General features: G+C 42.4%; 1 protein-coding gene, 1 long non-coding RNA gene and 1 pseudogene across 2 annotated transcripts; 1 reads left to right on the top strand and 2 right to left on the bottom strand.

Annotated features, from left to right (window-relative positions):
* Window positions 1–15,803: 15,803 nt before the first annotated feature.
* LOC104664329 lies at window positions 15,804–20,606 on the bottom strand (annotated as a pseudogene).
* A 31,424-nt stretch (window positions 20,607–52,030) lies between these two features.
* ARL8B (ADP ribosylation factor like GTPase 8B) lies at window positions 52,031–107,707 on the top strand. Its single transcript, XM_010365694.2, has 7 exons — window positions 52,031–52,311; window positions 97,265–97,345; window positions 98,895–98,968; window positions 99,387–99,480; window positions 100,854–100,921; window positions 101,176–101,246; window positions 105,426–107,707. The coding sequence occupies exons 1-7, from the start codon at window positions 52,189–52,191 to the stop codon at window positions 105,473–105,475; spliced, it is 561 nt and encodes a 186-aa protein (XP_010363996.2). The 5' UTR covers window positions 52,031–52,188; the 3' UTR covers window positions 105,476–107,707.
* On the bottom strand, window positions 62,055–71,793 carry LOC104664211. Its single transcript, XR_748225.2, has 2 exons — window positions 69,760–71,793; window positions 62,055–62,135 (listed from the first exon to the last, which is right to left on the bottom strand). It is a non-coding gene; the product is annotated as an uncharacterized LOC104664211 (long non-coding RNA).
* Window positions 107,708–113,983: the final 6,276 nt, after the last annotated feature.

Genomic DNA, 113,983 nt, shown 5'->3' on the forward strand with positions numbered 1-113,983 from the left:
TCAGGAGTTTGAAATCAGCCTGGGCAACATAGAAAGACCCTGTCCTTACAAAAAAATTTTAACAAAATTAGCCAGGCATAGTGGTACATGCATGTAGTCCCAGCCACTCGGGAGGCTGAGTTGGGCTGTTGAGGCTGCAGTGAGCCATGATTGTGTGCCTGGGTGACAGAGCAAGACCCAGTCTCTAAAAAGAGAGAGAGAGAGAGAGAGAGAGAGAGAGAGAGAGAGAGAGAGAGAGAGAGAGAGAGAAGGGATGGGAGATGGGCAAGCAACATTTTGTCATCTGGGGAGGATATGAGTAGAAAGCTGAGGAACCTAGAATATTAACTTATCTTAAATAACCAGACTTTAAGTGTTCAAGTTCCAGAATAAATATACCATGTCCTCTCTTTTCTCTTCTCCTGAATCTTTCCTCTCATCTGCACCACCATCTGGAATAGCTGTTGGAGGGAGCAAGTTAGAAAACAGGAGAACAGACAAAGGAGAGGGTGTATCAGGGAAAGCCAGGCTGAGTAACACATGTTGGGACAGGATTGATTGAGGGGAGGTGTTTTGGGGCTTCTTGTTTCTGTCCCACTGTGGAGAATGGGTAGTTGTGTCTCTGCACTGATTGATATTAGCCTCTTGAGCATGGTTGGGGTACTCACTGGAAGCCCCAGGTTTTGCTCCCGCCTAACTGCTTCTTCATTCCCCCCCGGTGCTCTCTTGCTGCACTCCTGCATGGACTGGATCAAGTCTGATGCCCTGACCCCAAACAATGTCTATACTGAGTCCCATTCCCTCAAACCTCTGCTCTGCACACGGGAACATTAAGTGAGAGCAAGGTTACCCTCAAAGAGTTACGCCAATGTTGGAGTTTGGAAGGAAAACTTGGGGCTGAGGGCCCTTGAGTATCCCTCAAATACAACCATAGAAGAAATTGCCTCTTACTGTCCCAGAGGAGAAAGCTCCCCATGGAGAAACTCATCCTCAACAAGGACCACCCTTGCCCTCTGTCTTTCCATGGAGCAGGCCTTCACTGTGGACTTCTACAAGTGAAAGAAAGACTAGACTTGCTCTATGTGGACCCAAGGCAGGGATGGAAAAAAACAGGGAGATAAATTTGGCTTAGTAAAAAGGAAAATGTTCAACAGAGATGTCCAAAGCTGGAAGGCTCAGCTGTGTGTTTTAGGGGAAAGAGTCACTTATATTCTCACTCATGACCTCATTTTCTTCAAGGTGATCAGTCTTGGGGGTACTGAAAATCAGTATACAATATAAACACAAGATGAATCTTTACTCCTAGCTGGGCACTGTGGCTCACACCTGTATACCCAGCACCTTGGAAGGCTGAGGTGGGAGGATCACTTGAGGCTATGAATTTAACAGTAGCCTGGGAAACAGTGAGGCCCATCTTTACAGATTTTTTAAAAAATTATTTACCCTGAAGTGTCCTTCCTTCCTTTTTCTGTCAGTGTCAACACTTTATTTTGGTGTAAACACAGAAATCTGGAAAGTACATTGTATTTGAAATTTTCCTGGTTCCTGAGCTAATCTGTTTAAATTCAAATACTTAAAGGGTCAGGGGAATGGAAGGATAGGGAGAGATTTGTTTAAGGATACAAAATTACAGCTACACAGGAGGAATAAACTCTAGAGTTCTATGCCACTGTAGGATGACTTTAGTTAATGCATTACATGGTTTCTTTCTTTCTTTCTTTTTTCTTTCTGTTTTTTAGGTCTTATTTCTTTCTTTTCTGTATTATGCTATTTGGCGGAAGGGAGGTCTTTATTCATTCTTCTTACGTATGACTTCCTGACAATTTATTCATTCCCCTTACTCCCTCCTCACCATCTTTTCTTTCTTCCTTCCTTCATTCCTTATTCTTCCTCCATTCCTTCCTCCCTCCTTCCTCCCTCCCTCCCTCCCTCCTCTCTCTTTCTTCTTTCTTTCTTTCCTTTCTTTTTCTTGAGATGGAATTTCCCTCTGTTGCCCAGGCTGGAGTGCAATGGCATGATCTTGGCTCACTGCAACCTCTGCCTTCCAGGTTCAAGCGATTCTCCTGCCTCAGCCTCCCAAGTAGCTGGAATTACAGGCACCTGCCACAACGCCCAGCTGATTTTTGTATTTTTACTAGAGTCGGGGTTTTACTGTGTTGGTCGGGCTGGTCTCGAACCCCTGACCTCAAGTGATCTGCCCACTTTGGCCTCACAAAGTATTGGGATTATAGGTGTGAGTCACGGTGCCCAGTGTCTTTTGTTTGTTTGTTTGTTTTTGAGAGAGGGTCTTGCTCTGTCACCCAGGCTATAGTCCAGTGGCATGATCTCGGCTTACTGCAACCTCTGTCTCCCAGGTTCCAGTGATTCTCCTGGCTCAGCCTCCCAAGCAGCTAGGATTATAGGTGCACGCCACCACACCTGGTTAATTTTTGTGTATTTTCTTTTAGAGAGAGCTTTCACCACATTGGCCAGGCTGTTCTTGAACTCCTGACCCCCTGTGATCTGCCCTCCTTGGCCTCCCAAAGTGCTGGGATTACAGACTTGGGCCACCGCACCCAGCCTTAATATCCTTCTTCTAGCTATTTGAAACTATGTAATATATTAACAGGGCCAGGTGCGGTGGCTCACACCTGTAATCCCAGCATCTTGGGAGGCCAAGGAGGGCAGATCACTTGATGTCTCAAACAGGAGTTTGAGACCAGCCTGGCCAACATAGTGAAAACCCATCTCTACTAAAAATACAAAAATTAGTTAGGAGTGATTGTGGGTGCCTGTAGTCCCAGCTAGTCAGGTGGCAGAGGCAGGAGAATCGCTCAAACCTGAAAGGCGGACGTTGCAATGAGCTCATATTGCACCATTGCACTCCAGACGGGGTGACAAGAGCAAAACTCCATCTCAAAGAAAGGACATTGAATGCTCCCAACATAAAGAAATGATAAAGTTTTGAGATGATGGATATACTAATTACCCTGATCTGATCACTATTATATGTATGCAACATCACTATTAAAAATGCAAATACTTAAAAATTACAGGAGCAAAATAAAAGCACAGAAAAGAGAAAACCCGATGGAGAAGGCAGCCTGGGTCAGCTGTGCCACTTGGTGTGGATGCCTGAGGTGCAGAACAGGAGCTGTTGTGTACGAGTTTTTCTTTCCTCTCATTTTTCTTCAGAGAGGGGGTCGGAAGTAGCTGCTGGGTCCGGCTTTGTGAAGGCTGCTCTGATGGCTTGGCTAAAAGAATGTTGGAAACTGGGCACAGGAACAGGGTCTGAGTTGTCCCTCTCCCTATTGCTGTCCACAAAAGCAGGAGAAACTAGGCTGTTTGCATTTTTGGAGCAGTTTTGGGCCAAACATCTGCTTTTCCTTTTTCAATTCTCCACATCTGGGCAAAAGAAGGAAAGAGAGTAGTCTTCCAGATTCCTAATGCTAAATGAAGCAGTGGGGTGACAGAGGGGTCAGCAGAAAGTCTGCTTGGGAACCTGGAGTTCTGTTAAGAGGAGAAAGGGAGGGGGCCCCAGGCCCTTTGTGTAGGTGGCCCCACAGTGGAACTGGAGGAGCAGGTGTAGGAATGGCAGGCAGGAAGCTGCCGTAGATCCTGCAGGCCCCCTGTCTGGTTCTCTTCCATCTCTGCCCTGTGCTCTTAGTGGCATGCCTCCTGAGACTTCTCCTGGTGACTTCTCTTCTCTATGCCAGTCTAGGGTTACCTTAGAGACCATAGGAGAGGGTCCCATTTCCCAAGACCCAGTCAGAGAACCACCCTGTGTTGAGAGTCCCCGATTCACTCACATCCCACATGACCTCGCCTGTACATCTTGGAAACAACAGCTCCCATCTCCTCGCCCCTGAAGGACCTGGGTACTGCTAAGATGTGTTAGTGTCCAGGGATTCTGCTGCTTATTCTCTATGTGCTCCTGGTACCAGAGTCTCCAAGGACCCACATTTCCAATTCTACCACCCTGCATTGTTTTCCAGGGTTCTGGTACCTAATTAGGAAAGTCATCTGTATCCATAAGTTCCTCTGGCCCTCTGGAAAGTGGCCTATTTACAACAAAGCCCCATAGATCAATCTCCATCTCACCACAAAGCCTCGCAAATCAACCTCCTTAATATTACCACCGTCATACATTGGATGAGTCCCTGTAGGATGACGCCAATAAGAACAGAGCCTCCAGTTCTTGAATGCTTAGTCCCTTACATGGATGAATTCCTTACTTCTCTCAACAGCCTTTTGACATAAGTACTACTATTATGTGCATTTTACAGATGAAGAAATCAAGGCTCAGAGAAGTTAAATGACTCACCCAAGAGCACATTGTTAGTTTCATATTGACAAGGAAATTCAAGCCCTAGTCTGCCTAACACCAATGTCGGTCATCCTGACCATTACACAAACTATCTCAGGTTATTTCTACTAATCTCCCTATGAAGAATTATAAAGAAAATTTAAACAGTAGATTGAGGGAAGAGAATGGGAGGGAGATGGGATAATTTAAACAGTAGATTGAGGGAGATTGGTCTTTGTATTAATAAAGAAAATGCTAGCCAATGTAACAATTAACTTCCCAGTTTTAGTGTCTTAACACAGTACATATGTATTTTTTACTCATGTTGCAATCTGATGGTGTTCCTGTTGGGTTTCCTCCATGTGGTGATTCTGGGACCCAGGCTTGTCTCATCTTATGGCTCTGTCATCCTTTAGGGATTTGAAGACCTTTGCATCCAGAAGAAAGGTACACCCTCTTCTTATCTGCGTTGGCCCAGAAGTGACACATGTCCCTTTCTGCTCAAGTTTCATTGGCCGGCACTGGTCCTGTGGCGTTGCATAGATGTAAGGGGACTGGGAAATGTATTTCTTCCCTAGGCAGCTACTTCTCCACATCAACTCCATACCATGGAAGAGGGCATGCAAAATATTTGGTGAAAAGTTAGTTATCTCTGCTCCAGCCTCAATGACCTTAAGTGTCTTCTATTCCATAAATTCTAAGGTTCCATAATTTAATTGTTAAATTAACAATTTAAATTAAATTGTTAATTTAATTTAAATTGTTAATTTAATTTAATAGGTGGGAATCTGTTGGAGACTTGAAGGTCCTTTCTTTCTTTTTCCTTTTCCTTTTTTTTTTTTTTTTTTTGAGATGGAGTTTCGCTTTTGTTGCCCAGGCTGGAGTGCAATGGTGTGATCTCGGCTCACCACAACCTCTGCCTCCCGGGTTCAAGCGATTCTCCTACCTCAGCCCCTTGAGTAGCTGGGATTACAGGCATGCGCCACCATGCCTGGCTAATTTTGTATTTTTTTAGTAGAAACAGGGCTTCTCTATGTTGGTCAGGCTGGTCTTGAACTCCCGACCTCAGATGATCCTCCCACCTTGGCCTCCCAAAGTGCTGGGATTACAGGCATGAGCCACTGCGCCCAGTCTTGAATGTACTTTCAATATGGCCATATTCTTGTGAGAAATGATGAAGACAATGTCTGTGGTAGTGTGGTTAGTATACTCTGTGGCCTGATGTTTGCGGTGCCTGAAAAGTGAGAGTGTCTGTCACCTTTTCTTCATGTTCCCATAGTGTGGCCCATGATAGCTTTCCAATGGGAGGGCAAGATGAACTCCAAGGGCAGAAACCTCGCCTAGGCTCCATCCCTTCATGCTGAGAGAAGTGCTCAAAGACATGGTTTTTACATAATGTTTAGAAATAAGCATCTGAGAAGTGTGGAAACATGCCGTCCTGATTTACTCAGCCCCATCGCTAAGTGCTGGCGTTATCACCATCTGCTGAATGTGGAAGTTGCTGAAACATGAGTCACCTGGCACCAAAAGCCATTTCTGCTCAGAATCCCCCCCCCCACACTAACCCATCTCTTAGTATCAACAAAATGTCTCTGCAGCTTGTAAGTTCTGAGAAGACTAAGAGAACATGAGTTCCCCCAAGTGGCGTATGTTTATTCACCCTCTAATACACAGACATCAATTTCCTTCACCCTTGTTGGCACACTTGCTTTAAAAGGATGCTGAACTTTGTTGCATGGACAAATACAGTATTATTTCTGACTTCATATGTGGACTGGCTGGACCAGACTCCCCTGAATCTCTTTCCCATTTTATACTCAGTATTTTTTTGATAGCTGGCACCTTAACAATAAGAAATACTATGGGTCAAAACATAACATGCGCCAGGCGCGGTGTCTCACTCCTGTAATCCCAGGACTTTGGGAGGCTGAGGTGGGCGGATCACGAGGTCAGGAGATCGAGACCATCCTGGCTAACACGGTGAAACCCCATCTCTACTAAAAATATAAAAAATTAGCTGGGCATGGTGGCGGGCATCTGTAGTCCCAGCTACTTGGGAGGCTGAGGCAGGAGACTGGCGTGAACCCAGGAGGCAGAGCTTGCAGTGAGCCAAGATCGCACCACTGCACTCCAGCCTGGGCGACAGAGTGAGACTCTGTTTCAAAAAACCAAACCAAAACAAAACAAAATAATATGATAACCTCTCATGCATCTGTAAACATGTTAACTTTCCCCCAGTAAGGGACCCCAAACCTCCTTAACTATTTTTGGGTGATGTTCATTCCTTTTCCAGTTGAGCTACACTGCCCTTTTGATATCCTGTAACTTAAATACTGAAATATAAGGTTCAATATTAACACTTTTTTTTTTTAATGAGAGGGGGGTGAGGGGTGCTGTCACCCAGGCTAGAGTGTAGTGGTGAAATCATAGCTCACTGAAGCTTTGACTTCCCAGGCTCAAGTGATCCTTCTGCATCGACCTCCATGAAAAAATCAGGAAGAAATCCCCATAACTACAACAGACCTAGTTCCTGCAACTGGTCACATGGTCATAACTGATATTTACACCTGCCTTCTTCCCCGCCTCATTGCACATTGGTTGTGGCTCCTTCCCTGAGCCTAGATCTTCATTCCTAACCCACTGACAGTGGCCTTTTTAAATGAAGGGCATAGAATATGAGAAGGCTACAACAGGATCAGCTTGCTGTGGAAGCTGCTCCCTGCTTAAGCCCTGCAACCCAAAAGACAGGATGCAGCTTGAAGTATCTGTGGCTGAGAGATGCTGTTTGGAGCTGCTGGTAGGGGTGGATCAGCATGGAACCTCAGGATTTGGGAGCAAAGCTGTGTTCTCCTCTGCAGAGCACTACATATTCACCTTTTGAGAAGCCGTTTTGGGTTTGCTACAGGACCTAAGGGGAGACTGAATGCTTTACTCCGAGCTGCCAAGTTACCATGTGACCTGAGCCATCCATCATGAACTGGGCTTTGTGCTCACTTGCTCTTCAGAAATTGTGAAATATCACAGCATGTGTCAACCTGCAAGAGCCCAGACAATGTTGTCACATGGATTTCTGCAAAACTTAGCAGACCTGAGTTACGGTCCTAACCAGTGCTGCCAGCTGGCTGGGTGACTTGAGTGCTAGCTTCCTCATCCGTAAAGTAAGGGCACTCACATGCATGGAGAAAGGATCCAGCAAACCTAGCATAGGGTGTCATGCCATCAACTGGAGTCCTATTGGGCAGTAAATCTGCTCAGTAGGGGTGTCTCCAAAAAGATTTCACCATCAGATCAGTTTGCTAAGCCTGTTTATGCCAGTTGCTTTCTTGTGTGACTTCTCAGTGTTTCTAATATTCTAATGTGTATGTTGGTGGAGGTACTGAAAGGGAGTGACTGTGGGAAGAGTATGTGTATTGTTCCCCAAACTTCTTGTAAATATATATATATATATATTATGTATAATATAAACGTAAAAATGTATAAAACCCCTTTTTATTACAGGTACTTATTCATATTACCTGGAGGCAGGCATTCATGGAATACAGGTTAGGAAATTCTCATCAAGTACTCCATTAACATAATAAGCAGTGGTTAAAATCGGTAAGTTTAATGTCTGGGTTTATACATGAAATGTTTACAGAAAATAGATTTACGTTAAAAAGAGCCCAAGATGAAATTACATGTGTGTATTGATGATAGCTATGAAAAACGGTGTCTAATTATATCGAGGAGGACAGAAAAATAAGAGACTGGTAGTGTTTGAGAACTGTGTGATTGTTTTTCTATTTATTGAATTAATCAGTTTAATCGATTAAGTTATCAGATGAAGTGTTGGACTGGATGGGTTTTCAGACTGTGCCCCTGGTGGCCATGAACAAGGCCATGGTTAAGGAGAGAGTGACCAGGATTGTGGGGATCTACCCTCTGCTTTAACAAAGCAATTTGCCTTTTATCTGAAATTGGAGACACAGGTTGAGGGGTCAGGAAGCCTGAGTTCAAATCCTATCTCCCACAGTCACTGGCAGTATGACCTTGGGCCATCTCTCTGGCCTCTTGTACCTTCCTCTGTAAAATGGAAGAAGTAAGAAAAGCTCTCTTGTAAGACTGTGGTCCAGATGAAATGCGATAATCCAGGTAAAGTACGAAGCACAATACCAGGCACATAGTCATGTATTTAATAAACGTGAACTATTAACATTCTTCTAGGCTGGGCATGGTGACTCATGCCTGTAAACCCAGCACTTTGGGAGGATGACGTGGGAGGACCGCCTGAAGCCAGGAGTTCAAGACCAGCCTAGGCAATAAATCATGACCCTGTCTCTATAAAAATTAAAAAAAAATATATATATATATGTGTGTGTGTGTGTGTGTGTGTGTGTGTGGTGGCACACACCTGCCTGTAGAGGCTGAGGTGGGAGGATCTCTTGAGCCCAGGAGTTTGAGGCTGCTGTGTGAGCTATGATGTTGCCACTGCACCCTGGCCTGGGTGGGTGACAGAGAGAGAGACCCTGTTTCTTAAAAAAAAAGAAGAAAATGTTTTTTTAAGTGTGTGAACAAGGCGTTTCACAGCTAAAAGGGCTTGAGAAACTTAGGACTTGAGCATGTGTGTGTGTGTTTCTTGAAAGGTCTTTTTCATCTCTAAGAGTCTGAGATCCTGCTGTATGACAGACACATCCTGAGACAGACAATTCCCCCATCCCTACTGCCTCACTGTCACTTCTGGTCCATTCCCCAAATGCAAAACAAACAAACAAAATCTCTTTGTTACATGGTAGTTCCCTGCTCCTTTTGCTAATTATGGTTCTTCTTCTAAACATGAGAACCAACAGAAAAGTCATAGAAGCTTGCAGTATATCTTCATACAGAGACACACTTAACTCTTGATAAACAGGCCAGGAGTGGCCGGACACAGTGGCTCACACCTGTAATCCCAGCACGTTGGGAGGCTAAGGAGGGAGGATCATGAAGTCAGGAGTTCGAGACCAGCTGACCAACATGGTGAAATCCTGTCTCTACTAAAAATACAAAAATTAGCTGGGCGTGGTGGTGGGTGCCTGTAATCCCAGCTACTCGGGGGGCTGAGGCAGGAGAATCACTTCAACCTGGGGAGGCGGAGGTTGCAGTGAGCTGAGATTGTGCCACTGCACTCCAGCCTGGGCGATAGAGCAAGACTCCATCTCAAAACAAACAAACAAAAAAACCAACAGAGCAGGGGAAAAGGCTAACTGGCTTGTGCTTTCAAAGCAAACACTGAAATGTGCATTTACTGTAAAGTGTCTTCATACTAGTAACTGATTAAAAATGGAGGCCACATTTTTTTAAAAATAGGAACATACTTCTTCCTTTGCCAAATAGTTGGGTTTATAACGTGAACCAAATTTTTAGTGCTGGCCGGGCGTGGTGGTTCATGTCTGTAATCCAGCACTTTGAGAAGCTGAGGTGGGAGGACTGCTTGAGCCCAGGAGTTCAAGACAGCCTGGGCAATGACTGCTATTTTTGTAGTGAGTCTTCATTTCTACAGAAGTAAAAATAAAATACTTAGCTAGGTAAGGTGGCACAGGTCTGTTGTCCCAGCTATTTGGGAGGCTGAGATGGGAAGATCGCTTGAGTCTGGGAAGTTGCACTCCAGCCTGGGTAACAGAGTGAGACCCTGTCTCAAAACATTTTTTTTTCTTTAGTGCTGAACAAATTGTATGTGAATCAACTAATGTGAACAAGGAATGCTTGCTGCTTGTCATGTGGGCAATTCTCCACCCCTCTCCACAACCCCAGTTCTTTTTTTGTTTGTTTGTTTTTAGACAGAGTTTCGCTCCTTGTTGCCCAGGCTGGAGTGCAGTGGCACGATCTCGGCTCACTGTAACCTCCACCTCCCAGGTTCAAGCAATTCTTCTGTCTCAGCCTCCCAAGTAGCTGGGATTACAGGCACCTATCACCACACCTGGCTAATTTTTGTATTTTTAGTAGAGACAGGGTTGGCCAGGCTGCTCTCAAACTCCTGACCTCAGGTGATTCGCTTGCCTCGACCTCCCAAAGTGGTGGGATTACAGGCGTGAGCCACCGCGTCCGGCCAACCCCAGCTCTTTTCTCTGCAAACCCTGTGTAAACCATGCTGTGCACCCTGGGAGGCTGATATCTAGGGACTGGTTTCTGGTTGGCCAATGGTAGGCACCAGTAGGAGGTTGAAGCTTGGAAAGAGATGGATCTGGATATTTCTTCCTCCTCTATCTACCATGACTTGGCCTGGATTGGGCAGTGGCTGCAACCCTCTGTAGCTTCAGCCTCCATGGGATGGACCCTCTGCATAGAACTAACTCTTAACCAGATTCTGGTTACATCTTCTGGCCTGAGGGCATGGGGGTAGTGATGGCTTCTCTACTTACTAGTCCCTGGATGCCTGGGCATCCCTGGCTGCTTCCTTTAGTCCTGTCCACACTTCTGTAAATAGTTACTTATTAAAGTCTCTTTAAAAAGCCTAACTGATGGCCAGGCGAAGTGTCTCTCGCCTATACTCCCAGCACTTTGGGAGGCTGAGGCAAGCCAATTACTTGAGGTCAGGAATTGGAGACCAGCCTGGGCAACATGGCAAAACCCTGTCTCTACTAAAAATACAAAAATTAGCTGGGCATGGTAGCACATGCCTGTAATCCCAGCTACTTGGGAGGCTGAGGCAGGAGAATCGCTTGAACCCGGGAGGTGGAGGTTGCAGTGAGCCGAGTTTGTACCACTGCACTCCAGCCTGGGTAACAGAGTGAGACTCTGTCTAAAAAAAAAAAAAAAAAAAAAAAAAAAAAAGTCCTAGCTGATGATACTAACTATATGGCATTCTAGAAGAGGCAAAAAGATAGAGATAGTAAAATGATCCGTGATTGCCAGGGGTTTGAGGGAGGGGAGGAATGAATAGGTGGAGCACAGGGGATTTTTAGGGCAGTGAAATGATTCTGTATGACATTATATTGGTGGATACATGGCATGATATATTTGTCAAAACCGATAGAATGTATAACACAAAGAGTTTCCCCCAATATAAACTGTGGACTTTGATTGAAAATGATGTGGCCGGGCGCGGTGGCTCAAGCCTGTAATCCCAGCACTTTGGGAGGCCGAGACGGGCGGATCATGAGGTCAGGAGATCGAGACCATCCTGGCTAATACGGTGAAACCCCGTCTCTACTAAAAAATACAAAAAACTAGCCGGGCGACGAGGCGGGCGCCTGTAGTCCCAGCTACTCGGGAGGCTGAGACAGGAGAATGGCGTGAACCCAGGAGGCGGAGCTTGCAGTGAGCTGAGATCCGGCCACTGCGCTCCAGCCTGGGCAGCAGAGCAAGACTCCGTCTCGAAAAAAAAAAAAAAAAAAAAAAAAAGAAAATGATGTATTAATGTTGGTTCATTGATTGTAGCAAAGGTACCACTCTGCTTGATGGTGGTGGAGGCCATGCGTAGGGGGCAGGGGATATATGGGAACTCTCTGTACCTTCCACTCAATTTTGCTGTGCACCTCAAAATGCTCTAAAAAACAGTCTTTTTTTAAAAGTTAGTTTTTAAAAAATCCCAGCTGAGTGTGCTTTTTCCGTGTTTTATGTACACCTGTTGGACGAATGCTGAGCAACAATGGCATCATAATGACGATAAAGGAGAAGACATGAATCTAGCTAGCATAATCAAGACAAGATACAGAAGAAAATGGGTCTAGCTAGTAAAAACAAGATCATCAATATCAACATCATATTACTCTGTCAAATAGTTTAGATTTGGCTGTGAGCTACAGAGACCCAAAATAAAGGTAGCTTAAACAGCAGCAGAGTGTTTCGTGCTCACGTAAAATCCTCTATACTTGCCGGGCACGGTGGCTAACACCTATAATCCCAGCACTTTGGGAGGCTGAGGCGGGTGGATCACCTGAGGTCAGGAGTTCGAGACCAGCCTGGCCAACACGGTGAAACCCTGTCTCTGCTGAAAATACAAAAACATTAGCTGGGCATGCTGGCGTGTGCCTGTAATCCCAGATACTTGGGAGGCTGTGACAGGAGAATCGCTTGAGCCTGGGAGGCAGAGATTGCAGTGAGCAGAGATCACACCATTGCACTCCAGCCTGGGTGACAGAGTGAGGACTCCGTCTCAAAAACAAAAACAAAACAAACCCCTCTTTACTTTCATCTATAAAGTGGAGATGATTATTGCACTACCTTATTTGGTCATTGTGAGGATTAAATGAGCTAATGAATGAAAACTTCTTAGTACAGTGCCTAGTATATTATGAATTTAACTTTTATTGCTGTTATCATTATCATCCTTTCTCCTTACCTCCCACATTCACCTTGCACCACTCACTCTTTTGATTCTCTTATGCAGAAAAATAAGTGTTTAGAAAAAAGTGTTTAGTGATGTGCTAATCCAGCTTTTGATTTATTAAAATGTTTATGGATCACCTTCTTGGTAGCTGGTTTTGGAGGATGGAATCACTGGGCAACCAGTGAGAGATTAGTGGTGAGAAGCAGGTGGTAAAGCAGCAATTTAGGATTTAGATCACTGAAGTGTCTCCCGTGGGTGAGCACTAAGATAGCTGTTTTGCAGGATCTAGCATTTCCTTAAGATTATTTTACAATGTCTATTATCTATTTTAAATGAAGAGAGCGTTTAGCTTCTGCCAAGCTTAAACATGCCTACATCTTTAGTGATGGTGATCATGCATCCAAAAGATGACTAGAGCCTGGGGCGACCCATTGCTCTCGGTAAGTGCCAACCTGAAGGGATGACATTGCTGAGATCCTTTCAGGACAGGATTCTATGGAATGAGTGACAGCACGTCAGTTGTCAGCAAGCACCAGCCGCTTCCCCAGTTCCACAGCACAACCTAAACCGCCTCTGGGGAGCAGAAACAATGAAGTGACTGAGCTTAAGCCTGAAATGATTGAGAAAATCTAGAACAAAATTATATTTTCTGCCAGGTGCAGTGGCTCACTGGAAGGCCAAGGTGGGTAGATCACTTGAGATGAGTTCAAGACCAGCCTGGCCAACATGGTGAAACCCATCTCTACTAAAAATACAAAAATTAGCCGGATGTGGTGGTGGGTGCCTATAATCCCAGCTACTTGGGAGACTGAGGCAGAAGAATTGTTTTTTCTGCCTCAGGGAGAAGGAGGTTGCAGGGAGGTGGAGGTTGCAGTGAGCCAAGATCGTGCCACTGCACTACAGCCTGGGCAACAGAGAGACTCTGTCTCAAAAAGAAAAAAAAAATTATTTTCTGCCACCCAGCGAACAAGGGCTCAATCAGAGATTAAGTTGACCTATGGAAAAAATAAAGAAACGCTCAGTTATAGTCAGGGTGCCGTGGCTTATGCCTGTGATCCCAGCATTTTGGGAAACTGAGGCGGGAGGATCCTTTGAGCCCAGGAGTCGGAGACCAGCATGGGCAGCATAGAAGGCCCTGTCTCAAAAATAAATAAATAAATAAATAAATAAAAATAAAAAATAAAAAGAAGAAAGCCTCACTTGAGGCTTGTGGACTACTGTGGCTGTGAGAATTTATACTCACCATGGAGTTAGGGTTTTTAGGAATAATTATAATATGAGCTGAAACTTGCTCAACTCTGCTGTGTGCCAAGCACTATGCTAAGTGCCTTCCATAAGGGATTCCATCTAATCCTCACTACAATCCTGGCAGGCAAGCACCATGACTCACATTTTATAGAGCAGGGAAATGAGGCTTACAGAAACAAAGCAATGCCCAAGTTCACGTAGGTATTGGATGAGGAGCTGGTTTCGCCTCCAAGATCTCCTTAGCCATACTTTCCCTTAAATCTATCACTTTGAACGTATTTTGCCTTCTATTGTAAATTTTAACATGCTGTACTTTTAACGACTTTATGATATTCATGAGAGCAGAAGCACGTGCAACTTATCTTTTAAAAATGTTTACTGAGGTCTAATTTAGTACCATCAACATAAATATCAAATATAATGTAATCACCCAAATCAAGTATTTAGAACATTCCAGCACCAAAGAATTTTCCCCTGAGTTCCATCCCAGTCAAAATAGTACCAAGAGGCCAGGCATGGTGGTTCATGCCTGTAACCCCAACATTTTGGGAGGCCAAGGTGGATACACTGCTTGAGATCAGGAGTTTGAGACCAGCCTTTTGGCAACATGGTGAAACTAACCCTATTTCTACCAAAAAATACAAAAATTAGCTTGACGTGGTGGCGCGTGACTGTGGTCCCAACTACTGGAGAAGCTGAGGTGGGAGGACTGCTTGAGCCCAGGAAGGCGAAGTTGCAGTGAGCTGTGATTGTGCCACTGCACTCCCACCTGGGTGACAGAGCGAGACCCTGTCTCAGAAATAAATAAAATAAGACTGAGACCGGTGGCTCACGCCTGTAATCCCAGCACTTTGGGAGGCCAAGGCAGGCAGATCACAAGGTCAGAAGTTCAAGACCAGCCTGACCAACATGGTAAAACCCCCATCTCTACTAAAAATATAAAAATCAACCAGGCGTGGTGGCGTGTGCCTGTAATCCCAGCTACTCAGGAGGCTGGGGCAGGAGAATCGCTTGAACCCAGGAGGCAGAGGTTGCAGAAAGCTGAGATCGCGCCACTGCACTCCAGCCTGGGCAACAGAGTGAGACTATGTCTCAAAAATAAATGAATAAATAAATAAAATTAAAAAAAGAAAAAACAATATGTGTACATGCATAAGTGAGTATAGATGTATGTGCAGGTATGTGTAGATGAAAAGCTATACAGCAGTTTATAATAGCGCTCATCACTGTGCTTCAGGAGTCTGTTTAATTGACTCCCCACCAAACAATGAGGCCCTTAGGAGCACAGTTGTTGTCTTATTCACTTGGTGTGTGTGTGTATATATATGTATAGTATGTATATATATGTATGTGTGTGTTTGTATATATACTTGGTAGGAAATGTCTCGTTGATGACTCAGAGCTTACAAAATATATACATACACCTATACAAAAAACACTTCTGCTCCCTCCCCCATGAGTGGTTCCCCAGGGAGTAGGGGAGAGGGATATCAGGACAGTGCCTATTTTCTCAAAGACACCTCCTTCCTCTCCCAAAATGTTCCCTGCTTCCAGTTCTAATTTGGGGGTCTCAGTGGCAGGCTCCTTGGGAAGAAAGGAGTCCTCACCAAGCTTCCACCCCATCTTGCATTGGGCTGCAGGTGTCGAAGGGCTCACTGAATTCTTTGGGACACACTCACCCCCAACCCCATTCCCCTATCCATTGTCCATGCTGGAACCGCAAGCGCAGAAGTGGGTGGGGTGGGCCCAGTTGGTCTGGGACTGGCTCAGTCTGATGGTTGCACTCCCTGGAGGACCCCCCAGGGCTAATGTCTCTAAGGTTGCAAAGTGCTGGCCTGGACTCCTCCAGGCTCCATCCCCATTTTGTTTAAAAAGGAAAGAAAGGAAGAAAGAAAGTGGGGGAGGCCAGTGGGGAGGGGATAGACATGGGGGAGAAACAAAGGTGGCCAGCTGGGGAGGGGAGCTCCTGGACTCTCCCTGGCTGCCCTAGGGTGGGGCTGAGCCTCAGCTGGATTCAGGGTCTGAGGAGTTCCCTGAAGAGGAGGAGTTGGAGCTGCTGCCCATGGACTCATCTTCATCCTCATCATACTCCTCATTCTCATCCCCTCCCTTGCTGCTTGACTCAGAGGAGTTCTGCCATCCTCAGAGGAGTCCCCATTCTCATAGCCAGGCATGGTAGCATGTGCCTGTAGTCCCAGCTACTCAGGAGGCTGAGGTGGGAGGATCACTTGAGCCTGGGAGTTGAGGCTACAGAGAGCCATGATCGCACCACTGCACTCCAGCCTGGGCGACAAAGAGAAACCCTGTCTCAAAACAAAAAAACACATATACACAAAACACCTTCTCATGAGTGTACCACAGTTGCTGGTTGCGGGGAGGGGTGAGCTTCTTGGGGATGTCTGACTTCTTGACATTCTTGATTAAGTTGGAATGATCCTTCCTGAAATGGGCCAGGTTTCACACGTTTTCCCCATCCTTGTTCTCATGGCCCTTATCCTCTTTATCATCCTCCTAGGACTCTGACTTGGACTGCAGGATCATTTGTCTGGACTCAGAGGAGTTCGAGTCCGCAGCTTGGTCATGCTCTTACATTTATCAGAGATGTGCTTTTTCTAGGCTGTGTAGTCCTGGGGACAGAGACCCTTAACCCAGGTGTCCAGGTGCACCTTGTACACTTTTGCTGCTCATTGACCAGCTTTTTGTAGTGCTCCTTCTGGCTCCGGGAGATGGCTGCCAATTTCCATCCACCATGCGCTCCATCTGTGGCAGGTGTTTCAGCTCCCCGTTGCACAGCAGTTCCTGGAAGAATTTCTGGTACCGGTTCACGAGGCTTCTTGCTTCCTCCCTGGAATTTCATCATCTTGGAAGAGTCTGTAGCAGCTAGAAGTGCCCGCATCTCACTGAGCTCTCTCATTGCTTTTGGTCTTTGGCTGCCTTCTCAATTCACATCAGGTTCTCCTCCTTGTGATTCCAGGCCACCTCCATGGCTTTCGAGGCCTTCACCCGGTCGTTCTTGAAGCAGGCCAGGTAGTTGCTGATGATGCTCTCTTGCCAGATCTCCTGTGCTCTCTTGGGTGACTCAGGCGGCTTGCTGAGTTCCTGGCACTCCCTGCCCGGCTTGCTCTCTGGCCTTGTACTTGCGCTTCTCAGACAAGTCACTCCACCTTCGGGCCAGCATGCAGGCCAGCTTGCTCTCCAAGAACCCAGGCTGCTCCTCCTGCAGCTGCCGCCGCTTTTCCCGGGGGCAGATGAACATGGCCCACTGGGGGACAGAGACACTTAACCCAGGGGTCCAAGTGCACCTTATACGCTTTTGCTGCTCATTGGCCAGCTTTTGTAGTGCTTCTTCTGACTCGGGGAGATGGCTGCCAATTTCCATCCACCGAGAAGCCACGTGGGCTTCTCAGAGGCTTCCTTACCTTCTTCCTGGGCTGGCTTATTGGAGGCCGGGTGGGTGGCTTGCTTCTTGTTGATGTTCAGCACGCTCTCCTCCCACAGGACCTGCTGCTGCTCCTCCTGGGGCAGGCTCCTGAGAAAATGCAGCAGCTCCACCTCATAATCTTTTGTTTTCTGGTCGCACATAGGCTTCCTTCTCTTTCTGGGAGAGCAGCTTCCACTGCTGGCCCCACGGCATATCGCGCGCTCCGTGCTGAGCACGTCCTTCCTGTTGGCCATGAGCTCCGCAGTACAGTGAGTAGCTGTTCTGCGGTGGTTTGGTGGGTCACCCATCAAATTTGTCCTTGAGCTGGTGTTCAGCCTTGGTGAGGGTGGACTTGATGGGGCCCTCCTCAAAGATGTTCGGCTCAGGGTGCTCCTGGATATAGGTCTGCATGATCTCCTTGTACTGTTTCCACTGCTCCTGGAGCCTCATGAATCCATTTTAGTGTTTTTTTTTTTTTTTTTTTTTTTTTTTCTGTCTGAGAGCTGAGAGCACTACTTCTCCAGAAAGTCCTTCACCTCCTTTGTAGGGGCATCTGGCCACACTTTAAGATATACCTTCTTGGCCGGGCACAGTGGCTCATGCCTACAAGCTCAGCACTTTGGGGGGCCAAGGTGGGTGGATTGCTTGAGCCCAGGATTCAAGACCAGCCTGAGCAACATAGTGAAATCCTGTCTCTACACAAAATGTTTAAAAATTAGCTGGGCATGGTGGTGTGTGCCTGTAGTCCCAGCTACTAGGGAGGCTGAGGTGGGAGGACCGCTTGAGCCTGAGAGGTTGAGGCTGCAGTGAGCCATGATAGCCTCTTGAGTAGCTGGGACTACAGGCACCTACCACCATGCCTGGCTGATTTTTATTTATTTTTATTTTTTTATTTTTTTAGTAGAGATGGGGGTTTCACCATGTTGGCCAGGCTGGGTGACAGAATGAGACCTTGTCTCAGAACAAAACCCAAAAACAAACATACACTAAACTCTTTCTTCCGATGGGTGTACCACAGCTGCTGGGTCGGGGAGTTGAGCTTCTTGGGGATGTCTGGCTTCTTGGCATTCTCGATTAAGTTAGGATGATCCTTCCTGAAATGGGCCAGGTTTCACTCCAACTCTGTTTCTGTCTTGGAAAGCCCTGCATGTATTTCATTTTCATCTTCTTGGGAGACTCCTTTTATTTCTTGGACAGAATCTTGGTGAAGTCCAGATTATTTATCTCAGGGTGGAGTTTTGCACACTTGGCCTGCTTCTCCATAAAGAAGTGGAAATAAGAGATCAGAGACTTCTTTGGGAAGTCGGGGTGTTGTTTGAGGTTTTTGAGATTAACCTTTTTAAGGATTTTTAACATGTTTCTGGCCTTGAGGATCAATTATGTCAAAATGCACAACTTCCTCACCTTGTTATAAATTTTCACCCATTTAGGCCAGGCACAGAGGCTCATGCTTGTAATCCCAGTACTTTGGAAGGCCAAGGTGGGAGGATGCTTAAGGCTGCGAGTTTGAGACCAGCCTGGCCAACACCCATTTCTGACCCCATCTCTAAAAAAAATTTGTTTTAATTAGCCCTGTGTGATGACTCACACCTGTGGGTCCAGCTACTCCAGAAACTGAGGCAGGAAGATTGCATGAGCCCAGGAGTTTGAGGCTGCAATCAGCTATGATCATATCAGTGCACTCCAGCCTGAGTGACATATTAAGATCCTGTCTAGAAAACAAAACAAAGCCAAAAAGAAGAAGAAGGAGAAGAAGAAGAAGAAAAAAGAAATCTCTACCTATTGAACTTGTCATGTCTCCAGAAATCTTTAAATGCTACTTTGTCCCCATATGTAATTAGGTGGTTTTGAACTTGTAACTGTTATTGGTTGGAAGGCTATTCTTCATGCATTCCAGCAAAGTCAGCATATCTTCCTGGGACCGGTGATCTTGGTCTTTGAAGGTGGCCATTTCTGGGTCAGTGGTGGATGGGCTTCTCTGTTCATCCTCCAGTTGTCCAGCCACCTCCTTGGTTGTGCTGGCGGCAACCCAGGGTCAAAGTCACTTCGCCCTTTAGAAGACATACCAGTCTCTGCTCAGACAGGCTGAGAGATGAGGGGCTTTCTATCCCTCGCCACCTGCCAAAGGGGAGGGAGGGACGCAGGTCCGCACTCTCAGAGAGACCCAGCCAAGATCCTATCAGACTTAATGGATCCGTGGGTATGACAGTGTGCCCCTCCTCTTTTTCCTAACTCTTACCCCAGCTCCTGCAGTCCAGCTCAACAGCATGCACCCTTCCCTTCCTACACGAAAACTGCTCCCAACTCCTGGTGTATAATACTCAGTGAATGTTTGTAGAATTAATGAATAAATCACTCATCGTTTTTATGTGTTTATTGCTTTTTTTTTTTTTTTTTTGAGACAAAGTCTCCCTCTGTCACTCAGGCTGAAGTGCAGTGGCACCATCTTGGCTTACTGCAACCTCTGCCTCCTGGGTTCAAGCAATTCTCCTGACTTAGCCTCTGGAGTAACTGGGACTACAGGCACCTACCACCATGCCTGGCTAATTTTTTTTTTTTTAATTATTATTACTTTTTTTTAGTAGAGATGGGGGGTTTCACCATATTGGCCAGGCTGGTCTCGAACTCCTGACCTCAAGTGACCCACCCACCTCGGCCTCCCATAGTGCTGGGATTACTGGCATGAGCCACCAGGCCTGACCTATTGTCTATTTTTATATCTTTTATGAAATGTTACTTCTGCCCTTTTAAAATTGAATTAGTTGTCTTTTTATTATTGAATTACTTGTATATCCTAGATATAAGTCCTTAGTCACGGGTATGTTTTGCAAATACTTTCTCCCAGTCTGTAGCTTGCCTGTGAATTTTCTTTTCTTTTTTTTATTTCTTTTTTTTTTTTTTTTTTTTTTGAGACAGAGTCTCTCTCTGTTGCCCAGGCTGGAGTACAATGGCCCAATCTTGGCTCACTGCAACCTCTACCTCCTGAGTTCAAGCGATTCTTGTGCCCCAGCCTCACCAGTAGCTGGAACCACATGCATGTGCCACCACGCCTGGCTAACTTTTGTATTTTTTGTAGAGACAGGATTTCACCATGTTGGCTAGGCTGGTCTTGAACTCCTGGCCTCAAGTGATCCACTTGCCTCGGCCTCCCAAAGTGCTGGGATTATAGGCGAGAGTCACCGTGCCCGGCCACCTGTGCATTTTCTTAATTGTCTTTTGATGAGCAGAAGTTTTTAATTTAAACAAATTTCAATGTATCAAATGTTTCTTTTGTGATTTTGCCTTCTGAACCTTAGAAACTCTTGCTTACCCTTGAGTCCTGAAGATATTCTTCTATATTTGCCTCCAAAAACTTTATGATTTTACCTTTTATTTACTAAAGGCATTGTTATAGGTACACTGACAAATATTTTTATATTTATTGATTATTCACTTTTTAGGTTTTTTTGAGACAGAGTCTCGCTCTATTACTCAAGCTGGAGTGCTGTGGTGTGATCACAGCTCACTGTCTGTACAAAAAAATTTTTTTAAAGATATGCAAAATAAAAGAAATTGTTTATCTATCAATGAATCTGCTCTGTTCATCAGTGTGGATTATTGAGGGAAACTTTTATGAATGACTCAGTTTTGCTCACCTCCTATTATACCCAATCAAAGCTGATAAGGAAACTGGAAAGGTAAGATCATTTGAATTAAAATTTTTTTTTAAATTTTGTTTACTTTTTATATATGTTTTAAGGCTAGTCAAGTGGAGCAATGGGAATGGAGAAGGAACAAAGATGTCTGTAACTGGTTGTGATTGATTAGTTGTAAACACCATTGCACTCAGATCAGCCTTGAATTTATTTGGACCAGTGGTCTCCAAGCTATCAGTAAAAAATGTTGAGTGCATGCTCCTCATATATGCATATTCGTTTATTTAGAAATTATATATGGACTACTTCACTCATTATGAACTTTAAAAATATATGGAATTTATTTTCTTTGCTTTTTGTTTGTTTGTTTGTTTTTTGAGATAGGGTTTCTATTGCCCAGGCTGGAGTGCAGTGGCATAATCACAGCTCCCTACAGCCTTGAACTCCTGGGTTCAGGTGATTCCCCCATCTCAGCCTCCTGAGTAGCTGAGGCTATAGGTACAGGCTGCCATCATGCCTGGCTAATTTTTGTATTTTTTGCAGAGATAGGACTTCGCCACATTGCCCAGGCTGGTCTCAAACTCCTGGGTTCAAGTGATCCTCCCACCTCAGCCTCCCAAAGCACTGGGATTACCAGGCTTGAGACACCACCCCTGACCTGGAATTTGTTTTTTAAATGGAATTTTAGAAGAACAAAATAAAGATAAAGATATTTAAAACTTATTTTAATTTATTATTAAGGCTACAACAGTTATTTCTTCTTCTCTGTAGCTCGTGTGGAATTCATCCTTTGAGTAAGAGAAGAATTAGCTTTGTGATTTTCTTGTTGTCATCTTGTGCTTACATTCCTGGTGTATCTTCAATCAGCAGTTTTGCTGTGGGAATCTTCAGAGGTTCATTTTTCTTTACATGAAAGTTAGTTTTATTAAAATTGAAGGATAGAATCTGTAAATCCACATACATGGGAACACAGTAAAGTATGACCAAAGCTGATGTCTTAGCTAGGTTACCCCCACCCAAAGTGCAGGCCAGTGTAAAGTCTTCTTTGCAGATAGTTCATTTGGGAATACGGGCACAAGGAATAAAAATGCAGGTCAGGGGAGTGAAACAGAGGATGGAAAACCCATACAAGAACCTGTTCCCAAGTTGCCCCTCCATGACCCCAGCTAAGGGTGATTAGTGCTCTATCTCACTGGGATATTTTGGGGAGCCTCACAGAGTTCATTTCAGAAATATGTGTCTATAGGACAAAAAAGAAGCATTTATCCATCAGCTCCTGTGTCCCATTGGTCAAGAATGGCTTCATGGGCATAAACACTCCTGCTCTTCTTGTTTACTCAAAGGGGATTCCCAAGTCCCAGAGCAGAAGAGTGAGATGTACCGTGAGGCCCATATTAGTGCCAGCATGATACTGGTTCCACAGCAGTGGCTGGAGCTGACTCCCTACACTTAGTGGGCCAAGAAAATTTTGAAGAGGTGCTCAAGAAGTGTCCGACACAGCAGATGAACAACAGCAGCCACAACAACAACAAAAAGTGTGCATTTTCCAATCCTTAAGCATTGTGGAACTCTCTCTGAGTACCTCCTATACCACACATGCTATATGGTCATTTGGGTACTGAGCAAGGGGAAAGCTTTATTTTTATTTTTCATTTTTTTTCTTTTTTAAACTTCTTTTTACTAAATATAAATAAAAGTTATAATGACTTATTGCCTTATTCCAGTGGAAATTCTTCCATTTCCATTGGGGGTTTAGACTACCAAGAAAAATATAATAGAGGAAGTAAGTTGCTTCTGTTGAAAAAAAAATTTAAGCAGTGCAATCCAAAGCCAAAAACATGAAGATTTTCTAGTGCTTGTTAATGATGTTTTAAAACCCAATATTTGGAATGGTTTCTGTCTTTGCATTACCTTGTTAGTATGGATGATGGGGTATTGGCAGAATAGAATCTAAACATTTATCATATACAGGAAATAATAGCTGCTATTCAAAAACGTTTGTAAAAGGCAAAACAGTCTAGATCTTGTAAGTCTGGGCATCAAGCCAGAGCATCAGAGGGCAATTTTCTTGGATTGCTTTGGTCCCTGAAGGAGCCCTTTTATTAGATTATGATTTGGCATGATCCTCATGGCTTGCATTGAAGGAACCTGTAAGAAAGAGCTGAAGCTAACTCGCTGTTCCATTTTCTTTAGGGATGTTTTTGGAGCTATATACATTACATTAGCCAATACCCCTTGACTTTCTCCTGAGGACCTGTACACTGATATATAATTAGTTAAAATATACTTTAATCTTATATTCAATGGGCAAAGTCACTTTTTTTTTGAAATGGAGTCTCGTTCTGTCACCCAGGCTGGAGTGCAGTGGCATGATCATGGCTCACTACAAACTCCACCTCCCGGGTTCCAGTGATTCTCCTGCCTCAGCCTCCTGAGTAGCTGGGATTACAGGCACCCACCACCATGCCTGGCTAATTTTTGTATTTTTAGTAGAGACAGGGTTTCACCATGTTGGTCATGCTGGTCTTGAACTCCTAACCTCGTGATTCGCCCACCTCAGCCTCCCAAAGTACTGGGATTACAGGCGTGAGCCACTGCACCTGGTGTTCAAGAGTAACACCAGTTACTCTTGAAAATAATTGTGTTTTTGATTTTCCTTTGTCCACCAGGAAGTTTAGTGTTTAGCTCGCCACCTACTTTTAATAAATGTGGACGACTGAAGAGCATGCATTTTAGTGTACTAATACTTTATTGGCTTTATCTTATTATTGGATCCTTATTTTGCTACTCCACTATATTTTTAAGTAGGAAAAATCAGATGAAATTGTATGCATTCTTTAAAAGCAGCCTCAATTCTGTTTTGTAGTTAAAGTAGGCATAATTTAAAAAATAAAAATATCATTTAGATGTCCTGAAATCCATATGAATAACATAAATCTAAGTGGTTGTGACATATTTTAAAAACTTAAAATCACTGGAAAATCTAGAGCCTACTAACATTTACATACAGTGATATTTTCTCTTTACTCTCAAACTTTTTTTTACATGTTGGAACCAATTAAATAGCATTCCTTGATTCCCTTCCTAGTTCAAAACAATTGATCAATAAGATATGGGAGACAAACAAATGGAGATGAAAATGTCATCTCTGTCACTGATAAAAGGGACTGGAAACATGACTTCAGAACTGTGATCCAAAAGGTTTGGTAACACTCCACTGCCATCAATAGACTTTCCCACCAGGGTCTGGTATAGATGGATTTCAGGTCTTTCCAAAAGACCAGAGCTTACCTGGGCAGCTGACCACCCAGCAAAGAGCAGGCCCTAGTTCACCCTCTCTTTGGGTTTCCAGATTCCGAAGAACACATCCCAGTAGGGGCTGAGCTGCACTGCTCATTCCTTCTCCCGAAGACACCAATTAGAGAAGTTACTCCTTTCCTGGGGTTGGGAGGAAAAAGGATCTGAGGCAGGAATGGCAGCCAAGTGGGGTGTTTAACAGTTGCTGTTACTATGGTGGGCAGGACAGGTCTTGGTTGGACTGTTGTATGCATTGTAAACTCTTCAGCACCTCTGAATGGTGGGCCTGTCACTTAACCAAAATTGCCTCCACGTATTTCCAAATGTACCTCAGTGCCCTCACAGGGTTGAGAACCTTGCTTTAGAGGAAGTTTCCTCATAGGAACAGGAGGTCTATGTCATATATGGGAAATGAGGGGGAAGGGGTGACAGAGATGAAAGTTCCTTGCTAACAGTAATGTCTTTATTATTAACTTTCTGTGGGCTTTACATTTTTAAACGAATTCCTTAGAATGAGAGTGATGTAGCCGGGCACGGTGGCTTATGTCTGTAATCCCTGCACTTTGGGAGGCCGAGGTGGGCGGATCACTTGAGACCAGGTGGTCGAGACCGGTCTGGCCAACATAGGGAAACCTCATTTCTCCAAAAAATAAAAATAATAAAAAAAATAAAAAAATAATTAGCTGGACATAGTGGCACATGCCTGTAGTCCCAGCTACTCAGGAGGCTGAGGCATGAGAAGTACTCTAACCCAGGAGGGGGAGGTTGCTGTGAGCTGAGATTGTGCCACTGCACTCTAGGTTGTGTAACAAAGTCGAGTCTGTCTCAAAAGAAAGAGTCATGCAAGGTGGCCTCATTCTGGTCCTGCCTTGCATGCCCAACAAGAAAGGTCAGGGTGGCACGTAAGGAAGACAGTCAGCCACCAGATTCGCTTCAGTGGCTTCTAACGGTTAGGATAGGTATTCCTTTACATGTGATCTCAGGGACTATCACATGGGAGCTGCAGTCATTTGAACCCTGACAAAGTTTGCAACAGCTAAAGCAGAGGAAAAGGGCACGCATAGAAAATGTCAAGAGGACACTTGAAGGGCAGGGGGTGAGGGTGCCTCTAGACAAACAAAAAATAAAGATAATATCTGCTCCATGTGTTCACAATTTTAGCCATATAGAAGGACTAAAAGGTTAACATTTCCAACTGCCATTTTCACTCTGAATCCATCACTCCTAGAGATCAAACAATCACTAGCAGGCAATGGGACCGCACGACTGGGGAAATGTACCATGCTACCTCTAATTGTATCTTTGAGATAACTTTGAGGTATCGCCAATCTTAAAAGGAATCTCTGGCCATGTTTGCTGTGGATGACTTAAGGAAAACAGAGTAATAGAGTGAAATATAACAACCAAAGTTATGTTTTATAATTGACTTAGGGCTTTGGAGAGGGCAACACATCTGTCATTACTTTGCAAACACAAAGTGACTTACAAATAGAGCTGAAATCCCTGCTAATAATCACCTGCTGTTTATTTCCCACTGACCATCTGCATTAGATCCACCTGTTGAAGGGAGATCTTGTTTAAAACCTGTGTCCCACTGGATACCTAACTAACTAGAATCTCTAGGGGTGAATCCCTGAAACTTTCCATTCTAATAGTTCCCTCAGGTGACCTGTGTGCACATTGAAGATTGACAGCCACTGTAATACAGGTAACTTTCTTCAAAGGGTGTACTGTGTGTGTATAGGACGTAGGCATACCTTGTGCCTGAAGGACTTTAGAACAGCCATTCTTAGAAGGGGTGGAGTCTATACCATTACCTAGAAAGCCAGAGTGGGATCAGGCTTTTATATCCAAGAACTTAAAGGACATGCTGGCAAGTGCTGTCAATTCCATCAGGGGACAGATTCCTACTGAGCCCACACAGGGGCAGTCCCTTTAAGGAGGGATTGGCCTCATGGGAGGATGTCTGTAGAGATGTCTGTGAAGGCTGGGCTCAAAGATTATAGAGTGGCCTGGGTACAGTGGCTCATGCCTATAATCCCAGCACTTTGGGAAACTGAGGCAGAAAGATCACTTGGGCCAGGAGTTCAAGACCAGCCTGGGCAACATAGCAAGATTTTTGTCTCTAACAAAATTAAAAATTGGCTGGGCACGGTGGTTAATCCCAGCACTTTGGGAGGCTGAGGCGGGCGGATCATGAGGTCAGGAGTTTGAGACGAGCCTGGCCAACATAGTGAAACCCTGTCTCTACTAAAAATACAAAAATTAGTCGGGTGTGGTGGCATGCGTCTGTAGTCCCAGCTACTCTGAAGGCTAAGGCAGGAGAATCGCTTGAACCCGGGAGGTGGAGGTTGCAGTGAGCTGAGACCATGCCATTGCACTCCAGCCTAGGTGACAGAGTGAGACTCCATCTCAAAAAAAGAAAAAAAAATTAAAAATTAAAAAATGAACTAGGTGTGGTAACGCCTGTTTGTAGTCCTAGCTACTCAGGAGGCTGAGACGGGGAGGATGGTTTAAGCCCAGGAATTTGAGGCTGCGGGGAGGTATGATTATGCACCTGCACTCCAGCCTGGGTGGCAGAGTGAGACCCTGTCTCTAAAAAAAGATGGTGGAGTATAGCGAAGAGCTCTTTGGGTCCAGCTTGCCACGAAAGGAAAGGAACAGACGTGATCCCCCTTTCTTCGAAGGGCTTACCGTCTAGAGCAGGGAATTGGGCAAGCAAGCGCCCACTCCCACAGCCAGCAGCCCCACTTCATAGGCAAGCCGTGGCAGGGCTAGTATTTACCCATACACAAAGGTGTGGCTATGTGGGTAGTCAACACACTTAAATACTTTTGTAATGATTGGTCAATAACCATTGCCTCAATCCTTCCTTACCTAAGTGGCCCCTCTATCCTGGCTACTCACTTGTTTCCCTCCTCCCTATATCCTATGATCCAGCGATGAAAGGTTAATGCCAGGCACAGTGGAGGTACCAGGACCCCACACCAGCACTATGGCTAGCTTGTCTTCTGATTGGTTGGTGCCTGTGCTATACTGATGGTTAAATATTTTGGTTCACACCTGTAGGAAGTGGGTGACTAATTTCTGGCAATGACACTGAGTAGAAGTTTGGAACATCAGAGCCCTAGTAAACCCTGGATCGGGGGAACAGCACCCTTCCTGGGGGAAGCCTAGCAGACATCCTTCCTGGATTCTGAGGTCCCCTCAGGATTCCTGACATACCAAGGTAGGGAGAATGTCCTGAGAGACAAATAACAGACTCCCTTCCAATCCTAAAATGTGGGGCTGTGAGCTGGTTCTAATTCAATTTCAAAAACAAAGACATAAAATTTCTACTAACCCAGGGATCATGAGGCAATTCATACTGGTTAAAGCAGCATAAGGAATTGTTATTTTTATTAAATTACTATGTATGCCGCAGAAAGGTCGTGTTGCTGAAAACAGGTCATCAGGAACTGTTGTTTTCCTGGCCATTTGAAGTTCAGACCGCTAGGGTAGAAACTAAGGGTTTTTTTAAATTTTTTTTTTTTTCCATTTTGTTCTCTGATATCACAAATGTCTAAAACACTATCTGGCACATAGTAGGTGCTCAATAAATGTTAGTTAAACAAAACTACAATTTCAAAGGATTCCAAGTTTGTTGTTTAATTTTAGCAGAGGCTAGAAGAAATTAACAGGATATATTGAATTTGGCCAGGTGTGGTGGCTCAGACCTGAAATCTCAACACTTTGGGAGACTGAGGTGGTGGATTGCTTGAGCTCAGGAGTTTGAGACCAGCCCGGGGAACATGGCAAAACCCCTTTTCTACAAAAAAAAAGATTAGCTGGGTGTGGTGGCACACACCTATAGTCCCAGTCGCAGGAGGATCACTTGAGCCCAGGAGGCAGAAATTGCACTGAGGCAAGATGGCACCACTGTACTCCAGCATGGGCAACAGAGCAAGACCTTGTCTCAAAAAAAAAAAAAAAAAAAAAAAAAAAAAAAAAAAAAATCAAGTTTATTTTCTACTTAGAAGCATCCAGAATCCCTGCCTCTTGTAATGATGGAAACCTCTGTTGGAACTTAAAAATTAGTGGTTTCAATTAGCCGGGCGTGGTGACACATGCCTATAATCCCAGCTACTCTGGAGGCTGAGGCAGGAGAATCGCTTGAACCCAGGAGGTGGAGGTTGCAGTGAGCCAAGATCGTACTATTGCACTCCAGCCGGGGCAACAAGAGTGAAACTCTGTCTCAAAAAAAAAAAAAAAAAAAAAATTGTGGTTTCAATTTGCAACCTCTGCTAATGGAACGAACTGCAATTTACTAATTTATTAGGCAGTAGTACTCTAGAGATTTAACATATTATTACAGGTTGGCAACTGAGCTCTGTGAGACAGCTCCTCATTAAAGGCTCACTAAGATGATGGGCTCTGAGCACACCTCATCTACAGCCAGGGAATGATCTCAAGGGATATAGACGGGGCAAAGGCCCTCAGACTTGATCTCCTGTTGTCAGATTTCTTCTCGAGATTTCACTTGTTTTTGCATTTTCTGTTTGCTTTTCTGACTGAGCCTCTTTAGACAGTTTCTTAAACATCCATTCACAGCTGTCTATTTTTTCTCTTTTCTCTTTGAGCCCACAGTAACCAAACTCTCAAAGTAAAATATCCAGAGAGAGCTGGCAGGTGGTTTGAAACCAGTGGATTTTAGTTGCATTAGGACAACCACATTAAATTAAAACAAGCAAAAAGCATCTCTTTCAATGGTGATTCACCTGCACCTTAACTAGTAAATGCTAATTGTAATGTTAATAGTTGTAATTTCTTGAGCACCTACTATGTGCCAGACTAGAACTTTACATACATAGATTAACTTTCATGTTGATAATAACAGGGAAACTACAGGGAGACTGAAGTTTATAGAGATCATCTTGCTCAGTGGAATAAAACACAATCATAAATTGTTACATAAAGGTGTCTACATTATATTCAGTGCAAAATGGCAAGTTTCACAACAGTATGTTATAGATAACTTCATTTTAGAAAATCTCATTAATTCAAAGTATATATAAACACATACAGATGTACTCACATAGTATATTTTTGTAAATGTACGAGAAAAATGTGTAAAAGGCAATACCACCTCAGGAAGTTACCCACTTGCTCTAAGCCTTGGGTTTTACATCTGTAGAGCAAGAGTATTAAAAGTATCCACCACAGGCCGGAAGTGGTGGCTCACATCTGTAATCCCAGCACTTTGGGAGGTCGAGGTGGGCAGATCACAATGTCAGGAGTTTGAGACCAGCCTGTCCAATACGGTGAAACTCCATCTTTGCTTTAAAAATGCAAAAATTTAGCTAGGTGTGGTGGTGTGCACCTATAGTTCCAGCTACTCAGGAGGCTGAGGCAGGAGAATCGCTTGAACTCAGGATGCAGAGGTTGCAGTAAGCCAAGATCGTGCCACTGCACTCCAGCCTGGGTGACAGAGTGAAGCTCCATCGGGGGGTGGGGGGGGGGAAGCATCTACCACAAAGAAAGGATAAAAGCACAGTGCCTGACACAAAAGTGAGTACTTGATCCACTTTTTTGCTATTATTGTCATTATTTTTATGAGGAGAAATTCATTAAACTGTCAACGGTGATTACCTCTAGGGAGTGATGCTAGAGGTAAGGGAGGGGATGACGATTTATATTGTCTACATTATACACATCTGGGCTCTTCCATGAATTTATAACAATCAGACACTTCTATTACATGTTATAAAAGGCGTTTTATTTTAAAATACCTCTTGAGGCCGGGGCAATGATTCATACCTGTAATCCCAGCACTTTGGGAGGCTGAGGTGGGAAGATTGCTTGAGCCCAGGAGTTCAAGACCAGCTGGGGGAATATAGCAAGATTGTGTCTGTATTTAAAAATAAAAATAAAAATACCTTTTGAGGCTGGGCATAGTGGCTCATGCATGTAATTCTAGTACTTTGGGAGGCTGAGGCAGGAGGATTGCTTGAGCCCAGTAGTTCACGACCAGCCTGGGCAACATAGTAAGACCCTGTCTCTACTAAAAATTTAAAAAGTAAAAATAAAAACTCTCTCATGAGAGGCCGAGGTGAGTGGTCAGGAGTTCGAGACCAGCCTGACCAATATAGTGAAACCCCATGTCTACTAAAAATACAAAATTAGCCGAGGATGGTGGTGCATGACTGTAATCCCAGCTACTTGGGAGGCTGAGGCAGGAGAATCGCTTGAACCCAGGAGGCGGAGGTTGCAGTGAGCCAAGATGGCGCCACTGCACTCCAGCCTGGGCAACAAGAGCGAGAGGGAAACTCCATCTCAACAAAACAAAACACCCTCTCCTATTAAAATTTATTTCCCCAAATGCCTTTATTTTCTCCTACAAGCAACCATTAAAATAAAATGAATGCGTAAAAAAAAAAAAAAAATCTGTAAGATCTATTCCAGTGCCTGTATTCCATAGCTTATTTTTGGCCCCAGAGCAGCGTGAAGAACCCGATGTTATCAACAGCGTTTTATTTGGACGCTCTGAATCCGTTTTCCCCTAGCACATCGGCAGGGCAGACCGCCTGCCTCGGCCTTGTCAACGCCAAGGGTATTTTGGATGGCTGTGTCTATCCTGAAAGCTTCCAGTCTGGCTTTGAACTTGACTTGGCAACGGATGAAAACCTCCGCGAACATCCCCAGACAACCCCGCTGCGCGTCAGAGCGCTGTTCCTGCGTCCTCCTGCCAGCAGAAGCCCCTGCAGTGCGCCCCGCGGCCACCAGCTGGAACTAAAAGGCGGCGCGCAGGCGCGGAGCCCACGGGGAGCCCGGGCTGGGGCGCGCCTCAGCTCCGCCCGACCTACCACCTTCCCTAGGCAGCGGGGGACGGGGGTGAGGGGAAGTCACAGGCGTGCCTTCCGAAGCTGGGCTGGAGTTCACTTGCAGCTCGCTTTTCTAGGCCTGTCTCTTTATTCTATTATCAAATATTGCTCTAGGGGTTTCATAAAATCAAACTGAAGCGTTGTCAAAGGAGAGGAGTCCAAATGTTGAGAAGACTGGAAACCAGCCATTCCTCCATTCATTGGGAAACATTTACAGACCCCCTGCCAGGGGTCAGTCTCGGGACACTGGGGATGCCGCCTTGAGTAAGACAATCCCTACCTTCAGAGGGCCTCGTTCTATTTAATAATGGTACATTAAGGCAGGGTTGGAATGGAAACATTTTGTTCTGCTTTTGGCTGAAGCACAGAGACAGATGTCACATGTCAGCGAGATGTATGAGATCCTCATGCAGGGCTTGCAAAAGGGTTGGCTTTGAGATGCTGAGCCCTTCGCCCCCACTGAGGGTATGAAAAGGGTTGAAAGAGGAACATTACAGGAAAAGACAGTATTTGGAAGGAGTTGATGATGAATTGATCCTTTCCCCACAGGGTGGGGGATGGGGAGGGGGGGTGCCAGCCTGTCATCTTAAACCCAGAAAAAGGGGCTATAAAGGAATCACTCACGGGGCTGGGAACACAGTGGACTCCTGTTTGAGTAATCTAAAAGTTGCAGGCCGAACACAGTGGCTACAATCCCAGCACTTAGAGGGACTGAGGCTGGAGAATTGCTTGAGGCCAGGAGTTGGAGACCAGCCTGCACAATACAGTGAGGCCCTGTCTCTACAATACAATTTTTTTTTTTTTTTGAGACGGAGTCTCGCTCTGTCACCCAGGCTGGAGTGCTGTGGCCGGATCTCAGCTCACTGCAAGCTCCGCCTCCGGGTTCACGCCATTCTCCTGTCTCAGCCTCCCGAGTAGCTGGGACTACAGGCGCCGCCACGTCGCCCGGCTAGTTTTTTGTAGTTTTTAGTAGAGACGGGGTTTCACCGTGTTAGCCAGGATGGTCTCGATCTCCTGACCTCGTGATCCGCCCGTCTCGGCCTCCCAAAGTGCTGGGATTACAGGCTTGAGCCACCGCGCCCGGCCTACAATACAATTTTTTAAAGTAAAATTAGCCAGGCATGGTGGCACGGCCTGTAGTCCTAGCTACTCTACAGGCTGAAGCAGGAGGGATTGCTCAAGTCCAAGAGCTCAATCACTGTAGCTGTACAGTGAGCTACAATTGTGCCACTGAAAGAGTTAAACTGTCTCTAAAAAAATAAAAAGACAAAATAAAATGTGTGGTATCAGGGCTGGCTAACTGTTCCGACTAAGGAACAAAGAGACATTGCCATATCGGGGTCATCCTGTCCTCATGGTTTGTGGGGGCAAAAGTTCCTGTTCCCAGGAATCCATAGGTGGATGGCCTGCCAAAGAGAACTGAGGTGGAGCTGCCTTAGATCTTGTCCATGGAGACCTTCTGGTGGGGTGAGAAGTCAGCAGAAATAAGATAAACTAGATACTCTGGGTTCTAAAGGAAATTCTCAAGCCACCAGCTGGAATAGAGAGGTATTCGCCTGAATTCAGTGAATAACAGGTGAGATCTTTCCAATGCCCCATGCAAGAAAGAGCCAGCCATAAACATCTGCCAAGCCCAGCAAGCACCAGCATCTATCATGGCAGCGTTGGTCAACTCAACACTTTCCTGGCCCCCCTAACTACTCCCTAGCCTACACCCCACTTCCTACCTCCACTAGATCTGATGGAGGCAGGGTGACCTCCTCCATGGGCTTCATGGGCAGGGTGACCATATGCCCCAGTTTGCCCAGGACACTTTTTTTTTTTTGAGACGGAGTCTCGCTCTGTCACCCAAGCTGAAGTGCAGTGGTGTGATCTTGGCTCACTGCAACCTCCGCTTCCTGGGTCCAAGGGATTCTCCTGCCTCAGCCTCCCAAGTAGCTGGAACTACAGGCGTGCGCCACCATAGCCGGCTAATTTTTTTTGTATTTTTGTAGAGACAGAGTTTCACCATGTTGGCCAGAATGGTCTTGAACTCCTGACCTCAAGTGATCCACCTGCCTTGGCCTCCCAAACTGCTGGGATTACAGGCGTGAGCCACCATACCTGGCCTGCCCGGGACACTTCTGATTTACATCCGCAGTCCTGAGGTAATTATTAATAGCACCCCCTTTCAATCTCAAGAGAGTCCCATTCTGGATGATAAATTACATGTTCATCCTCCACATGGAAGGCTAGGAGTAGCTGGTTAGGCAGGTGTAATGGGTTGAATCGTATCCCTACAAAATGGTATGTTGAAATCCTAATATCTAGTACCCCAGATTATAACCTTGTTTGAAATAAGGTCTTTATAGGGTCTTTATAGAGTCTAAGCAAATAACAAGGAAGTCATTAGGGTGCACCCTAACCTAATATGATGTCGAAAAGGAGAAATTCGGACACAGAGACATGCACACAGGGAGGATGTCAGGTGAAGATGAAGACGGAGATCGGGTGATGCATGTACAAACCAAGGAACGCCAAAGACTGCCAGCAAACTCCACAAGCTAAGGAAGAGGCGTGGAACAGATGCTTCCTCGCAGCCCTCAGAAGAAAACGAAGGTGCTGCCCTCTTGATCTTGGATGTCAAGCCTCTGGAATGGTGAGACAATACATTTCTGTTGCTGAAGCCGCCCAGATTGTGGTGCATTGTGACAGCAGCCCTAATGAATGAATACATCAGGAAACAGGAGCAGCCGAGCTTGCGCTTTGTCCCTTCCCAAATGTCCAATCTGCAGCTGGCTCCAGCTGGGGGCTAAGGGAAATATTTTACCTGAAATGCAATTTTTGGTTGTTTAAATGTCTTTTTAAAAATGATTTCCATTTTTATTTTAGATTCAAGGGGGTACATGTGCAGGTTTGTTACATGGCTACGTGCGTGATGCTGAGATTTGGGTTACAATTGATTCCATCAGCCAAGTGGTGAGCATAGCACTCAATAGTTAGGTTTTCAGCTCTTGCCTTCCTCCCTCCCCCTCTGGTAGTCCCCAGTGTCTATTGTTCCCATCTTTATGTCCATGAGTACCCAGTTTAGCTCCCACTTATAAGTGAGAACACGTGGTGTTTGGTTTTCTGTTCCTGCACTAATTTGGTTAGGATAATGGCCTCCAGCTGCATCCATGTTGCTGCGAAGGATATGATGTGTCCTTTTTTATGGCTGCATTTTAATTTCTTTTTTTTTTTAGATGAAGTTTCGCTCTTGTCACCCAGGCTGGAGTGCAGTGGCACAATCTTGGCTCACTGCAACCTCCATCTCCTGGGTTCAAGCGATTCTTCTGCCTCAGCCTCCTGAGTAGCTGGGACTACAGGCCCCTGCCGGTACGCCTGGATTTTTGTATTTTTAGTAGAGACCAGTTTTCACCATGTTGGCCAGGCTGGTCTCAAACTCCTGACCGCAGGTGATCCGCCCACCTCAGCCTCCCAAAGTGCTGGGATTACAGGCGTGACCTACCTCGTCCGGCCTGCATTTTAATTTCAGAAGATAAGACCATTTGTTACTGAACCTGAAATGTGTGTAGTGATTTAAAGTGACAGCAGGATGTTTTTTACCTAAGAGTGACCAGGTGGACATCTGTTAGGAGCCAGTAGTTCTACACACACCCAGCATCCAGTGAGACAAGCCACCACACTAAAGGAGGGGATATCGGCAGAGTAATGGTGGACAGGCTCGGGCTGGGGCTACTGCTTCTGGTGCTGCTCCTACACACAAAGATTCATTCAAATCATACAACTGTTAAAACATCTTCAAATAACTCCTCCCAGAATACTTCAGTGGCCACAAATCCAGCTAATGCCACCACCAAGGTGGTTGGCAGTGCCTTGGAGTCAGCAGTCAGTCTCCTCCTAGTCTTGCTTTATCTCGCCCACCTCTAATGTTAGGAGACTCAGGCCAAGAAACATCTATATGTCTCATCTTCTAAATCCATTTTAAATGGCATCTAGAAGTCCAACATGACAAAGAAAAAACAAGTTTTCGTCGAATCTACTAATCCCACACCTTATTTTATTGACAGAAAAACTGTTGAGAGACCAGGAGTGGTGACTCACACCTGTAATCCTAACACTTTGGGAGGCCAAGGCGGGCAGATCACCTGAGGTCAGGAGTTCAAGACCAGCCTGGCCAACATGGCGAAACCCTGTCTCTACTTAAAATACTAACTAACTAATTTTAATACTAAAAATTAGCAGGACATGGTGGTGCATGCCTATAATCCCAGCTACTTGGGAGGCTGAGGCAGGAGAATCACTTGAACTCAGGGGGCAGAGGTTGCAGTGAGCCGAGATGGTATCACTGCACTCCAGCCTGGGCAACAGAGTGAGACTCCATCTCAAAACAACAACAACAACAACAAAAACCCATAAATTTGGTTGGCTTGAAGAATGTGTGAAGGGTTTGACAAGATGATGAATGCCAATAGTATATCTGCTGGAGTTTCATGTACAAGATAAAGACAGGCAACATCCAAAATTAGTTAAGACATGATTTCCTTGTATGTGGCTTAACAAATATGGACACTAAAACTCTGCCTAAAAAATAAGAATTGAGGCAGGGCACAGTGGCTTATGCCTGTAATCCCAGCACCTTGGAAGGCCGAGGCAGGTGGATCACTTGAGGTCAAGAGTTCAAGAACAGCCTGACCAACATGGTGAAACCCCATCCTTACTAGAAAAATACAAAATTAGTCGGGCGTGGTGGTGTGTACCTGTAATCTCAGCTACTCGGGAGGCTAAGGTAGGAGAATCACTTGAACCTAGGAGGCGGAGGTTGCAGTGAGCTGGGATCGCTCCATTGCACTCCAGCCTGGGCAACAAGAGAGAAACTCTGCCTCAAAAAGAAAGAAAAAAAAGAAAGAAAGAATTGAGGCCAGGCATGGTGGCTCATGCCTGTAATCCCAGCACTTTGGGAGGCCGAGGTGGGCAGATCACTTGAGGCCAGGAGTTGGAGACCAGCCTGACCGACATGGTGAAATCCCCTCTCTACTAAAAACACAAAAATTAGCTGGGTGTGGTGGTGAATGTCTGTAATCCCAGCTACTGAGGAGGCTGAGGCAGGAGAATTGTTTGAACCTGGGAGGTGGAGGTTGCAGTGAGCTGAGATAATGCCACTCCACTGCATCCTGGGTGACAGAGACTCTGACTCAAAAAAAAAAAAAAAAAAAAAAAGAAAGGTATTGATTTTGTCTTATCTAGAGATAAAGGATGGGATGTGGAATAGAGATTCAATTTCCATTTGGTTGATGAAATCTGTAATGCCATAAAACAGGTAAAATGAAAAGCTTCCACAATTTTGTTTATATGTACATCAGAAGGAAATTCCAGGTATTACTGTAAGTCCTCAATGTATTGTTTTTCACAGTACTCATTTAATGCTTTTATACCTAGATATTTTACGTTTTTAAGCTATCACTGTTCTCTTGGGAACTAAACACTTTTTTTTCTCCAAGGCTTTGGATTTAGCATTGCGTGTGACCTTTTATGTAGTAATTGATATGTGCCAGGGCAGTGATAGATTATCAATAGAATTTACCCCCAAGTTCAAGCATCATGAGTAACTCTGGCTTATCCTCATAAAGTCAAATGGTAGGCATTTCCCATCATCTATTTTCATTCAACAAGAGCACCCAATTCATTTAACTAAACTGCATTCAAGGAGTAGAATTTTGTCGACCTCAAATAATTTCAAAATGCTGCTTTGTATTTCTGCATATGTTGAATACCTTTTATAATTTTAAAAAATCATCTGTTTTGGCCAGGTGCAGTGGCTCATGCCTGTAATTCCAGCACTTCAGAGGCCAACATAAGTGGATCATCTGAGGTCAGGAGTTTGAGACCAGCCTGGCTGACATGGCGAAACCCCATCTCTACTAAAAATACAGAAAACAACAACAACAAAAAAAAAACAGGCATGGTGACGTGCACCTGTAATCCCAGCTACTCGGGAGGCTGAGGCAGAAGAATCACTTGAACTGGGGAGGCAGAGGTTGCGGTGAGCCGAGATAGCGCCATCGCACTCCAGCCTGGGTGACAAGAACAAAACTCAATCTCAAAAAAAAAAAAAAAAAGTCTGTTTTGAAGATAAAATAACCAATCTTGACATTAAAGAGGCAAAAATGAAGGCCAGGTGTGGTGGCTCACGCCTGTAATTTCAGCACTTTGGGAGGCTGAGGCAGGCGGACCACTTGAGGTTAAGAGCTGGAGACCAGCCTGGCCAACATAGCAAAACCCCGTATCTACTAAAAACACAAAAATTAACTGGGCATGGTGGCCCGTGCCTGTAATCCCAGCTACTTGGGAGGCTGAGGGAGGAGAATCACTTGAGCCTGGGAGGCCAAGGTTGCAGTGAGCTGAGGTGGTGCCACTGCATTCCAGCCTGGGTGACAGAGCAAGATTCTGTCTCAAAAGAAAAAAAAAAAAAAAAAAAGAAAGAAAGAAAGAAAGAAAGAAAGAAAGAGAAAGAAAGAAGGCAAAAATGAAAAATGTAAAGGAGCCAAAACTGTAAATCAAGTATTTGGGAGGTGAAAACTGGAAGCTGTCTTGCATTAAATTCACAAAAAATTTAATATTCACTCTGTAAATATCTTTTAAAAATGGATCAGAACAGCCACATTTAAAACATATTTTTTTGTTATCAGGCAATATTTTTACAGAGAACCTGGTCCTAAGCCTAAAAGTGAGCTTGATTCTTCAGTAAATATTTTACAATTGCCTCTATACACAGAAATCTCTTAAAAAATAGAAAGGAACATAGAAAGGAAGCTTATGCATTAGGCATTGGAATCTCAGGTGTGAGGGGAAAGAACGGCATCATTTAAACAGCCCCTTCTATGGGCAGAGCACTGTGCTGGGAGATTTTGTTATGTTGCTGCATTTGACTCTCCTGGTAACCCTGAGAGGTAGATACTGGTATTCCCGTTTTAGGCTCAGGGAGGTGAAGCAATATATCAAAGGTCAGAAGTGGGAGAATTGAGATGCAAATGCACACCTGCTTGATGTCAAAATGCATGCATGCTTTTACTCATCAAACTATACCACTGATGGTGGATGCAGTGGCTCATACCTGTAATCCCAGTAGTCTGGGAGGGTGAGGTGGGAGGATTGCTTGAGCCCAGGAGTTCGAGACAAGCCTGCGCAACATAGTGAGACCCTCCGTCTCTACAAAAAATAAACAAATCAGTATGTATGTACTAATTTTCGTATGTATGTATTAGTAGATATGGTGGCTCTCGCCTGTAGTCCCAGCTACTTGGGAGGCTGAGGTGGGAGATCTCTTGAACCTGGGAGGTGGAGGTTGCAGACAGCCAAGATCACACCACTGCACTCCAGCTTGGGTGACAAAGCGAGACCCTGTCTCAAAACAAACAAACAAGCAAGCAAGCAAACAAACAAACCCTACACAACTGACCAGTAATCAGATCCACCAAGCAACCATGACCTTGATGAAGCTGCCCACTTGAAAAAAAGTTTCTATGCTGTACCTCTATGTTCCCTTTTTCTATTGTTCTCTGTATTTTCTTTCACTTTCCTAACTTTGTTTCTTTCATAGATAGACTTGTTTGTGTTTTGATTACTTAGATCTATTTTAGACAGGATCCTTACCAGTGCACTTGACAGGAATGCAGATCCAACTAACTAGAGAGAGATTGATGGTATCATTTTTTTTTTTTTTTTTGAGATGGAGTATCCCTCTGTCATCCAGACTGGAGTGCAGTTCCCCAATCTCGGCTCACTGCAACCTCTGCCCCCGCAGGGTTCAAGCGATTCTCCTGCCTTGGCCTCCCGAGTAGCTGGGATTACAGGCATGTGCCAACATGCTCGACTGATTTTTGTGTTTTCTGTGGAGACAGGGTTTCACCGTGTTGGCCAGGTTGATTTTGAACTCCTGTCCTCAAGCGATCCACCCACCTTGGCCTCCCAAAGTGCTGGGATTACAGGCGTGAGCCACTGCGCCCAGCCAATGGAGTCATTTAAATGAAAAATTCAGAACAGCTTCAGGTCCACAGCAGTCAGGGCACTCCATCAAAATAACACCAGAAACCTTTCTCCGCTGCTAAATAGTCACGTAGGTGTTTCTAGTTACAATGATGACCCTTGTCTTAGTGTTTATGCCACTTGATGTTCCTTTGTTTCCTATAAATATTCAAAACCATAGACTATCAAAATTGAAAGAGCATTATCTCAGAGATGTGTGGGTGCAGCCAGGCACAGTGGTTCACCCTATAATCCCAGTACTTTGAGAAACTGAGGCGGGAGGATCATTTGAGTCCAGGAGTTTAAGACCAGCCTGGGCAACATAGTGAGACGTTATCTCTGCAAAAATGGAGCCAGCCGGGTGTCATGGCACACGCCTGCAGTCCCAGCTACTCAGGAAGCTGAGGTGGGAGGAATGCTTAAGCCTGAGAAGTCAAGGCTGCAGTGAGATGTGGTCACATCACTGCACTCCAGCCTGGGTGACACAGCAAGACCCTGTCTAATTTTGAACTCCTGCCCTCAAGCGATCTACCCACCTCATCATTAAAAAAATTAAATTAAAAATAACAGAGATGAGTAGGTGGAACATGGAATTTTTAGATGAAATGATTCTTCATGACACTGTAATTGATACATAACATTATACATTTGTCCGAACCCATATAATATACAATGCTGAAGCGGAACCCCATTGTAAACTACAGACTTTAGTTAATAATAAGGTAGAAATATTGGTTCCTCAGTTAAGACAAATGTAAGTTGGGAAGCTGTGGGGGTGAGCGGAAGAGTACATTGGAACCATCTGTACTATCTGCTCAATTTTCTGTAAATCTGAAACTTCTCTAAAAAATATAAAGGTTATTTCATTTTATTTTATTTTTTTGAGACGGACTCTTACTCTATTGCCCAGGCTGGAGTGCAGTGGCACAATCTTGGCTCACCGCAACTTCCGCCTCCCAGATTCAAGGGATTCTCCTGCCTCAGCCTCTCAAGTAGCTGGGATTACAGGCACATGCCACCATGCCCTGCTAATTTTTTGTGTTTTTAGTAGAGACAGGGTTTCACTGTGTTAGCCAAGATGGTCTCAATCTCCTGACCTCGTGATCCGCCCACCTCAGCCTCCCAAAGTGCTGGGATTATAGGCGTGAGCCACCGCACCCAGCTAAGATATAATCTTCTTAAGGACAGTAACCATTTCTACTTAAATTACTAAAATCATTTTAAATGAGTGAACCAGCATGGGGAACCTGAAATCTCATCCCTCAGGCATTTGTTTGATTACCTTTGCATTTGTCTAAGGTGATCATTGTTTTGACTCCAAAGAATGAAATGAGTGTGACACATTGCATAGATCCCACCGGCCTGATTATCAACTAGTAGCATCTGAAAGTGACAGCACCTGAGCCTTATCCACAGGCCATTTCTGCATTGGGCCAAGTCAATTAAAGAGCCAGAGTTTTTCGTTAGCCATGGATGTCACTACAGGTGCTCCCCAAAATTTGCAAGGAACAGAATGTCAGTTCCATCTTTTTAAAGGAAGAGTTTTGGCCTTCAGGAAAAGGGAAGCAAGACTTAATTAGGACATTCTCTTTAGAAGGAACATCTTTCTCTCTTTCTTTCCTTCTTTCTTTTCTTTTCCTTTCCTCTTTAGAAGGAATATCTTTCTCTCTTTCTTTCCTTCTTTCTTTTCTTTTCTTTTCCTTTCCTCTTTAGAAGAAACATCTTTCTCTCTTTCTTTCTTTCCTTCTTTTTCTTTCCTCTCCTCTCTCTTCTCTTCTCTTTTCCTCTCTTTTCTTTTCTTTCCTTTTCTATTTTGAGACAGAGTCTTAGTCACCCAGGTTGGAGTGCAGTGGTGTGATCTTAGCTCACTGCAACCTCCACCTCCCAGGTTCAAGTGATTCTCATGCCTCGGCCTCCCAAAGTGCTGGGATTACAGGCATGAGCCACGAGGCTCCGCCTCTTCATTATTTAAAAATTGAGCTAGTCACCCCCATTTTAAGAATAACCAATCATATGAGAATTCCCTAGGTGGGAAACAGATACTTAGTGCAAAGTAGGGTGGTGCGAAGAGTCCTGTGCAGGAAATAAAAAGACCATGCTGCTGGAAGAAAAGCCATGTCTTGAATTAAAGAGTTCTTAGGTTGGGTGCAATGATTCACGCCTGTAATCTCAGCACTTTCGGAGACTGAGATGGGCAGATCACCTGAGGTCAGGAGTTCAAGACCAGCCTGGCCAACATGGTGAAACCCCGTCTCTACTAAAAATACAAAACTTGGCCAGGCATGGTGGCAGGCACCTGTAATCCCAGCTACTCAAGAGGCTGAGGCAGGAGAATCATTTGAGCTCACGACGCAGAGTTTGCAGTGAGCCAAGATCGCACCACTGCACTCTAGCCTGGGCGACAGGGCAAGATTTTGTCCCCCCAAAAATTCTTGGCTTTGAAAACTAAATGGCTGTGTGACTTTCAACAAGTCACTTCCTTTCTCTGGGCTTCAGTTTATTTATGAACTGAAGGGTTTGGATAAGATAAAATTTAAGAACCTTTTATCTCTAAAACTTTCCAATTGCATAGCAACCTGACTGAAATGACATAAGAGGAAGGGATTCCTGCATGATAGAGATGATAATTCTCTCTTTATTATAACCTTTATAGGCTGTGCATGGTGGCTCATGCCTGTAATTCTAGCACTTTGGGAGGCTGAGTAGGTGGATTACCTGAGGTCAGGAGTTCGAGATCAGCCTGGCCAACATGTCAAAACTCCATTTCTACCAAAAATACAAAAATTAGCTTGGTGTTGTGCCATGTGCGTATAATCCCAGCTATTCAGGAAGCTAAAGCAGGAGAATCGCTTGAACCCAGAAGGTAGAGGCTGCAGTGAGCTGAGTTTGCGCCACTGTACTTCAGCCTGGGTGACAGAGAAAGACTCTGTCTCAAAAAATAAAAATAAAAAATAATAGCCTTTATAGATCAGGCATGGTGGTTTATGCCTGTAATACCAGCACTTTGGGAGGCTGAGGTGTGCGGATCACCTGGAGGTCAGGAGTTCAAGATCAGCTTGGGCAATATGGTGAAACCCTGTCTCTACAAAAAACACAACAATTAGCCAGGCATGGTGGCGCACGCCTACAATCCCAGCTACTTGGGAGGCTGAGGCAGGAGAATTGCTTGAACCTGGGAGGTAGAGGTTGCAGCGAGCCAAGATCATGCCACTGCACTCCAGTCTGGGTGACAGAGTGAGTCTCTGTCGCAAAATCAATCAATAAATCAATGAAGATTATGACTTAAACTCACATCTCTAACTGTAATATATCCCTTCTCTGTCCTCAGCTTTTCGATAAATAAAACTAGAATGGTCTTGAGGGATTCATTTAGGTGTGATGTCATAAAATTCTACCTTTCTTACACAACAGCCACAAAGCAAATACATGAGTCAATCTTATCTCTCGCCCTTGTCCTTCCCCATCCACATTCCCAGGGCTCTGGGATTCCTGACCTTATAAAGGATGCATTAATGGGTCCATGTGTCTCAGCACGTGATCCTCAGTTCCCATTCCTGTAACTGAAATCTAGGCAAAGTTCAAAGGGAATAGCCACCCACATGACTTTGTACACTACTCCAGTGACTTCAGCAGAAAATACTTCCTCAGCTAAACATCTGATAAGGGTGGTAACCTTACCCATATTTTACAGATGAGACACTAAGCCTCTGAATTGTTGATCATATATCCTAAGTCACTATGTTCCAGAAATAATGACTAGTATTTAGAGAATGTTAATACTGTGCTAGGCTGGTTTTGTTTGTTTGTTTGTTTTGATGGAGTCTTGGCTGGGCATGGTGGCTCACGCCTGTAATCCCAGCACTTTCGGAGGCTAAGGAGGGTGGATTATTTGAGGTCAGGAGTTCGAGACCAGACTGGTCAACATGGCGAAACCCTGTCTCTACTAAAAACATAAAAATTAGCCAGACATGGGGATGAGCACCGGTAATCCCAGCTACTCGGGAGGCTGAGGGAGGAGAATCGCTTAAACCCGGGAGGTTGAGGTTGCAATGAGCCAACATTGTACCACTGCACTCCAGCCTGGACAATAGAGTGAGACTCACCCTCAAAAAAAAAAAAAAAAAAAAAACAGATGGCGTCTCACTCTGTCATCCAGGCTGTAGGGCAGTGTTGCAATGTTGGCTCACTGCAACCTCAACCTCCCAGGTTCAAGTGATTCTCCTGCCTCAATTTCCCAAGGTAGCTAGGACTACAGGCATGTGCCACCATGCTCGGCTACTAATTTTTGTACTTTTAGTAGAGATGAGGTTTCACCATGTTGGCCAGGCTGGTCTCGAACTCCTGACCTAAAGTGATCCACCCACCTGGGCCTCCAAAAGTGCTGAGATTACAAGCATGAGTCACCAAGCCCGGCCTGTGCTAGGCTACGTTCTAAGAGCTTGATGTGAACTCATTCATTTACTCTTCACAATAATCCTGTGAGGCAGATAACAATGTTTTCTCCTTTATAGTAAATGGAGGCACAGAGAGGTTAAGCAACTTGCACAGTTCATACAGCTGCTAGGTAGAAAAGCTGGTATAAAGCTGGGCGTGGTGGCTCATGACTGTAATCCCAGCACTTTGGGAGGCTGAGGCAGGCAGATTACTTGAGGTCAGGAGTTCAAGACCAGCCTGGCCAACATAGCAAAACCCGGTCTCTACTAAAAATACAAAAAATTAACCAGATATGGTGGCACGTGCCTGTAGTCCCAGCTACTTTGGAGGCTGAGGCATAAGAATTGCTTGAACCAGGGAGGCAGAGGTTGTAGTGAGCTTTGATCATGCTACTGAACTATAGTTGGGAGACAAGAGCAAGACTCTGTCTCCAAAAGAAGAAAGAAAGAAAAGAAAAGCTGTTATAAAAATCAGTCATTTTAACTATGTAGACCATATATATTCAGAATAACTCTATCATCCTGCTTTTTTTGCTTTATTTAACGTAATTTTTTAAAAACTGGCATGGCTGGAATTATAATTTTAGTTTATATACTCGTCATTCTAACAGTATGTTAGGTATTATCAGTGATGGGGTGGTAAATGTCTAACAATCAATTCTCTAGGGGACAGGAAATACTGATTTGAAGTGTTTGCCAGTTTCTGTGGTGTAAATATTTCCACTATGGCCAATTTCAAGCTACCAATGTGCATCAGTGAACACAGAGTTGAGATGTTCAGTAGCTCTCCATTACATGACGTTTCCATTATACAGATGCACTACCCATAAATGCTACAGGAACATAGATAATAGCAAACTACAGCAAAATAACTAGGAAATGATGAGTTTTTTAGTATTTATTGCCTGTATATACTTATTTATTTTAGAGACTGGTCTCCCTATGTTGCCCAGGCTGGTCTTGAACCCTTGGCTCAAGCAATCCTCCCACTTTGGCCTCCCAAAGCGCTGGGATTACAGGCGTGAGCCACTGCTCCTGGCTGCCTTTATTTTTATTTTTTATTTTATTTTTATTTATTTATTTATTTATTTATTTATTTATTTATTTATTTATTATTATTATTTTTTGAGACAAAGTCTCACTCTGTCACTCAGGCTGGAATTCAGTGGCGCCATCTCGCCTCACTGCAACCTTCGCCTCCTGGGGTCAAGCAATTCTCCTGCCTCAGCCTCCTGAGTAGCTGGGATTACAGGCGCCCACCACCACACCCTGCTAATTTTTGTATTTTTAGTAGAGATGGGGTTCACCATATTGGTCAGACTGGTCTCCAACTCCTGACTTCAGGTGATCTGCCCACCTTGGCCTCCCAAAGTGCTGGGATTACAAGTGAGAGCCGCTGCGCCCAGCCTATTTTTATTTATTATTATTATTATTATTTTTTGAGACAGAGTTTTGTTCTTGTCGCCCAAGCTGGAGTGCAATGGCAGTGGTCTTGGCTCACTGCAACCTCCGCCTCCCAGATTCAAGTGATTCTCCTGCCTCAGCCTCCTGAGTAGCTGGAATTACATGCACTGGCCCCCACGTCCAGCTGATTTTTGTGCTTTTAGTAGAGATGGGGTTTCGCCATGTTGTCCAGGCTAATCTCGAACTCCTGACCTCAGGTGATCCGCCTGCCTCCACCTTCCAAAGTGCTAGGAATACAGGCGTGAGCCACCGTGCCTGGCCTGCCTTTATTTTTAATAAAATGTATTTAACTGTACGTTGAGTGAGTAAAGGGAGCTATTGAGTAATGTTTACAGTGTTCTCATTTTTGTAAATAAGAGAAACTCTCCCTGGGCACGGTGGTAGGTCCCAGTAACTTGGGAGGCTTAGGTAGGATAATCCCTCGAGTCCAGGAGTTTTAGTGCAGTTTAGGCAATATAGTCTAATATAGACCCCGTCTTTAAAAAAAATCATAAATAAATAAGGGCCAGGCGTGGTGGCTCACGCCTATAATCCCAGCACTTTGGGAGGCCAAGGTGCGCAGGTCACGAGGTCAGGAGTTCAAGACAAGCCTGGCCAACATGGCGAAACCTCGTCTCTACTAAAAATACAAAAATTAGCTGGGCGTGGTGGTGGGTGCCTGTAATCCCAGGTACTCAGGAGGCTGAGGCACAAGAATTGCTTGAACCCTGGAGGCAGGGGTTACAGTGAGCTGAGATCATGTCACTATACTCCAGCCTGGGCAACAGAGTGAGACTTTGTCTAAAAAAAAAATAAAATAAAATAAAGAAATAGAAGCCTGGGCCACATAGCAAGACCCTCTCCTTACACAAAGTTAAGAAATTAGCTGGGTATGGTGGTGCACACCTGTGGTCCCAGCTACTCAGGAGGCTGAGAGGGAGGATGACATGGGCCCAGGAGGTCAAGGCTGCAGTGAGCCGTGATGATGCCTCTGAACTCCAGCATGGGGTGACAAAGCAAGACCCTATTGCAAAAAAGAAGAAGAAAAAAAAACCCAAAAACCTCTTTACTCCTTTGTATTTGTTTGCTAGGGCTGCTGTAATGAAGTACCACTAATTGGGTGCCTTAAAACCACAGAAACTTATTGTCTCACAGTTCTGCGGGTTAGAAGTCTAAAGTCACAGTGCCCCAGAGCCATGCTCTTTCTGAAGCTCTTGGGGAAAATCCTTCCTCTCCTCTTCTGGCTTCTGGTGGTTTGCTGGCAATCCTCAGCGTTCTCTGACTTGCAGCTGTAACAACTCAATCTCTGCCTTGGTCGCCCACGGTGTTCTCTCTCGTGTGTCGGTATTTCTTCTCCTCTTCTTAAAAGGATGCCAATCATAGTGGATGGAGGAACCACCCTATTTCAGTATGATCTCATCTTAACTAATTACATCTATAGTGACCCTGTTTCAAACAAGGTCACATGCTGAAATACTGGGAGTTAGGACTTCAATATCTCCCCTCCTCTTCCCATCCCTCCCTTCCCCTCCTACCTTTCTCTCTTTTCCTTTTTTCCTTCCTTCCTTCCTTCCTTCCTTCCTTCCTTCCTTCCTTCCTTCCTTCCTTCCTTCCTTCCTTCCTTCCTTCCTTCCTTCCTTCCTTCCTTCCTTCCTCACTCCCTCCCTCCCTCCCTCCCGCCCTTGCGCTCGCCCTCTCTCTCCTGACCTCTGGTGATCCACTTGTCTTGGCCTCCCAAAGTGCTGGGATCATAGGCATGAGCCACCAAGTGCCCATCTTTCCCTTCTCCCTCCCCCTCCTCCTCACCCTCCCTTTCCTCTTCCCTTTCCCCTTCCCTTCCCTTTCTATTTTTTAATTAGAGACAGGGTCTCACTTTGCTGCTCTGGCTGGTCTTGAAGTCTTGAGTGCAAGCAATCTCCCACCTCAGTCTCCCAAATCCTGTGAGGATTACAGGCATGAGCCACCACATCTGGCCTTCAATATGTCTTTTTTTAAGGAGGGAGGGGACACAATTCAACCCCTAAAACCCTCTTACAGTCAGTTTGCCACAGTTGTGCCATAGTGAGCTGCTGTTGCTTCTTTTTTCTTTCTAAATAATCAATAGACACAGAAAAACGAACTAAAAATATCAGTTGGATCACTCTCCTGGCTTCCCATCACACTGAGTAAAATCCAAGGTAGGCCCACCATGCCAACTTTCAATCTGCTCCCTTCCTCCTTCTCCATCCACATCTGTTCCAACACTCCGCTTCACTAATCTGTGCCAGCCACGCCGACTGTCTTTCTCTGCCCAGAGCATTCTGCACTCCTCCCAAGCTGGGTCTTTGCTGTTCCTTCTTCTTGGAATGTGCTTCCACCAGATGTCTGCCTGGATCTCTGTCTCACTTCCTCTAAGTCTTTCCACCCAGAGCCACCTGATCCGAAGTAGAACAGTCCTCTCCTGTTCCTTCTCTTGTTCAGCTTTCTTTACTACATGCTATTATGTCTCAGATTTATTTGTTTATTTTATTTTTTTGAGACAGGGCCTCACTTTGTTACCCAGGCTGGAGCACAGTCATGGCTCACTGAAGCCTCTGATTCCTCGGCTCAGGTGATCCTCCTGCCTCAGCTTCCCAAGAAGCTGGGACTACAGGCATGCACACCACATGGCTAAGTTTTTAAGTTTTTTTGTAGAGACAGGGTCTCATTATCTTGTCCAGGCTGGTCTTGAACTCCTGGGCTCAGGTGATCTCCCTGCCTCAGCCTCCCAAAGGGCTGGGATTATAGGAGTGAGCTGCCAGGCCTCATTTCTTAATTTGTTTATTATAGTATATGTCTCCCCCACTGGACTGTAGGCTCCATGAGGGAAGGAATTTTTTTTTCATTTTAAAGCCTTAAATATACATTAAAATAAATTATATTGTGGCCAGGCATGGTGGCTCACGCCTGTAATCCCAGCACTTTGGGAGGCCAAGGCAGGCTGATCACTTGAGGTCAGGAGTTCGAGACCAGCCTGGCCAACATGGTAAAATCTCATCTCTACTAAAAATACAAAATTTAGCTGGGTGTGGCGGCATGTGCCTATACTTCCAGCTACTTAGTGGACTGAGGGAGGAGAATAGCTTGAACCTGGGAGGCAGAGGTTGCAGTGACCTGAGATCGCGCCACTGCACTCCAGCCTGGGTGACAGAGCAAGATTCTATCTCAAGAAACAAAAAGTAAATTGTATTTTGAACAGACAACCCATTTACATGTTTGAAAAGTCAAAGTTTGCCTCTAGGGGCATGTTATAGAATAACTAAAATAGGCCAGGCACAGTGGCTCACGCCTGTATTCCCAGCACTTTGGGTGGCCCAGGTGGGCTGATCACTTGAGGTCAGGAGTTGGAGACCAGACTGGCCAACATGGTGAAACCCATCTCTACTAAAAATACAAAAACTTAGCCAGATGTGATGGCACACTCCTGTAATCCCAGCTACTTGAGAGGCTGAGGCAAGAGAATCGCTTGAACCCGGGAGGTGGAGGTTGCAGTGAGCTGAGATTGTGCCACTGCACTCCAATCTGGGCAACAGAATGAGACTCTGTCTTCAAAAACAAATAAAAATAAAATAAAATAGGACAAATAAATACACAAAAGAAAAAGAGAAAAATCAAAGTGGTATAAAAGTTATCTGGACAAGTCTCATTTCCATTTCTGCCACCAGACATCCAGTTTTTCCTACCCCCATAGGAAATCATTTTTATTCATTTCCTAGTATTTCTTTATGCAGATACCATACACACATGCTTATATATGTATAATCATATGCGTTATTATTTTCTCATCTTACATTCCAATTATCATTATGTACACAGTCTGAACCCTGACTTTTTTTGTTTTTTTTTGAGACAGTCTATTTTTTTTTTGGAGAGGGAGTGTCACTCTGTCGCCCAGGCTGGAGTGCAGTGGCGCAATCTCAGCTCGCTACAAGCTCTGCCTCTCGGGTTCACGATATTCTCCTGCCTCAGCCTCCCCAGTAGCTGGGACTACAGGCTCCCGACACCACGCCCAGCTAATTTTTTGTATGTTTAGTAGAGACGAGTTTTCACAGCATTAGCCAGGATGGTCTCGATCTCCGGACCTTGTGATCCACCCGCCTCGGCCTCCCAAAGTGCTGGGATTACAGGCATGAGCCACTGTGCCTGGCCTTGAGACAGTCTTAATCTGTCACCCAGGCTGGAATACAGTGGTACAATCTCAGCCCATTGCAACCTCTGCCTCCTGGGTTCAAGGGATTCTCCTGCCTCAGCCTCATGAATAGCTGGGATTATAGGCACGCACCACCACGCTTGGCTAATTTTTGTAATTTTAGTAGAGATGGGGTTTTGCCATGTTGGCCAGGCTGGTCTCAAATTCCCAGCCTCAAGTGATCTACCCTCCCAAAGTGCTGGGACTACAGGTGTGAGCCACTGTGCCCAGCCATGAACCTTGATTTTTTTGTCTCTTGAAAATATTTCCTCATCATCATTCTTTATCAGTTTACAGATAACTTTCTTCTTCATATATATATATATATATATATATATTTTTTTTTTTTTTTTTACAGCTGCATAGTATTCTTTTCTGGGGACACATCCTGGTTAATCAGTTCCCTATTGATAGACACTCATTGCTTCCCATTGTAAACTAAAAATAAAATCCTGGGCTGGGCCCAGTGGGTCACTCCTGTAATCCCAGTACTTTGGGAGGCTAAAGTGGGCAGATCATGAGGTCAAAAGATTGAGACCATCCTGGCCAACATGGTGAAACCCCATCTCTACTAAAAATACAAAAATTAGCCTGGCTTGTTGGTGTGCCTGTAGTCCCAGCTACTCGGGAGGCTGAGGGAGGAGAATTGCTTGAACCCAGGAGCCTGAGGTTGCAGTGAGCTGAGATTGCGCCACTGCACTCCAGCCTGGCAACAGAGGGAGACTCATCTCAAAAAAAAAAAAAAAAAAAAAAAAAAAATTCCTGGGCTGGGTATGGGCATGGTGGCTCATGCCTGTAATCCCAATACTTTGAGAAACTGAAGCAGGAGGATCACTTAAGCCTAAGAATTCAAGGCTGCAATGAGCTATGATCTGCCATTGCACTCCAACCTGGGCAACTGTGCTTGACTCTGTCTCAAAATCAAATAAACATAAAAACTAAGCTCCCTCAACTGACTACACAGACCCTTCCTGGACAAAGAGATCCTAGGCAAATCTTAGAAACTGAGTTCCTTCCCTCGACAAGATGGGAAGTCAGTCACACCTGGTTATACCTCCTCCCTTATGTGGTTTAGAAACAACAAATGACCAACATTCACATTAAAATAGAGATCATAAGACTGACAAAATGGACTCTGTGACAATTAGATACCAAATTATAAACAGGACCTAAGGCCATACTAGGCAAGGGTTAAATGACTAACTGCAAGGTTTTTCTTTTTCTCTACCAGCTAAACCAGCACTGGCCTGGAAATAAACACAATTAAAACAGTTACAACTCTCTTCCAGATGCAGGCTAACTGATCTGTTCCACAAGCCTAACTGTGGCTTTGATTAGACAAGAGACTGACTTCTGTAACTTTCTCCTGTTAAGAGACAGCTTACTATGCATCCATGCATTGGTTCTGGCTGGCTTTTTGTTTTGTTTTGTTTTTGTTTTTTTGAGATGGAGTCTTGCTCTGTCACCCAGGATGGCGTGCAGGGGCATGATCTCGGTCACTGCAACCTCTGCCTCCCGGATTCAAGCGATTCTCCTGCCTCAGTCTCCGGCATAGCTGGGATTACAGGCACCCGCCACCACGCCTGGGTAATTTTTGTATTTTTAGTAGAGACGGGGTTTCACCATGTTGGTCAGGCTGGTCTTGAACTCCTGACCTGAGGTGACCTGCCCGCCTTGGCCTCCCAATGTGTTGGGATTGACAGGCATGAGCCACTGCACCTGGCCTGGGCTAATTTTTTTATCTTTAGTAGAGACGGAGTTTCACCATGTTGGCCAGGCTGGTCTCAAATTCCTGACCTCGTGATCCACCCGCCTCAGCCTCCCAAAGTGTTGGGATTACAGGCTGTGAGCCACCACGCCCAGCTCAGTTCTGGCTGGTTTTACAGAGGCCAAGCACTTGAATGCCTTTCTGGTCTGCTGATGTGGAGGGCCTGATTATAATACATTTACTTTATTTATTTATTAATTTTTTTTTTTTTGAGACAGGGTCTCACTCTGTCACCCAGGCTGAAGTGCAGTGGCATGATCTCGGCTCACTGCAACCTTCACCTTCTGGGTTCACACAATTCTCCCACCTCAGCTTCCCAAGCAGCTGAGACTACAGGTGCATGCCACCACGTTCGGCTAATTTTGTTTTTTAGTAGAGATGGGGCTTCACCAGGCTGGTCAGGCTGGTCTCAAACTCCTGACCTCAGGTGATCTGCCCATCTTGGCCTCCCAAAGTGCTGGGATTACAGGCATAAGCCACCACACCCTGCCTGATTATAATACATTTAAATGTTAAGTCGCCACCCTTAAATGAACAAAGTCATATGAACCATACAGATTTGTTCACTATATGTGTGTTAGGACCACCACCTTCATACATATTAATAGCTCCTTCCATAAGTGAAATATGTTTACTTGGCCAACCCTTCAATATAAATTCTTGTTGCACCCTTCCCTCTCTCAAAGTGCTTACTTTTTTTTTTTTTAGCCTGAGGCTGCACTTCCTGCCTACAGGTTATAATCTCCTTCTTAAGAAATAAAGCTCTCCTTTCTAAATTTATAAACTGTGTGATTTTTAAGTTAACATTATCTTTTGCTACTACCAAAAATGTAGGACAGGAAGTTTTATTCCAAGCTAACTCTTCCAGAGTCTTGAAGTCTTCCTGCAGAGTAGATTGTTGATGAACGATTATAGAAAAAAAAAGAATGAATGAATTAACGAATGAATAAGTGGATGAATGACGGAAGAACCAACAGTGAATGAATGGAGAGAAAGCCTCAAGGGGGCCCGCGGGTACGCTGTGCTGCGGGGCATGCCCACCAGGTGGCGCTGCCAGCGGCGGGGGGGCCTGGTCAGACGGGCCGCGCCGCTCTTGCCGTGGGTGCAGACGGCGGCGCCGAGACGGGCGTGGGGGGTAGGGCGAGTCATATGACCCGCTTAGCTTCCTGGCTCTGGCCGCTGCTGCCCGCCGGTGTCCGCCCGCGTCGCGCCGGGGCACCGAGGAGCCGTTGGGGGGTCTAGGCGGAGGCCCGCTCGTGTGGAAGTCGTCGACGCCGCCGCTCGTCCGTCGTCCCGTCCGTCCTCGATCCCGGCCGCCATCATGCTGGCGCTCATCTCCCGCCTGCTGGACTGGTTCCGTTCGCTCTTTTGGAAGGAGGAGATGGAGCTGACGCTCGTGGGGCTGCAGTACTCGGGCAAGACCACCTTCGTCAATGTCATCGCGGTGAGTGCCCGCCCACGCTCTTGCCCGGGGCTCCGCAGCCCGGAGTCCGGCCCGACGCCTCTAGAAGGCCTGAGTTGGGGCTCCCCTCGGCGCGATGGGACTGATGGCGGGGGGGCGTGCGAAGCTGGGCCTGTCACCTCCCGAGGGCCAGAATTTGGAATTTCCCGCGTGTTGGCGGCGCGGGGAGTAGCACTGAGATCGGCAGCGGAAGGGTTAAGTCTGTGTAGACATTTTCCAAGGGCTGTGTCCTCAACGCCGCGGGGGCTCGGAAAGAGTTAAATTGGGCTCGTCATATTTTTTAAAGCACTTGGGGATTGGGGTTTCCATTGGGTTTGCCCAGTAGGGGCAGCCAAAGAGTTAAGTCCAGTCTGTCACTTTCCCAAAGGGTGGGATTTGGCAAATCCGTCAGCCCTATGAGAAAGCGTAAGCATTAAGATCCTCTCTTAAGTTGCCACTTTGGACCAATAGCCCCATTGTGAAAGCGGGAGACCAGTGTGGGCGCCTTCCTGAATTTTGTGGGCAGCTCGCCCCATCTAATTCAGTTACTTGTTTTCACTCCTCACCCAGGCGCGGAGACCAAGCTGATGGCTGAGCTCCAGCTAGCCCACAATACATAGTATTTATGAAGCTAAGAGTTAATTGTTTTAAGCGAGTAGATAAGATGGATCTGCAGTCAGCATAAAGTTAACTACCCTGCGAAAGCGGGGTTGGTCTTTCAATGGTGTTTTTCACTTGAAGAGAAAAGAAGGTACTGGACAGGTACATAGCTTAGCAGGCACAGGGAATGGGTGGAAGGAAAATGGCACGGAGGACTTACATAGAATGTGGTGTTTATTCAGCAATGATTGAGTAGAAAGATGATTATTTCGTTTTGCTTGTTTGGTTGGTTGGGAAAGAAATAGGAGCGAAAGATTTCTCCTCGATCTTGATTTAGAGCCCAAGAGTTGCTGTGACTCAGTTTTAGCTGGTAGTGGCTTGTACACGCCAGGGGAGTTTTAGAACTGTTCTGAAGAGAGATGGCAGCAGTTCTTCCACCTTTTCAATGACTGTTGAAATCCTGAAGACTAGCTGTCCGACTGGTTAGATTACACAAGAATGATTCAAGCACAGCTTTCATGTTTGAGAAAATAGGTAACTTGTGATTCTTAGTCCTTGCAGTAATAAAGCAACAGGAGTGAGTAAGTCTTGGAGAAAAAGAGATTAGCAGAAACCCCAACGTCCTTTGAAGAATGGTGTGTGTAAGGAAGCTTTACCTGCTTGTTGTTCGGCTCCTTTTCTAATATTATTATTATTACTTTTTTTTTTTTTTGAGACGGAGTTTCGCATTGTCCCCCAGGCTGGAGTGCAGTGGCGAGATCTCAGCTCACTGCCACCTCCACCTCCCAGGTTCAGGCGATTTTCCTGCCTTCACCTCCTGAGTAGCTGGGATTACAGAAGTCCTCCACCACGGCCGGCTAATTACTTTTAGTAGAGACGGGTTTTGCTGTGTTGCTCAGGCTGGTCTCAAACTCCTGACCTCATGTGATCCGCCCAACTTGAACCCTTAAATTGCTGGGATTACAGGCGTGAGCCACCATGCCTGGCCACCTATTGTAATATTATGATTTTATGAGCTTCCACAGGAATAGAAGAGTGGAATGTGTATCTAATACCACTAATTTTTTTTTTTTTTTTTTTTTCTGGTAGAGATAAGATCTTCCTATGTTGCCCAGGCCAGCCTTGAACTCCTGGGCTCAATCGAGCCTCCTGCCTTGGCCTCCTAAAGTGCTGGGATTACAGGCATGAGCCACTGTTCCTGGCCTAATACCACTAAAATTAATGAGGAAAAATGAACTTCAGATTACATATTTATATTAGAATTTTTTTCTTTTCCTTTTTTTTTTTTTGAAGGCAGGATCTTCGCCCAGACTGGAGTGCAGTGGTGCAGTCGTAGCTCACTGCAGCCTCCAACTCCTGGCTCATGTGTTCCTCCCTGCCTCGGCCTCCCAAGTAGCTGCGACTACAGGCACGTGCCACTACTGTGGCTGGCTATTTATTTATTTATTTAAAAAATTTTTTTTTATAGAGATGGGCTCTTGCTATGTTGCCAGGGCTGGTCTTGAACTCCTGGCCTCAAGCAGTCTTCCTGCCTTGGCCTTCCAGCGTACTGGGATTATAGGCTTGAACCATCACATCCGGCTATAACTTTTCTATAATATGGAAAAGATGAGGCATAAGCTTGAGTGAAGTTGAGCTCAGTTAACTAAATTTTCTCATATCCCCTTGAGCTGAGAATTAGAGTCATCTTGTAAATCTTGTTCTTTTGACAACATTGAATTAATGTATCATGTAGATAGGTGTATTAATACAGCCATTTGTATTTGTTGCAGTTAGGTCGTTATGCATGGGATGTCTGAAAAGTTGAGCAAATCTTTGAGAAACTTCTTGCTGATTTTCATGCTTCTGTTTTCAGTAGACAGTGTAGCTTAATGAGCATGACCTTTGAAGTCAGACAACCCTGGATTTGAAATCTGGCTCTGCCACTTAGCAGCCTTATATCCTCTTTGAGTCCTTACTTTCCCATCTATTAAATGGAGGTAATGATATGTTTCTTACAGAGTTACTCTAGGGATTAAATGACATGAAAAATGTTAAGTGGCTAGCACTCATATTGGTCCACAGAAGGGGATAGGTAAATGGTAACTGTTGTTGTTATTTGTAATTGGGTGTACCCATTGAATGCAGGAACAATGGCTTGAAAAATACTGAGAAGGGGCTCAGGTAGTATCATTTTCTACTTTGAATCACTGTCTATCCAGATGTGGGCTGCAGTAGTGGATTTATGGATTGTGGAAAGTGATCGCATCATGTGTTCCCCCCGCCCCCCCATTAGATTATTATGCTTAACAACAACAAAACTAATGCAAAGCTGTTGAAGTCAAAGTGAACCAGTGGCTCCAGTATTATCTTTTTTTTTTTTTTGAGATGGAGTCCTGCTCTGTTGCCCAGGCTGGAGTGCAGTGGCGTGATCTTGGCTGACTGCAACCTCTGCCTCCTGGGTTCAGGCTATTCTTGTGCCTCAGCCTCCGGAGTAGCTGGGACTACAGGCGACTGCCACCACATCCAGCTAATTTTTGTATTTTTAGTAGAGATGGGGTTTCACCATGTTGGGCAGGCTGTTCTTGAACTCCTGGTCTCAAGTAATGTGCCTGCCTTGGTCTCCCAAAGTGCTGGGATTACAGGTGTGAGCCACTGTGCCTGGCCCACTGTTATCATTAGACTATCCTTTTTAAAATTGTAATGGTGTGGGTAGCTTCAGTTAAGAAAAAGAAAGTCACAAAGATAAGGTGATAGATGTGTTAATTAGCTTGATTTAGCCATTCCACATGGTAAACATGTATCAGAACATCTTGTATTCCATAAATGTATACAGTTATGATTTGTCAATTAAAAGTAATACTAATTTAAAAAAGAAAAAAAAATCTGAGCTGTAATTGACTGATGCTTTTAAGATGCTGAAAAGAGGACCCCAGTAAATTTCATACTTTTTAACCTCAAGGCTCTAACCTAACCCCTGATTCTTACAGAATATATTGAGGATATAGTGATTAAAATCCAAGTTAGTGATTAAAGATGATTTTACAGATTTTTAGGTAGAAACAATGTGTCTAAAATAGTAAGCTTAGCCTTTTAAGAAATCAGCTGCACTTTTTGTATTGTATATAAAATGTTTACTTTATAGAATCAGAAATACAGGTGTGTTGAGTACTACGTGTCACTCTAGAAAGTTGACCATTTATTCATTCAAATTTAAGAAGCAACTTCTCAGGTATGAAAAGCTTCAGCTGAAGCCAGTTTTCTTTTTGTAAAAGTCAACATTTTGTAAACAAATTAAAATGTCACTACATGTGCCTTAAACATTAAGGAAGATTTAATAGATGTCATTTAACTTACTCAAAAGGTTCATGAAGCTGAATTACTATTATATGTAGGGTTTGGTTTAAGTCTAAAAGATAATGCTGCTTAGTTACAGAATGCTCAGACTTAAAATGCTTTTCCTTAGGATTTTAAAACTGAAATGATACCTCATTTAATCCAATTTTATGTAGGGACACTTGGTATGTATAGTGTTCTCTTTTGTTTTGGACGTTATAAAAAAGTAACAACCTAGTCTTTAATTTTCTGATTAGTGTCAGGGAATGAAGTATTTTCCATTACTAACTGTTCTGGCAGTTATTGCACAATAAGTCATGTGCCTACATGTGTAATGTATGTTGAGTAATAGTTATTTTTAACTGGGGCTCTTAGATATGTTATAGTTATTAAAAAAATAGGATTTACCAAAATAATATGGGATAAATCTTATGGACATTATGTATTTTTTAAATGGAAGTATAAAAATTTGTTTACACATTTGCGCATTGTTGATATCTGAGGTTAATCCAAGGAAAAGTTTATTACTGCTGAGAATTAGGAAAAGAAGATATTTGGGAAAACTGTAGAAATATGAACCTAGAATCATTTTTAAAAGAGTTTGTAGAAACCTTAATTAAGTAGTCTAATTTAACCCTCAGTTTTTAGATGTGGCTAGCAGATCTAGTGAGGTTAAGTGGAATTCCTAAGGCAACAAAGCTAATTAGTAGCAGAGATAGAATTAGAATCCGGGACCAGTGTACTTTCTACTTTTCCCACCTCTTTAGATCCAGCTGAGGTTAGAACCATAGAACTGTGAATTGGGAGATCTTAATCCATTAAACATCTTTTTTGTATTTAATCTAATTTAAAAAATCAGCTGCACTTTTTGTATTGTATATAAAATGTTTGCTTTATACAATCAGAAATACAGACGTAATGAGTACTATGTGTCACTCTAGAAAGTAGAGAGAGTTTTAAATCCAGGCATCTTAAGCATATTGAGTAACATTTGAGGACTGTATATTTATCTATGAACGTGAATTAGGAGAAGGAATGATAATCTGTAGAAAGTAAGAGTGGAATATTATGTTTGGATATTTAAATAACTGGCCCGCAGATATTATTGAGTTGTTGAAGTACCTTTAATATCTTTAAAAAGCAGAGGGCCGGGCGCATTGACTCATGCCTGTAATCCCAGCACTTTAGGAGGCCGAGGTGGGCAGATCATGAGGTCAGGGGTTTGAGACCTGCCTGACCAACATGGTGAAACCCCAGTCTCTACTACAAATGCAAAAATTAGCTTGGCATTACTCAGGAGGCTGAGGCAAGAGAATCGCTTGAACCTGGGAGCCGGAGGTTGCGTTGAGCCGAATTTCGGGCGATTACACTCCAGCCTGGGCCACAGAGTGAAAATCTGTCTCAAAAAAAGAAAAAATAAACAAAAGCAGAAATAATTTTGTATTTGATTGTATTGCTTATTATTTAATTTCTTGGGAGGTAAGGATGGCAAAAACCATTTTTAAAGAAAATGGACTGTGGTTCAAGTCTAAATGTTTTACACATCTGAAACTTACTGGAGACGCTAGTTTTCCAATAAGGTGGTCTTCAAGTATAGATTCCGAGTTGTGGAAAATGAGGCATGTTACAAAGGAACATCTCTACCTTCCATAAAGTACTCTACCCTTCATCCGCTCTCCAATTATTTGTTTTTCCTTGCAGACCAAGAATCTTGAAAGCCAAATGTTCTCATTAAGAGGCTGTTAGAGTGCAATAATGCATTCTAAATGACTGTCTTAGATATTTCATAAGTTAATGGATTTTTTAAGTTTTTCAAAGATATAGTAAGTAGATGGTTACTGAACATGGATATAAAATACATTGAACCTATAAAAAAGTTACTCAAATATTATTAAAAAATTTTTTTCTGAAAATTTTGTGTTACCAAAATAATACAGGCTCATTAGTGGAGATAAGAATAGTATAAAGTAGAAGAAGCCACTTATTTCTATCATCCAAGATTAACTACTATAAACATTAAAAGCATTTCGTTTTTGTTTTTTTAATATGTCTATCCATATGTCTTTTTAAAAGTTCTGAGATAATATTACTTATAATGCTTTATATTCTGGTTTAATTGTTACAGTGTATGCATTTTTCTATCTAAAACATTTTTCATGTCTTCATAGTTTATTCCATTGTGGTTTGTCTTGTGGATATACCATATTTGGTAATTCCCTCATTGGACATTTGAGCGATTTCTTATGTTTTCCTGTTGTACTCAATTTGATCTACATTTCCTGAGGATGCATTCCACAGAGTTGGTATTTTTGGGTCAAAAATGCATATTATGTCATATGGCCAAATTGCTTTCCAGAAAGCGTATACTCCCACTGAGAAGGTCTAAACAGTTTTTGTTTTTGTTTTTGTTTTTTGTTTTTTTTTTTTTTTTAGACAGAGTCTCGCTCTTGTTGCCCAGGCTGGAGTGCAGTGGCACAGTCTTGGCACACTGCAACCTCCACCTCCTGGGTTCAAGCGATTCTCCTGCCTCAGCTTCCCGAGTAGCTGGGATTACAGGCTTTTGCCACCTCACCTAGCTAATTCTGAACAGATTTCATGTATAAAGTTGGACTTTGGTTAAGCACTTTGTCGTCTGGTATTTTTTAGGACATACATAGTTTTGTTGATGAAGTAAAGCAGTATTTTAAAATTATCCTATTAGATACCACTCTGTTTGTGTTTAATGCATTTTAAGAAGTTCCTTTTTATATTTCAGCAACTGCCAAGACTAATAACTGTAGAGAACATAATTGTTTCTGAGACAAGTTCTTCCTCCGTTGCCCATGCTGGAGTGTAGTGGCATGATCATGGCTTATTGCAGCCTCTACCTCCTGGGCTCTGGCTCAAGGGATCCTCCCACCTTAGCCTCCCAAGTAGTAGGGACCACAGGCATATGTCACTATGCCTGGCTAATTTTTTTAAAAAAGATTTTTGCTGCTGGGTGTGGTGGCTCACGCCTGTAATCTCAGCATTTAGGGAGTCAGAAGCAGGAGGATTACTTGAGGCCAGGAGTTGAAGACCAGCCTGGGCAACATAGTGAGGCCACATTCTCCACATTGTCTCTCTCTTTTTTTTTTTTTCAAACGGAGTCTTGCTCTGTCGCCCAGGCTGTAGTATAGTGGCATGATCTTGGCTCACTGTGACCTCTGCCTCCTGGGTTCAAGTGATTCTCCTGCCTCAGCCTCCCAAGTAGCTAGGACTACAGGCACGTGCCACCACACCCAGCTAGTTTTTGTATTTTCAGTAGAGACAGGGTTTCACCATGTTGGCAAGGCTGGCCTTGAACTCCTGACCTCAGGTGATCTGCCTGCCTCAGCCTCCCAAAGTATTTTTATTATTATTATTATTATTATTATTATTATTATTATTTTTGAGACAGAGTCTTGCTTTGTCACCCAGGCTGGAGTGCAGTGGTGCGATCTCGGCTCACTGCAGCCTCCACCTCCCAGGTTCAAGCAATTCTCCTGCCTCAGCCTCCCGAGTAGCTGGGACTACAGGCGCCTGCCAACACGCCCGGCTAATTTTTTGTATTTTTAGTGGAGACGGGGTTTCACCGTGTTAGCCAGGATGGTCTCGATCTCCTGACCTCGTGAGCCACCCACCTTGGCCTCCCAAAGTGCTGGGATTACAGGCGTGAGCCACCGCGCCTGGCCCTATTTTTTTTTTTTTTTTTTTTAGTAGAGACTGGATCTCACTATGTTGCCCAGGCTGGTCCCGGAACTCCTGAGCTCAGGAGATTCTCCTGCCTCAGCCTCCCAAAGTGCTGAGATTACAGGCAGGAGCCACCACGCTTGCCCCTGAGAACATAGTTCTTTTTTGTTGACCTTCCCAGGGAAGCCATGTAAATATAAATATAGCTTATCCCCTTTAGTTATCATGCTACTATTTTGTTTCAAAAGTATTGGTAAATTGCATATTCCATAACCCTGATATGTTTCAGTATAATCCTTACCTAATCTTGGACCTATTATAGTGGGATGCTGCTTGCTTGTGTTTTTTCTTTTTTTTTTTGTGGGGGGATGGGGGTGAGGGGATGGAATCTTGCTCTGTTGCCCAGGCTGAAGGGCAGTGGCGTGATCTCAGCTGACTGTAACTTCTGCCTTCTGGGTTCAGGTGATTCTCCTGTCTCAGCCTCTCCCCAGTAGCTGGGATTACAGGCGTGCGCCACCACGCCTGGCTGATTTTTTGTATTTTTAGTAGAGATGGGGTTTCGCTATGTTGGCCAGGCTGGAGTGCAGATTCTTCTGCCTCATCCTGCCAAGTAGCTGGGACTACAGGCTCCCCCCACCAAGTCTGGCTAATTCAGAAGTTTGAGACTTCTGACCTTAAGTGATCTGCCCGCCTCGGCCCAGGCATGAGCCACCATACCCAGCCTATGAACCTATATTCTTACTTTAGTATGCAAAATGTAGCATAATGTTAAGAATGAGGTTGCTTAAAATCTAGATTAGACACGTTGCCTGCCTTTTCTTCACTCTTTTTTTTTTTGAGACAGGGTTTCTCACTCTGTCATCCACGCTGGGAATGTAGTGGCACGGGGGATTCAAGTGATTCTCCTGCCTCAGCCTCCCGAGTAGCTAGGACTACAGGTACCCGCCACTACACCCAGCTAATTTTTGTATTTTTAGTAGAGACGAGGTTTCACCGTGTGGGCCAGGCCGGTCTCAAACTCCTGTGGTCTGCCCGCCTCAGCCTCCCAAAGTGCTGGGATTATAGGTGTGAGCCTTCGTCCCTGGCCACTGTTTTCTTGAAAGCTCATTTTGTCCAGAGAATGTTTTAATGCCAATACATGGGCTTCATCATTTGTAAATAGTTCTTATCAGAGGAAAATCTAGGAAAAGAAGGGAAACCTACATTTCTCACCTTCATAATTTAGGTATTTCGTTTCTAGCTTTTGGCTTTCTTATTTCTGTCTTATTTTTTTGAGACAGAGTCTTACTCTGTCACCCAGGCTGGAGTGCAGTGGCACGAACTCGGCTCACTACAACCTCTGCCTCCCGAGTTCAAGCAGTTCTCTTGCCTCAGCCTCCTGAGTAGCTGGGATTAAGGCACGTGCCACCATGCCTAGATAATTTTTGTATTTTTAGTACAGATGCGGGGGGGTTTCACCATGTTGGCCACACTGGTCTTGAACTCCTGACCTCAGGTGATCCACCCACCTCGGCCTCCCAAAGTGCTGGGATTACAGGCGTGAGCCACTGCGCCCGGCCTCTCTGTTTCTTGAAAATATTAGATTGATGTTACAGGTTTTCATTAATCCTTATATGAACATTTTGTTTACTGCCATTATTTTTTACTCTTAAGTGACTGAAATGTTGAACTTTGGTTTTTGTAATTTTTTTCAGAGTTCTAGTAATTTCAGAAATGAAATGATTTGACTAGTTTCAACCTTTGAATTTTTCTGTCATCCTTTCCTTTTTTTGAGACAGGGTCTCACCGTGTCGCCCAGGCTGGAGTAAAATGCCATAATCATGGCTCACTGCTGCCTCAACCTCTTGGGTACCAGCAGTCCTCTGCCTCAGCTTCCTGAGTAGCTGGGGCTACAGGTGTGTGCCATCATGCCCAGCTAATTAAAAAAATTTTTTTTTTTTTTTGTGGAGATGGAATCTTGCTGTGTTGCCTAGGCTGATCTTGAACTCCTGGGCTCAAGCTTTCCTCCTTCTTTGGCCTCCCGGTGTTGGGAGTACAGGCATGAGCCACTGTGCCTAAGTGCTACCATCCTTTCTGTAGTAGATACTGTCCTAAGTTAGGATTGATCATATTCCCTATCATTATTATTATTATTATTATTATTTTTTTGAGACAGAGTCTCACTCTGTCTCCCAGGCTGGAGTGCAGTGACATAATCTCGGCTCACTGCAACCTCTGCCTCCCTGGTTCAAGCGATTCTTCTGCCTCATCCTGCCAAGTAGCTGGGACTACAGGCTCCCCCCACCAAGTCTGGCTAATTTTTTTGTATTTTTAGTAGAGATGGGGTTTCACTATATTGGCCAGGCTGGTCTTGAACTCCTTACCTTAGGTGATCCACCTGCCTCGGCCTCCCAAATTTCTGGGATTACAGGCATGAGCCGCTGCATCCGGCCCCTCTCATTATTTTTAACCATCAGAAATTATCTTGTTCTCTTGTTTCTGATATTCTTTGTCTCTTTTCAGAGAAGCAAGGCTTTATCATATTTTACAATGCTATACGCCAGTGCTAAGAACAGTCCCTGCCAGATGACAAGCTCTTTAAATACTGAATAAATGAATGAATAAATAATAACAGTGAAGTGTATCTACTCTATGCATGCTTAAACTGTGTGCAAGACATTGTGATAGATAACTTATAAATGTACTAGACAAGGTCATTTATGGTAGGGTATGTGCCATGTATAGGATAGGAATATTAAGTGCCTTAAGATTGATACAAAGTGCTTTTGGAATTCTCCCCTGACCCCACCCCATTAAGACATTGGAGGAGTTTTCTTTAGTAAGGCTGTTTGCTAAGTTTTGATTGGACAGTGGCAGGAGTGGCTTTTGAGCTGGGTTGTAAGAGTAGAGGAATTTCATTTATTCAACAGATATGTCAAGCAGTGTTTCGGGCAGCATGATTATAATGGGGAGCAAAGCAGACAATGTTCTTGCCCTTTTGCAATTTCCGGTATCAGGTGGGGAAAAAAAGACATTCAAGCAGGAAGAGTGGGAAAAGCAAAGGCACAGCTGAGGGAAAGAAATTTTTTTTGTTGGATTAGGCATAACCTTAGTGAAGGAAAAAGAAACAAAGACTGGAAAAGTAGGTTCAGTCAGCTCCCACAGGGCCTTGACTGAGTATGACATTAGGCATGGAGAGCCACTGAAAGTTTTTATTCAGAGGAATGAGATAAGACCTGTGTTTCCAAAGGATTAATTTAGCAGCAATAGAGACCATCCACAAGGAAATTGGTTACAAGGTTATTACAGAGGTCTGGTTGAGAGACATTGAGGGAGGCAGCTGGGGAGGAGGGGAAGGGTACACATTATTATGGAAGTAGGATGAGTACAAATTAGCAATTAAGTCAGATGTACAAGACAAAGGGGAATTTGCAAAGACCCTTTTAAGGATTTGATTGAATGGTGGGGAATATGGTTGTGCCATCAGCAAATAGCACTTATAGGGTGGAGAAGAAAGAATGGGTTTAGAAGAAAAAGGGATGATTTGAATATAAATTGTATTATAGGCTGGGCATGGTGGCTCATGTCAGTAACCCCAGCACTTTGGGAGGCTGAGAAGGGTGTGGATCGTTTGAGGCCAGGAGTTCAAGGCCCACTTGGGCAACGTAGTGAAACTCTGGTCTCTACAAAAAATAAAAAAATAAAAAAATTAGCTGGATGTGCTGCTGCGTGCCTGTGGTCCTAGCTACTGGGGAGGCTGAGATAGTAAGGGGATGGTTTGAGTCCAGGAGGCTGCAGTGAGCCATGATGGTGCCACTGCATTCCAGCCTGGGTGACAGAGTGAGACCAGGTCTCCCCTGCACTGCATACCACCCCCCACCCCCCTGGAAAAAAAAGTATTAAATAATTATGATATAAAGGGATTGCTGGTTGGAAATGACAGGCTATGAATGCTATATTTAAGTTCAGTGGCACAAAAACTGAGAATATTTTATCCAACTCCTAATTTTGTCTTCAGGAGTAGTAAGAGATATAGGAAGTAGTTGAGATCCGTTCCTAGTTTCTCTTCAAAAAAGTGAGTTGTGGGATCTTTTATTTCTACTGATTGCTGTCACTGTACCCTGCTGATTACTCATTTTGCCAATGTTTTGGACACAAGGACTAGGCAGAATGTTCTCCACTCCTCAGAATTGCTGTTGGGCTATCTTGATTTATTTGTGGTACTTATGTACGTTAATCTGTGGCCAGAATGCAGGCTGCCCAGAAGAGGTCTTTAATAGCTGGGATGAAGGCTGTATATTCAGAGTGGCTCAGATTCATTTGCAGGCTGGGAAGCCTTTGCTATCTAATTCAAAGAATAATTTTTCTATTTCTGGAAAGTGCCTGGCTTGGGTTTGTAAAGTGACTTTCCACTGAAGAGAAAATTTACTAGGTGTAATTTATGTGCTTTAAACATAAAGGATATTTGATTTCTTGAGATTTAAGTTGGGATTTTTCTTTGGTGCCAGGTAAACATGTAGATTGTGTTAGAGTATCATTTTTCTTCTACTCAGATTACATTACTGATCATTTTACTGTGTGGTTGAAAAGACAAAGTGTGATCCTTGGTCCTCATAGCCCAGTTAGGTTCTTTGATACCTGCTTAGATACTCAGAGCAGTCTAATAATGGATTTATAGCGCTCACAGATAGCAGTTCATTTTGGAACATGTGGACATTACCATAAAACAAGTTAGGAAATGGCTGTTCCACCTTCACTATGTCATTCTTTTTGTTGAGATGGAGCCTCGCTCTATCTCCCAGGCAAGAGTGCAGTGGTGCGATCTCAGCTCACTGCAGCCTCCACCTCCCAGGTTCATGTGATCTTGTGCCTTCACCTCCCAGAGTAGCTGGGACTGCTGGCATGCACCACCACGCCTGACTAACCTTTGTATTTTTGGTAGAGACAGGGTTTTGCTATGTTGGCCAGCTGGTCTCGAACTCTTGACCTCAGGTGATCTGCCCACCTCAGCCTCCCAAAGTGTTGGGTTTACAGCCATAAGCCACCGCGCCCGGCCTACTATGTTGTTCTTTAGGCTAGTTAACATAGAGTTAGTTCCTAGACATCCTATTTTATGTAATCATCCTTTCCTCCCATTTCCAATACAAGGAGCATTCAGTAAAAATTATTTCATTTAATTAATGAAACACACTTGATTTTTTTTTTTTTTTTTTTTTTTAAAGATAGTCTCACTCTGTTGCCCAGACGAGTACAGTGCTTGCTGCAGTCTTGGCTCACTGTAGCCTCTGCCTTCTGGGTTCATGTAATTCTTTGCCTCACCCTCCCTAAGTGCTGAGATTGCAGGCGTGAGCCACTGTGCCTGTTTCACTTAATTATTACTATTATTATTATTTTTTTCGAGATGAGGTTTCACTGTGTCACGCAGGCTGGAGTGCAGTGGTGCAGTCACAGCTTACTGCAGCCTCCACCTCCCGGGTTCAAACGGTTCTCCTTCCTCAGCCTCCCAAGTAGCTGAAATTACAGGTGCACGCCACCAAGCTCAGCTAATTTTTGCATTTTTAGTAGAGACAGGGTTTCACCATATTAGCCAGACTGGTCTCAAACTCCTGACCTTGTGATCCACCCACCTCAGCCTCCTAAAGTGCTAGGATTACAGGCGTGAGCCACAGCGCCCAGCCTATTATTATTATTATTTTGAGATGGGGTCTTGCTCTGTCGCCCAGGCTAGAGTGCAGTGGCGCGATCTTGGCTCACTGCATCCTCTACCTCCCAGGTTCAGGTGATTCTCCTGTCTCAGCCTCTGGATTAGCTGGGATTACAGGCGCATACTGCCCCACATGGCTAATTTTTTGTAGTTTAGTAGAGACAGGGTTTCACCGTGTTGCCCAGGCTTGTCTCGAACTCCTGAGCTCAGGCAGTCCCACCTGCCTTGGCCTCCCAAAGTGCTGGGATTACAGGCGTGAGCCATCACATCTGGCCTATTATTATTATTATTATTATATATATATATTTGAGATGGGGTCTTGTTCTGTTGCACAGGCTGGAGTGCCGTGGCATGATCTTGGCTCACTGAGACCTCTGCCTCCTGGGTTCAAGTGAACTTGATTATTTTATACAATGTTTTCACTTAAGGCATTATATTATTCTTTTGACCCCCTTGTTTTAAGTAGACATTTATTGATTTATATAAGATAAAGATTAAGTGACACAGTTAATTGTCATTTGGGTCTGAAATTCAATTCCAATTCAGCCTGAAGTGTCCTATTCCATAAAATAGATGAGTTATGAGGAATCTGGGTTCCATTTTTACAAATCCTTTAGGATCTTGCTTTGACTCCTGATCTAATTCTTCCGCCTCCTGTAACTGAAATTAGTTTGGAAATTGGACATGACCTTGTGGTGTTCCATGTGCATTTTTTTTTTTTTTGCTTTCTTTGGCTCTTTGTGCCAGATGTTTTAAGTCTGCTGTACTGGCTGTTTAGTACTACCCTATGTTATCTTTCCTAGGAACATTTATAAATTGTAGTATTTATTCTGGCAGGGTTTGGAAAGAGGATTTAAATTAGCTAGTGAAAATTACAGCAGAATGGCTGTGGGCAGAAGGATAGAGGAAGTAGGCCTTTGAAGTAAATATTAGACTGTGGTAATGATGGAGAACGAGATGCCCAAGATACCAATTGATTTTCTTTGCCTACGATATTTGTTTTTGTCCGTTGCTACTCCTTTCCCCCTAGGTGGCACTGTCTTACTCATCGTTCAGGTCCCAGGTCTGTATAACTTTGCCCTAACTCTTCTCACAGCAGTTGATCACAATTATATTTATTTGTACAAATTATCTGTTCGTTGGTCTCTACCTTCAGACTACAACCTCCGTTTCAATATTTATGGCCTTTAAATGAAGCAGTGTGCCTACTACTCTGTAATTGTTGACTTAAATAGAGTAAAGCGGTATAGGGTAATGTTTAAGTATGTGGGATCAGGCAGGCCTAAATTTAAATTCTGGATATGCCAGAATTCTATGACCTCCTCAAAGCTTCAGTTTCCTCACTGGTGATTTGGGCATGAGAATAGTTGCCCCATGAGCTCATGGTGAGGTAAGACAGTCGGCACAGTGACTGGCATAGAATGAGTACTCCTTAGGTGGTAGGTTGATGTGATGATCGGGGGTTAGGACAGGATCATGTACTCTACTGGATGCTAGATGAAGTGGAACCCCCTCACCTTTCAGGTGAGCACTGAGTAGGAATTCAATTTCAGAAGGTAATGAAAGGTTCCTGAGTTTCAGAGTAGAAGTGTACTAGGCACAAGGGACCAGTTTTTAATTCTCTCTCTCTCTTTTTTTTTTTTTTTGAGATAGAATCTCACTCTGTCACCCAGGCTGGAGTGCAGTGCTGCGATCTTGGCGCACTGCAACCTCTGCTTCCTGGGTTCAAGCAATTCTCCTGCCTCAGCCTCCCAACTAGCTGGGACTACAGGCGTGCACCACCATACCTGGGTAATTTTTGTATTTTTAGTAGAGACAGGGTTTCACCGTGTCGGTCAGGCTGGTCTCCAACTCCTGATCTCAAATGATCCACCCGCCTTGGCCTCTCACAAAGTGCTGGAATTACAGGCGTGAGCCACCATGCCCAGCCCTTTTTTTAATTTTTAAAAACTTTTTATTTTTTGTGGTGACAGGATCTCACTATGTTGCCCAGGCTGGTTCAAACTCCTGGCCTCAAGTGATCTTCCCACCTCAGCCTCTCAAAGTGCTAGGATTACAGGAATGAACCACTGTGCCTAGCCTGATTTCTGATTCTGATTCTTCTTCATTTTAAATCTCCTTTCTTTGCTTATTATTGTGATTTTTTAATGGTTTCTGATTCTTGAAGGTTTTGTGTCATTCTGAGAGAGAAACTAAAATGACAGTTTTTTGTTGTTGTTGTTGTTGTTTTGCCATAACCCATCCTAGATGTGCTAGGATGTTAGGGGCAACTTGGTGAAAAATTTGCTGGTTTATTTGGGTTTTTCTTCCGCTGATAAGTTTGGTTGTAGTTAATAGTTTTGGCTTGGTGGAAGAGATAGTGATTGCTCTAAGTGTTTTTTTTTTTTTTTTTTTTACCAGAGTAGAAGACTAGCAGAGCATCTATTTACAACCTCTCAATTTATCATGGAGTTTGTATTTTGTTGTTCAGCAGTCTAATATTGGCTTCAAGCTTAATGACTCTTGTTCGTTTGCCAGCAAATAACTGCCAAATGCCTGAGGCATTACACTAAAGTGGAAAATCACTTTTAGGGCTTTTAAGTTTAAACTTAGGTTCAAATTCCAGTTTTGCCACTATTTAGCTGTGTGTATGTGACCTTGTGACCTTGACATCAAGTTTTCTTTTCTGTAATACGAGGCCAGAGTAAAATGAGTAGTGTTGAGCCATTATCATTATTTTTAAATAGTGTAAGCCAATTACATATAGCCTAGCTAATAATAAGGATGCATTGTTGATGCAGTCATCACATGTGATTGAAAAACATTCTTGTCACTCCAGCTTCTTACTGCGCTTACTGCACCTGCCAAACTCCCCACCCTGATGATAGTAAGTGGAATTTTAGGCAGCTGCTGAATAAATAATGATTTTACTATCTAGAAGGCACTGCAGTTTGGAACCTGAGAAGTGCACAGTGACTCAGTATTTTATGACTGTCCATCATTTTAAGAGTTGAGTTTCACTGTGAAACAATGTCGAAAGCACTGACTGGGCTAATGGAATGGCTTTACAGGTGCTTAACTGTTTCTTCAGTAATACCCAGAGAGAGCTGCAGTGTGGAAGAGCCATGGAAGGAATGTATTCAGCCCATGGCATTCTTGGCAGCCACACCACTGTACTGCCAGGATCACCTGAGAAGGGTGGAAACAGAGATGTCTCTACTGATGTATAAGCAAACAGCTAAAAGATTCCATACACTGTAGTTTAACATGATTTTAGGGTATTATTAATAATATTTTAAAAAGTAAAGTGTTACTGAATTTTTTACAGTGGAGGGGAACACAAGACAATCCATATGATGCTATTAGTTCGGGAGATGAAGTTACAAAATTGTGAGGCAGAAAAATGTTAAAAGTAGGCACTAAAGGACTAAGAAGTTAAAATCTTGGCTTTAATGTATCCACTGACAGGTGCCATGGTTTGCTTCCTTCAGAGTCTAACAGGCAAAACAGTATTTGTAAACATTTTCTTGCCTCTGCTGTGCTTAGGCTAGCAGTCTTTAAAGATAGTCTTTAAAGGGAGGATTGCCTATTTATCTTATGATATACCTGTGGAACAGAATTTTAGGGGCTTCATTTATCTTCCAGGTAGAATAGAGCTGATAAGGGGTTGTGGAGATGTTGTCACCTGGCATTATATGCTATAATCCTTGGTCACATTTATAAGTTTTTTTACTCTAATACAAAGGATCTGATTGTCATTAAGAGCCTTGCAGACAAGTGTTTCTGGGTAACTTCTCAGTAACATCTTTGACATTTGTTTAGTTGCAGACCTAAATGGCCACTGATGGACGCTGCAGTTTCAGTAAGCAGTGAAGTTTATTTCCCTGGAAGTAGAATGATGCAAACCCAGAATATTGTAGAGTGGTTGTCATCAGCTGTATTTCTTCATGGCCCAGAAAAACTCCTATGTAATTTCCCTTAGAGAAATGGAGCTGAACGGGAAGCAGAAGTAATTAATGGATGATATTGGACCTGGGAATTCTAAATGATTCAGTTCAATTCCTGCAGGGTGTCCTGTCTGAAAGAAATTAGGGTGGTATGCAGTGTAAGGCTTGCAGGGCTCCTAGGTCTTTCTGTTATATTCTTTCAGAGCTAGCAATGGTCAGGATAGCTTCTCACTACACAGGATGTGATTCGTTTTTGTTCCTCACTTTGGGGAGCATGTGTGGCAGTGTTTAAAAATAATGCTCTCCTGTTGGTTCATAGGGAACAAAGCCTTGTAATATGGTTTGGCTGTGTCCTCACCCAAATCTCATCTTGAATTATAGCCCCCATAATTCCCACATGTTGTGGGAGGGGCCTGGTGAGAGAGAGCTGAATCATGGGGATGATTTTCCCCATACTGTTTTTGAGGTAGTGAATAAGTCTCACAAGGTCTGATGGTTTCGTGGTAAGGGGAAACCCCTTTCGCTTGGCTCTCATTTCTCTCTGGCCCATCACCATTAAGAAGCCCCTTTACTCTTTCTTCATCTTGTGCCATGATTGTGAGGCCTCCCCAGCCATGTGGAACTGTGAGTCAATTAAACCTCTTTCCTTTATAAATTACCAGTCTCGGGTATGTCTTTATTAGCAGCATGAGAACAGACTAATACACCTTCTTGGTTTTTTTTTTTTTTTTGGCAAAATTTCAACACATTAGTCTTTAATTCTCTAGTGAATGTTGGAGCAGGTTTCCAGATTGCTTAAAACTGAACTAGGGGTATAGTCCATAGGGAAAATATGCCCTGAGGGACCATATGTGTGCAGCCGTATGTGTGGAGCTGTGATTTGTTGTAATCTGAAAATTCTAGGCTGTAATAATGGTTCCTCGGGCTCAAAGAAACCATGACGGGTTACCACCAATAACATTCTGGTGGGATGTTGGTTCATGCCTGTGAGAAACACACATTTACCCATCCAAACCCAAAGACTGGACTCGGAGACATGAAGAACAGCGGAAGCGAGACTTTTAATGGCAGTCTTGCAAGATCTGGTGTCTGGTAGGCGGTCACACTGGGGACGGTTACAACATTTAATTTATTTCCTAGCATGCAAGTCCCTCCCCCTGTTCCTCACTGGTTGAGTACTGTGGGGTTACAGTCTTCCTGGACATTGCCTAAAGTTTTATTATCCCCCTTATAAGGTTATACCCTGGTCCCTTTCCCCACTTCAGTTTTGATTTCCCAATAATGAAACTTTCTCCTGTTTTAGGGGCTGACCCCTCCCCTACATTCTGTTCACTTATCATGACCTTCTAGGTGCATGAGCTGTGCGGTTTGTTACATCCACAGGCTGACTTCCAGTACTTAGATTTATTATGCCTTGAAAATGGACCACTTAAAATGTTTTCTCACAAATTTCCTTATTTTCCTTCCTTTTCTATTTACTTCCTTTGGTCTCATTTTCATTTAAACCGTTTTGGTCCTCAAACTGCTTTAGAAGTTGTTTACTTTCTTCCTTATATGAGAGTGAGTTTATTTTGGTTTCTAATAGTAGCAGGTTATTTTGCTGGTAACTTATTGGCATTTGTTTATTAATAGCTGTTTTAATTAATCTCTGTGCTAGTCCCCTCACACACAAGATAATACTACATCCCACTGCTAAGACTCCTTCTACAATTATGTGAGATGTAAGGATTGAAGCCACCGTGCCTTTCCGTTTTCCAAACTGATTTTTAGCCAACCTGTAAATGGGTTATTCATTCCAGCATTTTCTGCCTGTTCGTTGGCTAGAGTTGTCAGTCCTTGTAAAGCTTTTGTGATGGTCCCATCTGGGGCAGTATTGTTGGAAATGACAGTATAACGTTTCCCACCCAGCGTAACACATACACCCCCTTTTTCTGGCATTATGTCTAGTGCAAGCCTGTTTATCCAGGCCATTCGGCTGGTGGCGTCTAACCGGCTAGCCACCCCTTTGAGGGCATCCTGAGTATAATTGATGAATCCCTGTTGACTCTAATAGATGTAGTTAATTCAGTTCACATTGTTATTAATAGTTGACCATAGAAGAGTGCTGACTGAAACCCAGCAACTATTTGGTTTTGGGCCTTAAATTTATTCGGCACCCCCGTAGCGACTGCTATTGAGTCAACACATATATTGGGATTAAAAGAGTTTGTCATATCTCTCTGCTGTCAGTGGCTGTGTTTTCGGGTATCTTATGGAATGCCAGGGAGAAGGGAATGGCCAATTGGACCAAAGCACAAGTCCCGGTCCAGTTGGATGGTAACAAGTTGTGGAGGTTCCTTTTCCCACAATACCATCAGAGGTTAGCCTGGGGTATATGGAGAGCTGAGTGATTGCCATTGCCTGACTTACCAGTGATATTTAGGATGTGGGTACAAATTGAGAGTTTTCCCATGGGCTTATTGAACTCTGCCCCCTATCTAGAGAGGCAAGAGGAGTGGTTCATATTCCCTGGAGAGAATGAGGGAATTGCTTTGGGATCTGACCTCTGCAGTGTGGGAAAGAGCAGTGACAGACTCTTACAAGCCTTATTTCCCCATGCATCCTTGTCCTGGTATAGAGTCAGCATGCAATCCATTTCTTCAGGATCGGTACCTCATCCTAGGGGAAATGGAACCACCTGTGCCTGAGGTCCTCCTGCAGCACACGCATAGCAGTCACTCTTGTTGAGGGCTTGTACCGAAAATTTGATCCGTTTGACCCAGGCATTTACATCCCTGTACCCTGTCTCAATTTCTAACATTTGCCTTAAATCCTTTACTTCAATTTATTTTTACCCTTTTAGGGTTATTATTTGGCAGACTAAAGTGTTTATTAGAGTCTGGAGTTGGAGTAGTTCCAGGCAAATGGGAGGATGAGTTTTTGATTAGTTTGAGAACAAATCACCCTACGGGGTCTTTCCCTGTGATGTCTGCCCCTAACGTATATACCTGAGACGCTACTTTTGGTTCTTGGCCTAGAACGGCTGGATTGCTAATGGCGATGAGTATAGGATTGCATTCTAAATTTTGGCAGTCATTTGGCAAGGAGCCGTTGGACAGATGTAGTTTATTCTTTAAGTGTCTTCAGCTTGGAGTTACCCACCCCGTGTTTACTGTCCAACCCTGAATTGGGTGGTTCACCATACATCATCCCAGCTTGGGCGTGGTAATGCCCTACTGTAACCTGTATCTGGTTCAGGGCAAAGATATTTATTCACTTGCGAGAGCTATCTCTGATTTTCGAAATTCCCACAAGGTGAGACCTGGCAGGCATCAAATCTTATAATCTGGGGTGCTACCATCTTGGTTACATAGATTACAAACCTGATTGGGTAGGGAGGAATCCCCTGCCAGTTTCCATTTTGACCTTCTGCTCTTTGTGTAGTAGGCCATCTCAGCTATATTAATTTCCAGAAATGGGGCCAGGCCATGTTTTCTTTTTAGATTTTTCTCCGAGTTAACTTTAAGGGTTCCTCCGGTGACCTGTGCACTTTCCACTGGTCTTTTTCCCTCCCTTCCGAGGTCTCTTTTACCAGTCCTTTGACTTGAGTACAGTGAGTCCACCCCTGTTCAGCTGTTCGCACGGCCGTCTCAGTGGTTAGGAGCACTTCTTCATGGGGACCTTCTCAGCTTGGGTGGAGTCTGTCTTCTTTCCAAGTCTTAATCAGCACCAAGTCACCAGGGTGGAAGTGGTGAACTGTGAACTCAAGAGGCAGAGTTTGAGTCGGAAGGCCTTTTAACCTAAGGGATGACAGGGTAGAGGATATGACCAGTATATAATTTCTTAAGAAATGATCCTTGTTTTCCAAAGTAGGAAGATCTGTAGCTCTGCCCAAATATGGGAGCCCATATAATAACCTGTAGGGGGACAATCCCAAGTCTTTTCTTGGGGCTGTCCTAATTCTGAGGAGTGCTGTTGGGAGACATTTCGTTCAAGGCATTTTGGTTTCTAATACTAGTTTGGTGATAATGCTTTTTGAGAGTTTGATTCTTTCTTTCTACCTTTCCAGAGGAAGGGGGATACCAAGGAGTGTGATAATCCCATCTAATTTGTAAACCTTCCATAATTCCCCTTAACACCCTTGAGGTAAAGTGGCTCCCATTGTCTGAATTAATATTTTCCACTAGGCCAAATCTAGGTACATTCTGTTCTAATTTTATTTTGACTACATTCCCGGCAGTGGCTGTTGGGAGTGGAAAGACTTCCACCTAGCCAGAAAGGTGATCTATGATCACCAGTAAATACTTTTAGTTTTCCTACTTTGGGCATTTCTGTGAAATTTACTTGAATGCTTTGAAATGGTCTTAGTCTGGGAGGTCTTCCTCCTGTGGCCTGTTTTCTAATCACCTTTTTTGTGTATCCTTTGACAAGTTACACAGCTTCCATGTACTTGTTTATCGAAAGTACAACTCCCTATACACTCATAATTCTTATGTATTGTATTAAACAGAGCCTGGGGTCCCCAATGACTCCCTTTGTATAATATAGACATTAGTTCTCTCATCAGGGGTTTACTTATTTCTCTCCCATCAGGAAGTACCCATTTCCCATTTTCAGTTTGTGTGACCCCTATCCTAATTCTTTCTTCTCCTCTCTGGTAAACTGAGGCTTTCATACTACCTTAGGGATGTCTGGGATCAGGCTAAATAGTCTAATTTCTTCATGGAGGCTTGCATAGCAGCTTTATCTGCAAGCCTGTTTCCTACGGCTTCTGTGATGTTACCTTTCTGATGACCATTTATGTGAACTGTGGCAACCTCTGCTGGAAGCCAGAGGCTTTCTAAAACCTGTTGAACCAGTTCCCCGTGTGCCAATTCTTTCCCCCTGCTACTTATTAGGCCCTGCGCTGTCCAGATTTTTCCAAAAGTGTGTACCACCTCACAGGCATATTTAGAATTAGTAAATATAGTACTTTCTTGGCCTTCAAGGAGCTTTAGAGCCTGGTTAAAAGCATATAATTCACAGGTTTGGGCCAACCAACCATTAGGTAATCCACCTTTCTCAAATAAGGAGTGTTTATTTTCATCAGTGACAGCATAACCATTATGTCTCTTGCCATCTATCACTCGGGAAGACCCATCCATGAACAGCCTTATCCCATCATGTTGTGGAGCTTCCCTAAGGGCAGGTTTAGCTTTGGTTTGATACTCAGTTATGATCTGATGACTCTTTGTTATCCTCTCCTTTGTACAAGAAACTGGCTGGATTCAGGCAAGTATTTGTTGTTATGACCAAATCTTTTTTTTTCTAGTAGTATGGCTTTATATTTTAGAATCCGAGAATCCAGTAACCATCTTTTTGATTTAATATATTCCTGACCTGGCTTACTATTAGGGCCCCACCAAAGGATAGCTTTCGACTCTCCTCTACCAGCAGGGCTGTGGCAGCTACTGCTTGCATACATTTGGGCCACCCCCAAGAGAGACAGGATCAAGAAGCTTGGAGAGAAAAGCAACATGTTGCCTCTTCCCTCCCCAGGTTTGAGTGAGCACCGCTAGGGGCATGCCCTGGTCTACTGTTAGAAACAGATGGAATGATTTCTCTAAAGATGGGAGGACTAGGGCCAGGGCTGTAATGAGGGCCTGCTTTAGCTCTTTCACTGCCTGAATTTCTTCTGGAGACCATTGCAAGGAATCAGGTTCCTCCTCTAGTTTCAGATACAGAATCTTTGTCTTTTGAGCCTATGAGTTAATCCATAACCTACAGTAGCCAGTTAAACCTAAAAATTTTCAGAGTTCTCTCTTTGTCTTGGGAAAAGGTAGACCCTCTATTCCTGATATTCTCTCTGGGTTTATTCTCCTCTTTCCTTCACTAATCAGGTGTCCTAAATATTTAACTTCTTTTTCTACAGAATGCAATTTGTTTTTAGAGACTTGTAATCCCCTGTCTCCTAGGAAATTATTATATTCTGTAGTGATTATTACAGTGATTTCTGATACCTTGGCCCTCCTCTCTCCAGAAATTAAAAGATCATTTACATATTGTAACAACTGGGTTCTCCTGGAAGGTTGGAATTCCTCCAGGACTTTTTCTAAGACTTGACCAAATAAGTTTGGGGCTTCCTTGAAGCCTTGTTGCAGCACAGTACAGTGGTATTGTTGTTTTCTCCCAGTTACAGGATTTTCCCGTTCAAAGGCAAAGAGGTCCCTACTCCTAAGGTCTAGGGGACGTGCCCAGAATGCATCTTTTAGATCCACCACACTGAACCACTTATGTTCATAGGGCGTCTTACGAAGGAGGGTGTAGGTACCACGGGGTGGCAGATCTGGACAATTTGATTTATAGTCCTTAGATTTTGCACCAATCTGTACGACCCATGAGGCTTTTTGATTGGGAGAATTGGAGTATTGTATGGTGACATGCAGGGTTCTGATAGTCCATCTTTAATTAATCCCTCTATTACTGGTTGGAGCCTTTTTCTCTCTTCAGTAGAAATGGGATATTGTTTTCTGCAAACTACTTCTCCTGGTCGTTTTAGTTCAATCTGTAAGGGTATGATTTTTAATCCTCCCCTGTTGCCTTTTTCTAACTGACACATGGGGATTATTTTGTCTTGCTTCCTCCTCTGTTAGGAGGCCCATTATTACTTTTATTTGTCCTGCCTGTATTCCTAATTCTAAACCCAATCTCACAATCAGGTCTCTACCCAGCAAGTTAGTTCCTACTTTGGGAACGTGTAAGAGTGACCCCTCAATTTGCTCTGGTCCCAGTCTAATTAACATTTTCTTGAATGCTGGAACCTGAGATCTCTCCCCTTTAATCCCTGATACTGTCAATTTTTCCTTAGTTCTGTACCCCTTGGTTGGTGAATTAGGGAGGAGCAGGCCGCCCTAGTATCAACCAAAAATGTCCCTTCTTTTTCCTCAGGTCCCACCTTCAAATTTATCAAGGGTTCCTAGTGGGACCTACTCAGAAGGAACCCCTGACCCCACTAGTCTTCATTAATGGTCATGAGGGGGATTACCTTTTCTTCTTCTTTTTTTTTTAATTTATACTTTAAGTTCTAGGGTACATGTGCACAACGTGCAGGTTTGTTACATAGGTATATATGTGCCATGTTGGTGTCAGCATTAACTCGTCATTTACATTAGGTATATCTCCTAATGCTATCCCTTCCCCAACCCCACGACAGGCTCCGATGTTCCCCACCCTGTATCCAGGTGTTCTCATTGTTCAGTTCCCACCTATGAGTGAGAACACACGGTGTTTAGTTTTCTGTCCTTGCGATAGTTTGCTCAGAATGATGGTTTCCAGCTTCATCCACGTCCCTACAAAAGACATGAACTCATCCTTTTTTATGGCTGCATAGTATTCCATGGTGTATATGTGCCACATTTTCTTAATCCAGTCTATCATTGATGGACATTTGGATTGGTGCCAAGTCTTTGCTGTTGTGTTCTTTTTTCTATTCAGGACATTCTCTCTTAAAATGCCCTGGCTTTCCACACTTGTAACATCCACTCATAGTCTTAGGAATTTTTTCCTGCGTTTCCCTTCTTTCTCTGTGTCAGAATGTATCATTCCCTTCTCTCCTTCTAGGGGGATTTTGATTTAACGTTTTTCTGACTACTTCTTCCACAGTGGAAACCATGATTTTTGCTTTTTGTTTCTGCTTCTCTTCCTCTCTCCTTACAGAGACCTTCTGAACTTCCCTGAATAATTCCTTAATCAGTTTTTTATTTTATCCATCAATCTTGTCTAATTTTTTTTGTAATGTCAGGCCAGCTCTATGTTACAAAGTTAACCTTCAAAAGGCCTTGCCCTACCGGTTTCTCCAGATCTGATTTTCTCACGTGATTTTTGAGCCTCTGCAGGAATGCAGAGGGAGTTTTCTCTTTTTCTTGTTGAATCTCAAGTGCCTTTGAGACATTTTGTGTCCTAGGAGTGGACTCTCTGATCCCTTTAATTATTCTCTGAGGTCCTGCATTTGGGCTTGGTCCCTGGGATTATTATTATCCCATTTGGGATCCACATTTGGAAATTTTTGTTCAGCTGGCAAGACTTCTTGCCCAGGAGGATGTTGCCTCTCCCAGATGGTCATGGCCGCTTTCCTAATCATTCCCCTTTCTTCTCCTGTGAATAGGCTATTCATGATAGACATCATTTCAGCCCAGGTGTAAAAGCTGGGTCCTACGAATTGATCCAACTGGTCTACTAAACTGAGGTGATCTTCTAGAAGTGATTTCATTTCCTTCTTGAAATTCCTAACTTCAGTACTTGTAAGAGGAGCATTTACAAAGCCAGTCTCTCCCAGTCCCATGGGAACTTCCCTAAGAGGGAACATTGCTAGATTCCTGCTGTGTGGAAGAGATAGGGAAGTTCTCAGTATCCCTCTGACACTGTTCTAATTATTTTCTTAAATTTGGATAAGGATTTAAAGGAGGATTTGGTTTGGCTCTCCCGTGGTCTCCAGGTCTGTCTTCCTCTAACCCTCCTGCTGTCCCTTGATCTTGCTGTCCACTATTTTGTGAGATGTATGGAGGGGGCATGTATGATAGGGGGGTCCCAGGGCCTTTCACTGGGTGAGGGCTTTTTATTAGGTTCTTTTTCTTCTTCTTTGAGGGGGAACATGGGGGCTAATTTTTTGATCTATGTGTCATGGGAGGAACCTGGTGGGAGGCGATTAAATTATGGGGCAGATCTTTCCCACGCTATTCTCCTGATAGTGAATGAATCTCATGAGATCTGATGGTTTTAAAAATGGGAGTTTCTCTACACAAGCTCTCTCTTTGCCTGCTCCCATCCATGTAAGATGTGACTTGCTCCTGCTTGCCTTCCACCATGATGGTGAGGCTTCCCCAGCCACGTGGAACTGTTAAGTCCATTAAACCTCTTTCTTTTGTAAATTACCCAGTCTTGGATATGTTTTTATCAGCAGTGCGAAAATGTACTAATACGTACACCTACATAAATTGAAAACCACACCAATGTTGAATTTTACCTTTTCTTTGAAAAAATTTTTTTTCCTTTCAGCCGTCAAACATTTTGAAGTATTTAAGGGGAGAAGAGTTTATTATATTTACCCAGGTATTTATCATTTCTTTTGATTTCTCTTCATTTTTAAAGTTCCAGCTTTCCCTCTGGTAGTTTCTCTTATGCCTGGATAACTTCCTTTAATATTTCTTTTAGAGCACATCTGCTGGCTACAGATTCTTTTAATTTTCCTTCATCTGAGAATGTCTTTATGACCTTAATTCCTAAAAGATATTTTTTGCTGAATATAGAATTTCAGACTGGTAGTCTTTTTTTTTCCTCCAGCACTTCAGAAGAGGCTTTGATTGTTTCTGATAGGAAAGTTGTAGTCATTTAAATTGTTATTCTCTAATGTCATGCATCATTTTTCTTTGGCTGCTTTCAAGATATTTTCTTGTCTTTGGTTACAGCAGTTTAATTGTGATGTATCTGGATATGGATTTCTTTCTGCTTACTCTGCTTAGTGTTTGTTGTTCTTCTTGACTGTAATTTTGTCTTTAGAAATTTTGGAAAATTTCAGTCGTTTTTTTTAAGTATTTATTCCTGAGTTACTCTATCTCTTATTCCAGGACTTTGACATGACTGTTAGTCCTTTTTATATTGTCCCACAGATCCTGTTCATTTCACGGTTTTGTTCTTTTTTTTTTTTTTTAAATTTTATTGTGGTAAAATAACTTTTTTTTTTTTTTTTTTTTTTGAGACAGGGTCTCACTGTATTGCCCGGGCTGGAGTGCAGTGGTGCAATCTTGGCTCAGTGCAACCTCTGCCTTCCAGGTTCAAGTGATTCTCGTGCCTCGGCCTCCCGAGTAGCTGGGACTATAGGCATCCGCTACCATGCCCAGCTAATTTTTGTGTTTTTTGGTAGAGATGGGGTTTCACTATGTTGGCCAGGTTGTGTCTTCAACATTTTTAAGTGTTCAGTGATGTTAAGTACCTTCATATTGAATGCAACTATTACTGCTATCCATCTCCAGGAACTCTTTTTATCTTGTAGAACTGAAACTCTGTACCCGTTAAACAGTAACTCCTCACTCACCCCAGTGCCACCCTAGCAACCACTATTCTACATTCTGTCTGAGATTAGTCTTGCTGTTTTGCCCAGGCTGGAGTGCAGTGGCGCAGTCTTGGCTCTCTGCCTCCTGGGTTCATGCGATTCTCCTGTCCCAGCCTTCTGAGTAGCTGGGATTACAGGGGCATGCCACCATGCCCAGTGGATTTGTGTGTGTGTGTGTGTGTGTGTGTGTGTGTGTGTGAAGTAGACACGTGTTTTCACCATGTTGGCCAGGCTGGTCTCAAACTCCCAACCTCAAGTGATCCACCCACTTCAGCCTCCCAAAGTGCTGGGATTACAGGCATGAGCTACTGCGCTTAGCCCAAGTTACTATCCTTTCATTTCAACTTGCAGAATTCCCTTTATCGTATCTTACAGATCAGGTCTGGTAGTAATTTCCTCAGCTTTTATCTGGGAATGTCTTAATTTTTCTCCAACTTTTGACGGACATTTTAGATGAAAATAGGATTCTTGGTTAACAGTTTTTGTTTTTTCATTTAGCACTTTGAATATATTAGCTCATTGCCTTCTGAATTCCGAAGTTTCTGATAAGAAATCTGCTACTACTCTTGATTATTTATATTTGATGAGTTGCTTCTCTCTTGCTGCTTTCAAGATTATATCTGTCTTTATCTTTTAATAGCTTGTTTATAATTTGTCTTGGTATAGATCGCTTCAAGTTCATCCTACTTGGAGTTTGATGAGCCTCTTGGATGTTTATGTTCATGTCTTTCACCAAATTTGGGAAGTTTTGGGTCATTATTTCTTCAAATTATGTCTCTGCCTCCTATTATCTGTCTTCCTTTAGGACTTCCGCAGTATGCATGTTGGCTTTCTTGATGGTATCCCATAGGTCACTTGGGCTCTCTTCACTTTTCTTCATTTTTTTTTCCTTTCTCTGACTCAGACTGAATAATTCCATTTGTCCTATCCTCACGTCTGTTGATTCCCCATGCCCCACCACCCCCACCTGGTCAAATCAGCCTTTATGTTCCTCTAGTGAATTTTTCATTTGAGTTATTGTACTCTTTAAACACTTTCTCTTTGGCTTCTTTTTCAGTTTTCTACTCCTTTATTGGTATTTCTATTTTGTTTGTATATAGTTTTCTTGCATTTTTCTCTGTTTTGTTGTTGTTGTTGAGTATCTTTAAGATAATTGTTTTCTTTGTGTGTGTTTTTTGTTCTTGTTTTTGAGACAGGGTCTTGCTCTGTCACCTAGGCTGGGGTGCAGTGGCATGATGTCAGCTCACTGCAACCTCTGCCTCCTAGGTTCAAGCGATTCTTGAGCCTCAGGACCCCCAGTACTGAGACTACAGGTGCACACCACCATGCCCATCTAATTTTTGTATTTTTGTTAGAGATGGGGTTTCACTATGTTAGCCAGGCTGGTCTCAAACTTCTGACCTCAAGTGATCCGCCTGCCTCGGCCTTCCAAAGTGCTGGGATTATAGGCGTCAGCCACCGCACTTGGCCTAAGATAATTGTTTACTGGTCTTCTTCAGGATTAGTTTCTGTTGGTTAATATGTTTTCCTTTGAATGGACCATGCTTCCCTGTCTCTTTTATGCTTTGTGATTTTTTTTGTTGAAAACTGGAAATTTGAATCTCATAATGTGGTAACCCTGGAAATCAGACTCTCCCCCTTCCCCAGAGTTTACTGCCTTTTTTTTTTTCATTGTTCATTTGTTTGTTTGGATTTTTTTGAGATGGCATCTCACTCTGTCACCCGGGTTGGAGTGCAGTGGCACGATCTCGTCTCACTACAACCTCTGCCTCCCAAGTTCAAGCGATTCTCTTGCCTCAGCCTCCAAGTAGCTCGGATTACAGGTACACGCCACCATGCCCAGTGAATTTTTGTATTTTCAGTAGAGATGGGGTTTTGCCGTGTTGGCCATGCTGGTCTCCAACTCCTGACCTCAAGTGATCCACCCGCCCTGGCCTCCCAGAGTGCTGGTATTATAGGCCTGAGACACTATGCCTGGCCTCAAATAGGAATTCAAGCATGTGCCACCATGCCCAGCTAATTTTTGTGTTTTTAATGGAGATGGGGTGTCACCAGTTTGGCCAGGCTGGTCTTGAAATCCTGACCTCAAGTGATCCCTGTCCCCCCTCCCCGCCCCCAGCCTCCCAAAATGCTAGGATTACAGGCATGAGCCAGCTACTGTGCCCAGTCATGATTCTTCATATGTTCAGTTACTTTGGATACTTTTGTATTCTTCTTTTATTCTTCTTCATTTTTCAGTTGTTTTGTATACTTTGAGTATTGCGAGACTCTAGATTTTGTTTAAATCCTGTGGAGAGTGTTGATTTGTTATTTTGTTTTGTTACAGCAGGCAGTTAACTCAGTTTAGACCACAAAGATCCAACCCACCTTCTATGGGCTTTGGTTCTAATATGATGTTAGTTTTCAAAGCCTTGCTGCTGCTATTTGGGTCATTTCTGTCTATGTGCCACCCAGGGGTCAACCAGGAACTTGGTTGATGGTCTACCTTATAGTTTAGTTCTCAAAGCCTTTGATGTACTGTTTGGGATGAGATCCATATGTCACAGCTTGGGGATGAGCCCAGGAGTTCATACACAGCTTTTGTCAGACGTATTACTCTAGTTCCTTCCCTTCTGAGTGTCCTTGATACTGTCTTACTCTCGCATCTCCCACTTCCTGGTCCTCTGCCTGGAAAGCTTGAGGCTCCTGCCTTTCCCTCAGTTGAATTTGTCTCAGGGGTCACGAGGTAGGAGAAGGAATCACAAAACAAAACTAAACAAAAAAACCCAAAGCAACACAAGTTCTTTCTCCATAGCACTCTACTCCTTCCTCTCCCCAAAGCACTTTATTTAGACCACAGTTTTCTGGTCAGAGAGGATTTTCTTCTTCATAAGTACAGCTGGTCCATAGCTGCTTTAGGTGTGCCACAGCTTCCAGGCTTGGTTTTGTCTGGGTGCAATGGCAAGAGAGAGGGTGGAAATAACGGATTTCTCTCACTCTACTGTATTCCTCACACTCCCAACCTTCTCGCCCCCCACATACACACACACACCTTACACCAGAAAGAGAAGTCTCCTCTTGGAGCTTTTATGTCTTCATGACTGGTACACATTTCTAGCAGTTGGGCTGCCTTTGTATCCAGACGGGAAGATTGGGAGAAAACAAACAAAAGTAGGAAAGAGCACCAGATTGATTGTGCTTCAAGTTGTAGTTCTATTCTCAAATCTGTCTGCTACCATTTACTTTTCAGAGTCCTCAGATAGCTTTTTTAAAAAATGTATTTTGAGATGGAATCTTGCTCTGTCGCCCAGGCTGGAGTGCAGTGGAGCGATCTCAGCTCACTGCAACCTCTGCCTCCCGGGTTCAAATGATTCTCCTGCCTCAGCCTCCTAAATAGCTGGGATCACAGGTGCTTACCACTTCGCCACCACCCCTGGCTCATTTCTGTATTTTTAGTAGAGATGGGGTTTCACTATGTTGGCCAGAGCTGGTCTCAAACTTATGACTTCAGGTAATCTTCCCACCTTGGCCTCCCAAAGTGCTGGGATTACAGGTGTGAGCCACCACGCCCAGCCTGGGGCATGCATTCTGTCCAGGGTTTTAGTTGTATTCAGTGGAAGGAGCAGGTAATGGTTTTCAGTGGAAGGAACAGGTAATGTCACATCTCATGGACCCTGCGTGATGGTAGCAAACATTGAATGCTTTTCCTGTACCAAGCATTGTTCAAAATGCTGTATGTGTTTTAATTCATTTTACTTGTGGTTGTTTCCATTTTATATTTGGGCAAAGAAAGGCATTACAAAGTTAAGGAATGTGTAAGAAGGGCACATCGATAGGCAAGAGGTAATGTCAGAGTTGTTACCTAGTGTGCCTGTTTCCAGAGTCCCAATTATAACCACCAGAATAACACTGCCTGTGTATCATTGTGTTTTAACATTTATTACCTGAAAAAATGAACAGGGTCTCTTAGGGTAATTCTAGAGCCACTGAAACTCTTTATGTTATACTGAAATGGTTATTTATCAGCTATGTGACTACTATTTTAGCAGGCTTTATAAATGACATTTAAAATTTTATTAGTCCTTGGGTTCTGTCTTGCTTTAATAGGTCTTGAAGAAGATTAGGCTTTTAAAATTTTAATGAATATGAAATTCATTCTGTTGTTTATGGCTTATAAATTTGTAGTATTTGCTGAAGTCTTCCTCCGTAAGGGATTTGTTTTTCTAAAACTGAAGGGACAGCAAGGCATGGTGGCTTATGCCTATAACCCCAGCACTTTGGGAGGCCAGGGCTGGAAGATCACTTGAGCGCAGAAGTTCGAGACCAGCTTGGGCAACATGGCGAAACCCTGCCTGCAGGCATGCACTACCACGCCTGGCTCATTTTTGAATTTTGTATTTTATACCAAAAATACAAAATTTGAGCCAGGCGTGGTGGTGTGTGCCTGTAGTCCCAGTTACATGGGAGACTGAGGAGGATCACCTGAACACAGGCGGTTGAGGGTACAGTGAGCCATGATTACATTAGTGTACTCTAGCCTGGGTGACAGAGTGACACTGTCTCCAAAAAAAAAAAAAAAAAAAAAAAAAAAAAAAAAATGCTAGGTGCGGTGGGATTACAGGCTGGCATCACGCCTGTTCCCAGCACTTTGGGAGGCTGAGGCGGGTGGATCACCTGATGTCGGAAGTTCGAGACCAGCCTGACCAATATGGAGAAACCCTATCTCTACTAAAAATAAAAAATTAGCCCGGTGTGGTGATGCATGCCTGTAATCCCAGCTACTTGGGAGGTTGAGGCAGGAGAATCGCTTGAACCTGGGAGGTGGAGTTTGGGGTGAGCCAAGCTCATGCCATTGTACTCCAGCCTGGGCAAGAAGAGCAAAACTCCGTCTCAAAAAAAAAAAAAAAAAAGAGAGAAAAAGAAAAAGGACTGAAGGACTTTTGTTACATGCATATCTTACTAACTTAGATCATTTGGGTAGCTCTAGAAATCTCCCTTAAGAAACCTAGAAATATAAACTTTTTTACAATTTTTTTTTGAACGAGCAGCATTTGTACCCATAGAAGGGCATATAGTGACAAGTCTTTTTCTCGTTTTAGTTCCCCAAATACTGGTTTTAGTTTTCCCCAGAAAGAAGAAAAGGAACTTCTAAATAAAGTTATTTTCTAAATTTAAAAAAGTTTTTATGTTAGAAATGCAGACATTCAAAAAGTAGTGCAAATGTTTAGAGACCAACCAGTACAATAGTATCAAGGCCTGAAAATGTGACTGGTATACTAATAACCTCAACACTCGTGCTTCCTACTTTAGAACCCTACGCAGCCTGCATGCGAACAGTAATCTTTTTATAAAAAGATGCAGGTGTTTATTAAGGATTATGGTGGACCTTTGGTTTTCACGGGAAATATATCCAGATAACTTCAGTGATTTCACAAGTTGACAAATAATGTTATTTGCTTGAGCTCTCCAGCGCTAAGATTTGTTTTAGTGTCTATTTTTATATTGCTGTTGGCTCATCAATGTTTCTGAATATTTGAGTGAAACTGCTGGGTGGTTGACAATGGATACTCACTAGCAAACTAATCACAGACAAGCAAGTTAAATTTCTCTTCAGCAGTTTTTTGGATATAGATTTAGTAGCACCATTATTAGAATGCTGTTAAAGGTATAGTGATCATATGAGAAATAATCTTTAGAGACCTTTTAAAATGACTCTGTTTCGGGAATAGAGGTTAGCAAGGATGAGTTTTCAGGCTCCTAAATGAAATTGTGGTTTGGAGAACATTTTAATCCTCAAGAGTTGTTTTTGTAAAGGAAGTTGCTGCGAAGTAGCTCTCTTTGTATTAGCAGGCAGTAGAGTTAGTTGTTTCAAGTGAGTTAGAATTGGAACGACAGCATGTAGTTAGTAGTTGGAGAGTTCCTATGCCATTATGCTTTATAGAAAGTTATCTAGATGTGATATGACCAGTTGATCCCCTGTAATAAAAACAATTAAAAAATTTTCTAGAGAATTTTTATCCGCTGTATTCGGTTTTCATAGCATAACGCTGAAGAAAATGTAATGAGTTTTTCACTAAGTTTTGTTGCTCCCATTCCAAAAGAACTATTTAAAAATCCATGTTGCTCAGGTGTATTTGTATAAATGTGTTATTGGTATATGTTCCAAAATTATGGGAAACTGCTGTAATTCTGATATGACTTTAGTGTATGTTATTAATAATTTTAATTGTTACATAAAATCATTCTATGGCACAGAGGTAACCAAAAAAAAAAAAAAAAAAAAATCCATGTTGCTACCATTTGGGATGTTACGTATCCTGACAGGATAAATAAAACTTACCATTAGTTTTTTTTTTTTTTTTTTTTTTTTGGGACAGGGTCTGGCTTTGTCCCCGGTATCTGTAGAGTGCAGTGGCACCATCACAGCTCACTCCAACCTCTGCCTTCCAGGCTCAAACCATCCTCCCACCTCAGCCTTCCAAGTAGCTGGGACCGCAGGCACACCCCACCAAACCTGGCAAAGTTTTGTATTTTTTGTAGAAACGGGGTCTTGCTTTGTTGCCCAGACTGGTTTCAAGCGATCCACCCACTTCGGCCTCCCATAGTGCTGGGATTACAGGCATGAGGCACTGCACTGGCCTTTACCACTAGTTATCTTGAAAAAATAAACAATTCAGCCCCTGTCCCCTAAGGCAAATCTGATTGCTTGCCAAATTACCATAAACTCAACAACATCAAAAAAAGACAAAACAAAAACCCAGCAATATTAACACTGAAACTTGGAGTCTTGCCTTCAGGTGTGGTCCTCAGTCCAAAGTGTATCAAGAGCCCCACTGACATCAGAGAGGCAATGTTTGAGTGGTTTGCAAAAACAGTACAGCAGTTAAGAGTTAAATATTTCATCTTAAGGGTTTGAGTGGGTCTGTTTGCCTCATAGGTGAGGCAAAGGCCTCATCTAAAGGGCCAGCTGTTCGGGAGCAGGAAAGAAGAAAAGAAACAAAGCCAGCAGTAAACACTTGAGGTTTGAGCTAATATAGGCACTTAGGAGAAGTGGCCGTAGGGAGAAAGAAGACAATACCTTTGCGTTCCGATTGAGTAAGAGGGTTTAGAGTTCTCTCTAATATAATCAAAAGTGACATAGATAGGACTGAAATTTAGATTTCTTGACTCGTTTTCAAGTAGCACAGTGGGTAGGCACTCTACAGAAATATTCCTATTGTTATGTGTTAATTTAAGTTAGTCCTTAGGGGCTTAAATGTCACTACTTCAAGAAAGACCTTCTTGAATACTCAGTCACCTCATACAGTCTCCTCTGTTTTGCATAGCATGTATTTATTAGGTGATATTTGTATATTTGTTTCCTAGTTTCTCTTCTTTTTATTGTTGAATTACTGACTGATGACTAAAGTGAGTACATAGAGGCAGAGACAAAGTAGCTTTAAGAGTTTTTATAAGACCACAGGAAAAAGTGAACAGCAATAGGTGTTTATAAATCAGTATAGCATAGATTTGTTATCTGTGTGTGCTGTCAAGGTACACAAAACGCAGCTGTGTGAATCGGCTGCTACTGGACTGGATCATTTGTGTAGCAGTCTTTTACAGTTGGCCTGCCTACCTTAGAACGAGGAGACCCAGAGTTTTCATAAATGCATAGTATGAGAGCTATAGCCACTTCTTCATCTATACAGATGCCACGGATTAAAAAGAGTGTCACTCAGTGAACTCAGGTTGGAGCCACAGTCAGTCCATTTGGATTAGTAAACTAGATGAAACGTTGGCATACAGGCCACAGTCTACACAGGGTGCCTGTTCTTAGCAGGAATCTAAGGTTGCCTTTATCTTTCTGGCTGGTGTTTTTGGAAGAGTTAGAAGATTTGTTTGAGTCTGTATTGTTGTACATTGTCAGTTTTGAAATGATAATCTTGGAATGTTATGACTTTGCAGAAGGTTTTATTTGATTTGCTTCAGAGAAATAATTTCTGAGTTTGGTTTATCTGGGATGTTGGCCCATAGGGAGAATTTGGGCCATCGGGTAAAGGAAACCTTAATTAATTATATCCCTAAGGAATTTTGAAGTATGAGTTTAAAATTTTTGCATGCTACTTAATTCACTGTGATAATTACAAAAGAGCACTTTCTTTAGAAACAAACAAAAATAAATCCATTGAAGTTTTGAGAAACTTTATTCTTTAGTAATAAGACTTAACTGCTCAAATGAATCTTTTATTTTTATTGTAGATTCAGAGGAACAGGGGCAGGTCTGTTCCATGGCTATATTGTGTGATGCTAAGGTTTGGGCTTCTACTGATCTTGTCACCCAAATAGTGAGCATAGTGCCCAATAGATAGTTTTTCAGTCCTTGCCCTCTCCCCACTTCTCGGAGTCTCCCATGTTGGGCCTATCTTTATGTCTGTGTGTACTCAGTGTTTAGCTCTCATGTTCTTCCTTTTTTTTTTTTTTTTTTTTTTTTTTGAGACGGAGTCATGCTGTGTTGCCCAGGGTGGAGTGCAGTGGCATGATATCAGCTCACCTGCAACCTCCGTCTCCCTGGTTGAAGTGATTCTCCTGCCTCAGCCTCCGAAGTAGCTGGGACTACAGGTGTGTGCCACCACACCCAGCTAATTTTTGATTTTTAGTAGAGACAAGGTTTCGCCATGTTGGCCAGGCTGGTCTCGAACTCCTGACCTCAGATGATCCACCCGCCTCAGCCTCAGAAAGTGCTGTGATTACAGGTTTGAGCCACCATGCCTGACCAGCTCCCAGTTACAAGTAAGAACATGAAGTTTTTGGTTTTCTGCTTCTGTATTGGTATCGCTGAATCTTTTAACCTGTACTTTTTAACTAAAGTCCTTTGGGAAGGAATTATGTCTGTGGTTGGAAGTAAATCCAGATTTGCATATAAAACAGATCAAATTATTGATCTTTGGGAAATTAAGGAAAGACTGTCCACAGTGTTCTGAAATTGGGAGAAAATGAACATTGTATATATGATTCTTGAAATGTTACTGTAGTGAATGATTATAAACATGTTTTTTAGCACCTTAAAAAGAGAGTGCTGCTGGGTGCCATGGCTCATGCCTGTAACCCCAGCATTTTGGGAGGCCGAGGTGGGTGGATTACCTGAGGTCAGGAGTTTGAGACCAGCCTGGCCAACATGGCAAAACCCCATCTGTACTAAAAATACAAAAATTAGTTGGGCATGGTGGCACACGCGTGTAATCCCAGGACTCGGGAGGCTGAGGCAGGAGAATTGCTTGAACCCAGGAGCCTGAGGTTGCAGTGAGCTGAGATCGTGCCATTGCACTCCAGCCTGGGTGACAGGAGCAAAACTCTGTCTTGGGAGAAAAAAAAAGAGAGTGCTATAAAGGGAATCTCATGTTTGAATATGATATATGTGTTTGCAATAACTACTGTAAAGAAGAGGAAAATAAAGAACAGAATATGATTATACTTTGTCCCTCAGTATATGAGGGGGATTAGTTCTTAGGACCCCCTCTGTTTACCAAAATCTGTATGTATTCAAGTCCTGCAGTCGGCTCTGCACATATGAAAAGTTGCTCCACATCCCCCATATTAGGTATTTGAATCCATGAATACTGTATTTTTGATCTGCATTTGGTTGGAAAAAATCCATGTGTAAGTGGACCTATATGCACTTCAAACCTATGTAGTTCAAGGGTTAACTTTAGTTATAACTCTTTTACTTTTTCCTGAACTAATTGTGAGAATTCCTTATGATTGATTCTGTTCATGAATTTTACTATTATTTATTATTGTAGTAGGTAATAGGTGGTAGTGGCATGACTAATTTATCTTCTCTTTCCAGATGCACTTGATACAATAAAGAATAAGGTAGTATTTGATTATTTCTATTTAAAATTTATTTTATTTGGAAACTATTTAAAATTTATAGAAAAGTTGCAAAAATAAATGCATTGCAAACAGCACTCATACCCCTTTCCAGGATCAAACTGTGGTTAACATTTTACTTCATTTGCTTTCTGATTATCACCTTACAGCATTCAATTTTCTGAAACATTGGAAGGTGAGGCCCTTGTTTTCTAAGTATGTAGTTTTCTAAGATTAGGGATATTCTTTTACATGAGTATAGTTAAGTTACGAACTTTAGTACATTTAAAAGTTGATGCATCATAGATTTTATCTATTCCATTTTTGTCAGTTGACCCAATAATAATATCATTTGTAGCCGTTTTTGTCCTTCAGTACAGGATCCAACTAGGATCATGTACCTTTTGGATGCAGTCTAGGATCATGTACCGCTTTTACTTGTCATGTTTCTTTAGCCTCCATTAATCTGAAACATGTCTACAGCTTTTCTTTTTCTGGCATTGACATTTTTGAAAAATTCACACATGACCCTTCTTTTAAATAGAATGTTCCTCATTTTGGGTTTGTCTGATGATTAGATTCTGTTATATATATATTCTCAGCTGAAATACTACAAAGGGGATATTGTGTCCTTCTAATGGTATCATGTCGGTAGGCACATGATGTTAATCTGAGCATCGAGATATTAATTGTGATCACACAAAGTGTTGCCTGATTTCTCCATTGTATAATTACTAGTTTTTCCCATCTTGCAACTAATGATCAGTTTGTGGGGGATATACTTTCAGACTGTGAAACTTCTTGCTCTTCATCAAAATTTCCCCCTAGATGAGTATCTTATTACCTTCCTTTTCAGTGTTCTCCCAGCAAAAAAAAAAAAAAAAAGAAGAAGAAAGAAAAATTGGTTGTAATTCTTTTTCTTACTCAATTGAAATACAAAATTCTACTTACTACAGAAATATAGAAAGCATAATAATTTGAAAAATGAGTATTGGTAATTATAGTGACTTCATGTATGAATTAAAAGTTCTTAGAAGGAAAAATGACTAATTTGGGTATTTAGTTGGTCATATCCTCTTACTTGCCCAGTGTGTGAATTTTGGAATTAAACAATTGAGTCCTGGTGTGTTTTGTTTTAAAAAGAAAAGACCAGTCTGCTTAGCATGTGAAAAGTAGCTTCTTCTGTGCTGTACCAAAAGAAAAAAGTTAGTATGAGGCTTTGTCATGTTCCATATTTCATTCTGTCTTCATAAAGTGGCTTGATAACCACACCCTTAAAAAATGATTCTTAGAGAAAAAAAACTGTGAGACGTTTGTTAAAGTAGATATTTTTCTGTTTGTCTTTTCAAGTTTATTGTATTGGATTGAACTGCTGCTATAGATGGACAGGTCAAGCAAAGAGAAGCTTCATTTCCCATGTTGTTGTTAATAGCTTGCTTCCTGCATGTCTTCATTTAAAAGAACAATTGTAAAATCTAACCTAGTCCATTTAGTACTACTCTACTTTGAAAGCACTAAAACATATGAAGAGGATTTCACTGTGTTCTTTCCCGTGTCAGATATCACTGTTTATAAGCAGTCAGTGCACAGTACATCTCTGGTATATTAACCTGTTTACAAAGAATAGTTGCATCCACCCCTCGCCCATTTCTGTTGTCTTAAGGTATCCTTGTTTTTTTTTTTTTTTTTTTTTTTTTTGAGACGGAGTCTTGCTCTGTCAGCAAGCTGGAGTGCAGTGGCGTGATCTCGGCTCACTGCAACCTCCACTTTCTGGATTCAAGCAATTCTCCTGCCTCAGCCTCCCAAGTAGCTGGGACTACAGGCACGCGCCACCATGCCCAGCTAATTTCTGTATTTTTTGTACAGACAGGGTTTCACCATGTTGGCCCAGATGGTCTCGATCTCTTGACCTCATGATCCACCCGCCTCGGCCTCCCAAAGTGCTGGGATTACAGGCGTGAGCCACTACGCCTGGCTGGTATCTTTTTTTTTTTTTTTTTTTTTTGGTAATGCTCTGTGGCCCAGGCTGGAGTGCAGTGGTGCGATCTCAGCTCACTGCAACCTCCGCCTCCTGGGTTCAAGCGATTGCCTCAGCTTCCAGAGTAGCTGGGACTACAGGCATGCTCCACCATGCCCAGCTAACTTTTTATATTTTAGTACAGGTGAGGTTTCACCACGTTGCCCAGGCTGGTCTTGAACTCCTGAGCTCAGGCAGTCCACCTGCCTTGGCCTCCCAAACTGCTGGGATTACAGGCGTGAGACACTACGCCCAGCTGTCTTAAGGTATCTTTAGTAAAGTGTCTTTTCACTATTAGAGGTTCACAGCCTCATGTCTTCAGTCTTCCTGCTGTTAACTTTGGTTGCTCTCTGTACGTTTTTCACCATTTTCCATTTGTCTCATTTCTGAGATCTCTAGTAGAAAATTTAGGTGAGTGCTGCAAAGTAGAGTTGGCACTGATAGAACTTTCTGGGACAAGGTCTGCTTTAGCCTTTGGTATGCTAATGAATTTGGAAAGAGCCACATTTTTCTGCTGTTGTAGTATTCATCTCCCTGCTTACTTGTATTTTAAATGAACAGCCTATGAATAGAACATAAAACCATAAATGTTAGGTCTGGAAGTGACTTTGGAGATACTCTTCCAATGTCCTTTTTCTAGATAAGGAAGCTGAGTCCCAAGGTCACATGACTTGCATCTGGTTAGTAAGTAGCATAATTGGTAATAAGATTCCCTGACTTTGAGAATAGTCTTCTTTTCACCATCTTATTTTGCTTCAGATTCATTTTGTTCAACCAAATTCCAGGCACACTACCTTGCAAGTTTGGCTTATAGGAGGGTAAGCATTGTGACAGTGACAGCTCCATCTACCATCACAAAATCACAGCGAGTGCCACGTGTGATCATGGCATTTAAGAAGGCGGCATGAAAGCATGCACTGGTCCCTCTTATCCATGGTTTTGCTTTCCAGTTTCAGTTACCTATGATCAACCTCTGAAATAATAATGACTCCAAAGCAGAAGAGTACTGTGCCTGATTTATAAATTAAGCTTTATCATAGGTATGTATGTATTGGAAAAAACATAGTGTACATAGGGTTAGGTTCTATCTGTGATGTCAGGCATCCACTGGGGTTCTTGGAATGTATCCCCCAAGGATAAGGAGGGACTACATATTTTTATTTCTCTACTCTTCCCCCCAAGTCAGATTAACTCATAGCTATCCAGATCTTAAGAAGAGTATGACGTTAGGCAAGTGACTTAATCTGACATTGCCTTGTTTTTCTCATCTGAGAAATGAAGATAATGCTACTCATTTCATTGGGTTGTCATAAGGATTAAACTATGCTGTTGAATATTAAGTGCTTAATATTATGTGTTTGTTAAGTTTGTTAAAATAAGTAGAATGATATACCACTAAGTAGTATTTTCTAAACATCTGTTTCCCAAACCTGTAGTCTTAATTAAGCAGCTTCTTGACAACTCAGACATAAATTCTCAGGTATCTAGTGTCCAGCTGCCAACTGAGTGGTTATAGTTGTTCAACACAAGCTTCGAAAAGTGATGATTAAGATTGGACACTAGGAAAGAAGTAGAAAATATTTCCAGGTCCATAAAGTAATTATTGCACACAATTCATGCATCAAAGTTAAGCACTTTATTGGCAGAAGAGTTCCGTCATTTTCCTCCTTCATAGCCTATGGTTTTTTGTTTGTTTGTTTGTTTGTTTTTTTGAGACATGCTCTCACTCTGTTGTCTAGGCTGTAGTACAGTCTCACAATCTTGGCTTAAAGTCATATTGTTCTTAAGATCTCAACCTCCACCTCCCAGGCTCAAGCAATCCTCCCACCTCAGCTTCCCTAGTAGCTGGGACTACAGGTACATATAACCATGCCTGGCTAATTTTTGTGTTGTTTGTAGAGAGAAGGTTTTGCCATGTCACCCAGACTAGTCTTGAACTCCTGGGCCGCAGTAACCTGCCTATCTCAGCCTCCCAAAGTGCTGGAATTAGAAGCTTGAGCCACTATGCCCGGCCCTAATAACTCTTACTTTGTTCAACAAATATTTATTGAATATCTTGCTGTACTCAAGATATTTTGGAGTAAAATCTCAAGGACTTGATTAGCTGATTTTCAGTTTTTGCATGTTAGCAGTAGCAACTGAATTACAGGAAAGTTGTTAGCGTCGACCAAGGTAAAGAAAAGAGATAAATGAACCCCTGAGAAAGCTCAGGGGTACTCCAGTATAATGGCAGCCCCTACATTGTTTTATTACAAAGTGGTGCTGTAGTTGATGTTTATAATCATAAAATTTTACCTCCAATAGAGAGGGCCCTTGAGTGTTGTCTAATTTAGTTTTCTTGTTTTACAGTAGATAAAATGACCCTGAAACATTGAGAACACATTAAATCATGTTCTATAGATTGTTTGTGGGAAGTTAGCCAAGTGTGTATTGCCTTTCAGAAAGCTTTCTATGCAAGCTAGTTATAAAGTTTGGTACCTAAAAAGTTTAGCTACGATTTCCTGCCTTTTCATTAAGTAAAACACCTAATGATATGAAATAAATGAGCATTATCTCACGTAGATCTCTCCTTAGAGATTAAAGCCTGTCACAATGAATATAATTACAATGAAAATATTTAAGAGAAATATAATCATGATTTAGCCATGTGACCTTGGGACTCTACTACCTGTTCTATAAAATGGTAATGATAATTGTCCCTCCCTATATCATGACTAGTTTTTTAAAAATTTTGGTAAAATATACAAAACACAATGTATCATCTTAATCATTTTCAAGTGTGCAATTCAGTAGTGTTAAGTACATTCACATTGTGTAACCATCCCACTGTCCACTTCTAGAAATATTTTATCTTTTCAAACTGAAATTCCATACCCATTAAGCAAATAAGTATCTTCTGTCTTTATGAACTTGACTACTTTAGGTACCTCATAAAGTGAAATACAGTGTGTGTGTGTGTGTGTGTGTGTATGTGTGTGTGTGTGTGTGAGAGAGAGACTTCTGGCTCATTTCACTAGCAAAATGTCTTCATTTCTTTTGAGTGTATATTCAGAAGTTGAATTGCTGTATCATATGATAATTCTATTTTTAGGTTTTGAGGAACTGCTGTACCATTTTTCATATTAGCTGTACCATTTTATCTTCCTGCTAGCAGTATACAAGAGTTCCTATTTCTCTGCATTCTTTCCAGTGCTTACTTTCTGTTTTTTTTTTTTTTTTTCTTAATAGTAGCCATCCTACTGGATGTTAGGTGGTATCTCTTTGTGGGTTTGATTTGCATTTCCCTAATGATTAGTGAGTTGAACATCTTTTCAGGAGTTTATTGGCCATTTATCTTTTATCATGGCTTAGTTTTGATATAACGAGTTTTGATATAATGACTAGATTTTCACGTATAATCACATACATGAAAGTCCAGAGAATTATAATGTCTTATATAAGTGAAATTAGTGATTACGGTTGTGTTAACATTTTTTTCTGAAATTAATAAAACTGCACTGAATGGTTAAAAGAGGCAGAATTCGAGTTCTGTAGAGGAAGTTGTTTGTACAGTTGGAATTCGTTGTGCTCAAGACTTAAGACAATTTTCGAATACATGTGTATGTGGCTAGCATGAGGCCATAGCAAACAATTGCCCAGTGTTAAGGCCATGAAAAGAGTCCTGTTTGTTTAACCAGTCCCTTGTTGAGGTGTTTGTTAATCCTGGGTTGTTAGCCTAAAATGTAATAGTAAACTCAACTGAGAAATTAACTGAGAAATTTGCTAATGTAAACTAAAATATAAATGCATAAAATCACTATTAATTGTGACTCATTAAGATGTACTTCACGAGAGCAGTCAAAATAGAGAATATGGCAAGAATATGGTAAGGCATAAGAGAATCGTGATACTTTACTGAAGCATATAAAAGATTGGAATGATTAAGTGGTCAAATCATGTGCCTGAATGAAAAGACTTGATAGTAGTTACATATTGAGTTAAGTGTGATTTTTCTCAAATTAATACATTTATGTAATTCCAGTCAGTATTTTAACAAAATTATTAATCTCTGAAGTTTATTTGGAATGTGGGTGATGAATAAAGATAATACCAAAAAATCCCAAATTTTTAATCAGCTATATGGAATAATACCTAGTATAAATTATAGTAATAAATCTAGTGTTTATTCAGGAATAAACAGAGTAATGGAAAAGAATTGAGGACCCAGATACAGAACTGTCTGTCTATGGTGTTTGACATATCACTTATTATTTATTTATTTGGAGGTAGAGTCTCACTCTGTTGCTCAGGCTGGCAGTGGCACAATCTCGGCTCACTGCAACATCTACCTCTCGGATTCAAGTGATTCTCTTGCCACAGCCTCCCAAGTAGCTGGGATTACAGGTGCATGCCACCACACCTGGCTAATTTTTTTGCATTTTTAGTAGAGGCAAGGTTTCAGCATGTTGGCCAGGCTGGTCTTGAACTCCTGACCTCAAGTGATCCGCCCGCCTTGGCCCCCCAAAGTACTGGGATTACAGGTGTGCGCCATCACACCTGGCCTGATGTGTAATTTTTAATTAGTTGGTAAAGGACGGACTTTTTTTTTTTTTTTTTTTTTAAGATGGAATGTTACTGTCTTGCCCAGGCTGGAGTGCACTGGTGTGATCTCAGCTTACTACAGCCTCTGCCTCCTGGGTTCAAGCGATTCTCCTGCCTCAGCCTCCCGAGTAGCTGGGATTACAGGCACCCGCCATCAGGCCTGGCTGATTTTTGTATTTTAGTAGAGATGGGTCTCACCATGTTGGCCAGGCCAGTCTTGAACTCCTGACCTCAGGTGATCCACCCACCTTGGCCTCCCAAAGTGCTGGGGTTACAGGCATGAGCCATGCCCAGCCAAAGAAGACAGATTTTTTAATTAGTGGTGGGATGATTGTTTGTTATCTATTTGGAAAAAGAGACTTTCCTTTAGTACTGTGTATCGTCATACTCCAGTTGGATACATGTTTTAAATTTGAAAAAGTTACATAGTATTAGAAGAATTTAATTTTGATCTCATGACATTGAGATTAGAAACCAAAAAGAACAAAATGTATGGCAAAATATTTTATAAGCCTTATTAAAAGACAGACTTGGAAATGCTATTTAGCAGTGAATTTAATAGTTATTGTCAGAATAATTTAAATGCTGAAAGTTTGATTTCTGATTTCATCTACTTTGTGTGTGAAAATGTACATCAGGTGAACACATTTATAAATTTTCATATGTATTTGTAATATAAAAATTTTTTTTTTTTTTTGAGATGGAGTCTTGCTCTGTCGCCCAGGCTGGAGTGCAGTGGCCAGATCTCAGCTCACTGCAAGCTCCGCCTACCAGGTTCACGCCATTCTCCTGCCTCAGCCTCCCGAGTAGCTGGGACTACAGGCGCCCGCCACCTCGCCCGGCTAGTTTTTTGTATTTTTTAGTAGAGACGGGGTTTCACCGTGTTAGCCAGGATGGTCTCGATCTCCTGACCTCGTGATCCGCCCGCCTCGGCCTCCCAAACTGCTGGGATTACAGGCTTGAGCCACTGTGCCCGGCTAAAAATTTTTTTAGCATAAGGAAATATGTGAAAAATTACATTAGTTTCAAAAATACCTTTTTTAGATGGGAGAAGTTATCTTTGTTGGGACAAAAATAATGCATCTCTTCAATAATTAGGGCCATAAGGAACATATTCTTAAAGTGGATTGTTACCAATGGTAAAAAAATATTTACTAAAATGGGTACAAATGCAATGTTGATATTAGAAGTTTATGCAGTGTCATTATAAATGTTGATTAGTCTAACTTCAAATGTTTTATTTTGTTCAGTCAGGTCAATTCAGTGAAGATATGATACCCACAGTGGGCTTCAACATGAGGAAGGTAACTAAAGGTAACGTCACAATAAAGGTATGTTATTTCTTGCCATATGCAATTTAAATTCTTAGCATAGACACCTAGAAATTATTCTGTTTAATTTCTGTGTTTTTACTGAAAATTTGCAGTTTTTCCGTTATGAATGTGCATGTTTCAAAAGAATAGTTTTTTTTTTTTTTTTTTTTTTTTTTTTTTAAAGCAGTGTTTTGCTCTTTCACCCAGGCTGGAGTGCAGTGGCGCAATCTTCACTCACTGCAACCTCCGCCTCCTGGGTTCAAGTGATTCTCCTGCCAGCCTCCAGAATAGCTAAGATTACAGACTTATGCCGCCACGCTCAGCTAATTTTTTGTATTTTTAGTAGAGACAGGGTTTCGCCATGTCTATTAGGCTCGTCTCAACTCCTAACCTCAAATGGTCTGCCTGCCACAACCTCTCCAAAGTGCTGGGATTACAGTCGTGAGCCACCACACCTGGCCAAGAATAGATTTTTAATTTATTTTGTTTTTCAAAAATAAAATCTATGACCTGAGCCTTAATGTCCATTTTGCCCAGTTATTGTGGTTCACAGAAGCTGTTCACTTTCTCTGTGGCTTATCTAATGAAGTCCAGATTTAGTCATGTGCATGTTTTTTTATGCTTGTTACCAGTTCTGTAGTTAAATTGGAAACCTCTTGAAGATAAATGCCATGATTTGAGACTTTGATGTAGCCCAGTGTCTAGTGTGATGCCCTATGGAGTAGACACAATAATAAAATGATTATGGATGGTGGCTTTCATATGGATAAAATAATTTTTATTTTTTTGAGATAGAGTTTCACTCTTGTTGCCCAGGCTGGAGTGCAATGGTGTGATCTCAGCTCAGTGCAATCTCCACTTCCTGGATTCAAGTGGTTCTCCTGCCTCAGCCCCTGAGTAGCTGGGATTACAAGCACCTGCCACCACACCTGGCTAATTTTTTGTATTTTTAGTAGAGATGAGGTTTTACCATGTTGGCCAGGCTGGTCTCGAATCCTGACCTCAAGTGATCCACCCGCCTCAGCCTCCCAAAGTGCTGGAATTACAAGCGTGAGCCACCACGCCCAACCTAAATAATTTTATACAAGAAACACACCTATGTGGAAATGTTGGCTACTTATTTACAGGATAATTTTAAAAGGTTAGCCATTAATGTAGAACAAATCAGACAATTAAGCTTTAATAGATTCTGAATTGTTGTTTTCTGTCTTGGCATTCAAATCTGGATGGTGCATGGTCCTGTAACTTTTAAATTGTTATAAAGATGTGTTTTCAATAATAGAAGTATATTAGTTAACAGGCAAACTGTTGCACATAAACCAAATCTTTGCTGAAGCAAAATTTTAGATGTATTGTAAATGTATTAAATATGGACTTCAAGTTTAGAAGTGGCCCCAAGAATTCCCATATTAAGAGCTTGTTTGAGGTCAAGTTTTTCAGGAGCACTTTGCCTCTAACATTGTAGAAATAAGTATATCTTCCTGGTCTTTCTCATTTTCTGTTACTTCCTCTTTCAATCATTTATTTAAAATATCTTTATTAAGAATTGCCTTGTTTTGGTTTAAAGATCTGGGACATAGGAGGACAACCCCGATTTCGAAGCATGTGGGAGCGGTATTGCAGAGGAGTCAATGCTATTGTGTAAGTGGTTTTGCTTTTTTGTTTGCTTTTAAATCAATTTAGGCATCAAAGAAGAAAGTTTGTTTTAGTATTTCTGGAGGCTCAATTTTTATCTTGAAAATGAAAGTCTTTCTTAGCTAATATCCTAGTGCAAGTCCATTAACATGGGATTTAAAACAATCATAGAATAAGATCTTTACGTTTTTTGTTTATGGAGCTAAGAGCTAAGGGGTATACATGTTTTACTATCATGTATTAGTCTCTAAAAACAGTCTAGTTAAAAAGTATTAAAGGGTGCTGAGCCTTTCTTTAGGACATAGTTTATTTTGGTTAACAATTTCAATAATGTAAATCTTACGAAAATTAAAAATCAGTAATACCAGTTGTCGTCATCAAGTCATATGGAGAAGGTATGTTGAGATTACTTCATTTTTTTAAGTTACATGATAGATGCTGCAGATCGTGAAAAGATAGAAGCTTCCCGAAATGAGCTACATAATCTTCTAGATAAACCACAGTTACAAGGAATTCCAGTAAGTATGGAATACTTGTTATTTTACATTGTAATTATATAATGATATTAATTATGGTAATTATACAATGATATTAATTATGTTTGCAATCAGTAACATCTTCTTTTTTAAAATCTGGAAGACTTGTTTACCGTGTATCTGCCATATACTGGGCATTGTGGTAAATATGAATCTCGTAACCAGATATCTACTAAACTACTATGCAGCAGGAGCAGTGCTTAGGCCCAGAGATAGAGTGATGAACAGAAATCAATAGAAATATACTCCTTGCCGTCATGGACCTTATGGTTTAGTGGGAAAGGTAGATACTCTGAAAACACTTGAATAATGCAGCTTTAAGTGCTAGGAAGAAAGGTGCAAGGGGCTATGAGAGTTGTAATTTAGAGGGGAGATTTGATCTAGTTTGAGGGAAGAAGGAGGGATTCACGAGAAAGTAATGCTTGAGCTGAGATCTGATGGATACATACGAATGTGAGGTATATGACAGTTGGAGGGAAAGAGAGTTCTAGGCAAAGGCCTTTGGGTGGGAGGAAGTGGGAAACTGAGAAGAGGTCAGTCTCTAGAATACATTTAGGAATTTGCATTTGGATTAGGAATGCTCAACCAGTAAGTATATAATGCAAATCCAAAAAAATTTCCAAAATTCAAAACACTTCTGGTCACAGGTATTTTGGATAAGGCATACTAAACCTGTATTAAGAATAGCAGAATGTGGCTGGGCGTGGTGGCTCACGCTTGTAATCCCAGCACTTTGGGAGGCCGAGACGGGCGGATCGTGAGGTCAGGAGATTGAAACCATCCTAGCTAACACGGTGAAACCCCGTCTCTACTACAAAAAATTAGCCAGGCGTGGTGGCAGGCGCCTGTATTCTCAGCTACTCAGGAGGCTGAGGCAGGAGAATGACATGAACCTGGGAGGCAGAGCTTGCAGTGAGCGGAGATCATGCCACTGCACTCTGGCCTCGGTGACAGAGCGAGACTCCGTCTCAAAATAATAATAATAATAATAAAAAGAATAGCAGAATGCATAGCATAGACTCAGAATATTTTAAACTCCGTCTCAAAATAATAATAATAATAATAATAATAATAATAATAATAAAAAGAATAGCAGAATGCATAGCATAGACTCAGAATATTTTAAATAGAAGTTGGCAGCCACATACTGAATTAAGGGCACTTACATTGTAGGAGTTAAGCGAATACCAGTATGAGCAATGAAATGAATGAGATAGGCCACCAGTTACACAAAATGCCTTAATATTGTGGAATGTGTTAACATCTTAATTTTATGTCTTCACATATCAAGATGATAAACTTCTGTGACTTTTTCTTACATAAAATTGTGCTGTTAATATCTTTTCTTTTTAAAGGTGCTAGTGCTTGGAAACAAGAGAGATCTTCCTAATGCCTTGGATGAGAAACAGCTAATTGAAAAAATGTATGTCTTGAATATGCTATTTTAATAATTTGCTTCTAAATTACCCTATTTTGCCCACTTGTTATGTTATTCCTAATGATAATAGCCATTTTTTTTAGATATATAAACTTAGCCTATCAGAGAAGCGAATCCTAACATTTTAGGATTGCTAAAATGATTTCTTCAGTATAGTAATAAAACTAATGAGTAAAATTGAACAAAGTGATAAGTATGACAGCTGTTCTAAGCACAAACTTATCTTCTTCTTCTCATAGGAATCTGTCTGCTATTCAGGATAGAGAAATTTGCTGCTATTCAATTTCTTGCAAAGAAAAGGATAATATAGGTAAGAAATGACCAGTAATTTTGGAAGAAATGGGTATCATTGGAAGGAATGTCTGTGCTTCTTACAGCTTATTATCTCGCTTTCTCATTAAGTGACTTCCTTTACAGAATACTGCTGCTTTTGCTTGAGAAAAAAGAATAGACATTATACCTTTTGACAACAAATATAGTGAATCTTCACTTTACATTATTGATGGCTTCTTGGAAATTGCTATTTTATCTCTCTCTCTCTCGATCTCTCTCTGTCATATAAATATATATAAAAATATATGTAATATAATATATATTATGTATGTAATGTTATATATATTTATATATAAAATATACTATATATACTATATATAACATATATATATATATATATATTTTTTTTTTTTTTTTTTTTTGAGACAGTCTCACTCCTTCACCCAGGCTGGAGTACAGTGGCGCGATCTCGTCTTACTGCAACCTCTGCCTCCTGGGTTAAAGTGATTCTTGTGCCTCAGCCTCCTGAGTAGCTGGGAGTACAGACATGCACCACCACGCCCAGCTAATTTTTGTATTTTCAATAGCGACAGGGTTTCACCATGTTGCCTAGGCTGGTCTTGAACTCCTGACCTCAAATGATCCACCTGCCTCGGCCTCCCAAAGTGTTGGGATTACAGGTGTGAGCCCGGCCTGTATGTTATCAAACTGTTGAACAGCAAAACATTTTTTAAAAAGAGGAAATTGCACTTTTAAGTGAAATGACATACAGCAGGCCCTCATTTCGTTCAGTGTTACAGTGTTAATGAGAAAAAAATAGTTTTGTTATACACCATTTCACTTAAAGTGGCAATTTCCAAGAACCTGTCAGTGATGTTAAGTGAGGACTTAATGTATAACATCCTGAATCTTCTTTGTGCTATTTAAAGAAGAAAATGCAATAAAGTCTTGAGGCTAAGATTATGTGATACCAATTTATTGTATTAATTTTTACAGAGCTAGTATCTAGCTGTGCTTATAACAAAATGGCATTTATGGAATAAGACTTTACAAAAATCAGTTTACAGGCACTACAACAATTTTTCAGTTATTGAACCAGTATATTACTACAGTATGTTAGCACTCTATTAGAATTATAAGCCCAAAATACCTTTCATTTACTCAGGGGGCCCATATTAATTTCTTAGAACTGCCATAACAAAGTACCACAAACGAGTTGGCTTGGAACAGCAGAAACTTAAGTCATTCAAAATTCTGGAGGCTGGAAGTCCAAAATCAAGTTGTCAGCAGGGTCGTGTTCTCTCTGAAGGCTGTAGAAGATCCCCCCTTGCCTCTCTCTAGCTTGTGGTGGTTGCCAGCAATCCTTGGCATTCCTTCACTTGTAGATGTACCACTCCAACCTCTGCCTCACATTCATGCTTCTCCCCTGTAGTTGTCTCTGTGTCAGTGTATTATCTTTTCCTAAGGACAGAAGTCACTGGATTAGGGCCTACCTTAATTCATTATGACATTATCTTAACTAATAACTTGCAGAGACCGTATTTCCAGTAAAAGTCACATTCCGAGGTTCTGGATGGACATGACTTTTTAGGGGGACACTAAACATTCTAGCATAGTATCCTTACAGAATAGGTGTGTTTGGCTCAACTTTAGTTTCTTAACTAATTTGGTGTGAGATGATTTGATACATGAATGTATTGGAATAAAATGTAATAAATAGTACCATAATAGTGTATTTACAAAGTTTATGCTGATATTTTTTCTTTAGCTTTTGTATTCCAGTCTGTCCTTCCCTAACTCACCTTCCACCCCTCCTGCAAACATGGCTTTATTTATTTTTTATTTTTTTTAAGATGTAGTCTTACTCTGTTGCCGTGACTGGAATGCAGTGGCAAGATTTTAGCTGACAGCAACCTCCACTTCCCGGGTTCAAGTGATTCTTGTGCCTCAGCCTCCTGAGTAGCTGGGATTACAGGTGCCCACTACCATGCCTGGCTAATTTTTGTATTTTTAGTAGACACAGGGTTTCACCATGTTGACCAGGCTGGTCTTGAACTCCTGACCTCACGTGATGCACCTGCCTTGGCCTCCCAAAGTGCCTGGATTACAGGCATGAGCCACCATGCCCAGCCACAAACATGCTTTATTCAGCTTAAAGTGTGGATAGTTGTTCTGACTGATTTTGGGCTTCCTTTAAAGACCATTCAGGGTGGTCCTCAGCCCTAGTAACAGCTGATATACACAAATTTTCCTTTATAAATGGATAGAATAATTCACTTGCTACATTGGGAGCGTTTATTTGAGAACAGACTTGTCAAGCACTTGTGGTTACTTTTAAGTTTTTTCTCTAAGTGGCGGGGAAAACCCTTTTTAAAATTTAAGATATGCCCCATGAGAGCATTTATTTCTACGTCAGTGGTTCTCAATGGGGAGCTTTTCCCCCAGGATACTTTTGACAATGTCTGGAGACATTTTTGATTATCATAACTAGGAGGGTGATGCTGGCATCTAGTGGGTGGAGACCAGAGATGTAGGTCCACAGCAAAGAATTATCCAACATAAAATGTCAGTAGTGGCAAGGTTGGGAAATCCTGTCACACTAACCGTAATTTTTAGTCCATTGTGCTGTTTTGTAAATCCATTATTCCCTATATGTTTTCTGTTTTTCCATTGTTACAAACTAGTTGGATACTTTCCTGAAAAAAAAATATATGGGCTCATGTATGGAAGTGCAGTAGAGCTGTGAGGACTTCTTTCGCTATTTGAGGCTGATCTTAGTAGTTTGCTAAATAGCTCAGTAGTAATTTTAGAACTCCTGACTCACTTAAAATGTTATCAAGCCCAAGGAAACTGATCCAGTCTAGTAAGATCCAGTCTAGTAAGATTTGAAATAAGTATTTTATAAATCAGTTCATCTGAGTATCTTATTTCTATTGTCTTTTTCCCTATTCATAAAGATCCATTTGTCTTTAGGATATGAACTTCTATCAGTATCCACAGAGGCTTTGTGTAGTTTTTTAGTGAATTTCTTTTTTTTTTTTTTGAGATGGAGTTTCACTCTTATGACCCAGCTGGAGTGCAATGGCGCGATCTTGGCTCACTGCAGCCTCTGCCTCCTGGGTTCAAGTGATTCTCCTGCCTCAGCCTCCCGAGTAGCTGGGACTACAGGCACCCGCCACCATGCTTGGCTAATTTTTGTATTTTTAGTAGAGACGGAGTTTCACCATGTTGGCCAGGCTGGTCTTGAACTGCTGACCTCAGGTGATCTACCCACCTTGGCCTCCCAAAGTGCTAGGATTACAGGCGTGAGCCACCGCGCCCAGCCATGAATTTCTTAAATATTTAGATTTGGTTATTTCACTTCAGATTTACCTTTCTCCCATTCAGTTCAAATGAGTGTGGCTTTGCTCTTATTGTGCATTGTTGTCCCCATTTTAAGGTGCAGAGGTGCTTCTTCAGTAGTTGAGTGAAATCACTGTTTCCACAGTGGTGAACAGGCCACGTTTGTTCATAGCTCAGCCCTGTGTTGTTTCGTTAATGCATATTAGCTGGGAAACTGGTAGTGAATTTACCCTCATCTTTCAGGCTTGGAGAATTGAGTGGTGCTTCTAGTAGACTCTCATGTACCCTTTTGAAGAAGTGAGGACAAGAATTATCCAGCCCCAGATGTTGAAAGGGCATGGTGTGAATCCTGCACTAGCCCTGGCAGTGACAGCCTTCTCTCCCATCCCTCTGCTTTAGTCACGTTCTATCACTCAGAATCCATCCAGAGCTCCACAATGTTTCATGCCTTTTTAAATTCTTTGCCGTTTTTTTTTTTTAACCTGGAATTTTGTGGGGTGGCCCCCAAGCCCCAATAATTACTGCATCTTTTCTGTATCTTATACTTAAAAGCTCCTTGAGGCCAGACAGGGGTTCTTCCTTTTTTTTTTTTTTTTTTCCTTCCTGGCAATTTGCAATCGTATGGGCAACACATAAAAGATGGCACCAACCATTCTATACACAACTTAATTTTTAAATCAGAAAACCCTTCAGTCTCTGGTAATTCCTCATATTCTCTTTAAGTTCAAGTAATGGAGTGTGGGAATACAGATGGCAGAAAAGCAGAAGAGGTCAGGCATAGTATGTGCCTTGAATTAGCAGCATTTTAAATATTGTCATGTTTGATGTTTAGTTTTTTAATTTTAATGTCTTCGCTTTTCCCCTCTATCTTTAGATATCACACTTCAGTGGCTTATTCAGCATTCAAAATCTAGAAGAAGCTGAAGCATCTCCTGAAGTCTTCCAGTCTTTCTTGGCTGTAATCCTAGAATTATTGTCCGTTCCTCTGAAGTAATTCCCAGAATACGGTCCTTCCTAAACCCAAGAAATTGCCTTTTTCAGAGTTTATTTCTCATGTGCACTGCTGAAGATGAATATCCCTAATCCTTCATAAAGAATCAGCTAGAGTTGTCATGATAAAGTCAGCACACAAAAAAGGCTTCTGACACATACCTGTCTTAAACCATGTGTAGAGCTTTTTAAAAACAAAACAAAACAAAACAAACCAAAAAAAACCCCCATACACTTTTGACCATCTTAAATCAAGAAAATTACATATTTCCATTCTGGTCTTTCTGGGCCAGATTTTTATATTGGTTTTCAGTAAATGTCTATCTATAATATTTCATTATAGAGTCCAGTAGCTTAGTACTGACACTGACTTGATACAGCATGAAGTTTCTAGTGCCACACACAGTATTTAGAAAACCTTTAAGCGTGAATGACTTACGTGGGATATATATAAACATAATGTTTATTTTATCTCACAAATGCATGTGAAATGTATAATTACATCTTAGGAATCCAAAATGGTCTGCAGAGAGTGAGCGGAGGCACCAGATCAATGTTGTTTCTTTACACTGGTGAGATTCTACATGATGAATATTAAAGATATTCTACTTTCTGAGAACTCTTTATCACCAGATGGCAGTTGGGATATGGGAGGAACTAAAGCATCCTGTTTTGTATCTGTCCAGATCATTATTTCTGTCGCTTGTTTTTTCTTCCCGGTTCAGGATACTTTTTTAAGGGATTGAGAATTGAAGATTTTCCAAAAGCTTTCATGAATTTAGAGCATTCCACCCAATATAATAAAACCTGTTAAGAATGTCAGACTTTGTTCAAACATGTTTGTTCTATCTCCAGTCATTAAATCAGTGCTGCTGCATGACACTCTAACTCCTGACTTTTTATATGCAGTCATAAAGTTGACTTTCAGCACAACAGATACTTATAAACAAATAAAAACTTTTTATTTTTCTCTCTTACTGATGTAAGGTTTGGCACTCTTTTGACTGGTGCCATTAGACATCTTGATTATTGTGACAACTCTAGACCTGCCTGCTCTATCTAATGTAATCATGCTCGGCGTCTGCAGGTTGTTTAATAATCAGTCACACAGAGAACTGAGGAACTGATGCTGTTTGTTTGCTTCTATGATACAGAGATGTCTAAAAACTTCAAATGGACATGTTTTGTAGTTTAGCAACTTCCGTATACATAAAGGGACATATTAATACTGGTTCATTTGTAAATTATTATTCATATAGACCACTGTAGTAGATAAAACTCTATGGTACACCTGCTTATGTGTTGCCTCACACTGTGTGTGATTTTGTTTCTTTTTTTAAGCAGCACTTATGTAGACTGCATTTCCAAATGTGTTGAGCACTCAGAGTGTAGTCAACAGTATGTTCTTTTAATGAATACCAGTTTTAATTTATAGACTGCCATGGCCTTAAATATATTCTGTACAATATACTGCACTGTGTTGCACAGACACTACTTGCTTTTCTCCATTCATATTTTTATGAGTAGAATCTGGGCTTTTAAATTTCTCTTCTTATTCTTTGAAGCATGTTGCATACTTCCCTGGTGGGATGGATGGTTCTGTAAATGAAGGGATATTTAAACTTGCTACTGTTGTTCAACACCATTCATGGTCAGTCTGAACCATTACAAAGAATGTGGCAACTTGCTTGTGCCTAAAAGGAGGAATTGGAACTAGAATGTGTGACTTTGTGGGGACTGCATAGGTTTGTTAATTGACCTATAGCTAAACCTTAATGTGTTTGTGTGTCTAAACATTGCTTTAAGCATTTCAAGACATCCAGACGCTATTACCAACATTTTCCTGTGCATTAACCTCTGCATGTGAAAACTTTTAACAGTTACTCAACTATGTAAATATGTGAATTTTTTTATTTAGGTGGATGCATTTTTTGTCTGTTTACTGCTCTTCTCAGCTTTATTCAATAAACTTGCATTTTAAGGGTTGTATTGGCAATTTTAACTTAAAATGTGCATCATGATGGAAGGTGCAGACTTTTTTGGAAGGGGATAGAAAGTAAGTTTCCAAGAGGAGGGTCTATAGACCATTTGTCAGAAATCAGCTCAGCCCTCAAAGAATTGGGTCTGTGGGCTAGTTAAAATAGAAATAAACTTTTAAAATATCCACAGAATTGATACTGTGATTTTTTGGGGGCGGGGGAAATGCTACTACTTGTCAGCGGTTACAATACACCAAATTTAGGACTTGTTAGGTGGCAAGCGCTAGTAAAACATTTTATGATCCAGTTTTAAAAAATCAAACCAAGACCCTGCTAAGCAAATGAAATTGCAAGATACGCCTATTTACTGACTTCAGTTCAGAAGGAAAATATTTTGAGTACTAAACATGCTGGTTTTCCCACAAAGGCACATTTTTAGCATAAAGCTTTTTGCTAGTTTGGTATCATCTGCCCATAAAATAAGTCAATACTTATCAAAACTATTGGAGAAATAATTTTGTATATGTTTATTTGTTTAGAAAAGTTCAATTAGCATTTTCTCCATATCCATACTATAATTCTATATAGCCAACCCTTAGTGGCTATTTGGATGTATGATTTAGCATTTCTTTCCCTACCCACGTTTATGTTTTGTTTGTTTTTTTTTAACTAAATTAGTGGAGCCATGTAGTCAAGCATCAAGTTTCACCCACTTCTCACCATTCTCCTACCAAAGGAAGAGTGTGTGAGAATTGGGGATGAGGATGGGGGAACACTGAGGATACACATTTAGCTTAATTCTAAATGTGTGTCTGCTTTAAAAAACTTCTAAACTTCTAAAGTTGGTCTTTGATTCTGTCAAGTAAATTGGGTGTTTGAGGAACTAATTGCTTTATCTAGTCTCTCCACGTAGGATTGAGTTACACTGATATCCTGTTGATTTGGTAATTCCAGCTGTTCCAGGGGTCAGTTGGGTCAGAATTGGAGTGGAAGCTTAAACATAATGTAGCAGGCATTGTGCTGTAACATCCAGTTGGCCAAATGCTTTACTCTAAAAATGTGCCACAGTGGGGAAAGCACAATGTTTGATGTTGAAAATGTTTTCGTTATGTTACAAACTTTTAAGGTTATGCCCTCAACTATGTGCACAGCAGTGAAGAGACTTGAAAAGGAAGACAGTAAAGCCTTACAGACTTCCCTTAAGTTTGCTGCTCTACAAGTATGCAGCCTGCTGCAGGTGTTTCCTGTTGGTTAGTAAATAACCTCCACACATTTGCTGTTTAAAATTCAGCTATTAATAAAAATGTGTACTTTTGTCATTGCTCCTCTTGGGTGTTCTTAGGGAAACCAAAGCAGGTCATTGTCATCAAAAATCTAAGCCACAGCAGTAGTCATTTATTATTCCATTCGATTAACCAGCCTCTTTTCAGTAAGATAATTCTATTTTGAGATCCCAAGACATCTGGCATTTAGGTAATGCAGATTTCCCAATAGGAATCAGGACCGGGGAGGGGGGTGGGTGGATAATTTAGCCTCATTTTACTGGGGCTTACAGTAGGGATGTAGGGAAAGAGTTGTTAGCTTGCGATGCTAATATAGCTTAATTCTATGGAGAGTCCTGGGTTGGCTTGGGAGAATAGGTTCTTGGCCATTAACTAATTGTGTGACTGGTGAGTTGCAGAACTCCCTAGTGGCTCCTTAAGTTTTCCCATTTATAAAATGAAGAGGAGAGGATTTCTAACCATAACTTCTGCCACTGACGGGCTGATTCTAGCAGCCTAGAGATTTGCTTGGTGGCTAAAAAGAGAAGAGATACAAAAACACCCATTTGTCCTAGTGAATATGTTAATATTACATGTTCCTTCAATGGAAGGTAATCAAAAAATACAGAAATATTTACATGTTACAACTTTAAATTTTAGCACAAGAGCTGGAGATTGCAGACATTTTACAGAATGATACAGTAAATTTATTTTGTTTAAAGGAAATTCTGTAAATATATAGCTTATATTTTGAAAGGCATTTACAAATTTTAGAACATTTTCCCCAGACTACAGAAAATATTTGGTATGCATTCTGGAAAAGTATATACTTACTACCAATTTGAGGGTAAGTGGTTTAGAGCTAAGGTCTAACCCTTTATAACTGCTGTGTTGCTAGGTTCTTTTTTTTTTTTTTTTGAGATGAAGTCTCTCTCTGTCACCCAGGCTGGAGTGCAGTGGCGTAATCTCGGCTTACTGCAACCTCTGCCTCCCAGGTTCGTGCCATTCTCCTGCCTCAGCCTCCTGAGTAGCTGGGACTACAGGCACCTGTCACCACGCCAGGCTAATTTTTTGTATTTTTAGTAGAGACGGGGTTTCACCGTGTTAGCCAGGATGGTCTTGATCTCCTGACCTTGTGATCCGCCCGCCTCAGCCTCCCAGAGTGCTGGGATTACAGGCGTGAGCCACCATGCCCAGCCAGCTAGGTTCTGCTAGAATTTATCTAGCGCTTTGGAGAAACCTGGAATGGTTAGAAAATACTACTCTTCAAAGGAAAGGGGCTGGAGGACCAACAAAACCATTGTGTCCCTTTTTGGACATGGGAAGTAGAACATTAACCACTTGCTAATTATAGCATCTCTCCTTAACTAATTCTCATCTACAACTGTGGCCTACCCTCAGTGTTGTACAATGTGTATCACACAATGTGCTATCTTGTTTCTGTGGCTTACGAGAATTCACCATTTCTATCTACTGCTACCTAATACATGAATTAGATAACTCTTCCATTTGTATATTTTATTATGTAAGAAAAATTCAAATTGCTGTTATTTGTCATATTATTAGCTAATTTATGAAAGTGCTAGCCCTCTCATTCAAAGAAGGGTTAAGGATTTATAGAATTCCTACATTCTCTGGAAGCATCAGTAACCTAAAGGCTAGAGCATGGTATGGGCATGTGCATGATGAATATTTTTGATGTATAGTTGATATATTTGTTTCAGTGGTTTGGTATTAGAACTACTAGAAGGGAATCTCAGTATATTTTTTTCTTTATTGAGATAGTCTTGCTGTGTCATCAGACTGGAGTTCAGTGGCACGATCTCGACTCACTGCAACCTCCGCCTCCTGGGTTCAAGCAATTCTTCTGCCTCAGCCTCCCAAGTAGCTGGGACTACAGGCACGAGCCACCATGCCAAGCTGATTTTTGTATTTTTAGGAGAGATGGGGTTTCACCATGTTGGCCAGGCTGGTCTTGAACTCTGACCTCAAGTGATCCACACGCCTCGGCCTCCCAAAGTGCTGGGATTACAGGTGTGAGCCACCGTGCCCGGTGACTTGTGCTAATGTTAAACAAAAATTATGGGGGGTCATTTTTTGTGGATTGAGATTCTGCACTAGGTTCTAGCAGACCAAAGTAGTTACATATATTAAATGCCACACAGTTAAATGGAAACTTTACAGAAATCAGTTTTTCCTGAAAACCGAAAATCCCACTCTGTCTGAATCGGAATAATAAGGAAGTCCCTTCTGCTTTAACCCTTAAAAAAAAGTAACCCGATGTTAACCAATAGTTATTTTTCATTGTTTTGTTTCCTTACTCTCACAAAACCCACTATTCTGCTGTTTCTCATTGGGAGCTTTCATTCTATTTTGTAGAATGGAGGCTGGCCCATTCATAAGTTATTAATAAACGCCAGTTAGATCTGTAAGTAAATTTGTTGTAATTTTTTCTGACACTAGGAATTGCCAAATAGCCCTTCACAGGGGAAGTACTCGTTTTTGTTTTTACCATTCCCTGTCCCCTATGCCTTTTTGAAAAAGAGATGAAGTCTCACTGTTTACCCAGGTAATTAATTGCATTGGCTGTTTACAGCCATGATCATAGCAAACGCAACTTCAAGCTACTGGCTCAAGGGATCTCCTGCCTCAGCCTCTGGAGTACCCTGTATTTTGTTCACAGAGCATGTTGACAAACTTGGATTTCTGCCCATCAAATAAATTTGAACTGTAATTATACACTTTTTTTTTTTTTTAGGCCATCGGCTTTGCAAAACCCCTGCTTTTGAAATACCTTTTTTTTTTTTTTTTTTTTTTTGAGATGCAGTCTCGCTCTGTCGCCTAGGATGGAGTGCGGTGGCACTATCTGAGCTCACTGCAGCCTCTACCTACCTGGGTTCAAGTGATTCTCGTGCCTCAGCCTCCCGAGTATCTGGGATTACAGGCACCCACCACTACACCTGGCTAATTGTATTTTTAGTAGAGATGGGGTTTCACCATTGTGGCAAGGCTGGTCTCGAACTCCTGATCTTAAGTGATCTGCCTAACTTGGCCTCCCAAAGTTCCGTGATTACAGGTGTGAGCCACCGTGCCCAGCCAGGTGCTAGTTTTAAAAGGTTCAGAGTTGAAAAGTATTAACAACAGGGTTCACTGTATAGCACAGTGTAAGTACTATACACACACACAGACACACACACGATGTAATTCACAACTGTGATAAACATTGTCCTCATCACTCACCCATTTTATGGATGAGGAAACAAGTCCAGAAAAGTAACTTCCCAAGGTCACTCTTAGGGCAGAGCTACGATTTGAACACCTGACTTCTGAATGTGAGTTCTTAGTTGTCATCTCTTTGGCATTCCCCAGAGTAAAGGAAAAATTGCCTCCTTTCTTATCAGTCCCTGATGCTCTTGTGAGATTACTGGAAAACCTGTCACAAATCAAACTGTATCTTAAAGAGTTGATTTTTAAGGTGGAGTTTTATGATTAGGTATGGGTATTGTCCCAGTATCAGTTATATTTACCTTAAGGGGAGTCCTAATCGAAAGGACTAGCACAAAATAACCCATTTCTTTCATTTCAGTTTCATTCCAGAAGGAAACACTTTCTGAACCTGGATCCTAATGCCTAGGCTATGCCTTGCAGGGCGCTAATGTCAAAACTGTTGCCTTTGGATGGATGGCGTGGAAAGAGCTGAGGGACCTGTCTGCTCAAGGGCCAGCTATTTGAAGTGCAAATTGCCCTAAAGTGTAGTAACTCTCTTTCTGCCTAGAGTCCACAGGCTCTGAGAATTGAGCCCCCAACCTGATTTCTTCCGTTATGGCTTGTGGAATAAGCCTTAGAATGTTTTCTATGAAGATTAAATGAGCACACATGTCAAAGTGTTTTGAAAACCATCAGGTATACCATGAAAAGCATCTTTCAGGAGTTGGATGGTTTTCTCTGGTTATTAAAATACTTATAAGAGTTTTTCTCTAACATCAAGACAGGAGCTGTCCTCAATATGGCCTGCAGTTAACCAGATTAAGTTTTAAGTTAAAATTTGCAATAAAGTAGCCCTGGAAGAAAACATATAACATGCAACTGAATATTCACATTCAGTTTGCAAGTTCCGGGAAGGCAGAAGTTCAGGATCAAGGGCTGGAGCTGGGCTGCCAGCACAGTCCCCAGGCATCCTTCACTGAGGGGAAAAATCAGAAGCTATGTAGTCTAAAGATCCTGACTCAAGTTGTCTTCGTAATCTTTTTGCTGCTTGGGCTGCTCTCGATGTCTCAATGTTGGGAAAGAACAAGGCTCAGCCAATAGTAAGGACCTTCCTGTGTGCCAACTACAATGTGCTGTGATCAAGTGTTTTCTTAGTTCCCCTTACACCTGCTCTGTATTTCAAAAAGTTCTCTACCCTGAAAATGGGATGAGAGTGCCACATGACAACTTATCTTCTTATGCACTCCCTTGGTCGGCCACTCAGCCAATATCTGATTTGGGGGTCTAGTCAGGTCTTCCCAAGCTTTTCAGAAACCCTGATGAAACAGGTATAGGGTCTAAACTTAGGGAGAGCAAACCTTACAGCCAACTCCAAATGCAGCAAGCAAAATAAATAAAACATCTAAACCGTTGAATCTTTATGTGAAAGCCATAGTCCTTTAGAGCTAACATTTGCAACCTTCTTAATTATAGGAAGTAGATACAGAGGGGTAAAGTGATTTAACTGGGAATCTACCCCACACCTCAAAGGTTAGGTCGTTAATTGCGGGTGCACAGGAGAGATGGTGGGATGGGAGGGACAAGAGAAGACATGTTTAGATATATCTGGTTAATAATTTGGTGGTGGTGGGAGCCTTGATTCCCACCCCCAACCCGCACCCCCCTTTAAAAAAAAAATCCTATTGCCGAGACAAAAGCAATATAACAATTTAGTATTTCCTGAAACTGCCGGTTTCTAAGAACTGCCCAAGAGTACTTACACGCACATTCCCGAGACCACTGGAGTTGTTCGATAGGTCTAGGGAGGGATCTGGGGATATGCGTTTTACAAGCATCATGAGCGATTCTTAAAAATTGGGTGTTTAAATCAAAAGATTTATGATCTTTATGTGGCCTGCAGTTAACTGTTTTGTGCACTCCTTGAGCTAAAAGTATCCCACCCCGTCCATAAACAGACACCTAAGTTATAAAACTTCTGCCCTCGATATGCAAAA

The sequence above is a fragment of the Rhinopithecus roxellana genome, chromosome 1 (genome assembly GCF_007565055.1).
Source record: "Rhinopithecus roxellana isolate Shanxi Qingling chromosome 1, ASM756505v1, whole genome shotgun sequence".
Taxonomy (NCBI): Eukaryota; Metazoa; Chordata; class Mammalia; order Primates; family Cercopithecidae; genus Rhinopithecus; species Rhinopithecus roxellana.

Excerpts from the sequence above, each read along its gene's own strand:
- ARL8B (XM_010365694.2), top strand. The coding sequence starts at position 52,189 with ATGCTGGCGCTCATCTCCCGCCTGCTGGACTGGTTCCGTTCGCTCTTT. Across the intron at positions 52,312-97,264 it reads CCTTCGTCAATGTCATCGCG|TCAGGTCAATTCAGTGAAGA; the intron begins GTGAGTGCCCGC and ends TATTTTGTTCAG. Across the intron at positions 97,346-98,894 it reads AAGGTAACGTCACAATAAAG|ATCTGGGACATAGGAGGACA; the intron begins GTATGTTATTTC and ends TTTGGTTTAAAG.